At 42.2% G+C, this 118,333-nt stretch overlaps 1 protein-coding gene across 10 annotated transcripts; it reads right to left on the minus strand.

Annotated features, from left to right (window-relative positions):
- Positions 1 to 15,065: 15,065 nt before the first annotated feature.
- Positions 15,066 to 111,226, minus strand: SP100 (SP100 nuclear antigen). 10 transcript variants are annotated; one of them, XM_023557770.2, is made up of 26 exons: positions 111,071 to 111,211; positions 94,317 to 94,461; positions 89,107 to 89,275; positions 87,476 to 87,547; positions 86,119 to 86,181; positions 83,046 to 83,195; positions 82,508 to 82,591; positions 81,919 to 82,053; positions 81,147 to 81,230; positions 80,293 to 80,361; positions 79,022 to 79,075; positions 76,821 to 76,904; positions 75,610 to 75,663; positions 74,880 to 74,948; positions 49,255 to 49,329; positions 39,591 to 39,638; positions 38,063 to 38,167; positions 35,879 to 36,021; positions 33,466 to 33,504; positions 32,502 to 32,543; positions 24,681 to 24,788; positions 24,134 to 24,249; positions 22,560 to 22,680; positions 22,173 to 22,244; positions 21,881 to 22,024; positions 15,066 to 20,263 (listed from the first exon to the last, which is right to left on the minus strand). In XM_023557770.2, the coding sequence occupies exons 1-26, from the start codon at positions 111,103 to 111,105 to the stop codon at positions 20,135 to 20,137; spliced, it is 2,409 nt and encodes an 802-aa protein (XP_023413538.1). In that variant the 5' UTR covers positions 111,106 to 111,211; the 3' UTR covers positions 15,066 to 20,134. The 10 variants fall into 10 exon arrangements, with proteins under 10 accessions (XP_023413538.1, XP_023413544.1, XP_064142640.1 ...); XM_023557776.2 differs by lacking the exon at positions 83,046 to 83,195 and having other exon boundaries at positions 111,071 to 111,218; XM_064286570.1 differs by lacking the exon at positions 22,173 to 22,244 and having other exon boundaries at positions 111,071 to 111,210.
- Positions 111,227 to 118,333: the final 7,107 nt, after the last annotated feature.

The following is a 118,333-nucleotide window of genomic DNA, read 5'->3' on the forward strand; positions in this document are numbered from 1 at the left end:
ACAATTATTTTATATAATTTTTCCATTGAACTTCTAAAAAGGATTCTCAAGAAGCCTATAAAAACTTGGTTCCTGCAGTGAAAGTGGCATACCGTGTTCTCTGCCAACTGGCAGAGACATCAGATGGGTTACTTCTGCAAGTCCTGTTTGGCAAGGTTAACCTGAAGGAGTATCCTGATTTAATTCAGATTCATAGAAGCTTCAAAAATTGTAATCAATTCCCTCACCTCCCTTTTGGGGTCAGGTTTACTTTTCATTCATTCACTCACTCATTCAAAAAGTATTTATGGAATGCTTACCATGTCCCATTGGCATCGAATGGATTCTGACTTATAGCCACCCTATAGGACAGAGTAGAAGTGATCCACATGGTTTCCAAGGAGTAGCTGGTAGATTCGAACTGCCAACCTTTTGTTTAGCAGCCAAGGTCTTATGGTAGTTGTGCTCACAAGAGCAAGAATAGCTGAGCCCAGGAGGAAGGCTGGAAAGTATGAAAGGGATTCATGTATTTGAAGAAGGCTGAGATAAGTGGGGAGAGAGAGTTTGGAAGCTGATTCTGCAGAGGATGGCTAAAGGCAGAGCGTGAAGATTCTGACATCCCAAACTAAGGAACTTGAATTTTTTTCAGTTACAGGGAAGTAACACCAGTTCTTTTTTTCTCAGTAACAATTCCATTTCTCCTCCCTCCAGCGCTTGGCAACCACTGATATACTCTGGTCTCCATACCTTGCCTTATGCGTCTGACTTATTTGAGCCCTGGTGGCACAGTGGTTAAAGTGCTCAGCTGCTAATCAAAAGGTTTGAACCCACCAGCCACTCCTTGGGAGAAAGATGTGGCAGTCTGCTTCTATAAAGATTTATAGCCTTGAGAACCCTGTGGGGTAGTTCTACTCTGTCCTTTAGGGTCACTATGAGTGGGAATTGACTCGATAGCAGTGGTTGGTTTTGGCATTTGCCAAAAACAAGATCTTCTAAAGAAATTTCATTGTTTTATTGTTGTTGATATACCAATTCAACCATTTCTACATGTACATTTCAGTGAGATTGATTGCATTCTTTGAGTTGGGCAACTATTCTCACCCTCCTTTTCTGAGTTGTTCTTCCCCATTAACATGAACTCGCTGCCCCCTAAGGTTCCCATCTAATCTTTTGAGTTTCTGTTGTCACTTTGACCTCATATAGATAGTCCTTAAAAGAGCATAATGCTCAAGGAAGGCATTTTTTACTAGTTAAGCTAAACTATGTTTGGTTTTAAGAAGACTTCAGGGGATGTTTTCGATTTAAGTTTTAAAGATTATCTCAGGGCAATAGTTTCAGGGGTTCATCCAGCACCCTTGGCTCCAGAAAATCTGGATTCCATGAGAATTTGAAATTTTGTCTTGCATTTTCCCCCTTTTGATCAAGATTCTTCTATAGAATCTTTGATCAAAATGTTCAGTAATGGTAGCCTGGCATCATCCAGCTCTTTGGACCTCATAGCCAAGGAAGCAGTTGTTCATGGAGGCATTAGCTGCACATTCCATATCCTCCTCTTATTTCTGACTCTCCTTCTTTCTCTGTTACTCCAGGCAAATGGAAACCAATTGTTGTGCCTTGTATGGTTGCTTGCAAGCTTTTCAGACCCCAGGTGTCTTAGTCATCTAGTGCTGCCATAACAGAAATACCAGAAGTAGATGACTTTAACAAAGAAATTTCATTTCGCACAGTCTAGTAGGTTACAAGTCCAAATTCAGGGTGTCGGCTTCAGGGGAAGGCTTTCTCTCTCTGTCGGCTCTGGAGAAATGTCCTTGTCCTCAATCTTCCCATGGTCTAGAAGCATCTCAGGCACAGGGATCCAGGTCCAAAGGATGTGCTCTGCTCCTGGTCCTGGTTTCTTGGTGCTATGAGGTCCCCAACTCTCTACTTGCTTCTCTCTCCTTTTACTTCTTGAGAGATAAAAGGTGGTGCAGGCCACACCCCAGGGAAACTGTCTTTACCTTGGACCAGGTAGGTGACTTGAGTAAGGGTGGTGTTACAATCCCAACCTAGTCTTCTTGACATAAAATTACAATCACAAAATGGAGGACAACCACACAATACTGGGAATCATGGCCTAACCAAGTTGATACACACATTCAATCCATGACACCAGGTACTACACAAAGTAGAACAGAAGTGCTAAATACATTTTTATGCCAATTAACTGGGATGTCCAACGAAGCCATGACCATAAATCTCCAAACCAAGGAACCAAATTCCATGAAGTGTTTGGTTATACATATGCAGCCTCAACAGCTAGTCTTTTTTTTTTTTTTTTTCCATTATATTAGGTATATCTATCACACAACTTTTGTCAATTCGACTTTTTACAGGTGTACAAATTGACAGCAATTACATTAATTTGCTGTGCAACCCAGCCCCATCTTTTTTTTTTTTTTTTTAATTGTGCTTTAGAGGAAGGTTTACAGAGCAAGTTTCTCATTAAACAATTAAGACACATATTGTTTTGCGACATTGGTTGCCAACCCCGTGACATGTCAACGCTCTCCCCTTCTCGACCTTGGGTTCCCCATTACCAGCTTTCCTTTCCACTCTTGCCTTCTCATCCTTTCCCCTGGGCTGGTGTGCCCATTTAGTCCCTTTTGTTTTGTGGGCCTGTCTGATCTTTGGCTGAAGGGTGAACCTCAGGAGTAACTTCAGTACTGAGTTAAAAGGGTGTCTGGGGGCCATACTCTTGGGGTTTCTCCAGTCTCTGTCAGGCCAGTAAGTATGGTCAGCCCTATCTTTTAACACTGTTGAGGCTTTCTCTTACATAGGCTGATTTCTCTGTGATCTGAGCCCTTGTCCCAAGGAAATGCCTCTTGTTTCTCCCCTAAATGTGTGCAGTTTACAGCGGCATTCCACTTATATACTTTACACTGAGATAAGCTTCCACTCTTCTCTGGTCATCTTGTAGGGTCATTAATTACTATTTACAATCTTTCTGCTGCCCTATCAATCTTAAGCCCTGGGAGGCTCATCACTGCAGGATTTCAGGTTTTTTTCTTCTCGCTGTCCCAAGGGTAGTGACATAGCAGCATCAGCAAGAGCCACTCAGGTTCAGAGTGACCCAAGGCCTATAAATTTCCCCCCAAAGTCCACGAATTCACAGATGCTCCTAGATATGTAACTATGAGATGGTGTCCCTGGTCACTGCCTGCGACCTCTCATCTTTTCCCGGTGTTCAGTGTTTCAAGACAAATGTTTTCCCCAAAAAAGTGACAGAGAAGAGACACAAAAAATGCCCAGCATTTAACCAAGATGTGAAAAAGGTAATAATGACTGGATGAAAACTTAGTTTACTGGTTTTCTAGGAGGGAAAGGAGACAAGGGACGTAAGCTTGGGAGAGGGCTTAATGCTGGGGAGTGGATGCCATAGGAACACAGGGAATGTGAATGGGTGTTACTTTGTATCAATTCCAAAATGACTCACCTCCATGGGGAACCCAAGAGCATTATCAAGAGGTAGCAAAGATAGACTTTCTGCCCAATAACCTGGAGAAGGGAACAGGACCTACAACAAGACCTCAGCATGTCACTGGACTGGTATCATTGGTGTATTTGATGGGCAGTAAGTGTGAATTATTAATTTACATTCAGTATGAAATCATGAAGGGCTAGAAACTATGGCTCATGGTCAACATCAAAGAGGAGACCTTTGGTGATGGCAGAAGAAGGGGCTGATTTAAATGTGGGAATGTTGAAAGACTCAGGGGGAAAGGCAGTCTCATAGACTCATAGTCAGATGAGAGGAAGTGGCAGAGATGTGTGGAGGGGGTGTGGGCACTTTGAGAGAGGGAGGGGGGAAGAAGGGCTGGGTTCCTCCTGTACGACACCATCACTCGTCATCCCTGGGGCAGCAGGCCAGGAGCAGGCCAGCAGTGCCCTGTGGAGGACTTAGCGGAAAGGCGGAAAGGTAATCCAGATGGCCATATCACTTTTATTGAACATTTACTCACTAGTGGTTGTGGATTTGGTGCTTATAGCTTCCTTTTGGGGTTGGTATTACTTACGTGCCCATTTCACAGAAAAGGAAAAAATCTAGAGAGACCATGTATGTGTGTAATTTGTGTGAGCTTAAATGAGCAAGGAGTAACCTAGGCATTTTGAAACCATAGCTTGATTCATTTTTTTTTATTTCTAATTGAGGTAAAGTTCACATAACCATTTTAAGTGTACAATTCAGTGACATTTAATACATTGATGGTGTTGTGTAGTCATTACCTCTATTTAACCCTGGAAGATTTTCATCATCCAAAAAGGAAATGCTGTGCCCATTAGGAAACCCTGGTGGCGTAGTGGTTAAGTGCTATGGCTGCTAACCAAGAGGTCAGCAGTTCAAATCCACCAGGCGCTCCTTGGAAACTCTATGGGGCAGTTCTACTCTGTCCCATAGGGTTGCTATGAGTCGGAATCGACTTGACAGCAGTGGGTTTTTTGGTACGCATTAAGCAGTCACTGCCCATTTGCCTGCTTCCCCTTGCCATTGGGAACAGCTTATCTTTCTGTCCCTATGGATTTCCTTAGTTTGGATATTTCATATAAATGGAAGTATACAATATGAGACCTTATGTGTCTGGCCTCTTTCACTTAGCGTGATGTTTTCGAGATTCATCCATTTTGTACTATGTGTCAGGACTTCATTCGCTGAGTAATATTCTATTATACAAGAAAAAAAAATCTTGTGTTTATCCATTCATCGGTTGATGGACATTTGGGTTGTTTCCACCTTTTGGCTTTTGTGGCAGAGCCTGCATTCGTAGCCCTGTGCTGGTATCTGGGTAGTCTAGGGGAAGGAAAGAAATATGAAACAAAAGTGGGGAAACATATGTGGAGAAAGGTACAGAAAAAGAAATACCAAGAGCTGGAGGAAGTGGTGGAGGATCAGACATTGACACACAAAGGCCAAGAAGAAAGTGACGAGTGGTGTTAAGGAGGATGTGATGTAAAAGGGACATGAGGGAGGAGGCAATCAGGCCTTCGTAGGAACTGAAGTCAGGCCTCCGGTTAGGGGCAGCTCTGGGGGCAAAGGAAGGTTTTCTGCAGCAGTGGAGTCAAGATAATCCATCGCCTATTATCAGAGTACCCCATGGAGGACACTCAGCCAGGGTTGCGACTGACTTAGTCTCCCCACTCCGGGGGTGGGACTCTGACTGCAAGACACAGATGGAATCCACAAGGTCCAGATGGGCTCTGTATCGATAAAGGAGTAGGTCCTTAACTTTATGTTATAAAGACTGAAAAAAGGCTTAGGTTAGAATGATGGAACCCCTGCTTCAATGTCTGAAATGAACTTCTAATTTCTGCCTCGCCACCTGCGGAACTGGTGAAAACTTTCATTGAAGCCTGCCCTGGCCACATGCATATTCCTCATTTCATGTTGGTCTGTTCCTTTTGACTCTATCCTGTGATTCTTAGCAGTTTGATTCCATTCTGGAATGTGCTGGGGGCTACCCATTTGTATACTGATTGCCCAGAACGGTCAGCCTTTGCATCTGCAATTTCTTCAGGTAGAGGATTTAAATTAACCTATTGCCATCAAGTTGATTCCAACTCGTAATGACCTATAAAGACAGAGCTGAACTGCCCCATAGGGTTTCCAAGGCTGTAATCTTCATGGAAGCAGACTGCCACATCTCTCTCCCGTGGAGTGGGTAGGTTCTAACTGCTGACCTTTTCGGTTAGGAGCTGAGTGTTTAATGACAGTGCCACCAGGGCCCTGGACTTAAAATTACAGAGTTTTTAACCTCTGGGTTGCTAAGGAGGATTACTGCTTCCCTAACTCCTCTAAGACACCTGCTGCCATGTCCGGATGGCTCTGGGGCTACACTTGCCCCAGGTGCCTGGCATTTCTATTTGCTGCCTCTGTCTTGCTTGAATCTGGCTGCTACCTTAGTGCTTTGACGTTATGTCCAGTGGTGACCAATGCTGGGGTCATGGAGGAGGGATCAAGGGAGTGATGAGAGCATCCCTTCTGTTGGGTCCAACCCATGGGATCATGAACACCACCATGCCTCCCATACAACCCCATCACCTATCACCCCTGGATGTCAGGCTGGGAGCTACCCTCCAAATACCTGATGGGCCTCCACAAAGAACCTTTGGTACTTTATACCAAAAGTAGCCTCTATTTCTAGATTTTCAATCACCTTTTTGCTCACGTTATTACCAATGTTCTGCATCCTCAAACCATATGGTCCATAACAAATTCATTTCATTGTTCAGTGTTAATGAACAAACTTCTGAAATGAATGGCATAGAAGAAACACAAGCAAACTCTTGGTGCTATGTTGTTGTTGTTGTTAGGTGTTGTTGAGTTGGAACCTGCATAAAACAGAATGAAACACTGCCAGGTCCTGTGCCATCCTCACAATCGTTGCCATGCTTGAGCCCATCGTTGCAGCCTCTGTGTCAGTTCATCTCATTGAGGGTCTTCCTGTTTCTCGCTGGCCCTCCACTTTACCAAGCATGATGTCCTCCTCCAGGGACTGATACCTCCTGACATGTCCAACGTATTTGAGACAGTCTCACCATCTTTGCTTCTAAGGAGCATTCTGGTTGTACTTCTTCCAAGACACATTTGTTTGTTCTGGCAATCCACGGTATATTCAATATTCCTCACCAACACCATAATTCAAAGGCATCAATTCTTCTTCAGTCTTCCTTATTCTTTTGTTCAGCTTTCACATGCATATGAGGCAATTGAAAACGCCATGGCTTGGGCCAGACACACCTTAGTCTTCAAGGTGACATCTTTGCTTTTCAACACCTTAACGAGGTCTTTTGCAGGAGATTTATCCAATGCAATACGTTATTTGATATCCTGACTGCTGCTTCTGTAGGTGTTGATGGTGGATCTAAATAAAATGAAATCCTTGAAGATTTCAATGTTCTCTCCATTTATCATGACCAATAAGCAGCATCATGATAAATGGAGAAAATCAGTGCTATGGAACGTCATTATTATATCACTTCTAATTGAAACATATAGTTTAAGGAAGGATATTTTATTTTATTTGTTAATGTATTTAAATAAAAACTTGAGGTGTTACTGATAATCAAGTAATTTTTTCAAAGAAATTACATTATGTATACAGAAATACCAAATGGGCCCCAAAATATATTTAGCTATTTGTCTACTATGAAAATTAGTGGGGAGTGAATGGGGGTGGTGGAAGTAATTGTAATTAGCAATGAATAGAGGAGGTTCATAGTGTGGTGAGGGAAGCAAGTAAAATCTCTACAAAGCCCCATGTAATCCTACCTGGAACAGGACCCCCTAGAAGGTGAGTAGAAAGAAAGGGCATTCAACCTGTGACCCAAACAGTGCACAAAGGACTCAGTGAGCAGGGAACAATTGTGCCCATTGATTTGAGCTAGCCAGTGAGGCTGCCTGCCTGTATTTGCGTTGGTAATACCTGATGAAGTACAGGTATGAGGTCAGGGCTGTGTCACGCGATCAGAGTCTAAAGAAGAGGCTCCAAGGAGTCCAGTCAGAGGCCAAGGGGTGTCTCAACACCTAATTTTATTTTTTAAAGCCATTTTAATGGAGATATAATTTGTATACAATACAGCTCACCCATGTGAAGTGTATAATTCAATCATTTTTAGTATATTCAGAGTTGTGCTAACATCACCAGAATACAATTTAAGAATATTTTCATCACCCTGAAAAGAAGCTCTGTGCCCATTGGCAGTCATTGCCCACTCTCCTCTCCCCCAGTCCTGGGAAACCATGAATCCACTTCCTGTCTATATAGATTTGCCTATTCTGAACATTTCATATCAATGGAGTTATACAATAAGTGGTTTTTTGAGTCTGGCTTCTTTCACTTAGAATGTTTTCCAGGTTCATCCACGTCATAGGGGACTTTTATATAAAAAAAATTTGGAGCTATTTCTAAAATTCATTGTTATACTTTTGACAAATAACTCATTCAAAAGAATAAAATTATGCAAAGGAATCACTCCAAATAGAGCTATCTATCTGCTAAGTAGTGGGATTAGAATCCAATGAGTGGATTGCATAATCTTGAGCAGAAGAGATTCACTGTGGAAGGAGGCGGGAAGTAAAATCTTTCAAATCACGATGTCATGTAGAGGCCACCCAACCTGGAACTAAAACTGGAACCTCAGAGCCTGTTTGTGATATGAAGCTGGTGGACATAAAGAAAGAACATTCAAACTATGATTCAAGTGAGGCTCTTGAAACACAACGAGCAAATGATGAATGTGTCCCAGCTTCCCAACCGACAGGTAAAGCCAATGGTCCAGAATTTGCATGGGTGGCTGGTGGTGGGTGTCTCTAGTGTATATAGGGGGAACGTCAGAGCTGTGTCACACGATCAGAGTCTAAAGAGGACCCCCTAAGGAGTCCTAGATGACAGCAGAAGAATGGCCAGTGCTTACTGTAATGAGACGTCTATATAAGTGAAAAGTGTCTTTGCTTCTGTGAGGAGAGGGAAAAGTCACAGAGAGACAGAGAGGATAGGGTTGGAGCCTGACATATAGGTGGGAGAGACCCAGAAGAAGAGAGTCAGGAGAACAGAGATAATGTGGAAAGAGCTGGAGAGTGTCACTGGAGGGAAGAGGCAGTGATGCTTGGAGATTGGGCTCTGGTGGAAAACTGAAAAGGAGAGAGAAAGAGAACAAGCAAGATGGAAAGAGACAGAACAAGGCTTGGTTGGATCTCAGGTGTGGTCCTTGGAGCAGGAGTGTTTCTTCTCAAGGAACAGCTTGCTTAGCCTTAACATCAAGCACTCAGTATGGCCACACCCAGGTCAAATTCCCAGTCACTGTCTCTGGGCTTGTCCTTTCCTTTTCTCTCCCTTTGGTAACTGGCAAATCCAAAGTTTATCAAAGGAAAAAAGAAGGGTCAGACGAGATGCCCAGCCTATAGCCACAAGATGGGCAAGGTACCTGTGATTGAATACCATATTTTAAATTACCAGTTACCTGATTAAATTGTTGCATGACTGTCTGCAGGAAGGAAAAGCCTCTGTTTCTCCTCACTTCCCACCCCCTCCACACACAGGAGCCTAGGCTCTGGCTGATTTCTAAGATCTGACGGAGGCCAGCAGAGCGAGGAAGGATGAGGGCGAAGCAAGGAGGTGATTGTGGTACACATTTAAGGAGGCTCTCACTTACAAGCACCTGAGAGTGAGTGCCTCCTTAAATTTTGCACCTTAGGGGTCTTCTTTGCCTCACCCAAGCTCTGGAGGCAAGAGAGAATGGAGAAATGGAGGAAGGTGACTGAGGGGAGAACATGAGGAGAACTAGTATGGAAAATGTAGAGAGACTGGGCCATCAAATGATGCATTACAAAGTAAGCCTAAAAAAAAAATAAACAAAACCAAACCTGTTGCCGTTGAGTCGATTCCGACTCATAATAGCAACCCTAAATGGCAGAGTAGAATGGAGCACCTGATGGATTCAAATGGCCAACCTTTATTGGTTAGCAGCCTTAGCTATTAACCACTACACCACCAGGGTTTCCAGAGTAAGCCTAGTTTTACCTAAATGGACGTGAAATCCAAACTTTCCCAGGTTGGTGGAGGATAGGACAGGAGATAATTTTTATCGACTTCCTGGAAGTTGTTACAGGAACCTGCAAATAATGTGTGTGACTGTAGCTTTGTAAGGAAGAAAGATCACTATAGAAGACCTCTAGAGTGGAGAAGGGAAGGGGAAGCGCTCTGGTGCTATGGTCAAGGCCCAAAGAGAAGACCTTTAGTGAGGGAGGGATGCAACATTTGAGACAAGGGCGATGCATAGGAAGACACGATTAGCAGAGGCAGAGTCAAGGTAAGCCATAGAGCAACTGAGAGAGAAGGGGAGGAAGTTAGGGAGATGGCAGAGAGGAGGTAAACAGCAAATCCAAACAAGGGACAGTGATGAAAATTATATGGAGGGCAAAACAGAGAGAGTGAAGTAAATATCAAGAAAAGAGAAAGTAGGGGAGGGGAACAAAGAACACATGAAGAGGAAGTGTAAGTGAGAGTGAGTGAAAAAGTGGTAGAGAAAGAAGTCAATGTGAGAGGGAGAGAGGAGACACACCGAGATATGTGGGATTTGAGAGGAGGGTCACAGTTCACTGGACAGGAGATTCTGGTACAGGGAGTGTCCCTGTTAGCAGTGGGTTTTATGGGTAGTGGCCCCAGTTTTCAAAGTGGCATCTGTAACCCATTCAGATTAAAATAACCTCTCTATAGACTAAATTTTTTTTTTTTTTTTTTATAGACTGTCTCATCCATCATGGCTTTCGTCACCTTCCATAACCAATGATCCCAAACGTACATCGCTGGTCCAGACCTATCTTCTCAGACCATTCATCTAAGAGCCCGAATGATATCCTAGATGTCATTCAGGAACCTGGATGTTTTTCAGGAACCTCAAACTCAGCACTTCCAAAACTGGGCTCATCAGCTTCTTGCATGAAATGAGGTCCTCTTCCTCCTTTGCCAGAGGTTCCTCTTGCAGTAATGCCACCATCACTGTCCAGTTTTCTCAAGCAAGAAACCCAGGAGCCTTCCATGGGCCCTCCTCTCCCACAGTCTCCATGCCCTGTCAGCTACCCATCCCTGTTGATTTGACCTTGGCAGTATTTCCAACCTGGTTATTTTTCTCCATCCTAATGCTGTGGTGCTTATCAGATCTCTGATGAGCTCCCTTGAACTTTATCCAATGGATCTTAGGAAGAGTGCAGATATGGTCATACCGCTTTGCTACTTAAAACCCAATGACCTTTACAGCACTTGGGATTAAGCAATTTTCCTTCATGAGACTTCCAAGGCCACCCGTCATGGGTACCCTTCCTCTTTCTCAAGCCTCTAGTCTCTCACTCTAAGTTCTGACCCTTTTTAGTTACTTGGATTGCCTTTGCCCATGCTCTGTTCTCTATCTGGGTCTATTTTCTTGGCTTCTTCCCTTTGCAACCCCTCCCTGATATGGCTAACTCCTATAGACATGACACTTTCAGGAGAAAGCCTTTCGTGTTTCCTGGATGAGACTAATTTCTTCATACGTGCCCGGAGCACAACCTACATCCTGTAAGATAACACTCAGGGTGCTTCATTGTGATAATGAGCTTAATGTGTGTCATCCCTGCTAGGCTGTGAGATTGGTGAGGCAGGGACCATGTCTGTCCTGTTCTCACTGTGTCCTTAGCAAGTAGTACAGTGTCTGGTGCATAATAAGAGCAGAAAGTGCTAGTATTTCTGTAACATAAAAACTGGACACATGTACAGTGGAAAACTTTGGGAACAGATAAGTTTGAACAACATGATAGTTGAACAACATGATGAACATAATTGTCACTAAATGTACATGTGAAGATTGTTGAAATGGCATTTTTTAAATAACATATGCATTTACCACAATAAAAAAAAAACTCGGGACCCATGTTTTGGCAAACATTACTGATATACTTAGATGGAAAACTTTAAAAAACTAGTTCTAAGGATTATATTTATGTATACATGTTATAAGGATCCCTGGTGGTCAGCAGTTTGAACCCACCCAGAGGCTCTGCAGGAGAAAAGACCTGGAGATCACAACCTAGGAAACTGTATGGGAGCAATTCTATTCTGTCCTATAGGACCGCTATCAGTTGGAATCAACTTGACAGCACACAGCAACAATGTACATGTAATAATCTTCTTTTGTGGAAAATAATGTAAGTTGAAGATCAACACTGAATTTAGCCAAAATAATGATCAGTTAATGGATGAACATTGCAGATAAAGGCAAAAGAGAAAGACAAAAAGATATAGAGTTCAAGGTAAAAAGAAAAGCACATGGGAAATGAAGACAGAAAGAAAGGTAGAGATACAGAGTGAGGCAGTCGGCAAGAAGGTGAGATTCAGCACAGCACTAGAATTATCCTCTAAAGTGAAAGTGGGGAGAGAGACAAATGAAAAATTCTTCATAAATCAATATTTTGTCCTGGGGCAAAGCTACTCAGATATGACCTTACGTTGTTCACCTGGTAGCTATATGGGAGATCATTTCATCTTGTCACCCAGAAATTATCCAAGAAGACCAACAAACAAGGACAGCCCATAATCAAGCATCTGACATAACAAATAAGGCTAACTGAGGGATCTATGATGGGATGACACTGGGTGTGTCACAGCAGAGATGGGTTGTGTGGTCAGAGCCCAGCATGGTGGCCCAAGGAATACAGGAGGGATGCAGGGAGAGGGAGCTTCTATTTAACAGAGAAGCATCAGCGGGAAATGGAAAAGTGCTGGGAGACATAGAAGGAGAGATAAATGGCTAAGAGGAGGTATGTAGAGAAGGTGACTAGTTGCTGCCGAGTTGACTTTGACTCATGGCAACCCTATACGTGCCAAGGTAGAACTGCTCCATAAGGTTTTCAATGGCTGATTTTTTGGAAGCAGATTGCTAGACTTTTCTTCCAAGGCTCCTCTTGGTGGAATTGAACTTCCACCCAGAATAGATTTGACGCTTTGAACATGAATGACTAGAAACCAGATGAGCTGTGGAAGGATATCAAGGCTATCGTACATGAAGAAGGCAAGAGGTCATTAAAAAGACAGGAAAGAAAGAAAAGACCAAAATGGATGTCAGAAGCGACTCTGAAACTTGTTCTCGAACTTCCAGTAGTTAAAGTGAAAGGAAGAAATGATGAAATGAAAAAGCTGAACAGAATATTTCAAAGAGTGGGTCGAGAACACAAAGTAAAGTGTTATAATGACATATGCAAAGACCTGGAGTTAGAAAACCGAAAGGGAAAACCATGCCCGGCATTTCTCCAGCTGAAAGAAGTGAAGAAAAAATTTAAGCCTCAAGTTGCAATATTGAAGGATTCTACAGGAAAAATATTAAATGACACAGGAAGCATCAAAAGAAGATGGAAGGAATACACAGAGTCACTATACCAAAAAGAATTGGTTGACATTCAACCATTTCAGGAGGTAGCACATGATCAAGAACCAGTGGTACTGAAGGAAGAGGTCCAAGCTGCACTGAAGGCATTGGTGGAAAACAAGGCACCAGGAATTGACAGAATACCAATTGAGATGTTTCAACAAATTTGGAATACAGCTACCTGGCCAACTGACTGGAAGAGATCCATATTTATGCCTGTTCCAAAGAAAGGTGATCCAATCAAAAGCAGAAATTATCAAACAATATCGTTAATATCTTATGCAAGTAAAATTTTGCTGAAGATCATTCAAAAGCGGCTGCAGCAGTACATTGACAAGGAACTGCCAGAAATTCAACCCGGATTCAAAAGAGGATGTGGAATGAGGGATATCATTGCTGATGTGAAATGGATCCTGGCTGAAAGCAGAGAATACCAGAAAGATGTTTACTTGTGTTCTATTGACTATGCAAAGGCATTTGACTCTGTGAATCATAGCAAATTATGGATAACATTGCAAAGGATGGGAATTCTGGAACACTTAATTGTGTTCATGAGGAACCTGTACATAAATCAAGAGGCAGTTGTTCGAACAGAACAAGGAGATACTGCGTGGTTTAAAGTCAGGAAAGGTATGCGTTAGTGTTGTATCCTTTCACCATACTTATTCAGTCTGTATGCTGAGCAAATAATTCAAGAAGCTGGACTATATGAAGAAGAACACAGCATCAGGATTGGAGGAAGACTCATTAACAACCTGCAGATGGCACAACCTTGCTTGCTGAAAGTGGGGAGGACTTGAAGCGCTTACCGATGAAGATCAAAGACTGCAGCCTTCAGTTTGTATTACACCTCAAAATAAAGAAAACAAAAATCTTCACAACTGGACCAATAAGCAACACTGTGAAAATATTGAAGTTGTCAAGGATTTCATTTTACTTGGATCCACAGTCAACACTCATGGAAGCAGCAGTCAAGAAATCAAAGGATGTACTGCATCGGACAAATCTGTTGTTAAAAAAATGAAGATGCCATTTTAAGGACTAAGGTGTGTCTAGCCCAAGCCGTGGTGTTTTCAGTCTCCTCGTATGCATGTGAAAGCTGGGTAATGAATAAGGGAGATCGAAGAAGAATTCGATGCCTTTGAATTGTGGTCTTGGTGAAGAATACAGAATATACCATGGACTGTCAAAAGAATGAACCAATCTGTCTTGGAAGACACATAGCTGGAATGCTCGTGGAAACAAGGACGAGAGTTTGTCTTACATACTTTGGACATGTTTTTGGGAGGAATCAGTCCCTGGAGAAGGTCATCATGACTGGTAAAGTAGAGGGTTATCAAAAAAGAGGAAGACCCTCAAAGAGATGGATTGACACAGTGTCTACAATAATGGGCTCAAGCATAACAATGATTGTGAGGATGGCACAGGACTGGGCAGTGTCTTGTTCTGTTGTACATAGGGTCGCTATGATTTGGAACTGACTGGACAGCACCTAACAACAATAACAATATCCCTTGTGGTTAGCAGCTGAGTGTGTTAATCTTTTACACCACCCAGGGACTTCCTAGAGCAATATAGCCAGAGGGAAAGAAAGGCAAGTGGGGATGAGAAGACCAAAGACACAGCAGGTTAAAGGAAACAAACAAAAAGAACTAGAGAGAGAAACATGCAGACATTGAGAGAATAAGGAGATAGGAGCTACAAAAAACAGAAGCAGAAGGGGAGAAATGGGTAAAGAAAGACTGTGAGAAGGATAAAAAGAGAGCGATAATAAAATGGAGAGCAAGACAAGCAAAGCTTACCACTGTGGTCGTCTGTCCTCGACTTCAGCACCCACTAACCTGCAGGCCATGGGGAATCTACGGGAAGACTGGTCTGGCTGGGAGCAGGGACATTCCAGGCTAGAAGTTACATGAGCTTTTGGGTCTTTCCTGGTGTCCCCTGACTGTTTCCCGCTGTGTGGGCTCCTTAATCCCACATTAAGACCTCTAAGGGCTTTTGTTCATTTGGTTAGTGATCAACAGCGAGGACTTTGCAGAATCCAGTGAGGAGAACGAGTCCCCAGAAGCCTGGGACTCAGCACTTGGAGGTGGACCTGGTAACGAGGGTAAGGACTGACACCCCTGGGCTCTAGAATGTCAGGTTCCAAGATCAGAGCTTTTTTTTTTTTTTTTTTTTTTTTTATGTGTTTTAACCTGAGTACATCCACAGGCAATGGTCCAGTTAACGCTGGGAACGTATTCTCTGCATTTACTTCACCTGGCACTTTAGAAAATGAGGGGTTGCAAGGTCCTATTCATTGAATTAAAAAAAAAACAAAACAAAAAACCAAACCCATTGCCGTAGAGTTGAGAGTTGATTCTGGCTCATAGCAACCCTATAGGACAGAGTAGAACTGCCCCATAGAGTTTCCAAGGAGCGCCTGGTGGATTTGAATTGCAGATCTCCTGGTTAGCACTTAACTACTACGCCACCAGGGTTTCCTACTCATTGAATATGTGTCTTCATATACTAATGTTAGGGTGATCGAATATATGTGCTCATATACTGATGTTTTAGTTGAAATATCTAACAAAATTATAATGTTTTTTAAACTGTATATTGTCATTCCTCTTGATATTAAAGTGTTGACTTTATGGTGTGTTTTTCACATTACACTGTGTCTTCTGTAGACCAGAGAAAGCTAAGTATTCTGCTGTTGGATGATATCATTTGGTCACAAATATGAAATGACCTCAAAAAACATCTAGTTCTTTATCTAGTTAGTGCCAGAAAGAAAAGTTTCACGTGAACTATTTGTGACTCAAATAATTGTTGCTGTTGTTGTTAGGTGCCGTCGAGTTGGTTCCGACTCATAGCAACGCTATGCACAACAGAATGAAACACTGTCCGGTCCTGAGCCATCGTTATAATCATTGTTATGCTTGAGCTCGTGGTTGCAGCCACTATGTCAATCCACCTCATTGAAGGTCTTCTTCTTTTCTGCTGACCCTACACTCTACCAAGCATGATGTCCTTCTCCAGGGACTGATCCCTCCTGACAACGTGTCCAAAGTATGTAAGATGCAGTCTTGCCGTCCTTGCCTCTAAGGAGCATTCTGGCTGTACTTCTTCTAGGACAGATTTGTTCATTCTTTTGGCAGTCCATGGTATATTCAATATTCTTTGCCAACACCACAATTCAAAGGCTTCAATTCTTCTTTGGTCTTCCTTATTCACTGTTCAGCTTTCACATGTATATGATGTGATTGAAAATACCATGGCTTGGGTCAGGCGCACCTTAGTCTTCAAGATGACATCTTTGCTCTTCACACTTTAAAGAGGTCCTTTGCAGCAGTTTTACCCAATGCAATGCATCTTTTGATTTCTTAACTGCTGCTTCCATGGCTGTTGATTGTGGATCCAAGTAAAACGAAATCCTTGACAAGTTCAATCCTTTCTCCGTTTATCATGATGTTGCTCATTGGTCCAGTTGTGAGGATTTTTGTTTTCTTTATATTGAGGTGCAATCCATACTGAAGGCTGTGGTCTTTGATCTTTATTAGTAAGTGCTGCATAACAGAAGGAAACACTGCCCGGTCCTGTGCCATTCTCACAATTGTTGATATGTTTGAGCCCATTGTTGTAGCCACTGTGTCAGTCCATCTTGCTGAGGGTCTTCCTCTTTTTCGATGACCCTCTACTTTACCAAACATGATGTCTCTCTCCAGGGATTGGTCCCTCCTGATAACATGTCCGAAGGATACTAAAGGAATATTATTAATAGCTTGATGCCATTAAATTATTTAACTCAGATAAAATGGACAAATTCCTTGAAAGACAAAACTTCCAAAGCTCATTCAGGAAGAAATAGATAAACTGAATAGTCCTATAATTACTAAAAATTGAATTCGTAGTTAAATATCTCACAAAAACAACTTAAATCTTTACCTAAGCCCTGGTAATCTACTTCCTTGAAGGTTGCAACCAGAAAAACCCTATGGAGTTGTTCTACTCTGTAACACATGGGGTTGCTATGAATTGGAATTAACTTGGCAATATATTTTTTTGTTTTGGCACACATGTGTCTTACTAGGGAATCCAGAGTACTTGTCCCATCCTGTTCACCAGGCCTGTATAGTGGAAAGTACGATAGTCTGTGAAACATCCCTGAGAAAAAGTCCCTGAGGACTATGTTGTAACAGGAAGCACAACAGTCAACATAACTCTGGGGCTATGAAGGTGCGTTTCTGTCTCTCCGATGTAAAAGTAAACTCCTTACTGATAAGAGTTTAAAAGAATGCTTTTGCCATCTCAATAGCTGCATACCAAATACCAAAATGTGTTGTTCTGTTTTAACAATACAATCACATTTGGCATTTCAGCCTCAACTGGGCCATTATGTGGTTAGACATACCCTGTCATACACCATGATCTACTAGGTTTTTGCAAAGGAAACAGGTGAATTGAACTGGGATATGATGGGTACCACTCTGTATCCTTTAAGTTTTGAGATCAGTGCTAACTAATCTTGCATTTCCACTCTTTTGGCTGGAGGTGACATTTATCAGGGCCTTCACTTTGCTTTTTTCACTTTGCTTTTCTTACCACAATAGATTTTATTCCAAAGGCCAGGGAACTAATGGGGGTTCTGCCAGTTGCTAAGTGTATTGACCCCAATATGTACATGCGGACTGGAGAAATAAGCACAGGTTGGATCCATGAAGCCAGTGGACCCACTATGAGTTTGACTTAGGTTAGTACTCTGTCTTCTGGCTTCCCTAAGGATCTATTGAGAGGGTCATGATGGTGTTTTCAGTTTCTTTATATAAGTTTCACTCAGACCTTCTATTTAACAGGCCCTGAATGGACTGGTATTCCCCTTTTTTAGGTACTCTGACAAAAGGCTGCATGTCCCTTTGGGGAAGGACTGGGTGCTATTTGTTGATTATAATTGTGGCATGTAGACCCTTTCAATCAATGGGCTCTGAGTCTGTGAAATGGCTTAGATTTAAAAACTGCACGAGAAATCTCAAGTTCCCTTTGTGGTGTTAGATACAAGCTTTCTTTCACCAGCTCTTGATTTTTTCTAGTTATACTAGTCAAAGAACAATCTTTATGGCTGCCTGTCTGTCTCACTTCCTGCAACACTATGGTTTGTTAGCTGTTGCTATAGATCTCCTCAAGTTAAAGTATCCTAATTGCCACTCTGCTTTTGCTGCTCATTAGTGTAATTACATCCACCTTGTCTCCATTGGTTATGTAATGCTATGGTGGCCTTCCCATTCTAGAGTCCTATTAGCTCCTCTCATACTAAGAAGCTCAATTACATGGTACCATCAATTTTTTTTTTTTTTTAATCTTCTAGTGTCAACTCCAGTTCACAGAAGGCAGCCGAAAGTGAGGTTCTCAGAAATGCCAGTACCCCCACTCAGAGGTTTGCCTAGGAGGGCAGGTAGGGTGCTGTGCCCTGGGCATTGCATGCGTGCCCTGGGCACAGCTTGAGACGGGGCACCAATTAGCAGTTTCTATTGACTGTCAGAGTCTCCACTGCCGGCTATGAGATGTCCTTCAGCAATTTAACACTAATTGTCCTAGGCAATATTTTCTGTAGTTAGGCCCCTGCCCCCACACCAATGAATTTCTTAGTGCTTTGTTGAAGGGCGTGTCATCTGGGCTTACCTGGGCAAATTACTCCAGCAATGGAATTTTATTACTGTGTTGGAGGCCCAAATTTGGCACCAGCTAGAGACAAAAAATTTCCAAGGCTGGGTTATTGTCCTGAAAGGTGTAGTGTATACTCTGAACCAGCTACCAATATATGGCACCCTTTTCCCCATAACCAGAGTACATTGGGTCAGGGAACCTGTTAAGCAAGACTGACAGATTTGGCTGGTAAAAAAAACCCAATAAGCCCTATTTAGAGTCAAATAGTTTATTACTTACATAGACAGCAAAATCAAGAACAAGAGTATCAGCTCCCCAAATCCTTTGTCATATAGGGTAGCACCCAAATCGAAGGGTCTGGATGACATGATGATGCAACATGAATCATGCCACACACTTCTGTTGCATTTAAGCAGTTTTATAGCTTGCAGTGGAGACCTGGTGGCACAGTGCTTAAGAGCTCAGGCTGCTAACCAAGAGATCCATAGTTCAAATCCACCAGCTGCTCCTTGGAAACCCTATGGGGCAGTTCTACTCTGTCCTGTAAGGTTGCTGTGAAGCAAAATTGATTGGACGGCAACGGGGTTTTTTTGGGGAGGGCTTTGTGAAAGTATACACAGCAAAATAGGTTCTCATTTAACAATTTCTACACATAATGTTCAGTGACATTAGTAACATTCTTCACATTGTGTAACATTCTCATTATCTCCTTTCTAGTTGTTCCATTCTTATTGATGTAGTCTTATGGTCCATCAACCTTCTCATCCATGCTTTTGGTTCTAAATTTTATTTGGAAAAAATTAATGAAGAGGAATAGCACCAAAAATGTTTGAAAGATAAGTGTGCTATGGTGGTGTGTTATGATGGTGCCAGAAGAATGAATAAATCTGTCTTGGAGGAAGTACAGCCAGAATGCTCTGTAGAAGCGAGGATGGTGAGGTCATGCTTGATAAAGTAGAGGGTCAGCAAAAAAGAGAAAGAACCTTCAACAAGATGGATTGACACAGTGGCTGCAACAATGGGCTCAAATCACAGGCAGATTACCCATTAAGCAAGGGAAGCACAGTGCTTACCTTGCTTACCAGATCATCTGTAGTGAAATTGTTCACTACAGATCAATAAGTAAGCCTGTGCTTACTTTGCTTACTGGATCTTCTGCCCCTGTCAGGGACTGTGAATTTAAAAAGAGGCTTTGATTCTGGAACAAGGTGCTGTGGGGTTGGGGGGGAAACAGACACCAGCCATACCTAGAACCAGAATCTTTGATGTGGTGAAAAAATGTGAAATCGTTCAATACAGATGATCCGGCAAGCAAGGTAAGCACCAGGCTTTTTGCTTATTGGACAATCCGTCTCAGGCTCCAACGTGCCTGCTACTGCGAGGATGGTATAGGACCAGGCAACGTTTCATTCTGTTGTACATACGGTTGCCCTGAGTCACCATGAGTCAGAGCCAAATAGAGGTACCTAACAACAACATGGTGGTGCTTGTAAAAGAACATGCAGAGTGATCAGTGGGGCCAGAGGCAAGTTACCCAAAGGCTGCTGGAAGGTCTCAAGGGGATGACAGAAATCAGTGACTATAACAAAAAAATGGGCCCAAACTGGAAACTGCTCTTATTTGTTGTTTCCTGAATTGCAAAAATGTCTTTGAAATTCTTCTCAAATATGGCCTTTAGTTGAAGTCCCAGCCTGGCAAACTTATGGTCCTGAAAGAGCAAAGACAAAAACAATAAAGGTCACTGTCAGTGAACTCAGACTCCCTTGCTCCAGGTCATCTGTAGCCTCAGTCCTGAATGTTAAGTGAGAATTAATCCAGTTAAGAGTAGCTCATGCTCCCTGATAGCTTGATTATTTCTTTTCATCTGGAAATCAGAGAAACAATATATTGCAGTTAATTCCTGATCAGAAATTTATTTATTGATTTAATTTTTAAATACTCTAGTTATTTGATTTTTAAATGCAGTACAGATTATTTGTAACAACAGGTTAGTACAGAAGTGTCTAAAGCAAATTATTCGTGTCTCCTTTTTCCTTCGCTCTCATCCCTTTAGCTAATCCTTGTTGACTTTTTGATACACCACTAGGAAAGTCAGATATGAAGAAATCCACAATTTTGAAACCTCAGAAATTTAATTTGGTATACTCCTTTAGAGAAAAGGAGCACTTTAAAGGGTTATTCTACTTCCAACTGATGGGAGTAGGTCAGTCTGTGTGCTGAGCAGATAATTCAAGAAGCTGAACTACATGAAGAAGAATGCTGTATCAGGACTGAAGGGAAGACTCATTAATAACCTGTGACGTGCAGATGGTACAACATTACTTGCTAAAATCGAAGATGACTTGAAGCATTTAATGATGAAGATCACATTTAATGATGAAGATTACACCTCAATAAAAAGAAAACAAAAATTCTCACAACAGACCAATATTGAAGTTGTCAAGAATTTCATCTTACTTGGATCAACAATCAACGCCCATGGAAGCAGCAGTCAAGAAATCAAACGACGTATTGTGTTGGGTAAATGTGCTACAAAAGACCTCTTTAAAGTGTTAAAAAGCAAAGACGTCTTTTGAGGATTAATGTGCACCTGACCCAAGATATGGTATTTTCCTCATCATGTGGCAAGTATTTTCAGTCATCTCATATGCAAGTGAAAGCTGGACAATGAATAAGGAAGACTGAAGGAGAGTTGATGCCTTTGAATCATGGTGTTGTGAGGAATATTGAATATATCATAGACTGCCAGAAGAACGAACAAATCTGTCTTGGAAGAAGTACAGCCAGAATGCTCCTTAGAAGCGAGGATGGAGAGACTTAGCCTCACATACTCAGGGCATGTTATCATGAGGGACCAGTTCCTGGAGAAGGACTTCATGCTTGGTAAAGAAGAGGGTCAGTGAAAAAGAGGAAGACCCTCAATGAGATGGATTGACACAGTGGTTGCAACAATGGGCTCAAACATAGCAATGACTGTGAGGATGACACAGGACTGGGTAGTGTTTCCTTCTGTTAAACATAGGGTCTCAATGAGTCAGAACTGGCTGTACGGCCTAACAACAAAAATACTCTACGGGAGGAAATCGACTCAGTAGAAGTGAATAAATTCTCTGGGTCCCTAGGGTAATGTTTGCAACGACACCTTCTGGTTTATTATTAATTTCCCTCCGTGGGTTGGAAGGCTTTTAGAAGACTTCTAGAAGTTTTACTGGTGTGGGCTTGCCACATGATGAGGAAAATTGTATAATTTTCCTGATACAAGAAGATGAAAAGTAAAGTGACTTAACTGAAAGAGAAGGATACGGAAGTAGGGACAGCTACTTGCCCTGTAATATGCCTTGTGGTTCTGAAAGATGAGGCGCATGTCTTGCACAAACTCGTCCACTTGGTGGTAATGCTGCTGCTTCAGCCTCTCCTTGATTTTGTTCAACCACATGGGTTCCCTTGGGCCCTGGGAACTCTGTCTACTCTGTTGACGAGAACACCAAAGAGAGGGCTATTAGCGTAGTTCAATGTCTGTCTGCTACAGATTCCCACCAATAAGGCAGCTCATATCCATGGGATTAAGATGACAAATTCCAAAAATACCAGGTTCAGGGTTTCTTGTTGTTACTTACATAATGTGGTTCATTGGCAAAAAAGGTGCTTTTTGCCCAGCAATAGACCTTTAAGAGGAGGAACTCACATTTCTGCAAAAAGATGAAGGAGGCTTTAAGTGAAAAGCGATTTGGAGAGAATGAGCCCATACCCATGCCCAGACAGAACCCATGATTCAAGCCAGTCCTTGAGTCGATTCCGACTCATAGCAACCCTAGAAGTTTGAAAAACATGTGTAATGAGGAGGTTCATTGGAATGTGGGCTTTGGTGCCACGTTACTGTGATCAAAGCACAGCCTGGGACAGCTGGTTGCCTTGGGCCTCGTTCCTCTAACCCTCTGCAAGGTTCTGCCATGTCTCTTGTGTAAAGAGAAAGGAGGTGGTTTCAGGTTCACGTTTTGACTCACCAGCTTTTCCTCAGGCAGCATCTGCCTCTTCAGGATCTCAGATTCCTGATGACATGGTTGGTTTTCTGGGCACCTGTTCTGAATAGCCTTTATCTTGCAGAAGATGCAACTCCACGGATCCCTGAAAAGTCAGGCATAATATGAGCAGAGGGCAGGTTTCCTGTGAAACAACCACTGTTACTATAGCCACTAATGTCTTCTGTTCAAGAATGGCTGGTGGGCTCTACTCTGTAGCCAAAGTCTCTTGGAGGCCCCTCTGCACTAGAGTCCCATGTGGGCTCAATAGCCAAAGACACTCTCTCCCATCTGTGGTGGTAGCAGGGTGTCAGTCTATTGCATGAGGTGCCATAATGAGTGATGAACTCTCATTTACCATAAAGCCTGGGGGTCTGAGCCATGATGAGCTTGATGATGAGCCTTGCTTGTTAGAATCAAGTACTGGAAATTGGACCTTAACTACTGGGGTCTTGGGCTTCCATGAGCCCAATCAGATCATGGTAAAAATCAGGAAACCAGCTCTTGTTTCTCAACTTTTCTGAATAAGCACAGAGCACAAGCTATAGGAATCCTCTCCTCTAACTTTGCCATATCTGTGACTAGAATTTGTGCTGCAGAAAAGGAAATCTATAGACAGAGTGTCAGATGTCTTCCATTTTGCCTCTAGATTCATTCTCCACTCTTCCCTACCATGCTGCTTGCCCCAGGAAGCTCTGGATAAGCAGGTGGACATGCTAACCCATCCTGTAGATGTCAGTGAGCCTCTCTTCCTGGCCACCCCAGTGCTTGCTCAAAGTGTCCTTGGTGCAGAGATGGGGTTCAACAAAAAAGCCCATCTGTCTTCTGCCACTGCAGATGGCCCAACTGGCCAAAGGCAGAGGTTTATGGGAAACCCCTGATATGGCATCTTTCCCTGGGAGTTACCAGGAGAATTACATTAGACTCTTCCCATTATGGAGGTGCAATGTTCTGTCCTCATAGGGACAGATACACTCCTGGTAGAGATTGTCCTCCCTGGCCATAGGATTCTGCAGCACCGCTACTTCCAGAATGCTTTCTCCATTGCCATGGTATCTTGCACACCATCACCTCTGACCAATGCCATTTTATGGCAAAGGAAGTGCAGCAATGGGCTCACAGCCACAGAATTCCTGGGTCTTACCATGCACCCCTGACCCAGAATCAGCTGGCTTGATAAGACCATCTGAAGGCTCATTCCAGCAGTTTTATCAGCTTCGTGATGTTCCCAGGAGATAGTGTATACTTTAGACCAGCAGCCAGTGAATCAGGTCATTGCCCCATCAGAATGGGAACCAAGTGGGGGCAGTGAGGTGACACCTCTTACTAGTCCACTTAGTAACCCCTGGAAGAGTTTTTTGCTTCCCATTCATCTGCTGCTGCCAGCACCATTGATTATCTCTGGATCACACTTCTGGATTCTGACACTTAAGAGCCCTGCTACCTCGACATCAATACATGTACAATCGGAGACAGAAACTCTGCAGGATGAGTGTACTTGGTGGAAGAAGGAGTCCCTAACGAGGAGGAGGAGAGAGAGCAGGCCATGTCTCACTAACCTCTCAGCTTCCACAAGCTGGATGTGACAATCCTCATGAAATGATTTTGGACAGGTGTCACAGCAGAACAGGTATCCTCCATCCTGGCACACCTCACAATGATTTGAGTTTTCTGGCTAGAAAGTGAGATAATGTAGATATCACCAGGATCAGTGAGACCACAGAAGGTCTGCATGATAGTACTCTAGGACACGTTGCCTTGGTGTATACCAAGGTGGACACTTCAAAATTTATCTTCCTTAAATATTAAGTAACAGCACCAAGTGGAGATTTCAGAAGAAGACATTTGGGTCTGCAGCAAAGGTCAAGAGGTGGGGGCTGTGTGTCTGGCCAGAAGAATTTTCTTTATGAGAACAGAGATTGTAACTCAGAAATGCTAGCTATTAAAAAAGGGTGAAGATTTATGGATAATCTGAGAAATTTTTTATTCCTCTGGCAAAAACCTGGCCCTCAAGTACGGTGTCTTATCTAGTTGTCAACATTCCATTGTATAAATTGATTTGTGGACGGGTGCTTTACTGAGAATTTTATAAGATGGAACAAACACCTGAGAAATCACTGCAGTCTGCTTTCTTGGCCACAGTCTCCCCATAGTTGAAGAAAGGGCTCGGGGAGGAGTTCCTGAACTGGAGGATCCTTGGATCTGCAGCAGTGCCTTTGGGGTGGAAGAATCATGGGTACACATGACCAGGTGGGTACCAAGTGGGAGCTAGTTGGCTCTGAGAGGCTGGGGGAAGATGAACCATGACTCAGCTTGGCAAGTAAGGTGTGGAGGTGCCAGATCCCATCTCTGAATGGTCCAGGTGTGTGGTAACAGCAGTTGCCAAGGCTGAAGGACTGGTCTGTACTTTCATTTTCATGAACAAGTTCCTATGTCCATGACAGACCTGGTGGCATTCTTGTTCTATAAAAGGAAGGTGGAGAGGCCCACTGATACAGGGATGCAGAGACCCTAATTAATAATGCTATCTTATGAGCCACAGCAACAGTGCCTGCTATTTGGGTTCAAAGTCAAAGTTGTCTTTGGGCCCAAGGAGCTGAGGCCCAAGGACAACTGGGACATATCTCAGTTTGTAAATTCTTATCTTCAGTAAATTTAATATGAGAAGACAAGACACAGAAGTCACAAATATGAGAAAATTCTAGGTCGCAAGATGTAGCTCGGCCAGGTGCTCCCTTTCAGTAGGAAAACTTGAGGAGTGGTCTGTTACGGAGATCCTTGGACACATCTGCAAATGGGGCCTGAAGTTGTCCTGGCATGGGGCCATGCAACCGTTTTTCCTTTCCATCATAACAGATAAAAGTCATAGATGCTGATCACTCTTCTTAGGCTGCTGGATCAAGATTTCTGAACCCCATCCTATAAAATAGACTGCAAATGGGCTTTGAGAAAGAATGAATAACACGTGCAATCCCACGCTCAAAGTTCCACCTTCTAGGAATTCTGTAAACTTGATGTGTGTCTCCCTAATCTTTTTATCAGTAAATTTGTCCTTTTGTTTAGCAGTGTTTGCTGACCTGTTGAACAGTAGAGTCACCTGGGGATATTTTAAAACATCTTATGCCCATCATCAGGATTTTGATTCAATTAGTCTAAGACGGGGCATAAATGAAACCAGGCCCATCGTTGCTGAGTTGATTCCACTCATGGCAATCCCACGTGTTACAGAGTAGAACTGCTCCACAGGGTTTCCTTGGCTGTAATCTTTATGGAAGTAGATCACCCAGACTTTCTTCCGTAGTGCTGCTCTGTGGGTTTGAACAGCCAACCTTTAGGTTAGTAGTCAAGTGCAAACCATTTGGCCACCCAGGAACCCTGGGTTGGGGCATAGGCATTAGTATTTTTTAACTTTCCAGATGATTCCAATCTGCAGTCACTAGTTGAGGCCCCTGGTTTAAGGCCTGAGGCAGGTTCTCCAAAGAGTAGTCTTAGACCAGCAGTATCAGCATCACCTGGACTTGTTAGTGCAAAGTCCTGGACCACACCCCACGCTTGCTGAATCAGAAGCCCAGGTATCGGGGCCTAGGCATTGACGGTACAACAAGCCCTCCAAGTGACTGTGATGGACAGATGTGTAGTATAGATGGCACTGATCTACCAAACCTAAACCATACCTGCTGCCATCAAGTGAATTCTGACTCCTAACGACCCCATAGGGTATCCAAGGCTGTAAATCTTTATGGAAGCAGACTGCCACATCTTTCTTCCATAGAGGTTTAAAACGCTTTTGCTTGGTAGCCGAGAACTTTTTTTTAATAATTTTTACTGTGCTTTAAGTGAAAGTTTACAAATCAAGTCAGTCTCTCACACAAAAACCCATATACACCTTGCTACACACTCCCAATTCCTCTCTCCCTGGTGAGACAGCATGCTGTCTCCCGCCACTCTCTCTTTTCATGTCCATTTCACCAGCTTCTAACCCCCTCCACCCTCTCATCTCTCCTCCAGACAGGAGATGCCAACATAGTCTCAAGGGTCCACCTGATCCAAGAAGCTCACTCCTCACCAGCATCCCTCTCCAACCCATTGTCCAGTCCAATCCATGTCTGAAGAGTTGGCTCCGGGAATGGTTCTTGTCCTGGGCCAACAGAAGGTCTGGGGGCCACGACCACTGGGGTCCTTCTAGTCTCAGTCAGACCATTAAGTCTGGTCTTATGAGAATTTGGGGTCTGCCTCCCACGGCTCTCCTGCTCCCTCAGGGGTTCTCTGTTGTGTTCCCTGTCAGGGCAGCCATTGGTTGTAGCCAGGCACCATCTGGTTCTTCTGGTCTCAGGATAATGTAGTCTCTGGTTCACATGGCCCTTTCTGTCTCTTGGACTCATAATCGCCTTGTGTCCTTGGTGTTCTTCATTCTCCTTTGATGCAGGTGGGTTGAGACCAATTGATGCATCTTAGATGGCTGCTTGCTAGTGTTTAAGACCCCAGATGCCACTCTTCAAAGTGGGACGCAGAATGTTTTCTTAATAGATTTTATTATGCCTATTGACTTTTTTTTTTTTTGACTTAGATGTCCCCTGAAACCATGGTCCCCAGACCACTGCCCCTGCTAAGCTGGCCTGTGAAGCATTCAGTTTATTCAGGAAACTTCTTTGCTTTTGGTTTAGTCCAATTGTGGTGCCCTACCCTGTATTGTATGCTGTCTTTCCCATCACCTAAACTAGTTCTTATCTACTATCTAATTAGCGAATACCCCTCTCCCACTCCCCTCCCTCCCCTGCCTAGTAACCACAAAAGAATGTTGTCTCCTCAGTTTAAACTATTTCCCAAGTTCTTATAATAGTGGTTTTATACAATATTTGTCCTTTTGCAGCTGACAAATTTCACTCAGCACAATGCCTTCCAGGTTCCTCCACGTTATGAAATGTTTCACAGATTCCTCACTGTTCTTTATCGATGTGTAGTATTCCATTGTGTGAATATACCATAATTTATTTATCCATTCATCCGTTGATGGGCACCTTGGTTGCTTCCATCTTTTTGCTATTGTAAACAGTGCTGCAATAAACATGGGTGTGCATATATCAGTTGGTGTAAATGTTCTTATTTCTCTAGGATATATTCCAAGGAGTGAGATTGCTGGATCATACAGCAGTTCTATTTCTAGCTTTTTAAGGAAGCGCCGAATCGATTTCCAAAGTGGTTGTACCATTTGACATTCCCAGCAGCACTGTAGAAGTGTTCCAATCTCTCCACAGCCTCTCCAACATTTATTATTTTGTGTTTTTTGGATTAATGCCAGCCTTGTTGGAGTGAGATGAAATCTCATTGTAGTTTTGATCTATGTTTCTCTAATGGCTAATGATTGTGAACATTTCCCCATATATCTGTTAGCTACCTGAATGTCTTCTTTAGTGAAGTGTCTATTCATATCTTTTGCCCATTTTTTAATTGGGTTATTTGTCTTTTTGCAGTTGAGTTTTTGCAGTATTATGTAGATTTTAGAGATCAGGTGCTGATCAGAAATGTCATAGCTGAAAACTTTTTCCCAGTCTGTAGGTAATCTTTTTACTCTTTTGGTGAAGTCTTTGGATGAGCATAGGTGTTTGATTTTTAGGAGCTCCCAGTTATCTAGTTTTTCTTCTACATTCTTAATAATGTTTTCTATACTGTTTATGCCATGTATTAGGGCTCCTAATGTTGTCCCTATTTTTTCTTCCATGATCTTTAACATTTTAGATTTTATATTTAGGTCTTTGATCCATTTTGAGTTAGTTTTTGTGCATGGAGTGAGGTATGGGTCTTGTCTCATTTTTTTGCAGATAGATATCCAGTTATGCCAGCACCATTTGTTAAAAAGACTGTCTTTTCCCCATTTAACTGTTTTGGGGCCTTTGTCAAATATCAGCTGCTCATATGTGGATGGATTTATGTCTGGATCCTCAATTCTGTTCCACTGGCCCATGTATCTGTTGTTGTATCAGTACCAGGCTGTTTTGACTACTGTGGCAGTATAATAGGCTCTAAAATCAGGTAAAGTAAGGCCTCCTACTTTGTTCTTCTTTTTCGGTAATGCCTTATTCATCCGGGGCCTCTTTCCCTTCCATATGAAATTAGTGATTTGTTTCTCCATCTCATTAAAGAATGTCGTTGGGATTTGGATAGGAATTGTATTAAATGTATAGATCACTTTGGTAGAATAGACATTTTTATAATATTAAGTCTTCCTATCCATGAGCAAGGTATGTTCTTCCACTTATGTAAGTCTCTTTTGGTTTCTTACAGAAGTGTACTGTAGTTTTCTTTGTATAAGCCTTTTACATCTCTGGTAAGATTTATTCCTAAGTATCTTATCTTCTTGGGGGCTATTGTAAATGGCATTGATTTGGTGATTTCCTCTTCGATGTTCTTTTTGTTGGTGTAGAGGAATCCAGCTGATTTTTGTATGTTTATCTTGTATCCTGATAGTCTGCTGAACTGTATTAGTTTCAGTAGTTTTCTGGAGGATTCCTTAGGGTTTTCTCTGTATAAGATCATGTCATCTGCAAATAGAGATACTTTGACTTCTTCCTTGCCAATCTGGATGCCCTTTATTTCTTTATCTAGCCTAATTGCTGTGGCTAGGACTTCTAGCACAATGTTGAATAAGAGTGGTGATAAAGGGCATCCTTGTCTGGTTCCCGATCTCAGTGGGAATGTTTTCAGGCTCTCTCCATTTAGGGTGATGTTGGCTGTTGGCTTTGTATAAATGCCCTTTATTTTGTTGAGAAATTTTCCTTCTATTCCTATTTTGCTGAGAGTTTTTATCATGAACGAGTGTTGAACTTTGTCAAATGTCTTTTCTGCATCAACTGATAAAATCATGTGATTCTTGTCTTTTGTTTTATTTATGTGGTGGATTACATTATTTGTTTTTCTAATGTTGAACCATCCCTGCATACCTGGTATGAATCCCACTTGGTCATGGTGAATTTTTTTTTGATATGTTGTTGAATTCTATTGGCTAGAATTTTGTTGAGGATTTTTGCAACTAAGTTCATGAGAGACATAGGTCTATAATTTTCTTTTCTTGTGGTGTCTTTACCTGGTTTTGGTATCAGGAATATGGTGGCTTCACAGAATGAGTTTGGTAGTATTCCGTCCTTTTCTGTGCTCTGAAATACCTTTAGTAGTAGTGGTGTTAACTCTTCTCTGAAAGTTTGGTAGAACTCTGCAGTGAAGCTGTCCGGACCAGGGCTTTTTTTTGTTGAGAGTTTTTTGATTACCTTTTCAACCTCTTCTTTTGTTATGGGTTTATTTAGTTTTTCTACTTCTGTTTGTGTTAGTTTAGGTAGGTAGTGTGTTTCTAGGAATTCATCCATTTCTTCCAGGTTTTCAAATTTGTTTGAGTATAGTTTTTCAGCGTAATCTGATATGATTCTTTTAATTTCAGTTGGGTCTGTTGTAATATCGCCCCTCTCATTTCTTATTCGGGTTATTTGCTTCCTCTCCTGTTTTTCTTCTGTCAGTTTGGACAGTGGTTTATCAGTTTTGTTGAATTTTTCAAAAAACCAGCTCTTGGTCTTGTTAATTCTTTCAATTGTTTTTCTGTTTTCTATTTCATTTATTTCAGCTCTAATTTTTATTATTTGTTTTCTTCTGGTGCCTGTGGGTTTCTTTTGTTGCTCTCTTTTTATTTGTTCAAGTTGTAGGGATAGTTCTTTGATTTTGGCCCTTTCTTCTTTTTGGATGTGTGCATTTATTGATATAAATTGGCCTCTGAGCACCGCATTTGCTGTGCCCCAAAGGTTCTGATAGGAAGTGTTTTCATTCTCAATGGATTCTCTGAATTTTTTTTATTCCATGCTTAATGTCTTCTATCATCCAGCCTTTTTTGAGCAGGGAATTGTTCAGTTTCCAAGCGTTTGATTTCTTTTCCTGTTATTGATTTCCACTTTTATGGCCTTATGGTCAGAGAAGATGGCAGCCAAGAACTTTAACCACTGCACTACCAGGTCTTCTTGCACTGGTCTACCAAAAAACCCAAAACCAAGCCCTTTGCCATCAAGTCGATTTCGACTCATAGCGACCCTATAGGACAGAGTAGGACTGCCCCATAGGGTTTCTAAGGAGTGGCTGGTGGATTTGAAGTGCCAGGCTTTTGGTCAGCAGGTGAGCTCTTAACCACTGTAGCACCAGGGCTCGCAATATTGCTGCTTCACCAGCGGAACTCTGGAAATATTGATACTGAGACCAATGAAATCAGAACCTCTGGTCCTGGGACCCCCAGGTGATGCTCACGTGTAGCTATGTCTGGGAGCCCCAGGTCTGAATGAGATTTTCCCTCAGCAAGGGTTGGCGAGCTGTGAGTAGATTTCGTCATTAGCCTACAAGCTTTGCCACATAAAGGTCACAGAAAGGGCCAAGATAGCCTGGCTGGAGCAGTGGGCTTTTCATCTTCACAGAGGGCTTGGCTGTGGCTATGACAAATGACCCTCTACGTCTACCTCGGTCATCGAACGTTTTACACTGACCCCAGAGATGGGAGGTGTTAGACTACTGAAGGATCCCACCTGGATGATATCTAGATCTGACCTGGGCAGAGCATTTGCTAGAAAACCCAAAGGAACGTTGATCCCCCCTCTCTCTGCCCATGTCTTATATCAGTGCAGTGGGACATCATACTGTCATGAGAGGTACCCCCTGGAGTTGTGCACAAAGGTGACTCTGTGTAAAATGTCCACCTCATTGAGTGAAAGAATCAAAGTAAAATTTAGAGGAGTTGTCCATGATTTTGGCAGACCTTAAAGCAGGCAAGCAGAGAATGGATGGGCGTGTGGGGTCAGAATGGACAGGGCATATGGGGTCACAGTGGGTAGGGTATGTGTGGTCATAGTGGTTGGGGTATGTGGGTCATAGTGTGGGGTCACAGTAGATGGGGCCTGTGGGGTCAGAATGGATGGGGCATGTGAGGTCACAGTGGACGGGGCAGGAGGGGTCACAGTGGATGGAGCAAGTGGGATGACAGTGGATGGGGCATGTGGGGTCAAAGTGGATGGGGCAAGTGGGGTCACAGTGGATAGGGCATATGGGGTCACAGTGTATGGGATATGTGGGGTCACAGTGGGGCATGTGGGGTCACAGGGGATAGGGCTTGTGGGGTCAGGATAGATGGTGCATGTGATCAGAATGGATGCTGCATGTGGGATCACAATGGATGGGGCATGTGGGGTCACAGTGGATGGGGCATATGGGGTCACAGTGGAATGGATGGGGCACGTGGGGTCACAATGATTTGCACATCACTGGGCACCAGTCAAGCAGGCTGAGTAAAGATGCCCATGATTTGCCAAGTGTTGATGGTTTCAGTGCTAACCAGGTCAGCACCCTGATGGCTCCCTTGAGATTGGCTACAAGAACTCCATAAGGACCCACTTCCCCTGCATGTTCCTTTCCGTGGCCTCCTTATGGGACCTCCCCCCATCTTTGAACTTACTAACCTGATCTGGCTGATGCTGATGGCCATCTTGAGCTCTGGCCCACCTTGGAGTGGATGTTTAGGGCTTTCCTCTCCTTCCCAACCTGCCTTCTTTAGAACGCTGTTATCCTCTCAAATTTTCTCCTCTCCCCGGGTCAGCTGGCCAGGCCTGCCCGTTGCTACTTCAAGCTCCATCTCTAGAGACCCCAATGGTCTAGAACTCTGACTCCCATACCCACCCTGGACAGGAAATGAGGAAATGGGAAGATTTCCATTGAAACAAATGGAAGAGACACCCAATCCAGAACCATCTGTCTGGTGTGGCAATATAGGTGATATTCTTTGCCCACCACACATAGCAACATACTCTGATGAAGAGTAAGCATGCTTCAGGGAAAAGCAGTAATGTCACAGATAATGTCCCCAGGGGAACTCCTGTGTTATTCTGGGTTAAGGTTGGAGTTAATACTTACATAATGGTCACTTAAGTCATTGTTGGAAAACTCCAGTCTTCTCTGTTGAAAAGAGAGAAAGACTGACAATATTGAATGTGATTTTTACATTAACTACATATTTGAGTACGTTTCTTCATTCAAGGGATTCATGCCACTGCTCTTTTTGTTTCATATCTGCTTTTATGGCCTGTACATCTATTTGGAGAATAAAAAGCACTAAATTATGTGTCAGTGTCAGTTTGGTGGGGCCAAAAGGACTTTCCTCAAGGGAAAAGTGTTTCCAGGTCAGCAGCCTCTCTCTTAGGGTTGGTTCACCTTTCCCATCACGCTGTTCCCAAAGATGTCATCTCCATAAAGAAAAAGAAATTCCCCTTGAAGAACACGTGTGTGTCAGTGTGTGTATGTGTCTGTGTGTGTGTGTACTGGGAAGGAGAGGAAAGATATAAAAGAAAGACAGAGAATGTGTTTTTTGTTGCTTGCTTTACCAAATGACAGATGGTTATATATGCACCCCCCAAATGACCGTGGAATATTTCTTGGAAAACTTTTGCTCCATTCTTATTTTATTAAAGCTAGAATACAGAAAAGTCAATGGAAAAAGAAAATCAATGTTCAAGTTGCAGTTGCTATGGCAATAGTCCTTACAGGCATTGTACATTTCAAAATCATGCACGCTTTTCCAGCTCTAGAACCATTTTTAATGTTTTACTGTAAGGCAGTATGCCACCCAGATCTTTTTATAAGGTCAATTCTGTCTCATTATCTGTTTTTAAGGATTGTTCCCACCTCTATCTCAAATGCTTTAGCGCTCAAGGAAGCCCCGGCCTTGTACACTGTGTAATGTTCCAGAGGAGGAACTGTAAAAACACCATGTTCTAAAATGGAGACTTATCCCAATAAGTTAATTTATAATAAGGCTACAGTTACGGGAAATCAAGAATATGATCAATGAGACACTGGTAGACGATCATGTGATAATCACCCTTTTTCTTGTTCTCGGTGGGTCTTGTAGAAATCCCCCCTGAAAGATAAAAGAGATTAATGCTATGAAGCATTCTTGTTTCTATTGAGTTCGGTATTTCCAGCTGCCTTCCAGATATTTCTACCAGGATGTCCCTCTGTCAACTCAAATTTAAGGTGTCTTCATGGAATATAACCTTCCTCCCCAGATCTGTGGCATCCTGCTACCTCTGTTATCCATGATCGGCTTTCAGAACTCCTTTGCTTTCCTTATAAAGTCTTGCCAGGTTTTCCTTCACAAACTTTTCTACACCCACCACTTCCTTTCTATTCCCCAAGTACTGCTCTAGCTGTGTCCTTAGAGCCTCATATGCCAGGGCTATTCCATTGGCTACCACCTTATATATCAGGGCTATTCCATGAACTACAGCCTTATATGCCAGGGCTATTCCATTGGCTACGGCCTTATATGTCAGGGCTTTTCCTTTGGTTACAGCCTTATATACCAGGGCTATTCCATCAGCTATGGCCTCATATACCATGGCTATTCCATTGGCACACACCCAGTGGGTAACTGACAGGTGTCAGACACCATGCGTGGCTGGGCACAGAAAGGTGTCCAGGTTCCTGGGGAGACAACGAGGAAAATAGGCATGTGATGAATCGGGACGACAGACTGTGAACTGTGCTGTCATAGAGTGCTTTGGGAGCCAGAGAGGGGTGAGTTTCCAAGGACTGCAGATTGAGGGTGATGCTTGAGCTAAGCTTGGTAGCTTGAGTATGCGTGGATCAGGCCGAAACATGGGGAAGCCATTTACGGTTGCATGGCTTCAAGCACTCACCCTCCAACCTTGCATTGTCTGACCAGATTAATCCTTCTAAAGCATGTATAAAGCATTATTGCAACTATGTTGTTCTCTAACTCAAACCTTCAGTGGTGCTCGTGATTAAAGGCAGAGTTCAGACACCTTATCTGGCCTCAAGACCTCTGCAACAGCACAGCCTGCGTCTCAAGCCTTATTACTCACAACTTCTTGACAAACTACGGGGTGGATTTTCATGCCATCCTTTTTACGTAGAATACCCTGTTCCTACATTTTTGCCGGTCAGAGCCATTCTTCTTTTAAGACTCAGCTCAGTGAGTCTTAAAACTTTCGTGAAGCTGTCCTTAACCTCAAAGTCAGACAGAACCTTTCCCTCCCTGAGCCACTGCGTCTTTCCTGACGGTGCCCCTTCCAGCACTGATACGTGGGCTGTCCTGTGGTAACGATCCTGCAGGCTCTCTCCTGGGACAGGCGGTGCTCAGGGACTGGGGCTCACACCTTGTACAGCCTTATGGCTTTAGATGTAGCTCAATAAATACTTGCTGAGCAAAGAGCTCATCCTTTATTGACAGAGTGCCGCAAGGAAGGGCCCTTGGGGAATGTGATTGAAAGAGAGCTCTGGATTGGGAATTGGAAGATACAGAATCATCTCCCACAGAGACCAGGATCCTTGTTCTGCCCACATCTGGGGCTTGATATGGCAATCAAAAAGGCAGGTATTTTAAAATGCAATTGATTTATATTCTGTTTCAAGAAGGAATTTGAGACAGCTTATCAAGAGAAGGAGTCGCTGGGTGGCGAAAATAATTATGCGCTTGGCTGCTGACTGAAAGGTTGGAGGTTTAACTCCACCCAGACGTGCCTTGGAAGAAAAGCCTGGCAATCTACTTCTGTAAAATCAGCCACTGAAAACCCTGTGGAGCACAGTCCTACTCTGACGCACACGGGGTTGCCATGAGTTGGAATCAACTCCATGGCAACTGGGGATACTGAAAGAAATAATGTTGACATATCCTGTAATCCAGAAAACACCTGTACCATGTATTATTTTCAGATTTATAATTCTACCTTCTAAAATTGGCCCCAAATGTTTGAGACCCCCCTCCCCAATTTAAATTCTCTGTGACCGAATTCTGTAGTTTACTAGTGCCAGAGTCAAGGCCACAATTGATTGTCCTACTTTCAAAAGGATGAGAGTTCCCTGCATGTAGATAGAGGATGAAGCCATAAAGTAAGCCAGCTGTGACAATGCTGGGTGGGATGCTAGCAATAACATAGGAATTGCGGCCTGAGGAGTTCCTGGGTGATGCAAATGGTTAACACGCTCAACAGCAGACCCAAAGGTTGGAGGTTCGAGTTCACCCAGAGGTACCTCGGAAAAAAGGCCTGGTTGCCTATTTCTGAAAAACCAGGTATTGAAAATCCTATGGAGCACCGTTGCGCTCTGCCACACATGGGGTCACTGTGAATCAAAGTGGACTCAACGGCAGTTGGGTTGTGACCTGAGAAAGGAGGTCAGGACCATTTCCTGCACTCTGAGAAGTTCTGCTAAAGCTTGATGTAAGTCATGACAGCTAAGCCCCTCCTTTATGCTTCTTGCTGCACGAATACCTTTATCAGCGACAGCAGAGTCTCTCCACCACAGCGCACACTCGTCTTCCAGTTCTTTGACTTCTCATGGTTGCCTTCGATTTCGAACTGCCTGAGGGTAAGCCATCTTCCGTCTTCAGTCTGTATACACAGACTCGAGGAGCCTGTAAGGCCAAGACGAACTGAGACCCCTCCAGCCTCAGCGAGGGGCCCAGGCTGCCTTCCCCCACACTGGATCCAGAGCCACCCAGTTTAGGCTCAGGGTCAGTGGCAGGGGAGTCTGGATTTCCCTCCCAGACTTGTGGATCCCCCACACTTAGCCCCACTGCTCCTGCACACGTCTTCGACCTTCATGCAATGAGGAGAATAATTACCACCAAAATTTACATTTTCAAAGTACCTTATAATTTTTAAGGGACAAAAAATATGAATGCTTCTAAACAACTAGCAGGAGTCTTAGGTGGTGCAAATGCTTAACGTGTTTCGCTGCTAACCAAAAGGTTGGAGGTTCAAGTCCACCGAGAGGTGCCTCCGAAGAAAGTCCTGGCCATCTACTTCTGAAAACTCAGCCATTGAAAATCCTATGGAGCACAGTTCTACTCTGACGCATGTGGGGTTGCCATGAGTCAGAGTCAACGCTAAGGGCAGGTTTGGTAAACCATGAGCAGGATTCTTTCCTCTTCCTTTTCTAAGGCCCGAATCCAGCCAGGCTGAGTTTCAGGGAGCGGTAAGACACACAGCCCTCCACGGGGCTCGTCTGTTCCCAGGTGGGTGTCCCCAACCCACGCCTCCATCCTCTGTACCACATTTTCCATCTAGCTAGTGGTAACCAAGTCTCTCTCATATTTTGAACTCGTGGACATTTTATGTTAAATGTAATCACGGAAATGTGATCTAGTGGAAAAAATTAAATTATGTATATACAATATGGTCACAGGGCAAATGTTTATACATGTAGGTGCCACAGAAGTATGTTTTGGGAGGGGAGCTCAATCCTGACACAGAAGCATTTCCAGTGCGCTTTATCGGTGGTAATTTACAAAGTATTTTACGTCTGTCTCCTGTTTTCTCATAACGATGCGGTGAGGAAAGTTAGATTGTTATTTCCATTTTGTAGAGGAGTAAGTTCAGGATCCGAAGGGCTGAGAACCTTGTCCCAGACCAAACACACACTCCTAGTTTAGGTGAAACTGGAATCCAGGTCTTCCAATTCTAAATTCTATGCTCTTTTTACTTAGCACGAGGCCATATAGATGCTACGGGGCATGGGGCTGTGAAGGATGTTGTTGAATTTCTTGAATGCGTACATTTTTCCAACAAGATATCGAAGTGCCTGCCCCTCCACTGTGTGCTGGATGGGCACCTCAGATTACACTTGGTAACAAGTCCCCCCGGTGTCCCTGTGGACCATTTCCATGGGAGGAAGAGGAGATGACCCACTAGGCTAATGTTTCATGAATTTTGAAGGTGTGGAAGGACTGATATCTTTCCTCCAGCCTGCCTGGGGTGCTGTGCAGAAAAGCGCTAACAGAGCAGGTCTGAGACTGCTGTCATTCCAAAGGTCTGCTGCAAGGTGGTCACTTAGCTGGCATCTGAGAACTTGGATTTCAGGAAGATCCCACTGTTCTCAGAATTGAAAGGAATGCTTACTGTGCCCAGGCTGTTTGTACAAATAATATGGTTTATGCTGAACACCTGCTTTCCTTCTGGGAGTCTAAAATTTTAGGAGGGGCTAGGTAGAGGGTTGCCACGAGTTGGAATTGACTCGATAACAGCTAACAACAACAGGTAGAGAGAGGGTGCCTGGTGCCTATGCGACTCACCCCTGAAGAAAACCCTGGACTCCTAGGCTGAGGCCAGCTTTCCTGGTGGATAGCATTTCACATGTGTTGTCACAGTTCATTGCTGGAGGAATTTAGCGTGTCCTGCGTGACTCCTCTGGGGGAGGACTCTTGGAAGTTTGCACCTAGTTTCTCTGAACTTCACCACCTGTTCGTTTTCCCTTCGCTAATCCTGCTTTGTATCCTTTGGCTTTAATAAAGCATAGCCATGAGTATAATAGATGCTGAGCCCTGTGAGCCCTCCTGGAGAATCACTGAACCTGAGAGCGTCATGGGAACCCCTGACACAGGTACTGCTCCCCCAAAACACGTGACTGACATGTATATTTTCCAGTTTAAAAGAGTAGAAGACAAAGAAACCCACCTTGTTTCAGCTTCTCCGTATACAGAATCCCCTTCACCTTACCACAGGTCACAGGAAGTTCAGAAGATCGAAAATCCACATTTTTGTCTCTGGGAATATTTGGGCCTGAAAGGGAACATGTTTTCATACTGTTGTCCTCAATAACCATGCACTGTTCCTCCTCAGACCTTTTGCGAGCCTTCTTTTATGATTTAGAATGTATTGGGATGATTTAGCCCATGAGTTCATTACACTTCAAGATCTTTCTTTTATGGCAGATGGGACACATAGAGGTAATGTCTTTCCCCATTCCTATCCTCTGAAATCATGTACAAAAGCCTCTCATAGAAGGATCTGGATTCCCAAGCAAGTTGGCCGCCACCATCTATTAGATAATGATGAGCTCCCTGACGTTTGGAAGGGAGAGTTCTAGCCGTACCATTGTTTGCAGTTGTGTGGTTGGAGAACAAAATCTCGAACTTCAGCTTGGTTATCATTTGATGCACTTACTGGGGAAGCAGAGAGCACAGCGGCAGTGGGACACTTAACGGGGGCAGTGTCTGTCTTTCCTCTCTGCTTTCTGCTTTCTTCCCTTCTCCTTCATGTAGACTTTCTCTGTGACTGAGAGAGAAGCTCAGGGGGGCTCTAGAAGAAACTGCAAATTGCTTATGGGGAGGGCTTCTGCACGCCCTTTGAATACAGGCACTGGGGGTCTATTCCACCAAAGCAGGCATGGACTGTCTTAAGGTGAACGTCAGCAGCAGGAGCCAATGTTGAGGGGTCCACTGCCTCCACATGCCATGCTAAATCCACTTGCCCCATCCTCTCTTGGATGGGGAGGATGGGTGGTTCATGATCCTTCCAGAGCCCAGTTCAGAGATCCATAGAATATTAGAGCTACATGGGCCTAGCAGGGCAGTCAGTCTAATTCACTCTCCCCCTTTACAGATGAAGAGATTGAGGCAAAAAGGTCAAATGACAGGACAAACACAGGTCTTGTATTATCAACCAGGACTCCCCATTGGGCCAAACTGTGGCTCTCTACGTGTGCAAGAGAAACCAAAAAAAAAAAAAAAAAAGCCAAACCCATTGCTGTCAAGTCAATTCCAACTCATACTGACCCTACAGAACAGAGTAGAACTGCCCTATAGAGTTTCCAAGGGGCGGCTGGTGGATTCGAACTGCCTACATTTTGGTTAGCAGCCAAGCCACATGTGCAAGAGAAGGGTCAGCTAAATGTCATGTTAGGGATCTACTTTGTATGTTTTTCTTTTTATTTCCCTCCTCAAAACCTATCAGTTCAGTAAAGGGAGCTCTGTACATGCCCAAAGAGGCTTGGAGTCTTCTAAGAGATCAACTGGCAAATCTGCAGGATGTGTGTTACCACCATTCTGCCATGTTGTCAGGATTCCCTGATGCTGATGAGTATGCTAACGTGTGTACTGACCCTCGACCACAGTGAAGGAAATTGATTTATCACTCATAACCGAGCATATAGGATAGGAATTTAGATGTTTAACTGCTAAATATATTAATTACTTCTTTTTACCTCTTTTTCTTCTTATTTTCAAAGGTGCATTGTTGATTCCCTTTATCCCTGAGAAAGTAGAAAAAACAAAACAAAACAAAACACAAAGTTCTCTTGTCTGTAACATTGCATTACAAATAATAATATTTTACAAAAAACACCATTTAAATGTAATTCTTCAGGACCTGGTCTAATACTTAAGGAAAAAATCTGATGTTTAGATATTTACTATCTGGTCCTTTTCTGCAAATATTTTAGGTTTTGTGGGCCACGGCCTCTGTTTCAACTATTCAGCTCTGCTGCAGTAGTCTGAAAATAGCCACAGACAATCTCTAAATGAATGGATGTGGCTTTGTTCCAATAAAACTTTATTTCAAAATTGGATTAGGCCATAGTTTGCAGACTCCTGGCCTAGACTTAGTTACAAAGCTGATACCTAACTGAGATTTATTCTATATTTTTTCCACCAACCCACTACTTGTCTGTTAGTTTGTTGTACTGTGGTGGCTTATGTGTTACTGTGATGCTGGAAGCTATGCCACTGGTATTTCAAACACCAGTGGGGTCACCCATGGTGCACAGGTTTCAGCGAGCTTCCAGACTAAGACAAACTAGGAAGAAGGACCTGGCGATCTACTTCTAAAATAATTGGCCAATGAAAACCTTATGAATAGCTGCAGAACATTGTCTGATATAGTGTCAGAAGATGAGTCCCTCAGGTTGGAAGGCACTCAAAATACGACTGGGGAAGAGCTGCCTGATCAAAGTAGAGTGAACCTTATTGACGTGGATTGAGTAAAGCTTTTGGGACCTTCATTTGCTGATGTGGCACGACGCACAATGAGAAGAAGCAACTGAAAACGTCCATTAATAATAGGAGTGTGGAATGTATGAAGCATGAATCTAGGAAAATTGAAAGTCATTAAAAATGAAATAGAACACATAAAGATGGATATCTTAGTCATTAGTGAACTGAAATGGACTGGTATTATCATTTTGAATCAGAAAATCATATGGTCTACTCTCCTGGGAGTGACAAATTGAAGAGGAATGGCGACACATTCATCATCAAAAAGAACATTTTAAGATCTATCCTGAAGTACCACGTTGTCAGTGATAGAATAATATCCATATGTTTACAAGGAAGACCAGTTAATACAACTATTATTCAAATTTTTACCAATACCAAAGATAAGGAAATGGAAGATTTTTACCAACTTCTGCAGTATGAAATTGATTAAGGATGCAATCAAGATGCATTGACAATTACTGGTGATTGGAATACAAAAGCTGAAAACAAAGAAGAAGCGTATGTAGTTAGAAAACATGGCCTTGGTGATAGAAACAATGCCAGAGATAGCATGGTAGAATTTTGCAAGACCAATGACTTATTCGTTGCAAATACCTTTTTTCAACAATATGAACAGTGACTATACAGGTGGACCTCACCGGATGGAATACACAGGAATCAAATTGACTATATGTATGAAAAGAGATGATGAAGAAGTTCAATATCATCAATCAGAACAAGGCTAGGGGCCCACTGCAGAACAGACCATCTAGTGCTCACATGCAAGTTCAAGTTGAAGCTGAAGAAAATTAAAATAAGTCCATGAAGGGGGGAAAATAAGCTTTGTGAGGCCAAACACGGCTGCCCTCATGCATTCTATTTCACTGCTGTTTTTGATAGTTCACTGTGTTTTTCAAGCCCCTGTTACGTGACCTTGCTGAGGCAGTCTTATGTAATGCTGTGGCTTGGAGCCACCTTTGTCCTTGACCATCACAAAACCTCCGCACTCTGCTGCTGGGTGCAGAGATCTGCATTGGTCCTCCTGCCACTGAGGACCACTGGCTCGGTGTGTAAATCTCCCTAATTTAAACTCCTTCACTGCCATACTGGAGTTGCCCACCTCTTCCTTTGGTCTCTCAGCACTCTCCAATTTTGGAGGCAAATTTCAAGTTACTGGTCACGCCTGGATAGTCCATGAGAACCAAAGTATGACCTTCAGTATATTTCACCTGAATTTAGAGACCACTTCAAGGACAGATTTAATGCATTGAACACTAATGACTGAAGACCAGATGAGTTGTGGAATGACATAAAGGACATCATACATGAAGAAAGCAAAAGTTCATTAAAAAGACAGGAAAGAAAGAAAAGACCAAAATGGATGTCAGAAGAGACTCTGAAACTTGCTCTTGAACGTAGAGCAGCTAAAGTGAATTGAAGAAATGATGAAGAAAAAGAGCTGAACAGAAGACTTCAAAGAGCAGCTCAAGAAGACAAAGTAAAGTATTATAATGACATGAGCAAAGACCTGGAGTTAGAAAACCAAAAGGGAAGAACATGCCTGGCATCTCTTAAGCTGAAAGAACTGAAGAAAAAATTCAAGCCCCCAGTTGCAATTTTGAAGGACTCTATGGCCAAAATGTTGAACGAGGCAGGAATCATCAAAAGAAAATGGAAGGAATACACAGAGTCACCATATCAAGAAGAATTAGTTGATGTCTTACCATTTCAGGAGGTAGTGTGTTCAAGAACAAATGGTACTGAAGGAAAAAGCCCAAGATGCACTGAAATCACTAGCCAAAAAAAAAAAAAAAAAGGCTCCAGGAATTGATGGAATACTAATTGAGATGTTTCAACAAACAGATGAAATGCTAGAAGTGTTCACTAATGTAGGCCAAGAAATTTGGGAGACAGGTATCTGGCTGACTGACTGGAAGAGATCCATATATGTGCCCATTCCAAAGAAAGGTGATTCAACAGAATGCAGAAATTATCAAACAATGCCATTAATATCACACACAAGTAAAATTTTGCTGAAGATATTTCAAAAACAGTTGCAGCAGTATATTGACAGGGAACTGCCAGAAATTCAAGCCAGATTCAGACTTGCATGTGGAAGAGGGAAATCATTGCTGATGTCAGATGGGTCTTGCCTGAAAGCAAAGAACACCAGAAAGAAGTTTACATGTGTTTTATTGACTATGAGAAGACAATCAACTATGTAGATCATAACAAACCATGGATAACATTGTAAAGATTGTGAATTCTCTAACAATGAATTGTGCTCACGTGGAATCTATACATAGACCCAGAGACAGTCGTTTGAACAGAACAAGGGGATACTGAGTGGCTCAAAATCAGAAAAGTGTGTATCAGTGTTGTGACCTTTCACACTACTTATTCGATCTGTACGCTGAGCAAATAATCCAAGAAGCTGGACTATATGAAAAAGAACACAGCATCAGGATCGGAGGAAGGCTAACAACCTGCGATATGCAGATGACACCACCTTGCTTGCTGAAAGCAAAGAGGACTCAAAGCACCTACTGATGAAGGCCAGAGACTATAGCTTTCAGTATGGATTACAACATAACATATGGAAAACAAACATCCTCACAAAATAGACAACAGGTAGTGGTAACTGTGGTGAAGGCTAAGAGAGTACACAATACTGGGGAAGCCAGTACAACTTGTTCAAGGCAAGGTCGTGGAAGCTCCATAGACACATCCAAACTCCTTGAGGGGCTGAATTGCTGGGCCCAGGGCTGTGGGGACCACGGTCTTGGGGAACACTTAGCTCAATTGGCGTAACATAGTTAATAAAGAAAATTATCTACATTCTACTTTGGTGAGTAGCATCTGTGGTCTTCAAAGCCTGTGGGCAGCCACCTAAGATACTCCACTGGCCTCACCCCTTTAGAAAACTAAAGACATAATGAATAAGGAAGACTGAAGAATTGATGCCTTTGAATTATGGTGTTGGTGAAGAGTATTGACTATACCAACTACTGCCAGAGGAACGAACAAATCCGTTTTGGAAGAAGCGAGTGTCAGGGATTGAATTGTGTTCGCCTAAAAATATGTGTCAACTTGGTTAGACCATGATTCCCAGTACTCTGTGTTTGTCCTCCATTTTGTGATTGTAATTTTATGTTAAAGAGGATTAGGGTGGGATTATAACACCACTCTTACTATTGGAAACTCTACGGGGCAGTTCTACTCTGTCCTATAGGGTCACTGTGAGTTGGAATCGACTCGACGGCACTGGGGTTTTGGGTTACTGAGGTCACATCTCTGATCCAAAGAAAAGAGAGTTTTCTTGGGGTGTGGCCTGCACCACCTTTTATCTCTCAAGAGATAAAAAGAAAGGGAAGCAAGCAGAGAGTTGGGGACCTTATGCCACCAAGAAAGCAGCACCAGGAGCAGAGCACATCCTTTGGGCCTGGGGTCCCTGCGCCTGAGAAGCTTTTTGACCATGGGAAGACTGAGGACAAGGGCCTTCTTCCAGAGCCGACAGAGAGAAAGCCTTCCCCTGGAGATGAAACCTTGAATTTGGGCTTTTGTCCTACTTTACTGTGAGGAAATTTCTCTTTGTTAAAGCCATCCACTTGTGGTATTTCTGTTATGGCAGCACTAGATAACCAAGACAGTGGAGATGGCAAGACCTTGTTTCACGTACTTTGGACATGTTATAAGGAGGGACAATTCATGAAGAAGAATGTCATGCTTGATAAAGAAGAGGGTCAGCAAAAAACGGAAGACCCTCAGTGAGATGGATTGACACAGTGGCTGCAATAATGGTCTCAACCACAGCAACACAATTGTTAGGACAGCTCAGGACCAGGCAGTGTTTCGTTCTATTTTGTGTGGGGTCGCTATGAGTTGGAACCAACTTAATGGCACCTAACAACAATTTTTTTTTTTTTTATTAACAACAACAATACTGCAAATGAATTTAAAGCAGTGTTTTACCTATTCCCCATGCGATAGGGTGAGAATAAGAATGAAATTGGACATCTATTGAGGGCTTACTGTGTGCTAGGAACTATTCTTAGACTTTTGCATTTATTAATTTAGCCTTCAAATAGATGCTTATATTATCCTCATTTTATACACAAGGAAACTGATGCTCAGAGATAAAAAATACAAATTTGATAAAGGTATTGCAAATTTCCTTTGGTTGAAAAAAAAAAAAACTAAACCCAACCCACTGCCTTCAAGTTAATTCCAACTCATAGCAACCCTATAGGACAGAGTAGAACCGACACATAGAGTTTCCAAGGTGTTCCTGGTGGATTTGAACTGCTGACTTTTTGGTTAGCAGCTGTAGCTCTTAACCACTGCTCCACCAGGGTTTCCAGACAGAGACAAATGGCAGCAAGGTAATGTCCCGAGGGAGACTGGAGGGTGGGTTCTATGGGTCAGACAGCTGCCGCAAACATAAACTTGAATGAAAGTTTTTTTGTGCTGAAATGGTGGAGGAAATGACCAAAGACTTCAAAACTAATGGAGTGAAAACTGCCCAAGGGAAGTTTATAGAAATTGAGGCCCAAGTCTAAAAGTTATAGAGTTAGAGACTGCACAAGAAGATTGACTTAAGGGACATCAAAGTAGAATTTACGTGTTGATTAAAAAAAAAAAAAATTTTTTTTTTTTTTAATGCGTGTCCAAAATGAGAGAGTCTTGTCCACGTGCATGTGGAGGTTGGTCACCACTCAAATATGCTTGACTTTTGAAATCAGGGACATACAGTACTTGTTCTTTATTTCGAATGTTCTACACCCATCATTCTGTGTCCCTGGTTGGCATCAGGGGTGCTGAGTTGGATAGTGCAGATTCCAGGAGAAAACTTCCTCCGGATGCGCGTTCATGAATAATGTTTCCTTTGAGCAGATTATGACCAGATTAGACTAGAAAGGGATCTTTCCTTCAGTCAAACCCAAAGATCCGTTAATCCAGTCCTGTTGCTGCCTACTTGACTTTGACTCACGCTGACTCCATGTGTGTCAGTCTAGAACTGTGCTGCAGTAGGGTTTTCAATGGCTGACTTTTCAGAAGTAGATTGCCGGGCCTTTCTTCCAAGGTGCCTCTGAGTGGATTCAAGCCTCCGAACTTTCAGTTAGCTGTTGAGTGCGTTAACTGTTTGTACCACCTAGGACTGGGCCTTTACCATAACAACTATGCTGAGTTTTTTTTTAACCTCTTCAATATAAAAATAGCCTTATAAGACATTTATTGATGATAAGTGGAATTGAATTCTAAGATTAAACATGTTCTGCCCTGCAAGGTGTTACCTTGAGAAAGTTCATCACTTTTCTGCTGAAAGTGAAGAGGACTTGAAACACTTACTGGTGAAGGTCTAAGACTACAGCCTTCAGTATGGGTTAAACCTCAATATAAAGAAAACAAAAATCCTCACAATTGGACCATAATCAACATCATGATAAATGGAGAAAAGACTGATGTTGTCAAGGACTTCATTTTACTTGGATCCACACTCAAAGCCCACGGAAGCAGAAGTCAAGCAATCAGATGGCATATGGCATTGGGCAAATCTACTGCAAAAGAACATTTTAAAGTGTTAAAAATCAAAGATGTCACTCTGAGGACTAAGGTGCACCTGATCCAAGTCATGGTTTTTTCAATTGCCCCATATGCATGAGAAAGCTGGACAATGAATGAGGAAGACCAAAGAAGAATTGATGCTTTTGAATTATGGTGTTGTTGAAGAATATTGAATATACTGTAAGCTGCCAAAAGAATGAACAAATCCATCTTGGAAGAAGTACAGCCAGAATGCTCCTTAGAAGCCAGGATGGTGAGACTCAGCTCACATACTTTGTACATGTTATCAGGAGTGATTGGTCCCTGGAGAAGGATATCATGCTTGGTAAAGTAGAATGTCAGTGAAAAAGAAGACCCTCAGGGAGACGGATTGAAGCAGTGGCTGCAACAATGGGGTTAAGCATAACAACTATCACGAGATCATGAAGATAGCGTAGGATTGGGCAGTGTTTCATTCTATTGTACATAGATAGGGTCGCTATGAGTTGGAACTGACTTAATGATGCCTAACGACCCTCAACATGGAGGTACATTGGAAGGAGAGATTACTAAGCTTACGTAAAAGAGTTGTAGGCTTGACTATTGATGTTACAGGCTTAAGAAAAACAAGTAAAATAAGAGAAATGTCGACCTTAAGGAAGTAGATAAAGCTTTCCTGACACTCGTGCTTGTCTCTCAGAGAAAAGTTGCTCAAGACTGATCAGCTTCCAAGAATGTGATTGGGCCAGGTGGGGTAGTGAGTGTGGCTTCCAGGAGTAAAAGGCCATCTACACATGTGTGGCCCTCTGTGGGACTGTTCTCTCCTGTCACTCATGATGCTGTCACTCAGAAAACTGGCTAGCTCTGACTCTGTCTCTTCCCTTTGGACAGGGTCACAGTCCTCATCCCATGAGAGGACACCCAGGCATACTGCTCTGTCTGCTCTCTCCTCCCATAAGGGGGTCAAACTAGAGCCCCAGCCCTGGCCCTACTTGAGTCGGCTCAGCAGTAGCCTTATTGACAAACATACATTCTCTTGCTCTCTGTCTCTCTCTGCTTAAGTCCTTCTGGGACTAGTGGGTAGGTTAGACTCACCTTTCATCAAGCCTACTGAGGACAATCGACTTCAGGGAAAGAAAGCAGAAGTTCGCTATATACAACCCCAGCTGTCAGCAAGGGCAAATTTGGGCTGAAGACTGGGTCATCTATAATACAGTGCTGCTAAACTTTCCTTTACCGTGGCTCTTTGTGCGCTACCTGCTCCAGCCCCTCTGGGCTTATCCTAAGTTCAGGAAGTAAAATGCCTGGACAAAGTGGGAGTTAGCTCTTTCCGGGTCCACTAGGCTTAAAACCAAAAAAATCAAACCCCTTGCCACTGAGTCGAAATTGACTCGTGGTGTCCCCATGGGTGTCAGAGTAGAACTGCTCTGCAGAGTTTTCTTGGCTGTAATCTTTAAGGAAGCAGATCACCAGGCCCTTCTTCTGTGGTGCCACTGGGTGAGTTTGAACTGCCAACCTTTAGTTTACTAGTTTAGTGCAAACAGTTTGTGCCACCCAGGGACTTCCACCAGCCTTAAGGACCACCTGATAACACTAAAACCTGACCTTAAATCCTAATACATAATAATGTAGTCAGAAAACCCTTAAAAATTGTGTAAAATACATTCGTTAATAGTTAGGACTAACAATTCTGGGCAAAAAAAAAAAAAAAAGTATCAGGATATTAAAGTGACTTTTCTGTTGCTTCAGAGGGTCAGCAGAACCCCCAACATCCAAGAACAATGTAATAGGAGTCCAGTGTTCCTATATCCTAAAGCAAGGTGCTAGCCCTGCTGCGCGGAACATGGTAGGGGATAGTGAGTCTGGTTGTGCCAGGCTTAGCCCTGCCCTATCTCAGGGCTTTATGAGCGAGGCTACATTTCTTTAGAGAGAATTGTCAGATCCTTCCTCTGAAGCCAAGTGGGAAGACTTTAAGAGATCCACCCAGAAGATGGACCTCTATCCTTGGGAATAGCAGGGAAGGAGAGACTATCAGATTCACCCCTGAGAAGTGTGAAGGTGAAAGTCATGGTTCGAAGGGCCTGTGGTGGCAAAAAGCGCTGAATTGGAAGCTGGCAAGGGAATCAATGAAGCAGCATGATTCCCTTGGACTGGGGAAGACCCAGTGGATGGGAGTTGGATTGGATGCTCTTAAGAGATCGTCTGTATAAGAGGACTACCAGGAGTGGCAAGGTTAACTGCAGCAGAGGTGTGGATCTTCCGGCAGGACTGTCCTATGTCTTCATTCCCCAGCAAGTTGGCCCTCATTAACTACTGAGAGATGGCAAAACATATTGCTTCCACTGTACTAAGAGGAGACTTCTAGAAAATCATTTATTTGCAGTTTTGTGTCCAGACAAAGTCATAGACTATAAGTTTTTCTATTATTTGACACATTTGTCTGTAAAACGGAGCCCAGGGCTGGCTGAGCGGAGAGCTGGATCACAGTGGGGCAGTCCACCAGGAGATGGTCTCTGCTCTCCTGCTCTCTTACTGTTTGCTTCAGTTTTCCTCCCCAGCAGCTTTCTCCTGTTTGAAAGAGATACTCAGGGGCATTCTAGAATAATCTACAAATTGCCAAGGGAGGAGGCTTTGCACCTCAGAATCTCTACGTGGGGGACTGAGGACCTGATTCCATAGAAATGGGTGTAAATAGTCTTTTAAAAAGAACCTCAGGATGATGAGCTGCAGTTCTTGCTTTTCCAGCTAGTGATGCTGGGGAGTCCGTTAAACACATTCCACGGGGCTCCCTGTTCAAGCACTGTCCACTCAGCAGCTCAGTGGAAGAAAGGCCTGGCAACCTGCTTCCGTAAAGATTACAGCCTAGAAAATCCTATGGAGCAGTTCTACTCTGTCACTTGGGATCACTATTAGTTGGGATCAGCTTGACAATAACACAGACTAGTAGACTGAGGCAGAAGAGGTGAAGCCACGGGTCCAAGTCCACATAATCACCACTGAGCGGTGGGCCAGATCAAGGGCAGGGAGATAACTTGTGTGTTATGAGATTTACTATAGTTATGACTGTTTCCTGCCTGAAAAGTCATGTTTGCAGTGGAGGCGGCCGTGCCCTGGCCCCTGGACACCAGGATCTGGCTGTAGCACCATTACCAAATTGCTTGTTGGTGGTATGATCATCTTTCACTCCCTGACACGTTTTGGAAATTGTCTAAATCTGATACCTTTCTCAACAGTTAGTACAGCTACATAAAGCAATTGGGGAAATAGTAGGTTTATTACTAAAAGCAAAGAATAAAACATGAGCATTTGGATATTTAGTTACTGAGAGAGTGTTCATCTTTTCTTCTTTACCTCTTACTTGGCCTTTTTTCAGTAGGACTCTGCTTCTCTGAGCTAAGTGGTTTCTGGGTCTGCCTCTCACACTCCCTGAGAAAACATAAACATAGACACTGCTGAAAAGTTGCACTGCATACAATACTACTTTTCAAAAATTTCTTTTAACCACATATGAACAGTTGATATTTGACAAAGGCCCCAAAACAGTTAAATGGGGAAAAGACAGTCTTTTTAACAAATGGTGCTGGCATAACTGGATATCTATCTGCAAAAAAAGGAAACAAGACCCATACCTCACTCCATGCACAAAAACTAACTCAAAATGGATCAAAGATCTAAATATAAAATCTAAAACGACAAAGATCATGGAAGAAAAAATAGGGACAACGTTAAGAGCCCTAACACATGGGATAAACAGTATAGAAAACATTATTAAGAATGTAGAAGAAAAACTAGATAACTGGGAGCTCCAAAAAATCAAACACCTATGCTCATCCAAAGACTTCACCAAAAGAGGAAAAAGACTACCTACAGACTGGGAAAAAGTTTTTAGCTATGACATTTCTGATCAGCGCCTGATCTCTAAAATCTACATGATACTGCAAAAACTCAACTGCAAAAAGACAAATAACCCAATTAAAAAGTGGCCGAAAGATATGAATAGACACTTCACTAAAGAAGACATTCAGGTAGCTAACAGATATATGAGGAAATGTTCACGATCATTAGCCATTAGAGAAATGCAGATCAAAACTACAATGAGATTTCATCTCACTCCAACAAGGCTGGCATTAATCCAAAAAACACAAAATAATAAATGTTGGAGAGGCTGTGGAGAGATTGGAACACTTCTACAGTGCTGCTGGGGATGTCAAATGGTACAATCACTTTGGAAATCGATTTGGTGCTTCCTTAAAAAGCTAGAAATAGAACTGATGTACGATCCAGCAATCCCACTCCTTGGAATATATCCTAGAGAAATAAGAGCCTCTACACCAACAGATATATGCACACCCATGTTTATTGCAGCACTGTTTACAATAGCAAAAAGATGGAAGCAACCAAGGTGCCCATCAACGGATGAATGGATAAATAAATTATGGTATATTCACACAATGGAATACTACTCATCGATAAAGAACAGTGACGAATCTGTGAAACATTTCATAACGTGGAGGAACCTGGGAGGCATTGTGCTGAGTGAAATTTGTCAGCTGCAAAAGGACAAATATTGTATAAAACCACTATTATAAGAACTTGAGAAAAGTTTAAACTGAGAAGAAAACATTCTTTTGTGGTTACGAGATGGGGGAGGGTGGGAGTGGGAGAGGGGTATTCGCTAATTAGATAGTAGATAAGAACTAGTTTAGGTGAAGGGTAAGACAGCACACAATACAGGGGAGGGCACCACAATTGGACTAAACCAAAAGCAAAGATGTTTCCTGAATAAAGGCCAGCGTAGCAGGGACAGGGGTCTGGGGACCATGGTTTCAAGGGACATCTAAGTCAATTGGCATAATAAAATCTATTAAGAAAACATTCTGCATCCCACTTTGAAGAGTGGTATCTGGGGTCTTAAACACTAGCAAGCAGCCATCTAAGATGCATCAATTGGTCTCAAGCCACCTGGATCAAAGGAGAATGAAGAACACCAAGGACACAAGGCGATTATGAGCCCAAGAGACAGAAAGGGCCATATGAACCAGAGACTACATCATCCTGAGACCAGAAGAACTAGATGGTGCCTGGCTACAACCGATGACTGCCCTGATAGGGAACACAACAGAGATCCCCTGAGGGAGCAGGAGAGCAGTGGGAGGCAGACCCCAAATTCTCATAAGACCAGACTTAATGGTCTGACTGAGACTAGAGGGACCCTGGTGGTCATGGCCCCCAGACCTTCTGTTGGCCCAGGACAGGAAACATTCCCCAAGCCAACTCTTCAGACATGGATTGGACTGGACAATGGGTTGGAGAGGGATATTGGTGAGGAGTGAGCTTCTTGGATCAGGTGGACACTTGAGACTATGTTGGCATCTCCTGCCTGAAGGAGAGATGCGAGGGTGGAGGGGTTTAGAAGCTGGCGAAATGGACACAAAAAGAGAGAGTGGAGGGAGAGAGCAGACTGTCTCATTAGGGGGAGAGGAATTGGGAGTGTGTAGCAAGGTATATATGGGTTTTTGTGTGAGAGACTGACTCAATTTGTAAACTTTCACTTAAAGCACAATAAAAATTACTTTTAAAAATTCCATTTAAATTTAACTTTTCAAGAACCTAATGCACAAAGAAAAATATGTAACCTATAGCATTACAGTTACCAAACCTTTTAGAGTTAACCTAACTTCAACCTAGATTTCATTTTCTTGTACTGTCACGTTAACCCAAACACTAATAACTTAAGACAGTGTCATTTATATCCCAAGGAGCACTTTGAGAATAATAATGCGAGCTAACACTCAGTAAGCACTTACTAACTGCTAGACATTATTTCAAGATCTTTACATCCACTAATTTATTGATGAAATAAAGCATTTTACTATCCCCATTACCAATAAAGAAATAGAAGCATGTGGAGGAAATCCAGACAAAATTTTCAAAATTAAGTGAGGGATTGTAGATTTCCTTTGGTTGAGAGGCAGAAATAAATGGCAGCATTACAAGAACTTGGATTGTCTAAGGAGATGTGATGATGGGCTACATAGACGATATAGATGGCATCATCTGAGCCCTCAGTGAAGGCTTTTGGGCTGAACATGGTAGTCAAAGTAATCAAAGATCTTGTTTACCTGGGTTTGGACAAAAATTTAAGTTTTGGCCAATGGAATGTGAGCAGAAGACTTCTGGGTCTTTCTACTAAAATAAATGGATAGGTAAGTCCTTTGTGCCTTCCAACCTGGGGGGCTCATCTTCCAGCACTATATCAGACAATGTTCCACTGCTATTTATAAGGTTTTCACTGGCTAATGCTTTTCAGAAGTAGACTGCCAGGTCTTTCTTTCTAGTTTGTCTTAGTCTGGAAGCTCAGCTGAAACCTGTCCTCCGTGGGTGACCCTGCTGGTATTTGAACACTGGTGGCATAGCTTCCAGCATCACAGCAACACACAAGCCCCCACAGTACGACAAACCGAACGTCGAGCAGCTAAAGCAAAAGGAAGAATTGATAAAGTAAAAGAACTGAACAGAAGATTTCAAAGGGCGGCTCGAGAAGACAAAGTAAAGTATCATAATCACATGTGCAAAGAGCTGGAAATGGAAATCCAAAAGGGAAGAACACCCTTGGTGTTTCTCAAGCTGAAAGAACTGAAGAAAAAATTCAAGCCTCAAGTTGCAATAGCGAAGGATTCTATGGAGAAAATATTAAATGACGCAGGAAGCATCAAAAGAAGATGGAAGGAATACACATAGTCCTTATACTAAAAAGAATTAGTCGATAGTCAACCATTTCAAGAGACAGCATATGATCAGGAACCGATGGTACTGAAGGAAGAAGTCCAAGCTGCTCTGAAGGCATTAGTGAAAAAGAAGACTCCAGGAATTGATGGAATATCAACTGAGATGTTTCAACAAATGGATGCAGTGCTGGAGGTGCTCACTCGTCTATGCCAAGAAATGTGGAAGACAGCTTCCTGGCCAACTGACTGGAAGAGAGCCATATTTATGCCTGTTCCCAAGAAAGGTGATCCAACCAAATGTGGAAATTATAGAACAATATCATTAATATCACACGCAAGCAAAATTTTGCTGAAGATCATTCAAAAGCTGCTGCAGCAGTATGTCGACAGGGAACTGCCAGAAATTCAGGCTGGTTTCAGAAGAGGACGTGGAACCAGGGATATCATTGCTGATGTCAGATGGATCCTGGCTGAAAGCAGAGAATTCCAGAAGGATGTTTACCTGTGCTTTATTGACTATGCAAAGGCATTCGACTGTGTGGATCGTAACAAATTATGGATAACATTGCGAAGAATGGGGATTCCAGAACACTTAATTGTGCTCATGAGGAACCTTTACATAGATTAAGAGGCAGTTGTTCGGACAGAACAAGGGGGTACTGACTGGTTTAAAGTCAGGAAAGGTGTGCGTCAGGGTTGCATGCTTTCACCATACCTATTCCGTCTGTATGCTGAGCAAATAATACGAGAAGCTGGACTATATGAAGAACAGGGCGTCAGGACCGCAGGAAGACTCATTAACACCCTGCGTTATGCAGATGACACAACCTTGCTTGCTGAAAGTGAAGAGGACCTGAAGCACTTACTAATGAAAATCAAAGCCTTCAGTATGGATTGCACCTCAACATAAAGAAAACAAAAATCCTCACAACTGGACCAATGAGCAACATCATGATAAATGGAGAAAAGATTGAACTTGTCAAGGATTTCATTTTACTTGGATCCGCAATCAACAGCCATGTAAGCAGCAGTCAAGAAATCAACAGATGCATTGCATTGGGTAAATCTGCTGCAAAGGACCTCTTTAAAGTGTTGAAGAGCAAAGATGTCTCCTTGAAGACCAAGGTGCGCCTGACCCAAGCCATGGTATTTTCAATCCTATCATATGCCCGTGAAAGCTGGACAATGAATAAGGAAGACTGAAGAAGAATTGATGCCTTTGAATTGTGGTGTTGGCGAAGAATATTGAATATACCACGGACTGCCAGAAGAACGAATAAATCTGTCTTGGAAGAAGTACAACCAGAATGCTCCTTAGAAGCAAGGATGGTGAGACTGCATCTTACATACTTTGGACATGTTGTCAGGAGGGATTAGTCCCTGGAGAAGGACATCATGCTTGGCAGAGTACAGGGTCAGCGGAAAAGAGGAAGACCCTCAACGAGGTGGATTGACACAGTGGCTGCAACAGTGGGCTCAAGCATAACAACGATTGTAAGGATGGCACAGGACCGGGCAGTGTCTCATTCTGTTGTGCATGGGATTGCTATGAGTCGGAACCAACTTGAAGGCACCTAACAACAACTACAAGTCCTTTGTCCATTTTGCCCATTGCCACTGGTTAGGAGACAAGGAGAATCAGATCAACCTCCTTGGACCCAGTGATGGAAACCAAGCATCGTGAAAGGCAGACTCTTCCTACCACTTCTGGATTGTTAGGTGAAAGAGAAATATTATTTGGTTTAAGGCATGATACTTTAGGATCTCTTTGTTACAACGGCTTAGGCTCTAAATAATCCATTAGATATGAAGTTTTTATGGCCCCTAGAAGATTGTATGGGTGCATCAAAGATGGTGTCTGGTTAAAAGACCAGGGCAGTGGTAAGTTTAAAGGAGTGAATCCTCACATTTCTTGTTTATCTTTGTGGAGACTGGTTACTTTCCAGAAACATCCTCTCTTTTTTCCTTCAAACAGAAAAGATTGAAAATAACCCTTCAGAACTACAAACAAAGATTTATAAACTTTATATGCCTGTAATGCCAGTCATGCCAGTAATCTTCAAGAAAGGTCCCTGGATAGCAAAAGTGGTTTGCATGTAACTGCTAGCCTAAAGGTTGGCAGTTTGAACCCACCCTGGAAGAAAAGGCCTGGTGATCTGTGTCCATTAAGATTATAGCCAAGAAAACCCTATGAAGCAGTTCTCTGCAACACATGGGGTCGCCAAGAGTCAGAATTAAATCGACAGCAACTAACGACAACAATGATCTTCAAGAATTTATTTTGTGGAGCTAAATCCCAAGCTACCAAAGCACCATCTTGATTGTCACCACGCTGAAAATAGCACAGTCATTTGTAGTATACTTTCGCATATTCACATGAGGCTTTCTCATTCACAAAAAAGGACATTTCAAAAGCAGCCAAAATCAGGCAAAACCTAAGCAGCAGAGGAGGGGGAATATCAAGAGGGGTGAGCAACACTAGATCTCAGAAGTCATTAGTAAAGTATACCTCCTGGAATTTAGAGGCTTGCCTTGAAAATCGAAAGCTACATCCCATGTTTATACCAGCCAGATTTTAAGAAAGAAGTAGAACAAAATAAGATCTTCAAAGAAATGAAGACAAATTTCAAAGAACGATAAAGGAGATTGGACATTTCAGAAATTAAAGTTAAGGACATAGATTATGGAAATGAGAAATGTAAACAGGGAAGCTTAAGAATGATTAAGAAAGATTAGAGAGGAAATACTCAATGAAGGAAGTAAACAAATCATTGGCGTTCCTAAAGAAGAAAATCAAAATAATGGATTGAATGTACATATATCAGAAGATTGACTCCAAACAGTCAGCGCTGACATATAGTCCCACAATATCATTGAACTTTAAGGATGAAGAATCGAATGGGCAGCCAAGGCAAAAGTCATTTTCATGGGAGGGGGATCTTAGTGACTCTAGAATTTTCCACGGCCACATTTAGTGATGCAGGAAAGTGGAGAAGTTACTACAAATATTTTTCAAGTATAAAGAACTCAGGCACATAAAAATTCTAGGAATGTTGTTCCTAAGAGTCTTTATTGAAGAATGACTAGAGGACAAACATCAGCAAACCAACACAGGACTGGAAAAAGTTTAGCAAAAAGGCTGTGACTAAAATAAAAGGAGAGCTTAGGGTGATAGACTAGAATGTTAAACACATATGTGCTGGCAGTATAGAGATGATAGGGGAAAATGTGGAAGAAAGGGGAAATATGGGTTAGAGAGCAAGTTCTTGGCTACTTTATACTTAGGAGTCAAAGAGTGTTATTTTCACTGATTTGTGAGTGAATGTAGAACATAAATTATACTACCTCTGAAATGGATTTCCTGACCTCCACGAATGACTCTGCAGGAGAAAAGACCTGACGATCTGATCCTGTAAAGGTTATAGCCTAGGACACCTTATGTGGGCACTTCTACTCTGTCCTATGGGGTTGCTATGAGTCAAAATCAACTTGGTGGCCTACAACAACAAAGTTCTAGAATAGAATCCCTGGGTGGCACAAACAGTTGAGAACTTCACTACTAACTGAAAGGTTGGACTTTCAAACTCACCCAGAGGAGCCTTGGAAGAATGTCCTGGTGATCTGCTTCCAAAAGGTCACAGCCTTGAAAACCCAATCGAGCAATTCTACTCACTACAGGTGGGGTTGCCACTCTGAGTCAGAATCGACTTGTTTGATTGTGGTTTGGCTTATTAGCAACAAATATTTAGATTTAATTATAAACATTTAGGTTTTGGTGCACACCATTGTTTTTTGAATATTTTGTTTTACTTTTCTTTGAATTCTCCATTCTGATTCATTGTTTATTTGCTGGATTGCTTTCTCTAGGAATTAAGTTTTATAAAGGCCGGTGAACTTCTGAGGTGCTGCAAATCTGAAAAATATCTTTCTTTTACTGTCACAAACAAAACATAGTTTGGTTGGGTGTAGAAGTCAAAGATCATAGCCCTTTTTCTCCAGAACTCTATAAAGATGTTTTCCTGCTTTCCACTACTCCATGATTCTGTTTATCATCTGTAGGTTTTTTCCTATTTGGATGCTTGCAAGGTCTTGTGTTTCCTTGTTCCTTGAATTCAGAAATTTAAGTAAGATAGATCTAGGCATGGCTGTTTACGTCACAATTCACTTTGTCACTTGGTGTGCCATTTTGATCTGAAGATTTACGTGTTTTTATAAAGTATTTTAAAAGTTATTTCTTTGATTATTACTTGTTTATTATTTATCCTCAACTTACTCTTTTCTTTCTAGAATTTTTTAAAGCAGATATCATTTATGGATCTATTTTCTGTATTTATTTATTTATCATTGTGGTGAAAATATACACACCAAAACATTCAACGATGCAACCATTTCCACAATTATAATTCAGTGACGTTGATCACATTTTTCATATTATGCCAGAACATTACTATTCTTTTCCAAAATATTCTACCACCATTAACATAAACTCACTGCCTGCCAAACCAAAACTCCTCCTTTTCCCCTCCCTCCCACTCCTGGTGACCATTAATTATCTTTGGTTTCTATAAATTTGCTTATTTCATGTAAGTGAGGTCATACAGTATTTGTCCTTTTGTGACAAATTTCAAGGATCATCCAAGTTGGGGCCATATGTTTTTCTCTCTCTTGGATTTTTTTTTTTGCTTTGCATTTTAAGAAAATCACTCACGATGATTTTCAAAATCATTATTTTAATTTTCAGCAATTTAAAAAGTAGCATTCTCTTATTGTTTTCCAGATGAATACCTTCTTTACTCTCCCTGAGGCCATTAGCTACGCGTTATTATTTTTTTTAAGTTCTCTTCTCACCAGTGGATGCATCTAGTAAGCTGTCAGGTGGTTGTGGATCACTGCCCTGGTGTATCGGGCTCACTGGGGTGGTTTCTGAGGCCTAGTTGTCAGGAGAAGAAGGTTCACTATAAAGTAGTAAGCCAGAGTTTGAAGGAAAAAACAACCAGCCTTGAAACCTGGTTCCTGCTATTCTTCTTTTAACTGTGGGTACTCAAAGATAAAATAACAGCTCATTTTTTGGATGCATCAACATGCAAAGGCTTAACGGTTCCTAAGGCAGGGTCTGTTCTCCCCTGCCACCCAACATGGAGGAGAGAGTTCCCACGGTGCTCCTTCTACCTGGGGCAGTAGGAGGAGCAATCAGGCAGCTGAAGGAGAAAACTCTCTAAGCATTTGGGGTATGATGTTGGTCTAGCCTTGTGGAATGTGTTCATTGTTTCATCGTGGGGTACTCACATTGCTTTAGTGTGCAAGCTTGCTGGATTGTAGGGCTATGTCAACAAGCAGGTGTGTCACTGGGAGCCAATGTTATGACCATACTTGGGGCTATGTTGAATGGCACCCTTGTCTCTTTGCCTCTGGGTGAAAATTCGAGCTTAAACAGAGGAAGTTCTGGGTTCACTGCCTTATCCTATGGAAGTAGGGGATGCTACCCAGCTTTGGTGACTTCAGCTGCTGCCAACAAGATTCTGCTCTAATTTCAGCATGAGCATGAACCTGGCCAAAGTCCTCCAAAAGCCCCGCCTTTCTGCTGAAGCCTGTTGGGGAGTGGGGCCCTCTACTGTCCCCAAATCTGTCCCTTCATTCCACTCTACCAAATTCCTCAATTTACTGTGGTAATAATGGGCAGTTTTGATTCCCAAGTTTGTATATCCTCACCCAAAATGGGTACCTTGCAGGAAGATAGCATTTTAGCAGTCTTTAACATAGATGTGGCCTGATTTACAAGGAAAGAAAGGTTGTGGAAGGGTTGGGAGTGTGAAATGGGTCAGTAGAGCAGTAAAAAGAGAAATGTGATGAAACCCATAAGGATGAGATCTGGTAAATGGGACACATATAAAGAAGGGTCATCAGTATTTGGAGATAAAAAAAAATATGTAGAAAATATTTTAATGATGCTGGGAATAATAATAATACTTATATTCTATAAGCCATAGTGTTGAAAAATATCGGTCAAATCATACACATTAAGCACTTAGGAAAAAAACTTAGGAGAAGGCAAAAAAAGGATGTCTAAAAATAAGATTAGTGATCGTAGGTTGATTCAAACTTAAACAACAAGGATAGGAGGCTTAGCAGAAAAATATACGTTTTCAGGCAAAATCCAATTCGGCCCTTCTCCATTTCTGCCAATAAAACTGAGCTCTATGTGTCTGCTTTTCTTGTTAGGTTGACTAATAAAATTCCGGAGCCCAGATTTTAAAAATGTAAGTCTTCATAACCAACATAAGGAATTATGGAAAGAGATGGAGGGAGGTCTTCTCAACCCCATGGCTGTGGAAGTGAGAAAACATTCTGTATCATAAACCTAATATACAGAAAGTGATGTGACAAAAGTATTAACCTGGGAAAATTTGTAAGGAGATAAGTCTCAATCTCCTGTAAAATATGGAGATTTATGTGCATATTTATAACCATTACCCATTTATTCTGTTCTCTGTTAACATAAATTTATGCTTGGAAGAGTAAGTTGAACAAAGGGGTCTTGTAATACTCCTTGTCACAGATTGAATTGTGTCTCCCAAAGATATATGTCAACTTGGCTAGGCCGTGATTCCCAGTATTGTGTGATTGTCCTCCATTTTATGATCTGATGAAATTTTCCTACGTGTTGTAAATCCTAATCTCTGCCTTGGTTAATAAGGCAAGATTAGGTTATGTTAAAGAGGATTAGGGTGGGATGCAGCAACCTTACTCAGGTCACAGCCCTGATCCGATATAAAGGGAGTTTCCCTGGGGCGTAGCCTGCATCGCCAATCTCTGGTCAACCAGTGAGCTGACATATAAATGAGTGAATATATTGCAACATGAAGAGTGTTAGGATCCTAAGGATACTCCAGGATCATTAGGCAGGAAGAACTAGCCAAGTTTGGGATGAAGTGCTCCTTCCAGAGGAAATATCATGGAAGCAGGAGTTAGCCAGGTGAGGGAGCAAGAGAGCCAAGGCATTAGTCCCATAAAAAAAAAATGCGTCCCATATAGAAGGAAAAACCTGTGCAAAGGTCTAAACTCAGCAAGTTGAAGTAAACAAAAGAAGTTGAGTAGGTCTGAATATGGAATGAGAGAGTTGGGGCAATGGTGAAGCTGGAGAAAGAGGTAGGAGGCTTGAAGAAGTTGCGTTGGAGGCCTCATGAAGAAGAATTGACTTAATTCTAAGGGAAAGAGAAGGACAGTGGATTTTATGAAGGAAAACAACAGAAACATATTTGCAGTTTTGGAAGATTTAGCTATATTACAGAGAATACATTTGGTGGGAACAAGATCAAAAGGAGGCCAAACAGGAGGCTGTTACTCTAGTTCTAGTGATACATGATAGAGATCTGGATTAGAGAGAGTGATAACATTGAGGGTGGGGAGAAATGGACAGGTTGGAAATATTTATAAGGAAGAATTGACAGAGCTAGGAGATAGATGGAGCATATAGATTGAGGAGAGGGCAGCTTTATGGATGACTCCTAGAATTTTGACTTGAGAAAATGAGACAATTAATAGTGTATTTTTTTACAGATAAGGAGCCCTGGGAGTGCGATGGTTAAGTGCTTGGCTGCTAACCAAAAGGATAGGGGTTTAAACCCACCCAGTGGCTCTGTGGGAGAAAGAAATGGTGATCCACTTTCATAAAGATTACAGCCAAGAAAACTCTATGGGGGCAGTTCTACTCCCTCACATGAGTTTGCTATGAGTTGGAATCAACTCGACAGCACCACCACCACCACCAATAACATTTTTAGAGACAGAACATGGAGTAGCAGACACTGGTTTTAGGGAAGAATATGATGTGCTCAGTTTTGGAAGTGTTGAGTTTGAAGTTTGAAGATCTTGACAGACATCCAAGTGGAGATGTTCTTCAGAACTTTGGACAGAGGGACAGAGGTATTCTGATGCTCGAATGAATGAGTTCAGAAGACATTGCTGGGCTGAAGAAGTGTGTTTGAGAGTCATTATGTTATGGATGGTGATTGAAGCCATGGGAGTGGGTGAAGTTCCTGAGGAGAGACCTCTTGTGTTCAGGGCCCACTTTGATACCTGGTGACACTTTGCTCTGAAAACTCACTGCTATTGTGAACTTCTGTCAAAGTTGCTCTTGCCCATGATCATTTCAGGTCCCATAACTTCCCCATCTCTCTCTTCTCTCCCTTTTACCCTGCACCCCTTTTCTACCATTTTTTCCTTCATCTTTTAACTTTTTTTTCTACATAGTGTTCTTTGTGCCTCGCCTCTAGTTTTTTACTTCTCTTTACTTATTACCCTCTGTATGTTCCTCATTCCATCCATTTTCTATGTTTTTACCTCTGGATCTTGTTCTACTATTGAGGGAATCTTCTTTCTCGTTACCTCCCTCTCTGTTCTCTTTATTTCTAGCTCTCTTTCTCTTAATCTTATCTTGATCTTTGGCTGCCCTTAAAATTTTTGCTTTCCTCTTTATTTTCTTCATCTATATGCAGCATCAAGGAAACTTGGTGGCATGGTGGTTAAAACACTTGGCTGCTAACCAAAAGGTCAGTGGTTTGAATGCACCAGCTGCTCTGTAGGAGGAAGATTTAGCAGGTGGTCTGCTTCCGTAAAGTTATAGCCTTGGAAACCCTATGGGGCAGTTCTACTCTGTCCTGTAGGGTGGCTATGAGTTGGAATTGACTCAGAGACAGTGGGTTTGGTTTGGGGATATGCAATGTCATCTCACAAATTACTACTGCTGTCATCACCAAATACCAGCTCTTTTGACATGGAGCACATAGCCAACTCTATTTCCGTTGCCAGTTCACTATGAGCTTTCTATATTGTAAGTCTGCCCATCAGTCATGGGCCTTATTTTCGTGTGTTTCTTGTACAACTTCTGAGAAGTACCTTGAAAATCATCCCTCTTTCCACATAAAATGCCCCAATCTGCTGATATTTGGATTCCATGTCCACTTAGAAAAACTTGAGACTTACACAGCTAACTTTCATTTGGTGACCCAACCTTTCTCCTTACATTGTCCACTCAGTGTCACTCCCTTCTATTCAGGAAGCCAGCTCTTCTTTCTCCTCCTCTATTCATTTGGATTCACGTGCACTGAAGAGAAAACAGAGAAATGCTAGACTACAGATGGTGACCAAGGAACACACCTCAGTGTGGTCATGCTGAACTCCTACGTTCAGAACTCAGGTGAGCTGATCCTGGAGAAAAAAAATGTACCTACTCCAAGGACTATAGCTCAGTTCTACCAAAGATTACCTGTGTCTCTTTTCCTACCTGGTCACACCTCATTCTCCTTATTTCTAATTTTACTGAATATTGTCCTGCTTCTATACCTCTCCTATCCATCCATCCATCCATCCGTCCACCTGTCCGTACGTCCATCCATCCATCTCCTGAAGATATTTGTGCTTTTTTTTTTATTCTGTAACCTTCTGTCTCCCTGACCTCTCTTATCTCCTATGTTGCTTTCTCCTTGTTTCCTCAATGATCCTGTTAATCTCTGTTTCCCTTTATTTCACTATTTATCGTTTTTGAATCTATCCTTCTAGGTATGTTGTATACCATATAAACCAATAATAATAATAAAAACCCGTTCAAACCCGTTACCGTCAAGTCGATTCCAACTCATAGCAACCCTATAGCTGGCTCCATTTCTCATTTCTACCCTCTCTGTTTCTTCGTGGTTTTCTTTTCCCTCTCTACTGACACACACACACACACATATTGTTGTTAAATAAGTCTTCTTGCATTCAGCATTGGTGCACTCCCCAGTGACTCTTGTGAATATACCAGGTCCCTTGAATCTCTCCTCTTTGAACTCTGATCACCTGACACAGCTCTTATCCTCCTGTTTGTTACATACCACAGTCACCCCCACTGAGACACCTGGGTTGCAAGGCCCTTTAGTTTTTTGCTACTTTAGTTCTTTGACCCTTCCACATTTGCGCATCTACTTCCTTGTCCATAAAATAGAGATAGTAAAGTTAGCCTGGCTAAGTCTTAAGAATTTTGCAACGACAAAACAAAATTTTATTTGCCAAAGCACTTTGAAATATCACAATATGACCCAATTACATGGTGAAGGCCACCTGTTAAAAATTATATTAAGGAGGTGGGGCCAAGATGGCGGACTAGGTAGACGCTACCTCGGATCCCTCTTGCAACAAAGACTCGGAAAAACAAGTGAATCCATCACATACATAACAATCTACGAACCCTGAACAACAAACACAGATTTAAAGAGTTGACCTGAATGACAGAGACGGAGAACGAACAAATATGGGGAAGCAGCAACTTTTTTCGGAGCTTGGAGCCAGCGTCCCAGTCAGGTAACCTTGGCGCCGGGCTGAGGACTGGGCCCAGGAGAGCTGAACACAAAATCTTGTGACAGCGCAAACAAGGGTCACAGCCCTACCCCTCTGAACTGACCCCGGGAGGAGGCCCAGCCGATCTGCGTGGGCGGCGTGGCAATGCAGCTGGTGGGAGAAGTCCCCGGGAGGCAGTGACTGGTTTTGGAGCCAGGAATGCAGTGTCCCAGCCGGGGAACCTTGGCGTTGGGCTTTGGACTGGGCGCAGGGGAGCTGAACACAGCATCCGCTCATGGCTCAAACACAGGGTGCAGCCCTGCTCCCCTAAAGTGACCCTGGGAGGGGGCCCAGCCGGTCCGCCGGGCGGCGTGGCAATGCGGCTGGCAGGACGAGAAGTCCCTGGGAGGCAGTGATTGGTATTGGAGCTGGGAGTGCAGCGTCCCAGCAGGGGAACCTTGACGCTGGGCTTTGGACTGGCAGCAGAGGATCTGACCGCGGCTTTAGCGGGCCAGACCCTCAGGGGCAATCTCCACACAGCCAGCAAACATAGGCGACAGATAAAATCGTCATCCCAAGCAAGATAAGCAACTTTGGCTATGTTCCAGGGTGCTACCCTGCTGTTTTTCTGAATCCCCTCCCCACTTCCCAGGCGGCTTCATTAACATTGGAATTTCCTGAGCCAGAGGGAGAACAGCTCCGGCTCCGCAGCGGCTTTGCTTTTCCCTTTTTTTTTTTTTGGTCTTTTCCTAACCCATTCTTCCGGCCTGAGAGAAGCAACCACAAAAAACCCAGAGACCTATAGACCTATATCCCTCATGAACATAGATGGAAAAATCCTCAACAAAATTCTAGCCAATAGAATCCAACAACACATCAAAAAAATAATTCACCATGATCAAGTGGGATTTATACCAGGTATGCAAGGCTGGTTTAATATCAGAAAAACCATTAATATAATCCATCACATAAATAAAACAAAAGATAAAAACCACATGATCTTATCAATTGATGCAGAAAAGGCATTTGACAAAGTCCAACACCCATTTATGATAAAAACTCTTACCAAAATAGGAATTGAAGGAAAATTCCTCAACATAATAAAGGGCATTTTTTTTTTATGCAAAGCCAACAGCCAATATCACTCTAAATGGAGAGAACCTGAAAGCATTTCCCTTGAGAACGGGAACCAGACAAGGATGCCCTTTATCACCGCTCTTATTCAACATCATACTTGAAGTCCTAGCCAGGGCAATTAGGCTAGACAAAGAAATAAAGGGCATCCGGATTGGCAAGAAGGAAGTAAAGTTATCACTATTTGCAGATGACATGATCTTATACACAGAAAACCCCAACGAATCCTCCAGAAAACTACTGAAACTAATAGAAGAGTTTGGCAGAGTCTCAGGTTATAAGATAAACATACAAAAATCACTTGGATTCCTCTACATCAACAAAAAGAACATCAAAGAGGAAATAACCAAATCAATACCATTCACAGTAGCCCCCAAGAAGATAAAATACTTAGGAATAAATCTTACCAAGGATGTAAAAGACCTATACAAAGAAAACTACAAAGCTCTACTACAAGAAATTCAAAAGGACATACTTAAGTGGAAAAACATACCTTGCTCATGGATAGAAAGACTTAACATAGTAAAAATGTCTATTCTACCAAAAGCCATCTATACATATAACGCACTTCCGATCCAAATACCAATGCAATATTTTAAGGGGATAGAGAAACAAATCACCAACTTCATATGGAAGGGAAAGAAGCCCCGGATAAGCAAAGCATTACTGAAAAAGAAGAAGAAAGTGGGAGGCCTCACTCTACCTGATTTCAGAACCTATTTTACAGCCACAGTAGTCAAAACAGCCTGGTACTGGTACAATAACAGGCACATAGACCAATAGAACAGAATTGAGAACCCAGATATAAATCCATCCACGTATGAGCAGCTGATATTTGACAAAGGCCCAGTGTCAGTTAATTGGGGAAAAGATAGTCTTTCTAGCAAATGGTGCTGGCATAACTGGATATCCATTTGCAAAAGAATGAAACAGGACCCATACCTCACACCATGCACAAAAACTAACTCCAAGTGGATCAAAGACCTAAACATAAAGACTAAAACGATAAAGATCATGGAAGAAAAAATAGGGACAACCTTAGGAGCCCTAATACAAGGCATAAACAGAATACAAAACATTACCAAAAATGACGAAGAGAAACCAGATAACTGGGAGCTCCTAAAAATCAAACACCTATGCTCATCTAAAGACTTCACCAAAAGAGTAAAAAGACCACCTACAGACTGGGAAAGAATTTTCAGCTATGACATCTCTGACCAGCTCCTGATCTCTAAAATCTATATGATTCTGTCAAAACTCAACCACAAAAAGAAAAACAACCCAATCAAGAAGTGGGCAAAGGATATGAACACACATTTCACTAAAGAAGATATTCAGGCAGCCAACAGATACATGAGAAAATGCTCTCGATCATTAGCCATTAGAGAAATGCAAATTAAAACTACGATGAGATTCCATCTCACTCCAACAAGGCTGGCATTAATCCAAAAAACACAAAATAATAAATGTTGGAGAGGCTGCGGAGAGATTGGAACTCTTATACACTGCTGGTGGGAATGTAAAATGGTACAACCACTTTGGAAATCTATCTGGCGTTATCTTAAACAGTTAGAAATAGAACTACCATACAACCCAGAAATCCCACTCCTCGGAATATACCCTAGAGATACAAGAGCCTTCACACAAACAGATATATGCACACCCATGTTTATTGCAGCTCTGTTTACAATAGCAAAAAGCTGGAAGCAACCAAGGTGTCTATCAACAGATGAATGGGTAAATAAATTGCGGTATATTCACACAATGGAATACTACGCATTGATAAAGAACAGTGACGAATCTGTGAAACATTTCAAAACATGGAGGAACCTGGAAGGCATTATGCTGAGTGAAATTAGTCAGAGGCAAAAGGACAAATATTGTATAAGACCACTATTATAAGATCTTGAGAAATAGTAAAAACTGAGAAGAACACATACTTTTGTGGTTACGAAGGTGGGAGGGAGGGAGGGAGGGAGGGAGAGGGTTTTTTATTGATTAATCAGTAGATAAGAACTGCTTTGGGTGAAGGGAAAGACAACACTCAATACATGGAAGGTCAGCTCAATTGGACTGGACCAAAAGCAAAGAAGTTTCCGGGATAAAATGAATGCTTCAAAGGTCAGCGGAGCAGGGGCGGGGGTCTGGGGAACATGGTTTGAGGGGACTTCTAAGTCAATTGGCAAAATAATTCTATTATGAAAACATTCTGCATCCCACTTTGAAATGTGGTGTCTGAAGTCTTAAATGCTAACAAGCGGCCATCTAAGATGCATCAATTGGTCTCAACCCACCTGGAGCAAAGGAAAATGAAGAACACCAAGGTCACATGACAACTAAGAGCCCAAGAGACAGAAAGGGCCACATGAACCAGAGACCTACATCATCCTGAGACCAGAAGAACTATTTGGTGCCTGGCCACAATCGATGACTGCCCTGACAGGGAGCACAACAGAGAACCCCTGAGGGAGCAGGAGATCAGTGGGAGGCAGACCCCAAATTCTCATAAAAAGACCATACTTAATGGTCTGACTGAGACTAGAGGAATCCCGGTGGCAATGCTCCCCAGACCTTCTGTTGGCCCAGGACAGGAACCGTCCCCGAAGACAACTCATCAGACATGAAAGGGACTGGTCAGCGGCGGGGGAGAGAGATGCTGATGAAGAGTGAGCTAATTAAATCAGGTGGACACTTGAGAGTGTGTTGGCAACTCTTGTCTGGAGGGGGGATGGGAGGATAGAGAGAGAGGGAAGCTGGCAAAATTGTCACGAAAGGAGAGACTGAAAGGGCTGACTCAATAGGGGGAGAGCAAGTGGGAGTAGGGAGTAAGATGTATGTAAACTTATATGTGACAGACCGATTGGATTTGTAAACGTTCACTTGAAGCTTAATAAAAGTTAATTAAAAAAAAAAAAAAAAACAAACCCAGAGACCAAAAATCCTTCCCTAATTGGACTAAAAACACAGAACCAGCTCCAGACAAGCATATATGATCCAAATCTCGGGCTTTCATCCTTACAGAGAACAAGGTGGCGGTTATAATCCAAAGGCAGTTCTGATAGGGATCTGACTGCATTTTTTTTTAGCGGATTTACTGGAAAAACAAGTTTCCCAGGTCTGATAGCTCCGCTTATTCAACAGAGTCCTAACTGACCCACAACAGGGAACTGAGGGCTGAAGCTCCCCCCAGACCACCTAGCCTCTTGCCTTAGGGGTCTAAGGAGGGTGACACCTACCAATCAGTAGAGGTACTTACATTGGAGGCCTAAGGTACAGCTGCAGAGCCCTCCCACCAAGGTGCTATAGGAATAGAGACACACCTACCTCACTGACACTTGGCGGAAGCCTGTCAGCATCCTGCCCCCCCTGGAGTGTGAACCCCAGCTGCTAATAGAATCTGGTGCACACAACTATTGCCACTACTTCTCGAGGTGGATAAGTGTTAGGGTGCAGCACACACTGATGACCCCAAATCAGATTCTACTCAAGAATAGTGAATAGACTCAGGCATATATATCTGGCAACAGCCCAAACCAGCTGGTAATAAATAGGTCATAAGTAAGTAAGTCAAGGGCTACAACAAACAAGACAGCACAACCTAGTAGCCCATTCACGTATATTGAAAGAAAACAAAACAAGATAAGACTCAGTGAGCAATTATAGAATAAACCACTACTATATTTTTTTTTATATCTTAGTGATGGCTCGGAGACAGCAGTCTATATCAAACCACATAAAGAAGCAGACCATGACAGCTTCTACAACCCCCAAACAAAAGAATCAAAATCTTTCCCAAATGAAGATACAATCCTGGAATTATCAGATACAGAATATAAAAAACTAATTTACAGAATGCTTCAAGACATCAGGGATGACCTCAGAAATGAAATAAGGCAAACCGCAGAAAAAGCCAAGGAACACACTGATAAAACAGTTGAAGAACTCAAAAAGATTATTCAAGAACATAGTGGAAAAATTAATAAGTTGCAAGAATCCATAGAGAGACAGCATGCAGAGATCCAAAAGATTAACAATAAAATTACAGAATTAGACAACGCAATAGGAAGTCAGAGGAGCAGACTCGTGCAATTAGAATGCAGAGTGGGAAATCTGGAGGACCAGGGAATTAACACCAACATAGCTGAAAAAAAATCAGATAAAAGAATTAAAAAAAAATGAAGAAACCCTAAGAATCATGTGGGACTCTATCAAGAAGGATAACTTGTGTGTGATTGGAGTCCCAGAACAGGGAGGGAGGACAGAAAACACAGACAAAATAGCTGAAGATCTGCTGACAGAAAACTTCCCTGACATCATGAAAGACGAAAGGATATCTATCCAAGATGCTCATCAAACCCCATTTAAGATTGATCCAAAAAGAAAAACACCAAGACATATTATCATCAAACTTGCCAAAACCAAAGATAAAGAGAAAATTTTAAAAGCAGCCAGGGAGAAAAGAAAGGTCTCGTTCAAGGGAGAATCAATAAGAATAAGTTCAGACTACTCAGCAGAAACCATGCAGGCGAGAAGGCAATGGGATGACGTATACAGAGTGCTGAAGGAGAAAAACTGCCAGCCAAGGATCATATATCCAGCAAAACTCTCTCTGAAATATGAAGGGGACATTAAGATATTTACAGATAAACACAAGCTTAGAGAATTTGCAAAAACCAAACCAAAGCTACAAGAAATACTAAAGGAAAGTGTTTGGTCAGAAAACCAATAATATCAGATACCATCACAACACAAGGTCACAAAACAGAACATCCTGATATCAACTCAAATAGGGAAATCACAAAAACAAATTAAAATTAATTAAAAAAAAAAGCTCATAACAGGGAATCATTGAAGTCAATAGGTAAAAGATCACAATAATCAAAAAGAGGGACTAAATACAGGTGGCATAGAACTGCCACATGGAGAGTGATACAAGGCGATATAGGACAATACAAGTTAGGTTTTTACTTAGAAAAATAGGGGTAAATATTAAGGTAACCACAAAGAGGTATAACAACTCCATAACTCAAAATAAAAGCCAAGAAAAACGTAACGACTCAACAAACATAAAGTCAAATACTAAGAAAATGAGGATCTCACAATTTACAAAGAAAAACGTCACAGCACAAAAAAGTACGTGGAAAAATGAAATTGTCAACAACACACATAAAAAGGCATCAAAATGACAACACTAAACACTTATTTATCTATAATTACGCTGAATGTAAATGGACTAAATGCACCAATAAAGAGACAGAGAGTCTCGGACTGGATAAAGAAACATGATCCGTCTATATGCTGCCTACAAGAGACACACCTTAGACTTAGAGACACAAACAAACTAAAACTCAAAGGATGGAAAAAAATATATCAAGCAAACAATAAGGAAAAAAGAAGAGGAGTAGCAATATTAATTTCTGACAAAATAGACTTTAAAGTTAAATCCACCACAAAGGATTAAGAAGGACACTACATAATGATAAAAGGGACAATTGATCAGGAAGATATAACCATATTAAATATTTATGCACCCAATGACAGGGCTGCAAGATACATAAATCAAATTTTAACAGAACTGAAAAGTGAGATAGACACCTCCACAATTATACTAGGAGACTTCAACACACCACTTTCGGAGAAGGACAGGACATCCAGTAAGAAGCACAATAGACACACGGAAGACCTAATTACAACAATCAACCAACTTGACCTCATTGACTTATACAGAACTCTCCACCCAACTGCTGCAAAGTATACTTTTTTTTCTAGCGCACATGGAACATTCTCTAGAATAGATCACATATTAGGTCATAAAACAAACCTTTGCAGAATCCAAAACATCGAAATATTACAAAGCATCTTCTCAGACCACAAGGCAATAAAACTAGAAATTAATAACAGAAAAACTAGGGAAAAGAAATCAAATACTTGGAAACTGAACAATACCCTCCTGAAAAAAGACTGGGGAATACGGAAATTCATAGAATGCAACGACAATGAAAATACTTCCTATCAAAACCTCTGGGACACAGCAAAAGCAGTGCTCAGAGGCCAATTTATATTGATAAATGCACACATACAAAAAGAAGAAAGAGCCAAAAGCAGAGAACTGTCCCTACAACTTGAACAAATAGAAAGTGAGCAACAAAAGAATCCATCAGGCACCAGAAGAAAACAAATAATAAAAATTAGAGCTGAACTAAATGAATTAGAGAACAGAAAAACAATTGAAAGAATTAACAAAGCCAAAAGCTGGTTCTTTGAAAAAATTAACAAAATTGATAAACCAGTGGCTAGACTGACTAAAGAAAAACAGGAAAGGAAACAAATAACCCGAATAAGAAATGAGAAGGGCCACATCACAACAGACCCAACTGAAATTAAAAGAATCATATTGGATTATTACGAAAAACTGTACTCTAACAAATTTGCAAACCTAGAAGAAATGGATGAATTCCTGGAAAAACACTACCTACCTAAACTAACACATTCAGAAGTAGAACAACTAAATAGACCCATCACAAAAAAAGAGATTGAAACAGTAATCCAAAAACTCCCAACGAAAAAAAAGCCCTGGCCCGGACGGCTTCACTGCAGAGTTCTACCAAACTTTCAGAGAAGAGTTAACACCACTACTTCTGAAGGTATTCCAAAGCATAGAAAATGACGGAATACTACCCAACTCATTCTATGAAGCCACCATCTTCCTGATACCAAAACCAGGTAAAGACATCGCAAAAAAAGAAAATTACAGACCTATGTCCCTCATGAACATAGATGCAAAAATCCTCAACAAAATTCTAGCCAATAGAATTCGACAACATACCAAAAAAATAATTCACCACGACCAAGTGGGATTTATACCAGGTATGCAAGGCTGGTTTAATATCAGAAAAACCATTAATGTAATCCACCATATTAATAAAACAAAAGACAAAAACCACATGATCTTATCAATTGACGCAGAAAAGGCATTTGACAAAGTCCAACACCCATTTATGATAAAAACTCTCACCAAAATAGGAATTGAAGGAAAATTCCTCAACATAATAAAGGGCATCTATGCAAAGCCAACAGCCAACATCACTCTAAATGGAGAGAGCCTGAAAGCATTTCCCTTGAGAACGGGAACCAGACAAGGATGCCCTTTATCACTGCTCTTATTCAACATTGTGCTAGAGGTCCTAGCCAGAGCAATTAGGCTAGACAAAGAAATAAAGGGCATCCGGATTGGCAAAGAGGAAGTAAAGTTATCTCTGTTGGCAGATGACATGATCTTATACACAGAAAACCCCAACGAATCCTCCAGAAAACTACTGAAACTAATAGAAGAGTTTGGCAGAGTCTCAGGTTATAAGATAAACATACAAAAATCACTTGGATTCCTCTACATCAACAAAAAGAACACCGAAGAGGAAATAACCAAATCAATACCATTCACAGTAGCCCCCAAGAAGATAAAATACTTAGGAATAAATCTTACCAAGGATGTAAAAGACCTATACAAAGAAAACTACAAAGCTCTACTACAAGAAATTCAAAAGGACATACTTAAGTGGAAAAACATACCTTGCTCATGGATAGGAAGACTTAACATAGTAAAAATGTCTATTCTACCAAAAGCCATCTATACATATAACGCACTTCCGATCCAAATTCCAATGTCATATTTTAAGGGGATAGAGAAACAAATCACCAACTTCATATGGAAGGGAAAGAAGCCCCGGATAAGCAAAGCATTACTGAAAAAGAAGAAGAAAGTGGGAGGCCTCACTCTACCTGATTTCAGAACCTATTTTACAGCCACAGTAGTCAAAACAGCCTGGTACTGGTACAACAACAGGCACATAGACCAATGGAACAGAATTGAGAACCCAGATATAAATCCATCCACGTATGAGCAGCTGATATTTGACAAAGGCCCAGTGTCAGTTAATTGGGGAAAAGATAGTCTTTTTAACAAATGGTGCTGGCATAACTGGATACCGATTTGCAAAAAAATGAAACAGGACCCATACCTCACACCATGCACAAAAACTAACTCCAAGTGGATCAAAGACCTAAACATAAAGACTAAAACGATAAAGATCATGGAAGAAAAAATAGGGACAACCTTAGGAGCCCTAATACAAGGCATAAACAGAATACAAAACATTACCAAAAATGACGAAGAGAAACCAGATAACTGGGAGCTCCTAAAAATCAAACACCTATGCTCATCTAAAGACTTCACCAAAAGAGTAAAAAGACCACCTACAGACTGGGAAAGAATTTTCAGCTACGACATCTCTGACCAGCTCCTGATCTCTAAAATCTATATGATTCTGTCAAAACTCAACCACAAAAAGAAAAACAACCCAATCAAGAAGTGGGCAAAGGATATGAACACACATTTCACTAAAGAAGATATTCAGGCAGCCAACAGATACATGAGAAAATGCTCTCGATCATTAGCCATTAGAGAAATGCAAATTAAAACTACGATGAGATTCCATCTCACTCCAACAAGGCTGTCATTAATCAAAAAACACAAAATAATAAATGTTGGAGAGGCTGCGGAGAGATTGGAACTCTTATACACTGCTGGTGGGAATGTAAAATGGTACAACCACTTTGGAAATCTATCTGGCGTTATCTTAAACAGTTAGAAATAGAACTACCATACAACCCAGAAATCCCACTCCTCGGAATATACCCTAGAGATACAAGAGCCTTCACACAAACAGATATATGCACACCCATGTTTATTGCAGCTCTGTTTACAATAGCAAAAAGCTGGAAGCAACCAAGGTGTCCATCAACAGATGAATGGGTAAATAAATTGCGGTATATTCACACAATGGAATACTACGCATCGATAAAGAACAGTGACGAATCTGTGAAACATTTCAAAACATGGAGGAACCTGGAAGGCATTATGCTGAGTGAAATTAGTCAGAGGCAAAAGGACAAATATTGTATAAGACCGCTATTATAAGATCTTGAGAAATAGTATAAACTGAGAAGAACACATCCTTTTGTGGTTACGAGGGGCGGAGGGAGGGAGGGTGGGAGAGGGTTATTTACTGATTAGTTAGTAGATAAGAGCTACTTTAGGTGAAGGGAAGGACAATACTCAGTACACAGAAGGTCAGCTCAAATGGACTGGACCAAAAGCAAAGAAGTTTCCGGGATAAGCTGAATGCTTCAAAGGTCAGCGAAGCAAGGGTGGGGGTTTGGGGACTATGGCTTAAGAGGACTTCTAAGACAATTGGCAAAATAATACTATTATGAAAACATTCTGCATCCTACTTTGAAATGTGGCATCTGGGGTCTTAAATGCTAACAAGCGGCCATCTAAGATGTATCAATTGGTCTCAACCCACCTGGGTCAAAGGAGAATGAAGAACACCAACGTCACACGACAACTATGAGCCCAAGAGACAGAAAGGGCCACATGAACCAGAGACCTACATCATCCTGAGACCAGAAGAACTAGATGGTGCCCGGCCACAACTGATGACTGCCCTGATAGGGAGCACAACAGAGAACCCCTGAGGGAGCAGGAGAACAGTGGAATGCAGACCCCAAATTCTCATAAAAAGACCAGACTTAATGGTCTGACTGAGACTAGAGGAATCCCGGCGGCCATGGTCCCCAGACCTTCTGTTGGCCCAGGACAGGAACCATTCCCGAAGACAACTCATCAGACATGGAAGGGACTGGACAATGGGTTGGAGAGAGATGTTGATGAAGAGTGAGCTACTTGTATCAGGTGGACACTTGAGACTGTGTTGGCATCTCCTGTCTGGAGGGGCGATGGGAGGGTAGAGAGGGTGTTGGCATCTCCTGTCTGGAGGGGAGATGGGAGGGTAGAGAGGGTTAGAAACTGGCAAAATTGTTACGAAAGGAGAGACCGGAAGGGCTGACTCATTAGGGGGAGAGTAAGTGGGAGTATGAAGTAAGGTGTATATAAGCTTATATATGACAGACTGACTTGATTTGTAAACGTTCACTTAAAGCTCAATAAAAATTATTAAAAAAAAATTATATTAAAGTTTGAGGATGGTTGATTTGAAGCTTTTATTTCTGACTATTTTTACATAACAGGAACAGTTATCTTTTGAGGTTTTTACAATTTTGTGACCAAATGACATTAGCATCAACCAACATATCATTCTAGAAATCTAAGACGGCACAAACAGTCTGCAATTGGCTGCTAACCTAAAGGTTGGTAGTTTGAACCCACCTAGTGGCTCCATGTGAGAAAAGACCAGCTGAACTGCTTCTGTCAAGATTACAACGAAGAAAACCCTATGAAGCAGATCAACTGTGTAACACATGGGGCTGCCATGAGTCAGGGGACAGCTCGATAACAGCTGACAAGAAGATCTTAGGGTTAATAGACATGGCCCACCCACTGCCGTCGAGTCGATTCCGACTCATAGCAACCCTATAGGACAGAGTAGAACTGCCCTGTAGAGTTTCCAAATCCTGATGGATTTGAACTGAACAGACCTGGCAGTAGGTATTAAAAAAGGTGCGGACATTTTGTAACTTACTCCCCCCACAATGGCAACATATATAATTACATACACTTAACCAACAGAACTCATCCTGTTAACGAGTTTCTAATAATTTCCTGCCTCCACCCAGTTCCTAAAATGACATAGAAAGGTCAATGCTGAGAAGGAGTTCCTAGGATTAACCGGATGCAGGGCAGTTAAGGTGTTCAGAGCAAAGTACATTTGGAAACAGTAGATTTTAATCCAGACTCCTGACATCCTGCTGGCCAAGGCTTGGCATCCTAATCTTCTTTACCTGACCCGTTACTTGAGTCTTCCTGGAGCTCTTCTCCATTACTCAGTTCTACAGAGTCATCACTAATGCCTGCAGAAAGAGAGAAAATTCTTTAATGGTTTCGGCCTGTGTCCCAGGAACCAATCCAGCCAGGATATTGTTTAGAAGGAAAGTGAGAAAAGAGAAGCTGGTGTAGGAGTAGGCATGTCCCCACCAACAGGTCACCCTTCAGCTTCATCTGACCTGTCGGATAAATTTGCTCCAGGTACCATCCCCATGGCAGGGGCTGGGGACAGTCACCCCCTGGGCAACGGCACCATAGTGGGCATTCCCATTAGTCACTCTCCACTTCCTTACACATCTTACTGTTTTGCACGTGTTTGCACACACATCTACTTCTGCCTGCTTCTCACCCCGAGGGAGTGTGGAAGCAACATTTGAAAGATGTCAGAGCCTCCACCCATCGGGCCCTCAGTGATTGTGTGGAGCAAGGCACCCCCCTCCACGTCAGGAACTACGTTATCCCATTTACTTGGGTGGGGAGTAAGCCTGTATTGCCTCTGTGCCAGTAAGCATAGGCTACACCAATTAGCCCAACCCACCTAATTCAAAATCTGTAATGTGAATCATCTAAGATCCTGCAAGTATATTTTTTATTGTAAGGATATAAAAAATCTGAAAGAAATTTTTGTAGCAAAAAAGAGAAAAAAGGCATTTATTTGTTACATCAAGAATTTTTAACTGCTCTCACGTCTTATTCTGGAGCGTTTCTCACAGATAGGCTTGTTTCCGATCTGGCCAGAATCTAGAAAGTAAAGGAAAACAAAACCAGTAATCATAACTAAAAGAGGTATAAATCTTACAATTACTCATGAGGCAGACAGGGTTAAGATCAGAAAGGTGTTTATGGTCATTTCTGTCTCTTCCCACCTAAAGGAAGAGAACACTACTGAACAGAACCCAAACTCGCTGTCTTCTAGCCCCAGCTGCTAATAGTTCTGAAAACGAAATTTTTTTTTTTTTTTCTAGGTTTGCAGCTAATGAATTTGGCAGCAAATGTGAACTTGAGCTGACAGGAGTCCGTGTAAAATCTTTACTGCAGTTGGTGTGAATAGTCACACAAATATAGTATATTTGAAGTTGGGATTCTTAGATTCTGCTGGAGTGTTCTGTAATATATACGATCTAAACCACATTCACTTTCTAAAATAAAACCTTTCGAATTCTGGAATAGACCTGCCCTCAAAAGCTTCAAATAAAGGACTGTGAATCTTTGCCTAGAGGTTAGTCCTGCTTCTTCCTGTGCTTTTTCCTACGTGACGTGGAAGAGATCATGAAAAGTTTACATGCTGGAGTTGCCCTATTTGTGAAACAGGGGGAATACCACTTATCTTGCCAACTTTTTAAAGGTGTTGTAAAGATAGAAGGAGATTGTATTTGCAAAGATATTTGAAAATATCACTCTATAGGCCAACGTCATGTCGTGGGTCATGTGTCAAAAGCTATAGATTGAAGTTGATGGTAATAGCCTGAAGCCTATCTTTCTGTCAATAATTAGAGAGTAATGAGCAGGGTCTTCTGCGTTTTGAGCAAGTGTGCACCAAGGTCAAGCAATAGCAGACTACCCTGCTTTCTCCGCTCTCTGCAGAACAGGGGGTGGCCGGGGATGGAGGTCACTGTATGTAGATCTACTACTTGGGGGTTAATGGTTCTGATGGTGTGTGGTAAAAAAGACTCAGTCGTTCATCTAAAGCCTTCTTCTCAAATCTGAATTTATGATTTCTTTCTTTGCATTTTCCAAAATGGCCAGATGAGGTCAATGCACAGACCGGGTTCTTGGGGTGAACTAGACCATTCATGGCCTGTAGATATACTCAGGGTGAAACGCGTCAGGAAACCCCAGCTCTGAACGTGGACCCTGACATCCTAGAGCCCAGGGCTGCCAGTCTTCTCCCTCCTCACCAGGTCCACTTCTGACTGCTGAGTGACAGGTTTTCCAGGGCTCTTCATCTTCACTGGATTCTGAAAAGTTGATGAGTCTTGCCACTGCAGAAAGGAGCAAAGGTACGTGGGAGGTCTCAGTGTATGACAAAGGAACCAAGACAGAAGGAAATCCTCCAAAAAGACAACTAGGAAAAAAACTTGGAAAGCTCTGAAATTTGAGACAAAACTATCTCTGTCCTCAAACCTCCATGTTCATGTAACCTATAGGTTAATATTTTATCCTGCACTATCTCTTGAGTCCACCACCCGTCTGTCAGTTTGTTGTACTATGGTGACTTGTATGTGGCTGTGGTGTTTGAAGCTCTGCCACTGGTATTCCAAATACCAGCAGGGTCACCTACAGTGGACAGGTTTCAGCAGAGCTTCCAGACTAAGACCAGGAAGAAAGGCCTGGTGATCTACTTCTGAAAATTAGTCAGTGAAAACCTTATGGATCACAACAGAACACTGTCTGACTTGCTTGCATTGGGCATGTCATCAGGAGAGATCAATCACTAGAGGAGGACATCGTGTTTGATGAAGTAGAGGGCCAACAAAGGTGAGGAAGACGCTCCGTGGGATAGACTGGCAAGACAGCTGCAACAATAGACTTGAACCTTCTGGGTGATTGTGAGGATGATGCAGGAATGGGCGGTGTTTTGTTCTGTTGTACATAAGGTCACCATGAGTCGGACTTGACTCGATGGCAACTAACAAAAATAAGGATTCTTAAGTGTGAGGCTAAGGAAAATTCACCCACTGTTGGCATCTTTACTTTGTCTCGGCCGTCATTCTTCTTAGACCTCATTCAATTTCTTCTTTTACTGGTCTCTTTATATATAGACTTCGTGTTTGTTTGTTTACTGGTATAGTATCTATTTACACCTTTGCTTTTCTTCCAGGGCTACCTTGGAAGTCCGGTATTAAAGAGTGCAGATCCTCACTTGGCTGCTTCCCTGGCTGCTTGAAACAGAGCCTGTGGTGTAATTGATTACGTTTGTGTGGTCTTTCTAGCCACGGTCTCGTAACTCCCACCCAGGTGATTGGGCAGGACCATGTGATAGTGTAATTGTGGCCCACCAAGGGGATTGGTAAGTTTTGCCTTAAAAGAGAGCCAACTCCAGACTGGAGAGGAGAATCCTCCCAGCACCAAGGAAAGAGCTTCCAGGAGTGGAGAGTACATCCTTTAGACCCGGGATCCCTGTGCTGAGAAGCTCCTGAAAGCAGGAGACCGAGTGAGACAGCAAGCTGTAACCATGAGGATGGTGAGAAGTGGTAGCAGCAGAGACAAGGCAGCAGAGACGTAGCAGCAGGAAATGGTGTGATAGGCTTCTGAGCCGTGGATGGAGCGAGAAAGCCGAGTGCCTCCGGGCAGAGGCCTAGGGTCAGGGTGAGGTGTGTCTGCGAACATGGCTGGGAAGAGGCTGTCCTGATGGAAGAACCGTATCCTTGAGTGTTCCTGGGTCTGAATTGTAACCCGTTACTTCCCTAATAAACCCCACAATCCTAAGTATAGTCTGTGAGTTCTGTGTGGCTATTGCAATGAATTATCTAACCCAGAGAGAGGTAGAGAGTGCTGAGGGTGGGATGGCTGGTGTCAGAATCGGTAAAGATGGCGGAGAGAGGACTTGTCTGGCCTCCACCTCATGGGAGTCAGTCTTGCGCTGTTGATCTTGGTTCTCCTTCTCCCTTGTGGGGTTGGAAGAGGTCAGACACAGAGCCTCACCCCTCCCCACTCTAAACATCCTTGGAACGTTTGCTTGAGAAAAAAAACACTATTACGTTTGGTCATTTACGTCTTTGGGTTTATAGGCTATTTAATGGTTAGCCCACCGAAACCATGGAACCAGTTGCCATCTAACTGATTCCAGCTCATGGCAAACTCAAGTGGTTCCGCGTAGACCTGTGCTCCGCGGGGGTTTCAGTGGCTGTGATTTTTCAGACGTAGATGGCCAGGACTTTCTTCCGGGGCACCTCTGGGTGGATTTGAACCACCAACCTTTCGGTTAGTAAGTTGAGGGCTTAGGGACTCTTACCTAATACAAAAGTTAAAATATAAAGCCATCTAAAATCAAAACAAATTTATATTTTACTTTGAAGGATACAGCAAAGAACTAGAATGAATCTTCTGTAGAAAACAATGTTCATTTGTAACTGTAAGAGTTCTGATTTCCTCTTACCCCTTTTTCGAGAGCTTTTTCCGAATACAGGTGATTCTCTGAAATCCCTGCGCTCTGTAAGTAAAGTGGAAAAAACAGTTATTTGTACACGAAAGACTTACAAATTCTGTAGCAACTCACGCTGCAGGTGGGCTTGCGATTATAAGGGTGCTCTACTGAAGACAGTCCTGGCGGTCCAGGGGCGCAGCTGGAATCCCGCCAGGTTCTCCTTTTAACTCGTCGTATGAATCCTAAATGACTCTTAAACATTACTAGCTCCAGTTTCCTCATCTATCAACCAGGGGTAACCTGGCTCCCTGTTTAGGGTTTTGTGAAGATAAAACGAAGCTGTATTTACAAACGCTCTATGAAAAATCACAATATAAGGCAATGACTTAACTATAATTGGGTTTGAGGGTAGTTTCTCTGAAGCTGTTTTTTTTTTTTTTTTTTGCTGTCAATATTTAAAAATCAGCACAAATTATTCTTTGAAGACTTTCTAAATTTGTTACAGATTATTCTTTGAAGACTTTCGAAATTTGTGACTAATGACACTATTATCAACCAATAGATAAATACTCTGCTTACTATGCTCTACAGAATATAAAGGATGATGGTGGGGAATAAGTACATTATTGACTCATCGATACTCCATGTACAAAAGAATAAAGCGTTGCCTGGTACTATGCTATCTTCATGATTGTTGGCATGCTCGAGTCCCTTTACGAAGCTGTTGTGTATTTTGAGTGCCTTTTTTTCCCCAATCTAGGAGGCTCATCTTCCAGCATTCTATTAGACAAGATTCTGTTGTGATCCATAGGATTTTCATTGGCTAATTTTCAGAAGTAGATCCCCAGGCCTTTCTGCCCAATCTGTCTTAATCTGGAAGCTTTGCTGAAATCTGTCCACCATGGATGACCTTGCTGATATTTGAAATACTGGTGGCTTTCCAGCATCATAGCAACCTGCAAGCCACCACAGAACAACAAATTGACAGACGGGTGGTGGAATGGATATGACAGTGTGTAGTAAAAAACACACTGTCATTTTACTAGTGTATTTTTAAATAAATTTTCAGTATATCAGTTGATTGGGCTCATCTAGTTAAACAACAGTTTATAATGCCTTCTTGCCTCTTTCCAGTTCCTAGTGGGGCCAATGAAGTTGAATGCAGAAGGTGCTATCCTAGAAGTTACAGAATCAAGGGACATGGAGAATGCTCAGACAAACAGTTCAACAGGAAAACAGAGCTTTAAATTTAGACTCTAGATATTTTTCAGTGTGGAGCTTACCTGGTGTCCCTGGCGTCATCAAGAATTGTGAGCAAGTGGCTTCTTGGGGCTCCTCTCCCTCACTTAATTCTAAAGAGTCAAAAGAATAGGATTCTTTAGGGGTTTCAAAGTGTGATCAAGGAACCCATTCAGCAGGAAATTCCCTAATAAGAAAACTTGGAAAGACTTTGAAAACTCAAGGCCAATAACCAAATCACCTTGCCAAGGTCACCTGCGTGATGCTCCATTTTCTGTCCCCAAAGGCTGAGACAACTTACACATAAGGGTAGCTTGACTTTGTTGGACCCTTGCCTTCCTGTACTTCTCTCTTTTACTCCTTACCCTTTCTACTTGCCATTTCACATCTCTTTCATCTCTGCAGAGAGACCTTTATATCCTTGTGTTGAAGATGGCAGAGTATTCACAACCTGGAATGTCTCAAGAGCCTTCTACCCCCATCAAGCTGGTACCTCCCTGAACTATTTTACAAGGCTGAGAAATTATCTTCTCTCATGTTTGAGACATGTAAATATTTTGGGACTATTTTTTAGAGCAGTTTGCCTACACTAAGACAAAAGTTCAGAGGTGCACTGTCTAAAGACTGGTGGGTTTGAGCTGCTGACCTTCCAGTTAGCAGTTGAGCACTTTAACCACTGTGCCACCAGGGCTCCTTTATATTGATTAATAGACCCCATTCTCAAAACAAATTTATAATGATTTCTTATCTGCCTGTATTTCTCAAAGGATCAAGTAAAATAAACACAGAGAATGGGATCTCAGGATAAACTGGATCCACTGAACAGAAGGGGCTCCAATTAAATGCGTAAGGAAACAGGAGATCTTAATTTAGATTCTTGCAGCCCATCCTTCCTTACCAGGCAAATTTGTCGGTGCTGAGGTGTAAGCTTCTAGGGGTTCTCCCTCCTCATTGGATTCTTCAGAGTCCTCACTGCTGATCACTGCACAAAGGAACAAAGCCCCTTTCGGGTCTCAGGATGTGACCATGGATCCCACACAGGAGGAAATCCCATAAAAGCACTGGAATACCTGGCAAACTAGGTTAACTCAAGGCATTCTGTCTGTTCCCTGAACATGTGTGACCAAAAGCAATCAAATTTCCTCACGGAGGACAGTTCCGTTCATCCTACCAACACTCTTCTTACTCTTCCTTCGCTCCCTTTCTTACCCCACCTTCATTCTACTACTTCTTTCCTCCCCTCTCTTTCTACTTCTTAACCTTTTCTTCTCAGCTCTGCCCATTTTCCCTGCTTCTGTGTTTCTGTGATGGTGTCTCTTTACACTTCTCTTTGTCTCCATGTGTTTCTTTCTCTACCTCTTCTCGTGAATTCCTTGGTTCCCTGGTGTTTTTCTTTTCTTTTCTTTAACTCCCACCCCATGCCTTCCTCTTGTCCTTTAGAAATAGCCTCTCTGACATCAATACTTATCTCCCATTTCTGTCTTCTGGTACTTTTCCATTTCCTACAGATTTTCTTCTCTTAAACTGAAGCTCACTACATCAGGTGCTGGTCCTTGCCCTTCCTGCCTCCACCCAATGCTACTTGGACTGCTTGACGGATCCTGATGACGTGCCTAGCCCTCACCTGGCACCTGTGATTCATACTTACAAATTCGTCCAGTCAGTCTTACCTATTACATCTGATGCCTGGGCTCTGTTAGTGCTTGCTTGTACTCCTTGGTAATGAAATGTCTTTTCCTTCTTTATATCCACCAGGTGCACAGAACAGGAATTAGTTTGAACTCCACGTGTGGATAGCTCTGCCCCTGCACCATATTGTAATTAGTGAAGAATTCTCATCTGTCTCCCCAGTGATTACCCTTCATCACCACCAAAAACTCTTTCTTCCTGCAATTTCACTGCAGTGGATAATGCTTCACTCCTCATCCCTGTCTTTTACTGGCCACTTCACCCTGTACATTCTTTAGTGCCTCTCTTAACTCTGGGTTTTTTTTTTTTTTTTTCCACTTCTCTCTTTACCTGCTCTTCTTCCAAGGCACTTCTGGGTGGGTTTGAACCTCCAACCTTTTGGTTAGTAGTCCAGTGCTTAACATTTTGCACTACCCAGGGCCTCTCCCATGAGTTGTAATTGACTTGATGGCAACTAACAACAACAGGGCATGGGGGGAGGCAGTTAGTATGGGAAAACAAAGGAAAGCTTTTTCTTTCATAGCAAAGCAAAGATATAATTAGAAAATTAGCAATGTAGATAATAATTACCTTCTTCATTACTGGGCAATGGGCTGGGCACCTCCTGTCTTGCATCTCCATTATTCACTTGGATAGCTACTTGTTCAGAAGACCCTGAAGATAAAAAAAGACCACAGTTGAGATCCAACAGAGCCTTGTTCTGCTTCTGTTTCCATTTCCTCACACCCCATCCTCCTTCTCCTGTTTCTACTTATAGCTCTATCCAGGTACACTGCCACCACTACCACATGAAGGTGTTTATGCCTCTTACATTTTGTAGCTTCTCTTCTCAAGCCTAGAAGAAGCATTTGCCTTTTGTTTCTGTCTTTCTTCCTCAGTGATATTCTGTGCCTTTCCCTCTTTGTCTTTTAATTTTTTTCTTCCAACTTTGTTCCCTCAAGGCTCTCCTATCCCATATATCAAGTTCCATTCTTACTCCTGGGTCTCTGTGTAATTTCCCTTCTTTGTTAAATAGCTGCCTCCTTGCATGGTGTATTATTCCATTCCTTTGTCAACAACCAGGGCCCCTTGGCCCCTCATCCCCATGAGAGCACTGACACAGTCTTACCTGATGGCTCAGACTCTTGGGCACATCTTTCCTTGGCTTGTGGGCTTTCTGGTGCATTGTTTTTGTCACTGGTTGGATCTTCTCTCTTTGCATTTATCTTTTCTATTTCACTGAAACGTTCTGAGAGTCTTTTTTCGGGTGGGGTTGTATCTAAACCACATTTTGATTCATGTGTTATTTGTTGCCTGTATCAGTCAGAGTCTAACAGGAAAGTATAAACCAGTCTAAGCATTCAAACTAGAAAGAATTTAATTCAGGGCTTCGGCTACACAGATGATGGACGAGCTGAGAAGTCCATGTGGTAGAGTGGAGAAGGAGCAACAGAAAGCTGCAGGAAGGACCGAGGGTGTGCACAGGGGCTGGAGGAGGGGGTCACTGGGTGAGTAGAGGCTAGAACCATGGCTGGTCTGTACAGTAGGATGTGGAGTCAGCCTGGAGCAGGGAGGGATTGGGAAAATATCTTGGCTTCTCCCTTTCTCCCACTCTCCAATCTCTAGTTAGTGTCTCCCATTGCAGGAATGGAGCCAGAAGCCAGCTACCCTGCTGGTTCAGGCTATTGGATACATTCGTTGGCGGCTTATTACACTCTTTGTACATCCTTTTGGTTGCAAATGGAACTTTCTTTATATGCATCCTCTCCCCATCACTGAGACGCTCCAAGATTCAGGTGGGGTTGCCCCTTGACCATATTGTGAGTTATAAAGAATTTATTTGGCTCCCACCGCCATACACTGTACCTCTTCTCTGCTCATTATTAATCACCATCCCATATGCTCACCCTTTCTGGTTCCACTCTCTGCACTAGCAGATGAACAGCTAAGATGAACAGCTATTCACCCAGTAGGCATTTTAAAAGACTTATTGAATGTTCATTTTTGTAAAATAAAAATGAGCTTTAAAAGTATATCTATGCTTTTACAAATCACTCTGAAAGTCTTTTTTCTTTTATAAAAGTGTATTCTTGTTGTTGGGTGCCATCGAGTCCATTTCGTCTCCTAGTGACCCCATGTGACAGAGTAGAACTGTCCCATCGGGTTTTCTAGGCTGCAATCTATGGGAGCAGACCACCAGGTCTTTCTCTAGTGGAGCCACTGGGTGGCTTCAAACTATCAACCTTTCAATTAGCAGCCAAGGACTTAACCATTGTACCACCAGGGCTCCTTATAAAAATTTATCACTAATTTAAAACTTTCTTTCTTAAATAACACATACTAATTGGGACTTACATACTGATGGCCTTCCACTGTGCTGAAAGGTCTCTTTGACATAGGTGTGCTTTACGAGTTGGGACCCTATGGCCCTCACTTTAAGTTCTTGAGCTCAAGGTTGATATTGCTTCTATCACTACTTCTCTAGTCTGGGGAATAATTTTATCCCCAATAAACGTCTGGGTCAGACACAAAGAAGAAAATCCCTGAGTTTACTGTAATGGTTAAATGCTTGGATTCCAGAGACAGATACAAATAATAATGATAATTAAATGCAGTAATAATAACAAATGCATATAACAAGGATGAAGTACCAGGCATGATTATGAGTCCTTTACACAACACAACTTACTTAAAAATTTATCAATCCTGTGACATAGGTACTATTACCACACCCATATTATAGATGATAAAACTGAGGTACAAAGAGGAGATGTGACTTGCCCAAGATCAGAGAGGGAATATTTGAACTCAGGCAGAGGCCACCAGAATTCATGCTACAACTCTATCTGACAGCAGGGTTAAATCTTAATTCTTACTTGGGCGAATCTGTACAAACCACCAAACTTTCTAAGCTGACTCTTTCCCCTCTGAAAAATGGGTGGGGGCTGGGGGTGGGGCTGGAGATTAAATGAGTTATTACACGTAGAGTATGATCTGTGATCAGAAAAATAAAATCATTAGAATTAATTTCTTAAATTGGAAATGTTTTATTTTTTGCCAGGTCTTTCTTCAGGTAAATTGGAAATTTTGTGAACGATTTAATATTGTATTATTAATAGTATTACGGATTAATGAAAGAACGAGAATTGTAAACAGTGGTTATTGCTTACTAAACGACCAAAAGGTCTTTGTGGAGGCCCATCAGGTGTTTGGAGGGTAACTCCTGGCCTGATGCCCAGGGGTAATGTGTGTTGCAGTTGTATGGGAGACGTGGTAGTGTTCATGCTCTTGTGTCCCCGCAGAAGGGACACACTCATCACTCCCTTGACCTCTCCTCCATGACCCCAGCATTGGCCACCACTTGACATAACGTCTGTTATGGATTGAATTGTGTCCCCCCAAAATGTGTGTCAACTTGTTTAGACCATGATTCCCAGTATTGTGTGATTGTCCGCCATTTTGTCATCTGATGTGATTTTCCTGTCTTGTAAATCCTGCCTCTACGATGTTAATGAGGTAGGATTAGCAGAGTTATGTTAACGAGGCAGGACTCAATCTATAAGATTAGGTTGTGTTTTAAGTCAATCTCTTTTGAGATATAAAAGAAAGAAGTGAGCAGAGAAACATGGGGACTTTATACCACCAAGAAACAAGAGCCAGGAGAATAATAGCACGCCCTTTGGACCCGGGGTCCCTGTGCTGAGAAGCTCCTTGACAGGGGAAGATAGACGACAAGGACCTTCTCCCAGAGCGGACAGAGAGAGAAAGCCTTCTTCTGGAGCTGGCACCCTGAATTCGGACTTCTAGCCTACTAGACTGAGAGAGGATAAATTTCTCCCTGTTAAAGCTACCCACTTGTGGTTTTTCCATTATAGTAGCACAAGATAACTAAGACAACGTCAAAGCACTGAGGTAGCAGCCAGATTCCAGCAAGACAGAGGCAGCAAACTGTGCAGCTGGGTACCTGCAGCCCCAGAGCCATCTGGACGTGGCAGCAGGTGTATTTGAGAAGTTAGGGAATCAGTAACTCTCCTTAGCAACTCAGAGGATAAAGACCTTGTTTCTCCTGAACTTGGGGAACTTGCAGATATAAAGACTGAAAACTCAGGGTAATCAGTATACAAGGATGCAGTTCCCATAGCATGTATCACAATGGGGCAAGAACAGCTGAGAATCTCAGAAAAGAATCAAGGGGAACAGACCAACACGAGATGAGGAATCTGTACGCAGCCAGGGCAGGCTTTGAAGAAAGTTTTCACCAGTTCCTGGGGGACAGAAATTAGAAGTTCATTTCAGACATTGAAGTAGAGATTCCGTCATTCTAACCCATTCCATTTTTTAGTCTTTATAACACAGGGGTTAAAGACCCCCTCCTTTATCAATACAGGCCCCATCTGGACCTTGTGGAGCCCACCTGTCTCTTGCAGTCAGACTCCAGCCCCAAGAGTGGGGAGACTGAGTCAGCTGCACCCTTGGCTGAGGGCCTGGCCAGGCCAGCTCCCATGGGTATCCTTCATGGCTTATCCTGATGTCCCTACTAAAGTGAACCTGCCTTTACCCAGAGCTGCCCCTGTCCGGTGGCTTTGCCTTAGTTCCTACAAAGTCCTGCTGTCTCCTCCCTACCGCCCTTTTATAACGCAGGCTCCCCATACATATTCACTCTACTTCCTTGTCCTTTCCACAAGGATTTCAGGTCAGTGGTTCAAATCCACCAGCCACCGGGGGAGAAAGATGTGGCAGTCTGCTTCTGTAAAGACTTACAGCCTTGACAGCCCTATGGGGCAGTTCTACTCTGTCCTGTAGGGTCGCTGTGAGTCAGACTCAGCTGGACGGCAATGGGTTTTTTTTAAACAGGGAAATCACATACATGGTCTCTCTAGAATTCAGTTTCTTTATGTGTAAAATGGGCACATAAGTAATACTAACCCCAAAGGGCAGCTGGGAGTGCTGACTCCACAACTACCAAAGAGTAAACGAGGAATAAAAGTGATCTGTTAGTGATATGGCTATCTTGAATACTGTCTTCTATGCTTTTCCCCTCTTGTCTTTCACTTCCTCTCCTTCTTCCTTCCTCTTTCTTGAAGCGAAAACACCCTCCTCCACACTTCATTGTCTCTCCACATGACTGCCTTTCCCTCTAAGTCTTCCTGCTCTTAAACCAACAATACCCATATTTAAATCAGTCCTTTCTTCTGCCATCACCAAGGGCCTTCTCTTTGATGCTGTCCATGAGTTATCGTTTTTGACCTTTCACAGATTCATAGTGATTTTCTAAATTATAATTACTTCCAGTATTCACCTTAAATCTTGGTCACTGACACCCTGAGTTTCTCTTCTTTCATCCTGGTTATTGGGCCAACAGTCTCTTGCTCTGGGGCTCCACATCTAGTTGGAAGTCCATACAAAAGTTCATACATACCCCAGCCCTCCCTGCCTTCTCCATTCCTTCAACATTTCTTCCTTGATTTAAAATCTCCACTCCATAACTGGGTTCCCAGGTCTCTTGGATTCTTGCCCTCTTAATAGACAAGAAAACAGCTTTTATCCAGTTAGAATTACCTTGCTCGAGGCTTGGTTGGATGTTGGGCATCTCTTTCTCATGTTCTTGGAGATGGAGTTTCTCTTTGATCACTGAAGAGAGGGAGAAAAAGACAATTAAAGATCTCAGCAGAGACCAGGGACAACATTTCATAATCACAAATGTAGGATCTTCCAGCTTTTGGGTCACTCCGGGTTCAGAGGGTCTCATGTGACTGAAGTTCTCCCATCACCCCTGAGGACAGCCAAGGGAACACCCCAACAGTTATCCTTTATGCCTCCCATACAGAAAGTTTCCCCCAAAGATTTGAGAATAAAGTAGTAGTGGCAACGTTGTCTGCAGTATTTGCTCACCTAAAGAATTATCAGGTGGCAGGGAAACATATAGAAATAAATAATAGAAGTGAAATGTGTTTTCTGAGTTGTCCAAACTAAGGAGGAAACAGAGGGATTTCCTAGGGACAAGGGCTCAGATCACAGAGAAATCAGCCCATATAACAGAGAAAGCCCCAACAGCTTAAAAAAAATGAGTCTAGAAAAGAGGAGGCTGACCAGTTTCCAAAGAGCCATAACAAAGAGGACAAGGAGGAGAACCTAGACAAACTTCCCTGAGAGTGGCCCAACTGTAAGGAACAAAGGAAAGATGCTCACTGAAAGCTACAAACAGGGAGTGATCATTGCAGGTGGCTGGAGGACCACCACCCCATGATACCGGGACCAGGACCCGAGAGGCTATCCACAAGGAAAACCAGGACACCAGCCCAGGGTACCCAGCATTTATGGTAATCCAGCAAACGTAGGGAGGAAGCCAGACTCCCAGAACTCTGATGGGGATAAACCAGGAAGAGAAAGGCTGGGTTGCTGCAAGAAAGTAGAAGGAGGAGACCCACTAAGGGAGGCAATGGGATGGAGGGAGCCCAGCGTGTGAAGGAGCACCTCGTGGGGGCAGTGCCTACTGTGGGACGTGAAGATGGAAAAGACTGTGAGAACAACAAATGTTTTGTCACCCCCAGGTCATGAGTTCAAATCCTGGCCAAATCAAGTGGAAACTATGAGATGAACAAATGGGACTGAAAGCCCAGAAAAGATAAAAGAGGCCCGCATGCAGGTGTTTCAGTAAGGGTTGGGGGGAACTTCTCTGCAAGGGGTAGAGGTAGGCAAGGGGCCACAGGAGAGGGTGGACCACAGCTTCCCACACCACGACTTCTGGCCGCTGAGCCCCAGCTTCCAGGCATCAGGGTGGGCGAGGTGGGTGCAGTGTTAGCCAGGGTGGATCCAGCACTCACAGCAAAGCTGTCACTTGGCAACTTGGTGGACTGCTCTGTGGACCACTGCAAGGTGTTCTAGTGAAAAAGGACACTGATGCTGCCCTGCTGGTAAGCTGTGTTTTCCTGTTCTATGCTCTCCTAAATAAAGCTGATGCCAGTATGGCTGTATTATCCTGTGAGTCTAAATGCCTAGTTAGGCAGACCTAGTGGGTGTTGAACCATAAGCCGTTATCCCATAAGCTGCAAGAATGCTCATGATGTAAGTTTTGTTAAAGACTTTGTCCCACAGTCTAGTACAGTGTGTGGCCCAAGGTAGGAGCTCGATAAAGAATGGAAACAAATAAATGGCCCTGGACTTCAAAAGTGGGTGATAAATCTTATTACCATCTTCGAAGCCTCTGCAAATGTGAGTTAAATCAGGGTATTCCTTCTTGTTGACTTCGCTGAACAATGCACCCAGAAGTGGCAGGTCAAATGTCTTCTCCAGTTCTTTGAGAACATTGTACACTACTTTTTGTATAGGGACCAGGTTTCTACAAGACTCCTCCGAATCCTTAAGAAATATTGAATAGAAAAAATATTATATATTTTTATATAAATATATAAAATACAGGAAAATATATATAAATACAGGAACTCGAGTTACAGAAGAGCCCTAGAAAGTAATTTTATGGATAATGTATTCTAATTTCCCGAGGTAGGTACCTTCTCATGTGACGTTTTAGAATTTCTATATTTTTGTATGGCTACTAAATGAAACAAGTAAATTCTACTAGTTTTTTTTTTTTTTTTAAATGTGAGTCTCACTTCCTCGCTCTTGTTTACATTAGAGGTAAGAAGGAATAATTTGGAAGCGTAAAAGTGAGTTCGAAGTTAAATGGTGTATAGCCCTTTAAAAGCCTGGCCGATTTGTTTTAGGAATAGTCTTAGCAAGTAATGAGTGGCTCTTCTGTTGACTGGGCAACTGCTGTCCTTCCCCCAGGACTGATTGGCCCAGAAGATCTCTAGGATGCCAGGTGGCCCTCCTCTCCTTGCCGTGAACTTGGCCATAGGAAAAGCATACTCATAGGGCCAAGAGAAGACTTGCTTCTTAGTATCTCCAAGAAGGACTACTGCTAAAATTCACCCGTTTCAAGATTCTGGAAAAGCCAAAAAAAAAAAAAAAGAATTGAAGGAAAGAAATAGAAAACTGAAAGCCATTGGAGAAAGAATCTGCAAGGAAAATAGCAAGCATCTGCTCAAAAATAACAAGACATCAATTTCCTGTGGTTTTAATGTTCTCAGACCTAAGTATTTTAAGTTGATGTTAACTGAAATGAAATTCTGGGCCAATTCTCTCATGTATATTTTAAATTTTGGTTTACCTTTTACTGCACAAACTCCTGCAAGACATTATATATGTATGGAGCATACCTGCTTCTGACCCAGCCTATCTCTGGTGCTATTCACTCCCTAACCAATGAGCATTGTCATGGATTGAATTGTGTCCCCCAAAAACATCAGTCAACTTGGGTAGGCCATGATTCCCAGTATTGTGTGGCTGTCCACCATTTTGTCAACTGATGTGATTTTCCTGTTGTTTTCGTTGTTGTTAGGTGCCTTTGAGTCGGTTTCAACTCAGAGCAGCCCTGTGTACAACATAATGAAACGCTGCCCGGCCCTGCTCCATCCTCACAATCATCCTTATGCTTGAGTCCATTGTTGCAGCCACCATGTCAGCCCATCTTGTTGAGGGTCTTCTTCTTTTTTGGTGGCCCTCTACTTTACCAAGCTTGATGTCCTTCTCCGGGGACTGATCCATCCTGATAACATGTCCAGAGTATGTGAGACATAGTCTCGCCATCCTTGCGTCTAAGGAGCATTCTGGTTGTACTTCTTCCAAAGCAGAATTGTTTGTTCTTTTGGCCCCCAAAAGAACCTAAGCCCATTGTCATCGAGTTGATTCCGACTCATAGTGACCCTGTAGGACAGAGTAGAACTGCCCCATAGAGTTTCCAAGGAGTGCCCGGTGGATTTGAACTGCTGGCCCTTTGGTTAGCAGCCATAGCACTTAACCACTACACTACCAGGGTTTCCATTGTTCTTTTGGCAGTCCATGGTATATTCAATATTCTTTGCCAACACCATAATTCAAAGGCATCAGTTCTTCTTCAGTCTTCTTATTCATCATCTAGCTTTCACATGCATATGAGGTGATTGAAAACACCATGGCTTGGGTCAGGTGCACCTTAGTCTTCAAGGTGACTTCTTTGCTTTTCAACATTTTAAAGAGGCCTTTTGCAGCAGATTTGCCCGATGCAGTGTGTCTTTTGATTTCTTGACTACTGCTTCCATGGCTGTTGATTGTGGATCCAGTAATACGAAACCCTTGACAACTTCAAGCTTTTCTCCATTTATCATGATGATGCTTATTGGTCCCGTTGTGAGGATTTTTATTTTCTTTACATTGAGGTGTAATCCATACTGAAGGTTGTGGTCTTTGATCTTCATCAGTAAGTGCATCACGTCCTCTTCACTTTCAGCAAGCAACGTTGTGTCATCTGCATATTGCAGGTTGTTAATGAGTCTTCCTTCAATCTTGACACCCTGTTCTTCAAAGAGTCTAGCTTCTTGGATTATTTGTTCAGCATACAGATTGAATAAATATGGTGAAAAAATACAACCCTGATGCACAACTTTCCTGACTTTAAACCATGCAGTATCCCCTTGTTCTGTTCGAACAACTGCTTCTTGGTCCATGTACAGGTTTCACATGAGCACAACTAAGTATTTTGAAATTCTCATTCTTCATAATGTTATCCATAATTTGTTATGATCCACACAGTTGATTGTCTTTGGGTAATCAATAAAACACAGGTAAACATCTTTCAGCCAGGATCCATCTGACATCGGCAGTGATGTTCCTGGTTCCATATCCTCTTCTGAATCCAGCTTGAATTTCTGGCAGTTTCCTGTTGATATACTGTTGCTGTCCCTTTTGAACGATCTCCAGCAATGTTGTACTTGCGTGCAATGTTAATGATATTTTTCGATAATTTCCACATTCTTTTGGATCACCTTTCTTGGAAATAGGCATAAATATGAATCTCTTCCAGTTTGCTGGCCAGGTAGCTGTCTTCCAAATTTTTTGGCATAGACGAGTGAGCACCTTCAGCGCTGCATCCATTTGTTGAAACATCTCAGTTGGTATTCTGTAAATTCCTGGAGCCTTGTTTTTCACTAATGCCTTCAGTGCAGCTTGGACTTCTTTCTTCAGTACCATCGGTTCCTGATTATATGCTATCTTCTGAAATGGTTGCATGTCGACAAATTGTTTTTAGTCTAGTGACTGTGTATTCCTTCCATCTTCTTTTAATGCTTCCTGCATCATTTAATATTTTCCCCATAGAATCATTCAATATTGCAACTCGAGGCTTGAATTTTTTCTTCAGTTCTTTCAGTTTGAGAAATGCTGAGTGTGTTCTTGGTTTTCTAACTCCAGGTCTTTGCACATGTCATTATAATACTTTGTCTTCTCTAGCCACACTTTTAAATCTTCTATTCAGTTCTTTTACTTCATCATTTCTTCCTTTTGCTTTAACTGCTTGATGTTGAAGAGCAAGTTTCAGAGTCTCACCTGACATCTATTTTGGTGTTTTCTTTCTTTCCTGTCTTTTTAATGACCTCTTGCTTTCTTCATGTATGATGTCCTTGATGTCATCCACAACTCATCTGGTCTTCAGTCTTTAGCGTTCAGTGCATCAAATCTATTCTTGAGATGGTCTCTAAATTCAGTGGGGATATGCTCAAGGTTGTACTTTGGCTCTTGTCGAGTTGTTCTAATTTTCTTCAGTTTCAGCTTGAATTTGCATATGAGCTATTGATGGTCTGTTGAACAGTTGGCCCTGGGTCTTGTTCTGATGAATAATATTGAGCTTTTCCATTGTCTCTTGCCACAGATGTAGTTGATTTGATTCCTGTGTATTCCATCTGGTGAGGTCCATGTGCATAGTTGCTGTTTATGTTGTTGAAAGAAGGTATTTGCAATGAAGAAGTAATTGGTCTTGCAAAATGGTATCATTTCTATCACCAAAGGCACATTTTCCAACTTCTTTGTCTTCAACTTTCGAATTCCAATCACCAGTAATTATCAATGCATCCTGATTGTATGTTTGATCTATTTCAGACTGCAGAAGTTGGTAAAAATCTTCAATTTGTTCATCTTTTGCCTTAGTGGTTAGCGTGTCAATTTGAATAATAGTCATATTAACTGGTCTTCCTTGTAGGCATACGGATATTATCCTGTCACTGACAGCATTGTACTTCAGGATAGATCTTGAAATGTTCTTTTTGACGATGAATGCAACGCCATTCCTCTTCGAGTTGTCATTCCCTGCATAGTAGAGCATACGATTGCCAGATTCAAAATGGCCAATACCAGTCCCTTTCAGGTCACTAATGCCTAGGATATCAATCTTTATGTGTTCCATTTCACTTTTGATGGTTTCCAATTTTCATAAATTCATACTTTGTACATTCCATGTTCCGATTATTAATGAATGTTTGCACCTGTTTCTTTTCATGTTGAGTCGTGCCACTTCAGCAAATGAAGGTCCTGAAAGCTTGACTCCATCCACATCATTATGGTCAACTCGACTTTGAGGAGGCAGCTCTTCCCCAGTCGTCTTTTGAGTGCCTTCCAACCTGAGGCGCTCATTTTCTGGCACTATATGAGACAATGTTCCGCTGCTATTCATAAAGTTGTCACTGGCCAATTTTTTTAAGAAGTGGATCACCAGGCCCTCCCTCCTAGTCTGTTTTATAGTCCGGAAGCTCAGCTGAAACCTGTCTGCCCTGGGTGACCCCCTGGTATTTGAAATGCCAGTGGCATAGCTTCCAGCATCACAGCAACATGCAAGCCCCTACAGTACGACAAACTGACCGACGTGTGGGGGGTGATTTTCTTATGTGTCGTAAATCCTCTTTCTACGACGTTGTTGAGATGGGATTAGCGGCAGTTATGTTAATGAGGCAGGACTCAATCTACAAGTTTGGCTCATGTCTTGAGCCAATCCCTTTTGAGATATAAAAGAGGGGAGCAAGCGGAGAGACATGGGGACCTCATACCACCATGAAAGCAGTGCCTGGAGCTGAGCACATCCTTTGGATCTGAGGTCCCTGTGGCTGAGAAGCCCCTAGAGCAGGGGAAAATTGAGGACAAGGACCTTTCCCCAGAACCAACGGAGAGAGAAATCCTTCTTTGCAGCTGACACCCTAAATTTGAACTTCTAACCTTCCAGACTGTGAGAGAATAAATTTCTCTTTGTTAAAGCCATTCACTTGTGGTATTTCTGTTATAGCAGCACTAGATAACTAAGACAGGCATTATGGAAGACAATTCCTTAAGTCAGAAGCAGGAACGCCTCCGGTGATGCTTACTTTTTCTCTCACTTTTTACCTTTGAGGAATATTTAAAGAAATACTTAAAAAGCTCCGCCCACTCATAGGAGCTCCTCAGCCAGTTAGTTGTGCTCTGAAGTTTGGATTCAGAGTGTGAAAACATAACTTAGTTTGGGACTAGTTTATTAGGTTATAACTTTATCAATTTTACTTACTTCATACAGTTTATCAGAGATGAAACCACGGTCTCGGAGGCCCTCAAGGAAAGGAAATGGTTTTTTTATTGCATTTGCCATCTCCACCTTATGTTTTCTGTAGTGACTGAATATAGTCTCATTGACAATGTTGTCAATAGACATCCTGGGAAAAAAGATACCATATAAAAATGGTCATCAAGATTCCAAGATACTTGTAGAGGCTGTAAGATTTTTCACATGAAGGACAGTCTGTCACGAACCAACATATATAAAATAAGTAGTCGTGACTAAACCAAAAAGAACCAAACCCATTGCTGTTGAGTTGATTCCAACTTATAGCGACCCTATAGGACAGAGTGGAACTGCCCCATAGAGTTTCCAAGGAGCGTCTGGTGGATTTGAACTGCTAACCTTTTGGTTAGCAGCTATAGCACTTAACCACTATGCCACCAGGGTTTAGTCCTGACTAGAGACTAGAATAAATGGTGTTGAAATAATAATCCAAGATATAATAGAAGAAAGCACAGAGTTTAAAAAAGACTTATACATAGGACTGAAAAAGTTCAGTCTGTCCCAATCAAAGCCATTGTAAAGATACCTTCACCTAAACGTATCTGAAAAAATTTTTTAACTCAAAAACTTTTTAATTCCTATAAAATTGAGATGGAATAAATAGGTCATACATAGTGAAATTAAAACAATGGAATACTAATATAATTCTACCTTGATAATGAAAATTCAAATTAACAATTAAGAGAAAATAAACCTCAGTAAATAAAAAACAAGATGTCCTCTCTCTAACTTATAGCTGCCAAAGGCGCAATACTATCCTGCGTCGTAAAACTAGTTCATAAGTGATAGGGTGTGGTTTAATAGTGATAATGATGTAATAAGGCATAAACTGAAAATTTTGCAAGTATATTAATTGTTTTTTCCTGGGATATCTGGTTCTGCTTCATGTTAATACAAATCTGTCCTATGCTATTGTTATTTATATAACAATATTTATATTATTTATATAATATAAACTTATTTATATAAAATGAGTCTTTTTAGGCATCTGGATTTCAGAAATTGCCGCTGTTTCTTGTGAAAGTAATTTTCAGCCTGGGTCTGTAATTCTGGTTCTTACTTGATAATTTTGTTGCTCTGGTAATAATGTTTTTAATCATCATTTCTGTATTCCTAAAAGTTATAAAGACTAATAAACTTTCTTTGTCAAACCAGAGTAGAATTATTGGCCCTTGCCAGTTCCCAATATGCATCAGGGAACAATAATGTCACATTACTGTGTTGAATTCCTGTAAAAAAGTTTCTCAGTGAAGACTGTAGATTGAAGAGAAGCATTTTTCTTCCCTTTTATTAAAGACCTCACTAAAGCGATGATCAAGGAATTGAATTCTCAATGACAAAGAGAATGGTAAGGATGAGCAGATGAACGATATCAACCAAAATCCGTAAGACAGCAAGTGGTCAGAGTAGTGCACATGGAGGGTGTTCCCGGAGTCAGGAAAGGAACCACTGTACCCTGTGGAATCCTGCAGAGGAAGTAGAGGCTGGGAGGGGGGTGTGAGACTGAAAAGTGGTGTGTTACGTGCAAAATAAAGAAAGAAACAATCCACCGTTGGCCTGTCAAGCCATATACTGACTACCTGCAGCCTGGAATATATATCATTGCTGATGTCTGATGGATCTTGGCTGAAATCAGAGAACACCAGAAAGATGTTTACCTGTGTTTTATTGACTATGCAAAGGCATTTGACTGTGTGGATCATAACAAATTATGGTAACATTGAGAAGAATGGAAATTCTAGAATACCTAATTGTGCTCATGAGAAAGCTGGATTACATAAAGAAGAAAGCAGCACAAGGATTGGAGGAAGACTCATTAACAACCTGCAATATGCAGATGACACAACCTTGCTTGCTGAAAGCGAAGAGGACTTGAAGCACTTACTGACGAAGATCAAAGACCACAACCTTCAATATGGATTACACTTCAACATAAAACAAAAAAATCCTCACAATTGGACCAATAAGCGATATCATGATAAACAATGAAAATATTTAAGTTGTCAGGGATTTCATTTTACTTGAATTCACAATCAATGCCCATGGAAGCAGCAGTCAAGAAAAATGATGTGTTGCAATGGGCAAGTTTGTTGCAAAAGACCTCTTTAAAGTATCAAAAAGCAAAGATGTCACTTTAAGGACTAAGGTGTGCCTGACCCAAGTCCTGGTGTTTCCAATTGCCTCTTATGCAAGGGAAAGCTGGACGATAAAATGAGGAAGATCAAAAGAGAATTGATGCCTTTGAATTATGGTATTGGTGAAGAATATTGAATGTACAATGGACTGCCAGAAGAATGAACAAACCTCTCTTGGAAGAAGTACAGCCAGAATGCTCCTTAGAAGCAAAGATGGTGTGTCATGGATTGAATTAAGTCACCCCCAAAATGTGTGTATTAACTTGGTTAGGCCATAATTCCCAGTTTTGTGTAGTAATTCTCCATTTTGTGATTGTAATTTTATGTTAAAGAAGATTAGGGTAGGATTGTCAAACCTTTATGAGGTCATAACCCTGATCCAGCGTAAAGGGGGTTTTCCTGGGGTATGGCCTGCACCACCTCTTATCTCTCAAGAGTTAAAAGGAAAGGGAAGTAAGCAGAGAGTTGGGAACCTCATACCACCAAGGCAGCAGCAGTGGGAGCAGAGTGTGTCCTTTGGACCTGAGGTTGCTGTGCTAAGATGATCCCAGACCAAGAGAAGACTGATGACAAGGACCTTCCTGCAGAGCTGACAGAGACAGAAGGCCTTCCCCTGGAGCTGGTGCCCTGAATTCAGACTTCTAGCCTACTGGACTGTGAGAGAATGAACTTCTCTTTGTTAAAGCCATCCACTTGCGGTATTTCTGTTATAGCAGCACTAGATGACTAAGACATGGCAAGGCTTCGTCACACTTACTTTGGACATGTCATCAGGAGGGACCAGTCCTTGGAGATGGACATCATGTTTAGTAAAGTAGAGGGTCAGAGAGAAAGAGGAGGACACTTGATGATATGGATCTACACAATGGCTGCAACATCAGGCTCAAGCATAATAACAATTATGTGGGTGGTGCAGGACCAGGCAGTGTTTTGTTCTGTTGTACATAGGGTTGCTATGAGTTAGAACCTACTCGATAGCACCTAACAAAAACAAAATACAATTCTGTGTAGTGATACGGTAATAACTTCAAAATATAAATGAAGTGGATGATTTTGTGGTAAAAAAAAAAAAAAGGCTACTAAGATGGCTTTTTAAAAAGCGCAGGCTTCAGGAAGAAGGAAGAAAACAAAAGACACAAGGAAATGACTAGTTCAAAGGACTAATGGACCACAACTACCACAGCCTCCACCAAACTGAGTCCAGCACAACCAGATGGTGCCTGGCTACCATCACTGACTGCTCTGATAGGGATCACAATAGAGGGTCCTGGACAGAGCTGGAAAAAAATGTAGAACAAAATTCTAACTCACAAAAAAAGACCAGACTTAGACTGGCCTGACTCAGACAGGAGAAACCCTGAGAGTATAGCCCCTGGACACTCTTATAGCTCAGTAATGAAGTCACTCCTGAGGTTCACTCTTCATCCAAAATTAGACAGACCCATAAAACAAAACAAGACTAAATGGGCACACCAGCCCAGGGGTAAGGACAAGAAGGCAGAGGGGACAGGAAAGCTGGTAATGGGGAAGCCAAAGTCGAGAAGGGGAGAGTGTCATGGGGTTGGCAACAAAAATCACAAAGCAATACTTGTATAACTGTTTAATGAGAAACTAGTTTGCTCTGTAAACTTTCATCTAAAGTACAATTAAAACAAAAGTTAAAAAAAAAAAAGAAATGTAATTCAAGTTTTAAAAAAAAGTGCCAGGCTCCAATGTCACAAACAACTGCAATCAAATGTTTAAGAACTAGGAAATTCCATTGCCCATTTCAGTTGTTCCCATGCAAGAAGAGAATGTGAATCTTCCCAAGTTATCTTTTAGTCAGCCTAATGTAGATAGTAAAACTTGACAAAGAGAAAACAACAAAGGAAAATAAACTTGTCTTGTAAATTGAAGTACAAAACTCACAAGTGAAATATTAACAAAACAAATATAATATCATGGTAATAATAATATGTTTTTACGTTGTTAGGTGCCATTGAGTCAATTCTGACTCATAGCAACCATATACACAACAGAACAAAAGGCTGCCTGGAACTGCACCATCCTCACAATTGTTGTTATGCTTGAGCCCATTGTTGCAGTCACTGTGTCAGCCCGTGTCGTTGAGGATCTTCCTTTTTCCGATGTTGAGGATCTTCCTTTTTCCAATGACCCTCTACTTTACCAAGCATGATGTCCTCCAGGGACTGATCCCTCCTGATAAGTAAGTGAGACAAAGTTTCGCCATATTCACTTGTAAGGAGCATTCTGGATGTATTTGTTCTAAGACAGATTTGTTATTTTTCTGGCAGTCTGTGGTATGCTCAACATTCATCGCCAACATCATAATTCAAAGGCTTCAAGTCTTCTTCAGTCTTCTTTATTCATTGTCCAGCTTTCACGTGCCTATGAGGTGATTGAAAACAGCATGGCTTGGGTCAGGAGCACCTTAGTCCTTAGTGTGACATCTTTGGTTTTGAATATTTTGAAGAGGTCTTTTGGAGCAGATTTGCCCAATGCAATGGGTTGTTTGATTTATTGACTGCTGCTTCCATAAGCATTGATCCAAGTAAAATGAAATCCTTGATAACTTCAACATAATAGTATATCATGACTAAAAAGAGTTTTCCAGGAATTCAAGGATAGCTTGGTGTTTAGGATGTCTCTTAATATAATCAATTACATCAATGTCTATGTGAAAGAAGGCAGTAGAATCATTTCTGTAGATTAGAAAGCACATTTAATTATATTCACTATCTGTTATTATTTTCCTAAATCCTTAGTAAACTAGCACATCTTGATGTAGCAGAAAAAAAAAATTACATTTAACGAGAGAGCTTTAGGGTGTCTCCCATCAAAGGTAGGAACAAGAAAGAGTCTGCTATTGCCACATCATTTTTCATTATTCTCAAAGTTCTTGCTGATGTGACAGGTAAATTTCACTTTTAAAACCAGGAGAGCTTAACTTGTATTTTTTTTTTTTATGGAAGCATTTAATACACATGAGAACATATTGAAGACATATACTTTTTAAACATTAAAGATAATGAGTTTCTTACATGAAAAATACCCAATTTCATGGTAAGCAACATATAAATTTTGACAGAGGTATATAACAAGAGTCTTGAATTAGTATACAGCATCATATGTCCCTGGGTGGGAAGATATGAGCTTGAAAATATAAATTTTCCCAAATTGATCTAAACAATAAGAAACATACACAAAGTGAAAAATATGGAACACAGGTAGGCTGAAAATCTTGTTAAAATATATCCCTGTAGATTGGGAAAAAAATTCTTGTGGGATGAGGACAGAGAAGGAGGAGAGAGAAAATGTAGGGATAGGTGGAGGCTTAATAGCTGGGCCATGAATGAATCTGGCAGACCACACAGAGAGAGTGGTTATTAGTGCATCTGTGAGGGGATGGCTCCATTCAGCCTCACAAAGCTTCTGCTCAAGTATGGTACAGAAGCAGCAAAATGAGTCCTGTGTCCCCAGATGTAGCCCAGAAGTGACATAGAAAGATGCTAGACCTCCTACTAAAAATTAAATACTTATGCTCATCAAAAGACTTAACCAAAAGAGTAAAAAGAGAACCTACAGACTGGGAAAATTTTTTTGGCAATTACGAATCAGATAAAGATCTAATCTCTAAAATCTACAAGAAAATCTAACACCTCTACAACAAATAGACAAATAATCCAATTAAAAAACGGGCAAAAGAAATGAACAAACACTTCACCAAAGAAGACATTCAAGTGGCCAACAGACACATGAGGAAAAGCTCGCGATCACTAGTCATTAGAACAATGTAAATCAAAACCACAAGCTACCATCTCACCTCAGCATTACCGGCACAAATTAAAAAAACAAGAAATAACTGATGTTGGAGAGGTTGCAAGGAGATCAGAACCCTTACGCATTGTTGGTGGTAATGCAAAATGATACAACCATTTTGGAAAACAATATGGTGCTTCTTTAGAAAGCTAGAAATAGAAATACCGTATGATCCAGTAATTCCATTCCTAGGAATATATCCCAGAGAAATAAGAGTCATCACACGAATAGACATATGCACACCCACATTCACTGCAGCATTGTTCACAATAGCAAAAAGATGGAAGCAACCTAGGTGCCCATCAACAGGTGAATGCACATAAGCCAACTGTGGTGCATACACACAATGGAGTATTATGCAACAATAGAGAACAATGATGAATCTGTGAAGCATCTCATAACATGGATGAACCCAAAGGGCTTTACGCTGAGTGAAATAAGTCAATCACCAGACAGGTCCATGTAAACCAGAGACTACATCAGCCTGAGACTGGAAGAACTAGATGGTGACTGACTACCACTAATCACTGCCCTGACAGGGAACACAACAGAGAATACCTGATGAAGCAGGAGAAAAGTGGGATGCAGATCTCAAATTCTCATAAAAAGACCAGGCTTAATAGTCTGACTGAGACTAGAGGGACCCTGAAGGTCATGGTTCCCGGATCCTTTGTTAGCCCAAGATTGGAACCCTTCCTGAAGCCAACCAACTCTTCAGACAGGGATTGGACTGGACTCTAAGATAGATAATGATACTGGTGAGGAGTGAGCTTCTTGGCTGAAGAAGACATATGAGACTGTGTGGGCAACTCTTGTCTGGCAGTGAGATGAGAAGGAAGAGGGGGGCAGGGGCTGGTTGAATGGACATGGGGAATACAAGGTAGACAGTAGGAATGTGCTGTCTCACTAGGGGGAGAGCAGCTAGGAGTACATAGCAAGGCGTGTATAACTTTCTGTATGAGAGAGTGACTTGATTTGTAATTTTCACTTAAAGCACAATATAGAAAAAATAAGTCGATCGCAAAAGGACAAATATTGTATGAGACCACTACTATAAAAACTCATGAAAAGGTTTACACACAAAAAGAAACAATCTTTGATGGTTATGAGGGAGGGGAGGGTGGGGGTGGAAAACACTAAATAGACAATAGGTAAATGATAACTTTGGTGAAGGGTAAGACAGTACACAATACTGTGGAATCCAGCACAACTTGTACAAGGCAAGGTCACGGAAGCTTCATGGACACATCCAAACTCCCTGAAGGACCAAATTGCTGGGCTGAGGATGTGGGGACCATGGTCTTAGGGAACTTCTAGCTCAATTGGCATAACATAGTTTTTAAAGAAAATGTTCTACATTCTACTTTGTTGAGTAGCACTGTGGCATGACTCAAAATGAGAAGAAACAGCTGCAAACGTCCATTAATAAACGGAACATGGAATGTAAAAAGTATTAATCTAGAAAATTTGGAAGTTGTCAAAAATGAAATGGAATGCATAAAGATTGATATATAGGCATGAGTGAGCTGAAATGGACTGGTACTGGCCATTTTGAATTGGACGGTCATGGTCTATTATGCCAGGAATGACAAATTGAAGAGGAATGGCATAACATTCATTGACAAAAAAGACATTTCAAGATTTATCCTGAAGTACAACACTGTCAGTGATAGGATAAAATCCACAAGCCTACAAGGAAGAGCAACTAATACAAATATTATTCAAATTTACACACCAAACACTAATGCCAAAAATGAAAAAAAATCGAAGACTTTTACCAACTTCTGGAGTCTGAAATTGATCAAATATGCAATCAAGATGCATTGATAATTACTGGGGTTTGGAATTCAAAAGTCAGAAACAGAAGAAGGATCAGTAGTTGGAAAATATGCCTTCGGTGATTGAAATGACAACAGAGATCATATGATAGAATTTTGTAAGACCAACAACTTAATCATTGCAAATACCTTTTCAATAACATAAATGACGACTGTACACATGGATCTTACCAGGTGGAATGCACGAAAATCAAATTGACTACATCTGTGGAAAGAGATGATGGAAAATCTCAATATCTTTAGTCAGAACGGGGCCAGGGGCCAACTGTGGAACAGACCATCAATTGCTCATGTGCAAGTTCAAGCTGAAGCTGAAGAAAATTAAAACAAGTTCAAGAAAGCCAAAGTACAACCTTGAGTATATCCCACCTGAATTTAGAGACCATCTCAAGAATTGTTTTGATGCACTGAACATTAATTCCTGAAGACCAGATGAATTGTGGGATGACATCAAGGACATCATACATGAAGAAAGCAAGAGGTCATTAAAAAGATAAGAGAGTCAGAGAAGACCAAAACGCATTTTAGGAGAGACTATGAAATTTGCTCTTGAATGGAGAACAGCTAAAGCGAATGAAAGAGATGATGAAGTAAAAGGGCCGAACAGGAGATTTCAAAGGGAGGCTTGAGAAGACAAAGTAAAGTATTGTAATGAAGTGTGCAAAGACCTGGGGTTAGAACACCAAAGGGGAAGAACAAGCTTGGCATTTCTCAAGCTGAAAGAACTGAAGAAAAAAATTCAAGCCTCGAGTGGCAATATTGAAGGACTCTATGGGGAAAATATTGAACGTAGCACCAAAAAAAGATGGAAGGAATACACAGAATCACTGTACCAAAAAGAATTGGTCGACATTCAACCATTTCAGAAGGTAGCATATGATCAAGAACTGATGGTCTTGAAGGAAGAAGTCCAAGATGCACCGAAGGCATTGGGGGAAAAAAGGCTCCAGGAATTGATGGAATACCAACTGATATGTTTCAACAAATGGGATACACACCGATGGCATAGGACTGGGCTGTTTTTTCATTCTGTTGTGTATAGGCCCGTTATGAGTTGAAAGTGACTTGACAGCACCTAACAATGTCCGGAAGACCTGTTACTTAGCCACTTAATCATTCCTCAAAAGAGTAGATTCAGACTGTAGGAGTCAGATATATCATTACGAAATAGGACATGAGGTTTCCTCATATACAAATATAAACTCAGAACCAAGAATCACCAAATATTTGAAGAGCATAAGCAGCATAAAAAAAAGTACTATATGCAACAATCAGAGGTAATAGAAATAATAGAGCAAACACAACAACGCCTTTAGATGAAGTATATTTGATATATCCCACAACATATAAGATAATATTTTTTCTATAGAAAAATGAACTAAAAATGAACTAGCACAGTAGAAATATAAAAACTGAGTATTCAAATTCAAAAATAAAGTTTGGAAAAAAGAATAAAATACTTAGGAATACAATTAACAAAAGGCGTGTAAGGCATGTATGCTGAAAACTTCAAAACATTCCTGAGAGAAATTAAAGATCTAAACAAATAGAGACAATCCATGTTCACTTACAGAGACAATATTTTTAAGATGACAATTCTTCCCAAGTTGACCTATAGAGTCAATGCAATTGCCATCAAAATATCAGCACAGTGTTTTTTTTTTTTTTTGTAACTATTAAAAAGCTGATCTTAAAATTTAGGTGAAAATGTAAAGGACTCAGAATAGCCAAAACAATTTTAAAAAAGAACAAGAAAGTTGGAAGACTTATACTTCCTGTTTTCAGAACTTATACAACCGCACTACTCAAGGCAGTGTAGTACTTGCTTAAAGATAGACATGTAGATCAACTGAACACAACTGAGAATGCAGAAATGTAACATTTTTAGTCAACTGATTTTTGACAAAAGCGTCAAGGCAATTCAATGAAGAAAAGATAGTCTTTTCAACAAATGGGACTGGGAAATTGGATATCCACATGCAAAAAGATGGTTTGACCTGTACTTCACGTCATACACAGCAATCAATTAAAAATGCATCCTAGACCTAAATGTGAGAACAGAGTTGACATCATAGGCATGAAACGTGTGTTGTCGTATGGGCCTGTTCTTGGTTTCACGATTTTCTTTCACTTTGAAATTTTAATAGTTTTTGAGGAAGGGGCCCACATTTTCATCTCGAAGTAGGCCCTGTGTAAGAGTTAAAATCACAAAACTTTTAGAAAAAAATAGTGGAGAAAATCTGAGTGATTTGGATTAGGCAAAAGTTGTTAGATATAACACCAAAAACATGATGCATAAAATCATAAATTATAGTTCATCAGAATTTAAATCCTTTTTTGCCTCCAAAGACACCATTAAAAAAATGAAAAAAAAACAAGCCACAATCTGGGTGAAAATATTTGAAAATCGTATTTCTTTTTTCTTACTTTTTTTAAAATTGTGCTTTAAGTGAAAGTTTACAAACCAAGTCAGTCTTTCATACAAAAATTTATATACGCCCTGCTATATACTCCTAGTTGTTCTCCCTTTAATGAGACAGCATGCTCCTTCCTTCCACTCTCTGTTCTCGTGTCCATTCTGCTAGCTTCTGACTCCCTCTCCCCTCTTATCTCCCCTCCAGACAGGAGATGTCCATATAGTCTCATGTGTCTACTTGATCCAGGATGCTCCCTCTTCACCAGTATCATTTTCTATCCCATAGTCCTGTCCAATCCCTATCTGAAGAGCTGGCTTTGGGAATAGTTCGTGTCTTGGGCTAACAGAAGGTCTGGGGATCATGACCTCTGGGGTTCTTCTAGTCTCAGTCAGACCATTAAGTCTGGTCTTTTTACAAGAATTTGGGGTCTGCATCCCACTGCTCTCCTGCTCCCTTAGGGGTTCTTTGTTGTGTTCCCTCTCAGGGCAGTCATCGGTTGTAGCCGGGCACCCTTTAGTTTTTCTGGTCTCAGGATGATGTAGTCTCTGGTTCATGTGGCCCTTTCTGTCTCTTGGGCTCATAATCACCTTGTGTCTTTGGTGTTCTTCATTCTCCTTTGCTCCAGGTGGGTTGAGACCAATTGAAGCATCTTGGATGGCCGCTTTCTAGCGTTTAAGACCCCAGACACCGCTCTCCAAAGTGGGATGCAGAATGTTTTCTTAATAGATTTTATTATGCAAATTGACTTAGATGTCCCCTGAAACAATGGTCCCCAAACCCCTGCCTCTGCTACGCTGGCTTTCGAAGCTTTCAGTTTATTCAGGAAACTTCTTTGCTTTTGGTTTAGTCCAGTTGTGCTGACCTCTCCTGTATTGTGTGTTGTCTTTCCAAAATAGTTCTGATCTACAATCTAATTAGTGAAAACCCCTCTCCCTCCCTCCCTCCCTCCCTGCTCTTGTAACCATCAAAGAATATTTCCTTCTCTGTTTAAACTATTTTTCTAGTTCTTATAATGGTGGTCTCATACAATATTTGTCCTTTTGCAACTGACTAATTTCACTCAGCATAATGCCTTCCAGCTTCCTCCATGTTATGAAATGTTTCTTGAATTCATCACTGTTCTTTACTGATGCATAGTATTCCATTGTGTGAATATACCATAATTTATTTATCTATTCTTCCGTTGATGGGCACCTTGGTTGCTTCCATCCTTTTGCTGTTGTAAACTGTGCTGCAATGAACACGGGTGTGTACATATCTGTTCGTGTAAAGGCTCTTATTTCTCTAGGATATATTCTAAGGAGTGGGATTGCTGGATCATATGGTAGTTCTATTTCTAGCTTTTTAAGGAAGCTCCAAATCTATTTCCAAAGGGTCGTACAGAAAATCATATTCCTAATAAAGCTCAATAATAAGAAGACAAACAACCCAAATTAAAAATGAGCAAAGAGTTTGAATAGACATTTTACCAAAGAACATATGTGAATAGTTAATAAGCACATGAAACGATGTTCAAAATCTTTAGTCATTAGGGAACTAGGAATTAAACCACAATGAGATACCAATTAACACCCACTAGGATGGCTACCATCACAATAATAGGTGTTAGTGAGGATGTGTGGAAACTGAAAGATTCCAACATTGCTGGTGATGATGTAAAATGGAGCTTTTGAAATTTTGTAAGACAGTTGCTTAAAATGTTAAACATGCCATGTGACCCAGCAATTCCTCTCCTAGGTATCTGCCTAAGAGAAATGAAAACATACATCTACACAAAAATTTAAACACCAGTGTTCATGGCAGTATTACTCACAATAGCCCCCAAATTGAAATCCATGTGTTCATTAACTGGGAATGGATAAATAAAATGTATATGGAGTACTATTCAGCAAAAACAAAACAAACAAAAAAACAGGAACAAATTACAGCGTGGGTGAACCTCAGAAACATTAAGTGAAAAAAGCAGATGCAGAAGACCACCTATTGTATGGCACCATTTACAAAAAATGTCCAGAAAAAGCAATTATATAGAGACAAAAGGTAGTGGTTGCCTGAGGTTAGGCGTTGGGAACAGGGATTGGCTACAGATGTGAATGAGAGAAAAGTTTGTTTGCCATGATGGAATGTTCTAAGATTGGCTCGTGGTGGTGGTTGCACAACTCCACAAATTTACTAAAAATCACTGAATCGTACACTTAAAACGGATGAACTTACTGTGTGAGTTCTACCTGTGAAAGAAAAAAATTAAGGTAGGTGGCTTAAATAGCAGAATAGATTCAGCTGAAGAGTAAATTAGTGAGCCAAGGATTCCTTCCAGCATGTAGGGGGAAAAGAAAAAAAAAACTAAATAAGGACATGAAAGACATGAAAAAACTGAGACATGTACTGAATAATCCGATGTTTCGATATTCAGCTAATAGAAATTCAAGGAGAGAAGAGAAAGAAGGAGAACAAGAAAATCAAAGAAAAAACTTCCCCAAAACTGTAGCTAGACCCTTACATTAAAAAGGCTTATTAAATGCAGAAAACGAACATTGAAAACCCACACTTAGATATAGCGAACGTCAAGAGCAAAAAGAAAATTTTAAAGTTTCTAGAAAGTAAAAGCAAATTACCTACGAAAGAAAACCTGATTGAAACTGGATTTTTTTCATGGTGATGTTGGTTGCAATCGAGCCTCAACTCATGAATAACAGAACAAAACATTGCCTGGTCTTGCGTGATCTTCACAATCATTGGTGTGTTTGAGTTCGTTGCTGCAGCCCCTGTGTATTTTGACTACCATCCAGCCTCAGGAGTCATTTTCCAGCATTACCCCAGACAATATTCTGCTGTGATCCATAAGGTTTTCATTTGCTAATTTTCAGAAGGAGATCACTAGGCCTTTCTTCCTAGCCTGTCTTTGCCAGGAAGCTCTGCTGAAACCTGTCTACCGTGGGTGACCCTGCTGGTATTTGAAATACTGGTCGATACCTTGTGTCATCACAGCAACACACAATCTACCACAGTTTGACAAACTGACAGACAGGTGGAAAGGATTTTTCATAGAGGACACTAAATGCAGGAAGACAACAATGAAAAATCTTCAAAGTTTTAAGTGAAAAATGACTTTGAATCTTAGTTGTAAACACACCCAAATGCTCATTCAAGTATGAAAGTGAAATAAAATGTTTCAGACTCAAAAGACTCAAAGAGTTTACAGAGGAAATGAAAAGGAGAAGAGAAATAAAATCAAGTTACAATTTTTAGCTTAGGACAAGATACCAAATAACTCCGGACATTCAGAGAAAAATAGATATCGGCTTATTAAAAATTCAGTTTTAACTTAAAAAAAAAAAGAAGGTATAACTTCCAGTGAAGCAAAGGAAACACAACCAACCCAAAAGTGGTCAGAAAGAGGGTGGGAGAACAATCGGAAATCTTGGCAAGTGTGAAATTAGAGCTAAGATACCAAGAATAAATACAAACACAATGGTGATCAAAATCAGTGTTAATGGAATAAACTGACTTATAAAATATAGAGAAACTTAACTGGATGTTGTTGTTGTTAGGTGCCTTTAAGTTGATTCCAACTCATAGTGACCCCATGTAACAGAGTAGAACTACTGCCTCATAGAGTTTTCTAGCGTATAACCTTTACGGGAGCAGACCAGGTTTTTCCCCCACAGAGCCACTCGTGAGCCATTTCCTTGACATAAGTCTCTCTCTCTATATATTTATATGCTCTACTGGTTTTGCTTCTCTAGAGAACTCACCCTAAGATACCTCCTCATGACCCCTTTATAAAATGGGTACTGTTAATGTTTCCATTTCACAGATGAGGAAATTAAGGCTTGTCCCAGCTCTACAGCAATGGTGGCAAAGCTGAGATTCAGAACCTTCCATCCCTGGTCCGACATCAGATACCACACTCTTAATCACTATACTATATTGCTTTTCCAACATGGAATAGTCTCAAAAATGACCATGTATTAGGCCACAAAGAAATAACTAGACTCTGAAAATGGTAAATCTTATCCAAAATATTTTCTAAGCACGATGAGATAAGAAAACAACAAAAGGACAAAAGAAGATCTTCCCCCAATCTATCCACTAAGAAATTTTAGAAGCTTCACCGAGACACTTCTTAGGTTAAAGAGAAAATCAAACTAGGAATGACAAGTGGCTAAGAAATAAACTCCAATGAAAATACCACATACAAAAACCCTGGATGTTTCCAAAGTGGCAAGATGAACATGCATGGCCTAAATTGCATTTATTAGAAAACAAGAAACACTGACGAGTAAATTATGTTTTCAATCAAGGTATTACAAAAAGAAAACAAGTTCATCTACACCCTCAAAAAAAAAAAAGTTAACATAAAGAATTAGCAAAGACGATGCATATAGAAAAAAAAAAAGAAAGCAGGATCTAATTAAGGCTCAAAGAGAAAATAAAAGCAGTTGATCAGTAAAACCAAAATGTGGTCCTTTGAAAAGAAGCCATCAGAGTTATGGCTTGGATCTCTGCGTGGCATCAGGAATTGGAGGCACCATTACTTCAGTAGACAGGGCTAGGAGCCAACACTGGGCACAGCAGGGTTCACCAGTCAACGAGAAGCACTGCTTACACAGAGCTCCTAATCTGTTTTTAGTTTCATTCTTAAGTGTGAATAGGCATTCAGCAAACACTTGAGAGAAACTTTGGTAAATGATAGGACAGGAATTGGGAAGAAACCAACCCTTAGAAGGACCTTGGAAGAAAGAAAGGAAATTAAAAAACAAAAACAGAACCTTTTAGTTATCACCCTCATTACTATGAGAGGAAATATTAGATTCATTAAAAAGAACAAGATGCTATTAAAAAAAGAAAAACAACAAAGAGCTTTGAGAAAAGAAAAGTATAATGACAGAAATTTAAAAATTACTAGGAGTGACCACCACCAGTCTGTCATTTTGTTGTACTGTGGCGACTTCATGTCACTATGATGCTGGAAGCTATGCCATTGGTATTTCAAATACCAGCAGGGTCACCCATGGTGGATAGGTTTCAGTGGCGCTTCCAGACTAAGATAGACTAGAGAAAAAGGCCTGGCACTCTACTTCTGAAAATTAGCCAGTGAAAGCCTATGGATCACAACAGACTATTGCTTGATATAGTGCTGGAAGATGAGCTCCCTGGGTTGGAAGTCACTCAGAATACACAGTGACTGCAAAAATGGACTCAAACATACTAATGATTGTGAAGATGGTACAGGACTGGGCAATGTTTTGTTCTGTTGTACATGGGGTTGCCATAAGTTGGAGCTGACTTGATGGCAACTAACAACAACAAGAAGGAGTGAAAGATAGAGCTGAGAAAACTTCACAAAACGTAGAATCCAGAGAAAAAGAGATGAAAGATTGCCAATTGTAACATAAAGATAGTGGTGACTGCCGATTAACCCGTTTTTTAGTCTAAAGGTAGCACCCCCACTGGGGCACTGCTTCCTATCGTCTGCCCAGAGATCATCCCCCGCCCCCACTCTCACGGCCCACCAATTTTTTCTTCTTTACTGAAATGTTCCTTTAAAGACACAGGCATGCTTAACTATCGCCCACTTAAAAATCTCCCTACACGTCACTCCCCACTTTCTAGCAAAGCCCCTTGAAATTGTTTTCTATATTCATCATCTCCACTACTTCATCTTTCAATCTCTCTTGAACCCATTCAAATTTTATCCCTACCAGTCCATCGAGCCCTGTGGGTTTATGTCTTTACCTGTCTCCATATTGCCAAAAAAAAAAGGAAACAAAACAAAACCCACTGCCATCGAGTCGATTCCAACTCATGGTGACCCTATAGGACAGAGTAGAACTGCCCCATAGGGTTTCCAAGGAGCGCCTGGCGGATTCAAACTGTCAACCTCTACTGCCTCATAAAACACAACCACTTCTTTAACAGATTAGAAATCACAAGAAACAGACAAAAACCTACTAAAAATCACCTAATTGGCTTAGAGGAAACGTGTGAGGCCATCATTATGAACTCAAAGGAAAAAACTAAAGAAATGAAAGCATCTAGAAGCAGATGAAAGCTATGAAGGATAAAGTTGCTACAACGTGTGTATAGTTTTACCCCTAAATTGAAAAAGAACACTTGAAAAATTGAAAAAGATGCTAGAAAGGAAACTTTCCCTGAAAGAAAGCTAGAACGGCGTCAGCAGATGTAAAGCACACGAGAACTGTGTTTTACAGTCTCACGGTGCAAGTGGAATTCATCTGTAACCTTCTGGGTCACTTTATTTATTTTTTAACAAGGCAAGTGAATCTATTTAAGATAAAGTAAATACGACAATAAGTCTAAAAGCAGCTGGGCTTCCCTATCAGCTGTCCTGCTGTGGTTTAAAACCCCTGATTTCCCCATGAAGTATTCTTTTATCTTAATACATTGTACACGGAGTGCTCGTCCCCCACACTCAAGCAGCAACCTTGCCCAAGAGAAGGACGATGAAGAAAGTGAGACAGACTCACCTGGTGCTGAGATGGCTGCCTCTACCTGCCATCATCCACCCTGGCCCTGCTGGAGATTTGAGCCGCCCCAACTTGCAGCCTGTGTCTAGTGTGCCTGCCGGGCCTGAGCAGGAAGTCTGATGTCTCCACCCGAATGGGGGGAAAAGAAACTGAAAGTATTTACTCAAATGTGTGATGGACGGGCTGTACAGACACTGTCTCCTACCTCCTTTAACTCCAGGGCAGTTCTGGGCTTTTACGAAATTTGGCAGCTGGGATGGAGGAGGGAAATTCGCTACCCAGGCCTGGAGGACCAGGGAAGGGGCAGCCCCCAAGGGGAGCCGGGGCCAGCTCCAGGGAGCCCACTTGTTTGTGTAAAGACAGAGGAAAAAAAAAAAAATCTGTTTGAACCAAAAGTGCCCACAGCTGTCTCTGCCTCCTAAGGGTGGCCAGTGTATAAGTCCATGTGGGCCACCCTCTGGGGTCTGTCACTCTTGCTCCTTCCTCTTGCCAGGATGGCAGTGTAGAGAAAAAGAGAAAGCCAGAAATATCACCCCTTCTCTGGCCCACTGGCTGCCCTACACATTGCTGAGCCCTGACTGGGCAAGTTAGTGCCTGGCGTTTGGACACAGGGCTGGGGACGGCTGAAGTGCCCTGCGTTATCACTCGGGGAGGAGGGCCTTGGCATTTGCAGAAAGCAGCTTGGGCAAGAGAGAGACCTGTCCCAGGCCTGGTGCGAGAGGCTGGAGCCAAGCTGGTGAATGTGTTTAACAAGTTCAGTGCAAGGTTTCAAGGTGTCTCGAATACAGGCAGCTTCACAACTGCGGCAGGAGTGAGGAGAGGACACCTGAGCATCAAAGAAGCCCCTGAGATGTTGCCGAAGGAAAGGCTTCTCACTGGGTGGGGATGGAGGCTGGAACCCAGGTGACCTAGATGGTGAAGGGCAGGTTGAGCCCCTCTGGGGTCACATTCTGTTATCTTTCCACAAAGGACAAGAAGAGACCCAGAGGACCACTCCACGACAGCGTAAAACTGAAGATGAAGGGAATGGGGGCAAACGGAACATGAGATTGAGGCCGTAAGACCCCCACAGGGACCACATCTCTACTCAGAACTGTGCAGCAGAGGCGGGGCGGTGGGAGCCTGGAGGTGTGGAATTCAGGGCTCGAGATGGGCGGGGGATGGAAGCAGGAAGCAGGTGAGGCCTCCTGAGCCAGAGCAGAGAGTGCTCCAGAGAGGAACTTTCCAGATCGTGTCCCACTTAATCCTACTTCTTCAGGTTATCATAAGGTTTTTGTCCAATGTACGGGGGGCAGGAGGTGTCACCCTTCTCACCACATTCACTCTTTCTTTCTCCCAAAGGAGGGAGCAGCAGCCTGGTTGGGACAGATTCCAGGACACGGATGAGGACATCTTTAACTAGTGGGCAGGGGCACTGCCTACCGGGCACTGCACGCACGTGGGTCTCCCTCTCTTTCTCACTCTGTGTCTCTGTCACACCCTGGCCTGTCATTTGTAGGGCAGATGGGGCAGTAAGCTGGGCCTGTTTTGGACCCAGCTCTCCTCTGCCTCCAGCCTCCACGAGGCACTGCTGCCCAGACACAATGTCCACCACACAGCACAACTACTGGCTCTGGGCCCACCTCTCTCCTCTTTGCCCTGAGGCAGTAGGCTGACCCGGGCCACGCTGTGCTGGGCACTGCCTAAATGTGCCAGCATTTCCCTGGCCAGCTAAAAAACAAACAAAAAAACCCAGACCCGTTGCCGTCTAGTCGTTTCTGACTCATAGTGGCCCCTTTAAGCCCCCTAAATCAGCACCTGGAATAGAGGCCAATTAACAGCGGGGGTTGGGAGGGATCCACAGGGGTGGCCTTCAGGGAGGTGGGCACCCCACGTTGGGGCTGCTCCTGGCAGAGGGGAAGGAGACATTTATTTTGGGGTCAGAGAAAGCCAGGCACACTCCACAGTCCACAAGAGCAACAGCAGTGTCTGTGGAATCCGTAGATCTCTGTGGAGAAAGCAAAGTTTCTTTGATCCAGCAAACAACATCAGAGCGACTCAGGTTGAGAAGGGACAGGGCCCACTTAAGAAGCAGGTTAAACACCTAAAAACTCTGCTGGATGGACTAGAAGGAAGTCAGGGAATGCCTGGGGCATTCTCCATGGCTGCCTGAACAGTGGCGACAGGGAACTTGTCTGCGGTCACCAAAGTAGCTCAAGCAGCCCGAGGCCTGGAAAACTCAAAAGTGGGAGAAGCAGCCACTGAGGGAGTGAGGACTCCAGGGCAGATGATCCGACCCGTCACAGTAACTAAGAGCAGCCGCGGTTCAGACGTCTGCACCGTGGGGTGAGTCTCCATCCTGGCGACCAGAGGTTTATCCTGAGACACAGTAGGAGGCAGTGGTGGCAGCAGTCACTGTGGCCTGGGGACAGAGAGGCGGGCATCCTCTGTGGGCGGAGAGACAGAGAATAGCAGGCACCGAGATTTCTCCAATGTTTCCTTCCAGGAGGTGGGACACCAACTTGCATGACAGTCCTGGTCCCTCTGTACCACTGGGGAAGACTTCTCTGATTGGAAACTTGACAGGAGGGGGCAAGTTGGCTCCTTGGTGCGCCCTGGGGGTCACACTGCCTGCAGAGACCAAGCCAATGAGCACGGGACAGGCACCCACTTGGGGGCCGTTGCTGGTTAGAGCAGGCTGAACTGTGAATAAGCCCAGTTCTGGGGTTCTGCTGTAGGGTTCTCTTTGTTGCCACATTCTAAGCCACTTCCAGCAATCCAGCTTTCATCAGGAATAAAGATGATATTTTGATTCTCATCGGGCTACCTCTTTGTCTGCCTCCCGTTGGTTTGTAACTTAGGTGGGGAAAACGAATGCCGTTTGGCCAAGCACGTGGGTATCTGGCTGTGTCCTCAGTTTCCCTTCACCTGGGCCCCAGATGGGTGAGGGGGACAGGGCTCGCGGCCCCTTTCGATGACATGTCCAGGATGCGGTTGTCCTGTGAGCATAGGGGCATTTTGTGGCAGTGTTTCAGCTTCTAGGGATGGAGTGAGACAGAGCTTGCCCCCTCTCGGCACAACCTCAGCGACTGGCTAAGGGGTAGTGGAGCTTTTGATACCTGAGGCTGCAAAGTGGACAAGCTACCGGGGAGCTTGTTGGGGGCGGAAGGCTGATTATTTCTGCACAAGAGCGGGTCCTTGGAAAGGGGGATGGGAAGAGACACCACAGCAGAGGGAGAAAGGGTAAAGGGTGAGGGGCTGTGGCAAGTGAGGAAGAGAAGGGAGCACTGGGGACACAAGCAGTCCATGCAGGCCACCTTCTGTGGGTCTCGGGGTCATCGGGGAGAGAGACTCCCAAGGACACTCACATTGCTTGTGCTGCTTGAGGAGGAAGGGGGCTGGCTGCCCAAGGCCCCGCACCCCAACTCAGCACCATCACCCACAGCCCTTCAGTTTAAGCCTGGGATCAACCTCAGGAAGGATGGGTGCTGTGGCATCCGGAACTGGACGAGGACAGACATCCCCCTGAGCCCTGGTCACAGGTGGTCAGCACCCCACTCCTGGAGACCCACTGATTCCACCTTGTGCGTCTTCCCCATGACCACCCACCAGCCAGTGAGACTAGCCAGAAACACATCGGTGGGACACAAAGCAAGGGAAGAGCCCCTTACTTCCATGGCATTTCTCTTATCAAGTGAGAGCTTCTTTCAGATTTGCATATTAACACCCATTCCCATCACCATCAACTCAGAACCCAGACCACCCTACTCACTGCGGAAGTCTACATCTCCCTCTTTTGGTCAAGGCTGGTATTACAGTCTCCTTAGACTGGGTTCTGTTGCGCGTTTGGGGAAACAGAAAGCAAAAATCTTTCTTCTTAATTACAAACATCCAAACGCCTCAAAATTAGTAGTAGAAGTGTCACTATTTCTTCCTAAATTAAAGTTATCTGACTGGAGGATTGGGTTCTGGGATAATTTCGATATTTAGCTGCTCATGGGCACATAAACAGGCTTGTGGCCTAGACACAGAAATTTTGGTTCAAATTGTGAGGGAGGCCCTGTTACTTGGCCCCTTTACATCCTCTCAAGAGCCCGGTTGTCTTCCCAAGCACCAGAGATTTTCCTTCTGCCCAGGGCCCCTGGGGTGACCTGCCTTCTGCACCCTCCTCCAGGCTGAACCTCCTTGCACAGAGGGTCCTAGACCCAGGGCTAACCACAGCTGCGGGTAGTCTCCACGGCCGTCCCAGGCACAGGGGCTTTACTCCACTACAAGTAATTTAAAGCATTTAAAAACATTAAACAAGCTGCAAAAACCGATGGCTTTGAATTGATGTTTAAACCCTTTTTTACTAAATTTTTATTTATTTAAAAATTGTTTTGATGGCATGTGTTTTCAGTATCGGAGTGCATGCTTACTAAGTGACTGTGTTTAAATTTTTGGTTGGTAATATGGATTTTCAGAAATATGATCTGGTAATACAAGCCACCAATAAGGCAAATGGCACTCGGGCCACCAATCTGTGGGATGACAATATACCAATAAGAACTAAAAAGAGCATTTATTGTGGGCACCTTTCTGTTAGGTAGGAGCCCTGGTGGCACAGTGGTTGAGAACTTGGCTGCTAACCAAATGGTCAGCAGTTGGAATCCACCAGCTGCAACTTGGAAACCCTATGGGGTAGTTCTACTCTGTCCTATAGGGTCGCTGTGAGTCAGAATCAACTCGACGGCGAGCAGTTTGGTTGGTTTCTGTACAAGTGAGAGTGTGGCTTAGTAGGAAACACAATGAAAACTTCAGGTCCTGGACACAGATTCTGAGGCCGTGAGAAGCCTCCCAGGGAAGTCATCCACCCTGGTTTACACTGAGGGAGCTGGAGAATCTGCTTCCTTCCCCAACCTCCCTGCCAGAAGACTCTTCTCTCCAGCACAGCAGACCAGGGTGCTCACTGATGACCAAAGGAGCCAAAGGGGAGATTCAGACTGAGAGGCCCCCTAAAAGAGCCTTGAGACCTTGCAGTGATAAGAGGTAGCCATGGGCGATAAGAGGCCAAAGTCCTCCTGCAGCTCCTGGGGACATAGCCTCACTACCCCAAGTGTCAGAACGCAGCCAGTCACTCCAGCATTACAGCAAACACCCCGCCTCTCTGCGTCCAGATAAACTGTACTGACAGATCTTAGTCCTCTTCCTTTGCCCTTGGCTGTCTATTTATTTATTGCTCACAGGGCCAGGTACTAAGTGCACAACATGTATTAACTCATTAATCCTCATGATAATCCAATGAACTCTGTACTCTTAGTACCCCATTCCACAGGTGAAACCAATGCATGGGCACACAAGTAACCTGCACAAGGACACACAGCCAGTAAGTGGAGGACCTGGGTTTCCACCTACATGGGCCATCTTCAGAGGGTCTGCTCTTAACACTAGGCTATGCTGCTGCGAGTTCAAATCAGTACTTCTTTGTTATTGTTGTTGTCAGATGCCATCAAACCGGTTCTGACTCACAGCAGCCCTATGTACCATGAACAAAACACTGCCATCCTTACAATCATTATGATTGAGCCCATTGTTGCGGCCACTGTGTCAATCCATCTCATTGAGGATCTTCCTCTTTTTCACTGACCCTGTACTTTACCAAGCATGATGTCCTTCTCCGAGAACTGATCCCTCCTGACATGTCCAAAGTATGTGAGATATAGTCTTGCCATCCCTGCTTCTAAGGAGCATTCTGGTTGTACTTCTTCTAGTACTTCTTATGACATCAAAAATAACCAAAAAGAGCAAACTGCAATTGGGGCTTGATGAAAATGAATGCTATGATAGGGATGATAAACAGCTATGTTTATTGACACGTAACAATGTCCAAAATATATCATTAATTGAAAACATTGGTTATAGCACATTGTGTTTATCAAGATAGCACACACACTACAAAGGCTAGAAACATTTCTTCGAATTATCAGTCATGGTTGTTATTCTTGCCTGGAGAGGCCTACCAAGCATTGTACTTCTTTCTTGGTGGTAGGAGGTACACGGTTGAATAGCTTAGCCTTTACTTTGGAAGAAATATCTTGACATGACTCAGTCCACTGAATCCCTAAAAGTTTCACCCATATGGCAGGATTGTAAGATTTATTTCCCAACATCTGGAGTGCATATGATTTAACAAGGCATTCAGAATAACTTGACCCTTCTTGCCCATTGGGACTAATTAACATATGTTGTGTTGTTAGGTGCCATTGAGTCAATTTCAACTCATAAAGACTTTACAGGAACAGATCACCAGGTCTTTCTCCTGATGAGTTGCTGGGCAGGTTCAAACTGTGAACCTTTCAGTTAGCAGCCAAGCAATTAATATATATTAATTAATATATAGTCATCATTATATTGGACCAATGTATTGTAGAAGGTCCAGTCTTCATTCAACCAGGATGGCATGGTAACTCTATCTTCTAACAAGGGGCAAGGGACACTTCTGTAGGACCAATGGGTTCAGGGGGATCTAGAGGCCAACATTCTCATTTGCATCAACCCAGTTATCACTGTTTCAAGTTTCAGGGCCCTGCTACCTCTTTATCAGGCCCTGACTTGGCATAAGAGACCACTCTAACCTTAGAATTCAGTCTTCTCTGAAGTTCTTCCATTCTGAAAATTAGGACCTGTGCCAGATCCTTTTTACTGTTTGCCTTCCAGTTGTAGGTATAGAGGTCTGTTTAAGTGCTGCCCAGGAAGGCCTTTGATGGTTGTTCTTAATAGGTCTAATGCCAAAGATGGAGAAATTGAAGATTTTTACCAACTTCTAAAGTCTGAAATTGATCCAGATGCATTGATAATTACTGGTGATTGGAATGCAAAAGTTGGAAACAAAGAAGGATCAGTATTTGGAAAATATGGCCTTGGTAACATAAACAATGTCAGAGATTGCATGAGAGACCGGATGCGGAAATTATTGAACATTATCGTTAATATCACACACAAGTAAAATTTTGCTGAAGATCATTCAAAAACAATTAAAGCCGTACACCGACAGGGAACTGCCAGAAATTCAAGCCAGATTCAAAAGAGGACATGGAATGAGGAATATCACCGCTGATGTCAGATGGATCTTGGCTGAAAGCAGAGAATACCAGAAAGATGTTTACCTGTGTTTTATTGCCTACGCAAAAGCGTTCAACTGTGTGGATCATAACAGACATTGTGAAGAATGGGAATTCAAGAACACTTAATTGTGCTCATGAAAAACCTGTATGTAGACTAAGAAGCAGTCGTTTGAATAGTACA

This window comes from Loxodonta africana, chromosome 6 (assembly GCF_030014295.1).
Source record: "Loxodonta africana isolate mLoxAfr1 chromosome 6, mLoxAfr1.hap2, whole genome shotgun sequence".
NCBI lineage: Eukaryota > Metazoa > Chordata > Mammalia > Proboscidea > Elephantidae > Loxodonta > Loxodonta africana.

What these genes read in the sequence shown, in the direction of transcription:
- SP100 (XM_023557770.2), bottom strand. Translation starts at nt 111,105, where the DNA reads ATGATGGCAGGTAGAGGCAGCCATCTCAGCACCAG. An exon ending in TTGCAGAGGCTTCGAAGATG is followed by an intron (nt 87,548 to 89,106) that starts GTAATAAGATTT and finishes CCCTCTCTTCAG; the next exon opens with TGATCAAAGAGAAACTCCAT. An exon ending in AGCACCGACAAATTTGCCTG is followed by an intron (nt 80,362 to 81,146) that starts GTAAGGAAGGAT and finishes TTGACTCTTTAG; the next exon opens with AATTAAGTGAGGGAGAGGAG.